Raw genomic sequence first — 101,566 nt, 5'->3', positions numbered from 1 at the left:
ATATAGCGCCATCTGCCTTGAAATCAGTCAACTAATCATGTGAAGAAATAGCAGAGGACTTCATATTTCTAGGATTTTCGGTTGAAACTTTCATCTGTTGTGCCACGGCAAAATTCGATCGCGCGCGATCGAAGTAGGCCGTGGTCGTGCAGAAACTCGGGTCAGTAGGCGCATAGAAATCTCATAGGTAACTAGAATGCTGCCGCCTACGGCCGAGCTTGACGGCAGTTCGCCTTGAACCTTCAGCCAATGAAAGGCCGTAGAGTGGTTCCGCCAAGGAGGATAATAATCCTCCTTGGATCCGCTACTATAGCGGGAGATAGATGACGTCATTCTCTCTGGTGACATTAAATTCTTGGCAGAACCACTCTTTGAGCTCTGATTGGCTGAGATCTGGCTATCGTCTGCCACAGCCTTTGGCCCATTTGCCAGTTACACGGCAGCATTCTAGTTACCTATGAGATTTCTATGAGTAGGCGGCGATACTTATGACCAAAATTTAAACTACGCACGAAGCCTATAGGTATATTTTTATTTCATTTTCTATTGACGTGATATATCTCTGCTGGTTCTAATTTTTTCAGTGATGATTGCTAGAATACATTTCTAATCTGGGACTAATTATGATAAATAAAATTAATGAACTATTTCCTTACTACGCTTTTAACATATTAATTTATATAATAAGATTTTATACTTGCTTTATACCCCTCGCTTCGATAGTTCGACATTTTTGGTGTGTAGACACTGCGCTGCCAGGCATAAAAAAGATAGCAGTGTTGTCAGATTCAAATAATTTTGCTTGAAATATACCAAAAACGGCCTACTTTCGTACATAGAAATCGGAGGGTACTACTAACCATGCTGGATTTGTCACCTGTCCGGGCTAGGGCGACGCTGGCGTAGAGCCCTATGATGATAGACCTCCGGTGGTATGGTCTCTGTTACTAGGTACACCGGGCTATAAATTCTGACACACTGCCATATGTATCTGCCTTTAATTGTATGGGCATTGGTCACGTAGTGGCAACCTGCGATAAGCAGAAAAAAACAAATTTATTATCTTTGTGGTTCTGAGGAACATGGGTATGAAGATTGTACCAATGCCATTAGAGGCTGCGTGAACTGTGCCCAAAGTAACCGGGATAAAAAGACAAATTTCAACTTGGAGCACTCCTCCCTGGACAACCTCTGTCCACTTTACATGAGGGAACTGCAATTTTTGCGATCAAGAACCAACTTTAACTCTTAGCCTGATGGACACTACCATCAAACTGGTCCAGGTGAACCTTGTCAAGGGGAGGATTGCCACATCTAGTCTTCGGCAAACTTTCCAAGAGGGCGGTGTTGATATCGCAATTATTCAGGAACCTCATGTGGTGGACAAGAGGGTCGCGGGTCTCCCGCTTCCGGCCAGGGTGGTGTGTTCCGACGCGAACCCGAAAACCGCTATTGCCATCATCAATTCGCAATTTCAGGTCATTAATCTTCTAAATGAGGATTATATGACCATTGTAGGGTTAAAGGCGGGGGTGCTCTCATTCTTGGTGTTCTCCATCTATATACCTCCTCCCCCGTCGGAGGTCTTGGAAGAACACCTGAATAACATTTCAGAGCATATTCGCAAGTACGCGGGGTGGAATATTATAATTGGTGGTGATTTCAATTCCCATCATACTCTCTGGGGCTCGAGGGACAATTGTCCTAGAGGTGCTGCTTGCGTTGATTTCGTGGAGTCCATGGATCTGGTCCTGCTTAATGACCCGGGTTCGGATCCAACCTTTTCAAGTACGAATGGCAATAGTTGGATAGATTTAACTCTTTCAACTTTAAATTTCTTTAATATGATCACTGGTTGGGAAGTCTCTGATGACATTACCAACAGTGATCATAATTATATCTTCTTTGAAATTTCAACGACTATTGCCATTCAGAGCAATATAATTATTAACTTGAAGGATCTGGACTTGGATCGCTTTCGCGACCGGATCAGTATGCCTCTTGGGACTCTTAGTCAGGTAGCACTTGAAACTAGGGATCAGATCAATGGTGTTGCTTCCTCTATTGAGGACATTTTCCATGACGCTAGTAAGTATAGCTTTAAACGAAAGCCAACTACTAAGACATATAACTCGGCTCCCTGGTGGAACGAGGGTCTTAGTACGAAGTGAAAATTAGTACGTACAGCGCGGAAACGTATGCAGGTAACTATGGATCCTTTGGTGAGGGAACGCTACAAACAAGACTACTTGACTCTCCAGCGAGAGTACAAGAGCCTTATCAGTTCCTCTAAGTTGGAGTCTTGGCAGAATTTTTGCTCTTCTGTGTCGAGGGAGGATCCTTACTCGCTTCCTTATAAATTGGCAACCGGCAAGGCCAAACGTAAAAATGCTGTCTCCACTGTGGAGAGAGAGGATGGCACGCTGACAGAGGGACTCACTGAAACATATGAAACTATTCTAAATTCTCTTTTTAAGGACGACTCGCCTGAAGATGACCTTGAAGTACACAAGGAAATCCGAGAGTCAGTCAAAACTCCTTACGTCGAGTCAGACGATGTAGAGTTTAAAGAAGAGGAAGTACTCGATGTCATTGATTCCTTCAAAAGGGGTAAAGCCCCGGGTTTCGATGGCATCACTATCGATTTTTTTAGGATTATGTTCTTGGTCTGTCCCTTGGTTTTCGTGCGCCTCTACAATGCATGTTTGACTCTTGGTCACTTTCCAAAAATTTGGAAGGTGGCTAGGATTGCATTGATTTATAAGGAGGGGAGAGATAGGCGGAATGCTAGGTCATACCGTCCGATCTCCTTACTATCAGTAGTGGGTAAGGTTCTTGATAAACTCTTGTCAAGAAGACTGTACCACTCTCTTCATAAGAGAGGTCTAATGAACTCAGCCCAATATGGGTTCAAACATTGCCGATCTACGACGCATGCTTTATATAACATCATCGAGAATGTTAAGCATAATAAAGAGAATGGTCTGCACTCCAGTCTAATCTCTCTTGACATATAGGGGGCCTTTGACAATGTCTGGGTTCCGGGTGTTCTGTCGAGACTTCAACAGGTTGCTTGCCCGAAAAATCTGTACTACTTGTACAAGAGCTTTCTATGCAACAGAGTCGCTTCAATTGATATAGGCGGTAGTGTTCTTAGTAAGTCGCTCACCAAGGGGTGCCCACAGGGTTCTTGTAGCGGACCCCTACTCTTCAATTTAGTGATGGATGGCGCTCTGAGTCGGGTTTACCCGGCTGCGAGTGCTATTCAGGCCTTTGCGGATGATCTACAGGCGATGGTCTGGAGTTCTTCAAGACGTGGTCTTGAGGTCCTCGGTAACGAAGTTCTGAATACTCTCAATAGTTGGAGCACAATTTATAAGTTGAAGTTTTGTGCAAAGAAGACCGTTGCTATCACCTTTGCTAAGACAAAGGTGATGGAGCGGCCCCCAATTTTTTCTCTCAACAACGAGAGAATCCTTAATGTCAAGACTGTTAAGGTCTTGGGCGTTACCTTGGACCAAACTTTATGTTTCTTGCCTCACTTAGAGGAGGTTAAGAACAGGGTTATTCGTCTTGTTCAGTCCATTGCCTGCTTTGCAAAGGTCGAGTGCCTTGAGAGTGGTATATAAAGGTTGTATTGAGCGTATTGTCACCTACGGTGCTGGCGCATGGTGGCGCGAGGCGGAGAATTCTTTAATGATTCGAAAGCTCAGGTCAATCCAACGAATAGCAGCTCTTAGAGTCTGCTCTGCTTATCGTACTATCTCTACCGATGCGTTATTGGTAATAACCAACTTAACCCCAATAGAATACATTGTAAGTGAGGAAGCAACCATCTTTAGGTCTTTTTACCAACAGATGGGAGCTAAACACTGTGATTACAATGATGTAGGTGGTAATTTTCTGTACCCGAGTGACCCTTGGATCGGTCATCCAGCCTCTCGTGTAGAGATTTATCGTGGAGACGCTCTTCCCACTAATGCAGGACTAGAGATCTTTTCCGATGGTTTGGAACTGGCGACCTCACGATGAAGAGGTAGCTATCTTTTCTGATAGTCTATCTTCTCTACCCTAATGGTATGTCTGCAAATATTAGGGATTTTATTCTTAATCATGGCGCCAAAGTCACCCTTAATTGGGTTAAAGCACACAGTGGCATTTTGGGTAGGATTAAAATTATTTTGAGGGGCATTACCAAGAGGTATTGGAAGAGAAGTTGGAGCGACAGCACTAAGGGCATTGTTACTAGGAATTTTATTCCTAGAGTGGGCGACAATGGGGTCAACCCTAACCACTTCTCAATGGTCACATCGTAGGTCACGGTGAATTTAAGAGGGGAGCGGGGAGGGGGGCAGAATAACCTAGTGTGTGGAATTGGTGCACATAGCGTAGAGCCTTCACACCAAGCACGCCAAGGGAAAAAACGAAAAATATATACACAAAAATCCAACGAAAAATTGAAAAGAAAAAAATGCACAATAAAACTATAAAACACAACCGAGTAAAATTCACAATGAATGTCAGAAACTAGTTCTCAGATCCGAATGGCACATCGAAGGATGACGCAGGTGGCAACCTGCTTGAGGACTCCATCCAAAGAAACAGGAAGATGCCTCTTGTGGAGAGCGGTGTTGAGACACAGCCGTGGTGCAAGCTGGTCGGGGCAGTCGAAGAGAATGTGCTCCACAGTGTCAACCGCCCCGCACTTCGAACAACTGTCTGTGGGAGACCGGTTGAATCGAAAAACTAGCGTCTTCGTCGGAAGGCGGTTGCAGCCGAGATGCGCCAAAAGAGTGTCATTGCGTCGAGTAAGCTGGAGACGTATGATTTCGCGTGAACCCGGATTTGGCTTCGCGCGATGGAGATCATACGCGGACGCATGAGTCCTCCAGGAATCCGCACAGGACCTTGCTGCACACTGACTTCAGTTTGGAGAGCGTCGCGGGGAGGAAGAAATCCACCTTAGATGGCCGTGGAAGACCGGTGACTCCCGCTAGTCCATCCGCCGTTTCGTTGCCCTCCACCCCTACGTGAGCCGGGCACCACAGGAGCGTCAACGAGTAAGGGTACTTGTCGCAGAGGTCTTGAATTGCTGTGACCACCGGGTCAGTAGAGCGCTTATGGAGCATGATGAGGGCACTCATAGAATCCGAGCAGACGACCACCGAGCAGTGAAGATGAGCTGATGCGTAGGAAAGAGCTAGTTGTATGGCGAGTAGCTCGATCCAGTTGATGGGATGACCGGAATCGACATAGGAACGAGCTCCAACCCCTAAAGATGGAATTGCGAAAGCGGCGCCGGCGATTCCCGAGTCCGAAGCAAGAGAACCGTCAGTATAGATAATGGTCGCATCCTTGGCGAGAGTGTCAAGCGTCGCGAGGAAAGATTGCGTCTGCGCGTCAGAGCAGAGGTCACTAGCTTTACGAGAATGCAACCAGGAGATGACCTTCACCGTGGGTGGTTCCCAAGGAGGAGATGGTGTGGGTGGGATTTGACTCCTGGAGGTATGAAAGAGCCAGGAAAGATTGTGCTCCCTGGTTAAGTGCAACGCACGAAGCAGGAAAGGGAGCCGGTCCGGTGTGAGGACTTCCAAAGTGGCGAGATTGTCGCGGAGGAGAGTGGGGTAAAATTCTGGCGTGTCCGCTGCTCCACATGGCGCTAGAGTGTGAAAGTCCAGGATAAAACGACGAACGCTCAAAGAAGGAATTGCCGCCTCCGCTTCAATAAGAACTATGGATGAGGAGCCCGGGACTCGAAGAGCAGCGTTCTGTACTTTATCCCAAGTGGCCATAAGGTAAAAGGGACGTTATACATGGTCGGCGGTCTTTCCTGCCGGTAATGCTGATCCGGACCGAGTGTTGGCTAGGGGTGAATATCTGCTCCGATGGACTGAGCCTGGCGCTCGGCAACTGCTGATTGATCCGTTCCGACCGTGGCCCCAAGTGAGATGAGCATGCGGGGACGCTTACCACTTTTAAACCACCAAACCTGGGACCATACCTGAGTCAATTGGGTTATTTCTCCAACTGTCTCGTTATTTTTCTCGAGTGAGCTTCTTAAAAAGAGCCCTTTCGCGATTGTAGACCACTTGGTCCAGAGAATGCCCAGAGCGTCTAGCTCGTTGACGAACCGCAAAGATTTTTTTGCCCTGGTCGACACAATCAACGTCCCACCAAGGGGGCTGACAAGGAGCTGTGGCACCGCCAACCCGCTTAACCGGAATCGTGGCCATCGCTGTTTGATGTAGAAGAGATTCCGCAGATTGAACAGTCAGGTTATCTGATCCGAGAGAGTCATCCAGGAGTATCCGGAAAAGTTTCCAGTCAGCGTCAGGGTAGTGCCAATGGGCTGGACCTGGTTGACGAGTCGCCCAAGTAGATTGGCAGATGATCGCTGGTTCCGTGGTGCAAAATTGACCATGGAAGATGAATAGCCAGTTTGGGCCGTTAGGTGGGTTGCGCGTGGGTTCGCCATGTTGTCATGGGCTTCTAACCAACTCTGAATGACACAAAGGATGTTATAGGCGTTGAAGATAGAACCGGGGTGGTGGCGTCCCTGGGGTCATAGATGTTGTAGATGGTGAACCAGCCAACCGAAGAGCGAATCCTCAAGGCTGAAGCCTCGCCAGCGCAGGCTGGGGTGGAGAGACGGATTACCGGAAGGGACTTGTCTACCAGTGTCGCAACGCCACCCTGGAATCCGGAAGCCGAGGGACCAGGAGGAATCCGGTCCTCGCGAATGGGTTCGTAGTAGTCGAAATGTAAATCGACGGAATCCGTTGGCGTGAGAAAAGTTTCTTGTAGCGCGATAATTGTTGGGTATAAGTCACCGAAGAGGTCGTTAATGTCCGGTAGACGAGCGCGTACACCATTGACATTCCATTACAGGATGCTAGTCATCTCCAGTCCATTGCAGTATGCTAGTCATCTCCAGTAGCTAAGGGGGCAATTGCTCCTGAATTAGAGCATCGAGACTCCAGGAGAACGTCGGAATGCTGAGTTTCTTCACAAAGCCTTTGGTAAGAGAAGCAGCGAGAATTTTTAAAGCCGATCTCGTGTTATGATTGTTGGTCTGTTTGTCCTGAAGCATTTCGAGAGCAAGCATGATTCGTGGGGGACGGGGCAATTTTGAATTTGGAAGGGCCATGGCCCCCACCAAAAAGGGTCTGGCAGACTTCGTGTGTAACTGTGGACCTACAGGCCGGGGCAATGTGCCCATAACGCCTGCACCTGTAGCATTGTAATGGGTGTTGAGTGTACTCCATAACTGCGAAGATCATGCCATAGCAAAAATTCTTCCTTGGGACGGACTCTTTTGTGTGTTAGTGCGGCCACCGAGGTGACGGACGGACTTGAAAGCTTGGTGCCCAGAATTTAAAGCCTCCTCAATGTCGCTTTTAGATGGCAATTTCAACACGCCAAAGTTGCCAAAGCCTACCTGGTGGAAATGACGAACAAAAATATCATCTTCGTACTTTCTATACAGTGCGGCGAAAAAGGGCGTTTTTGTTGAAAACTGTTTGGATGAGCACCAGAAATTTTAAAACCTGCGAAAAGGCGAAAAACCGGCGAAAACCGTTGAAAAAGGCGACATTTGCGGCGATAACATTTTTCGATATTTACTGTACAATTGAATTCCTTTTTTTGACTTTATCTAAATGTTTTTATTTTATTTAAAAAACAAATAATTACCTTTTGTTAAAAATAAATATTTTGCCTAAATCTATGATTGGAAATAAAGAGAAGAAACGTGCAGTGATACTAAAGGAAATTAAGGTAAATCTATGGGTGGGAAATAGGCGTTTCAATAAATCATCCTCCAAGGACAATCGCCAAGAAGTAATAATTCCGAGAGCCAGGACCTGCTACTAATTCGTCCATGGGGACACTAAAGGAAATTAAGGTAAATCTATGGGGGAAAATAGACGCTTCAATAAATCATCCTCCAAGGAAATCGCTAAGATGAAATATTTCCGAGAGCCAGGACCTGCAAGTCACTGTTTATATAAAATAATAGAAATTTGTTTACCTTCACGGCAGCCACAAGCGTTCTCTTTTAACCTGGTAGCTTTTTTGACCTATTAAGGCTTGCCAAAAACACAACGTTCTGTCTAGGAGGATGGAAATACTGGAGGGGAAATATGGGATTCCTAGGCCTGGCAACATGGGGAATTCGGACATAAGATACTAGAGACACCTAGCGGACACCGTAGTCAAAATTTCGTCCGCGTGTTCGTTGGGACTTGGTTAGAAATGCGTGCAGGTTTTGAAATCGCGTTAAAGATTTATTTATATTGCCTTTAAATTAAATAAACATCTCCGAAATTAGTTTCGTAGAATCCAGGTAGAATATTCGTGTTTCAACTTGTACAAAAAACCGTTGTGAACAGAATGAAAAGTAGGCCAAATTTATATTGACAAAAAATTCCGCCTATTTTTACGATGGCGCTACGCTCGTATGTCCGAAATTGTATAGCTCTCGCGTTGCCGAAGCTAAAACAGAAAGTCCGTGATCAAGGGGTGATTATTCCTCGTTTTGGTTTGTCTCTCCGTCAGAAAATCAAGAGCTCCTCTAGTCGCAGTCGCGTGTGACGTAGTTGGATCCCTTCTTCGAAGCGCCTACGATCTAGACACAATAATGAGGCGGCTTACAATCTCAAAACCATGTATAAACTATGTCTGTCATTTTAAAAACTTCAATCGTTTTTATAAGAATTTAGGACTATAAAGGAACTTATGGCACACCGTTCAGGACAAAATTCAACCAAAAATATTTATATATTTTTTGTAAATATAAAGGTGTTTTTAAAATATAAAGGCGTTTTTGAAATATAAATTACTTTTCAAAATATAAGGCGAATTCGTCTAAGACATTCGAGGCCAGTTTAAGAAATGTACTACCTACCTGGAAGGTACAAACGCACTATAGTAACACATACCTCACAGGCAGTGGCGTAAACAAGGGGGATTTCCGTGTCACCACCCCCATTAGGCCTACGTTTGACTGTACTAAATTGTCACCCCTCCTCGACCCCCTTTGACGAATTTATGACTACGCCATTGCTTACAGCCTACAAGGATAGTTTTTTATGTTTATTTCCTGCAACTATGTATTAGGAGACAGCAAATAAACCAAAACTTTCTCCTACAATGCAGGAAAAATGGAGTACACCCTAAATCATTTCTCCTAAGCATACCAATGGAAAAAGGACAAAACCAGAGACCCTATATTTTAAAAACACCTTTATATTTTAAAAGCATCTTTATGTTTTAAAAACGACTTTATATTTTAAAAACAGCTTTATATTTAAAAAAATACCCCTATATTTACAAAAAATCTATTTTTTTATTGAGTTTTGTCCTGAACAGCGTGCCATAGGAACTCTTATTTATTTACATCTAAATAATCCAAAGTTATATTTTCATAAAAACACTTTAATATAGACTAATCCAAAAATAGTTCTCAAGTATAGAAATATTTATCACACAGGCATGTAAAATGATAAAACACCTTTCAATTAAATTATTAATACTAGTTATATTAACACTTTTAATAATTTATACATTCAGTAACTATATAACTTAGTGTGATACAGTTGTTAACAATAGCAGTAATTAATGAAATTATAGATTTTTACTTTTAAGTATTTTAAAGTATATTAATTATACATATTCAAAATTTACATTAACAATCAACTAGAACTTTAATTACCAATTTTATAATATAACACCTTAAATTTAAAATTTTAACATTAGCAGAAATCTATACATTCCTGTTACTTTAGTAAATTTTAAATTTTTACATATTTAAACTTTAAATAACACGCTACTAATACTTTATCACTTTCTTTATACTATATTTCATTTCTTGTTCTTTTTTGAAGGAATGGCAGTGGGTATTCAGAGCCTCTTTGTATTGGGTTCATCAATTCTACTCTCAGATCTCTTGGATAATCTTCTTCATAGAAATGTCCTGAGCAAATCCTTGCATATTTCACATTTATTTTGTCTTGGGAACGTCCACAAGCGGTTATCCATTTTTGCCTTATAATTATTTGAGATGGGAATCGATGGTATGACAAATTCTTCTTTCGGGTGCCAATTAAGGAATTATTGCACCCGAGAACCGAGCATTTTAATCCGTGCATTACTGTATTATGTTGAGTTCATGACAACTTGACAAGCCTTTATTAACAAAATTCAAAATAACCGCCTTTAAAAAATTAAAAGTTAAGCCTCGGCTATAAAATTAATGGTTTAAAATAGTCAAAAATACTATTATTATATAACTATACCATTTAACACTAGTAAAAATTTAATACTATAATGGATCTAATTTATGGGTAAACGATTAATGCTTACCTGAATTTTAATCCACAAAGGAATTTTATAAAAAGGCAGACGCGGCCTGCCAGCCGAAGAGGAATGTTTACAGTCAGCGCTCTCCCTCTCGGCTGTCTTCCCACCGCGGAGTTTCTGAGGTACGCGACGCGACGCCTGTTTATTTTCGTTGTAGATCGTTCGCTGGGATCCAGCTACGTCACACACCGGGAAAACACCGTGTTTTCCCCCCGTTTTCTTCTCAGTAGATATCTCTATTCCCGACCCCGCGTTATAAACTAACCTTATAATACACAGTATTTTTACCAACCTTGGTCCGTGATGGGGGAATACAAATTTATGTTCCAGGTACGCAGTATTATATTCCTAGGTTCTGTTTACAGGTTAAAAGCACCATATAAAAAATTCCTTGTGTGTCCTGGCCATAGAAATCTCATAGGTAACTAGAATGCTGCCGTGTAACTGGCAAATGTACCAATCGCCGTGGCAGACGATAGCCAGATGTCAGCCAATCAGAGCTCAAAGAGTGGTTCTGCCAAGAATTTAATGTCACCAGAGAGAATGACGTCACCTATCTCCCGCTATAGTAGCGGAACCAAGGAGGATTATTATCCTCCTTGGCCGAACCACTCTACGGCCTCTCATTGACTGAAGGTTCAAGACGAACTGGCGACAAGCTCGGCCGTAGGCGGCAGCATTCTAGTTACCTATGAGATTTCTATGATTCCACCCATTGAATTGGGAATAATACTGCTAGAATTACAATTACGATTTCGGTTGCCATGGTTACGCGGGACCTTTTCTGATAAGACTGAACGAAATTCATCTTTATAATTAGGCGGTAGCGCCATCTATATTTTGTAAAGTTATATGGCTAAAAATAAATAATTATTAGCTAACTCACCGTAACTTGAGTTAAAAAGGATCGTGTTGACAGAATAAAATTATTTTTAAACAACTTCAAAGGTTTGTTTGTTACGAGTAATCATAAATTTCATTTTCGCATCAGATCCACGAAAAAATTCAATTGCAATATAGTTTCCACCACTAAAGACAGATGCCGCCACGGTAGAACGATAAAGTCGATAAAGCCTCCTTATCGAACGAAATTGGTTCCGCGCCAGCCAGATTTAATTGTACCTCTATTTATTCCTACCACAATGATTCCACCCTGTACTAAAGCCGGCTTAAGGTTTTGGTTTTACTTTTGTTTTTACCGCTGCTACTGTGACAGCCGAGCCTTATCGCGAAAACAATTTGCAAATCGGATTACTTTCGTCGTGTATGTAAAAGTGGCGTGGCGTAATAGTCTAAACGAGAACTGAGGATTATTAAAAATGAGTTTAGAAGGTTCTAAAGAAATAAGTGACAGTTTGAAACTACGCGGGACGCGATGTTGTTCGATAATGGATTCCCTTGTGAAAGACAGAGAGAGCAATGAAACTTGCGACGTGGTTGTGATAGTAGAAAATCAACGAATCGAAGCTCATAAAAACGTTTTGGTTTCTTGCAGTGAGTATTTCCGGGCCATGTTCACCGGCGGATTTCAAGAAAGTGAGAAAGGGCTCGTTGCTTTAAAAGACATTTCAAAGCGAGAATTCAATTGGCTTCTGGATTTCATGTACGGTAATGAATGCAAATTTGAAAACAAGTCCTCCGAAGAAATATTGGCGGCGCTTGACTTGGCTGATATGTTTTGCCTCGACATGTTTACGTTGGAATGCGCGGCGTTCGTCAAGAACTGGCGTACGTACGAAAAATTTGGCGTGTCGTACGTCCTCGCGAAAAAGCTTCTAATGACAGAGGTGGAGAATGAGCTTAAGCGTCACGTATTCCGTCAAATGGTTCCAACAGATTTGTTGAAGTATAAAGAAGATTTAAATATGGAAAACGTATCTTACAATCTTTTGTTTGAAACCCTAAATATGTTTGAAAACGTGGAGCATATTTCCGTTTCGGATATTGGATTATTAAAACCGGCCGAAAATCTCCTGAGTATAGCGTCAGCGAAAAAGAGATTGGAAGGGATCCTCACTTGGATAGCTTTTCACCCTTGCGAGAATGATGAAGACTATTTGTCACTTATGGCCAATTCGGGCATAGAAGGACTTCCTGATTTCGAAGTGGGAAACGCTATTAGTAACGCCTTGGCCCTTAACAAGGACAAAGACTTTGAATTAGCAGCCATAGTCGTGAACAAAAAATTGTCAAAGATTGCAAACGAAGTCTCGGCTTTAAAGATACGCGCTACCATTGTAGAAGTTGTCGGATACACTGTTAAAGTTGCCGATTATCATTATGACGATCAACGATGGAACGAATTTTCTTTTCACGTTGGAATAAAAATTAGGCATACTTGCGCATCAGGTGATGTAGTATACCTCTTGGGAGACAACGACTTGATCACCTACGATATGAAGGTCAAATCTTTGTCGTCGAAACAGAAGGTTCCTTTATTAGACGACAAGTTTGAATGTTCCAAAGTTTTTGCCGAGAAAGATACTCTATATTTGTACGGAAAAAACACCCAGAGCCAAAATGTTATTTTGGGCCAATATGACGTAAAAAACCGTAATTTGACCATGCGGGAGCAGAAAATTGCTTACGGTAGTAGTTACCACCCGGCTCTTACAGTGACTAATGGTGTAATTTATTTCAAGAATAATTACTCCATTCACAAATACGATCTTAAGAACAATACTCTTGAATTCGCTTGCTCTACAAATCCCAACTATGATAATCTAACCATTTTAACGGTCGATAATGATATTTTTATGTTCACAAAGAGTGGAACGTACATGAAAAATTCATTCAAAGGAATTGCTTGTCCGCAAGCTAAGCCCTTAACCAAACTGATCTCTGAATACGAAAAAACATCGATGTGTTCTTCAAATAGTTGTATTGTAGTAGCTCAATACCACGTTGCATTTGAAGGACACACGAGACTATTGCACCGACCACATCAACATGAAAGTTTCAAGTACCTAGCCGTTATTCCATACCAAAAAATGATCGAAAACCCAAACGCCAATTTCATTTTAAGACAAGACAACTAAAATTTTTGTGTATTCAAAATCTGAACCAAAATATTCAAATGATATATTTTTATTGAATAAAATTACTTCGCGTAAAGGCTATTGACAACCTGAAAGATTCAGGTAGCTGGCCTCTATTCCATACCAGAAAGTGGTGGAAAACCCAAATTGTATTTTGAGACAAGACAACTAAAATTTTTGTGTATTCAAAATCTGAACCTAAATATTCAAATGTTATATTTTTATTGAATAAAATTACTTCGCGTAAAGGCTATTGTCAACCTGAAAGATTCAGGTAGCTGGCCTCTATTCCATACCAGAAAGTGGTGGAAAACCCAAATTGTATTTTGAGACAAGACAACTAATATTTTTGTGTATTCAAAATCTGAACCTAAATATTCAAATGTAAAATTTTTAATGAATAAAACTACTTTGCGTAAAGGCTATTGTCAAGCTGAAAGATTCATGTAGCTGGCCTCTATTCCATACCAGAAAATGGTGGAAAAATATATAATATAATAATAATAATAATATATTTGTTTGTAAACGATAAGATATCCTTATAGCTAGAGGATTCTAGGGCGTAGCGTTGGCCCTTATGAATTATCGAACGACGAAAGGACGAAATTGCGCTTTATAGAGACCCGGCCCTATTTACTTTAGTTCTCCCTCTCCACGTTGCAAGGCTTAGCAATAAACAATATTTGTAAACAGGGCCGGATTTAAAGGTGTGGAGGCCTGGGGCAACATAGGAGTGGAGGCCCCCTAATTATCTTTCAACCAAGTTAAAAAAAATTAAGTGTTTAAATAATTTATTGCAGAACCAATCAAATTATAATTTTAACAAATTACAAATGGAGCTTTGCAAACCTTTTTCGGCGAAAAATCATTGATGATTTCGGTAAAATCCAGCTCTCGGAGTAAATCACTTTCAATGCTAAGTAGAGATAACTTTGATAAGCGCTTTTGTTTCGTCGTAGTTCGTAGCCTATTTCTTATGAGTTTCATTTTGGAAAATGAACGCTCTCCAGTGCAATTCGACACCATTATAACCAAGTACATTCTTGTTATTTCAATGTTTGGGAATGTAGCTCTGAAATTTTGATTTTCAAGAATTTGATAGTAGAACAACTCCCTAGATTGGTCTTTTTTATAGTCCTTTTTGTAAAACTCTATCAACGATACAAATTAAACCAACTCATTACCAAGACTAGGTTCTAAATCGTCTTTGTAAACTTTTACCAATTTTACTGCTGCAGCATGCAAATTTGAAGCGTTCATCCCCTCTAACGAGGAGACTACCCGAGGTGATAATCACCGATTTAGTTGAAACTAGGTGGGTATGGTAACATGAAATTTCACCAAGGGAAAAATTGCAATGGGCATTAGTTTTGCCATGGCAACCGAAAATGTTTTTGACAACACAGTATGTATATTTTCTCATTGAAAATAACATGGGAATCTGAGCACTTCTGTGAAAAATTTTAAAAACATTTCAAATTTCAAAACCAAAAAAAATAGATCAAAATTGACAAATGAAATGAAATTTATGATATTTTGATGAATTTTGGTCAATTTGATCAAAATATGTAAAAATTGACCAATTGTTATTTTCAATGGGACAATATACAGACTGTGTTGTCAAAAACATTTTCGGTTGCTATGGAAAAACTAATGCCCATTGCAACTTTTCCCGTGGTGAAATTTCATGTTACCATAAGGTCTACATACCCACCTAGTTTCAACAAAATCGGTGAATATCACCTCGGGTAGTCTCCTCGTAAGTGATTAAGAAATCCGAATGTAGTACGTACAGAATCGTGCAATCTTTCAGTAAGAGAAACACATAGCTGATCAATCAATTTTACAGACTGTAAAACGTGACGTTTCTTTATTAGATATTTATTATTAATATCGCTTCTAAATTGTGCAGTATCCGCCTCTAATTAAATATTAAGGTAATTCTAGTCAGAATGAAATAATTGTGATCTAAAATAATATTTTATAGCAGAGGGAAAATTAAATCAAGTTTGGAATGTTTAAGTTTGCATAATTTACCCACGCTTTAACTTTCCTTATTTTTGAACTAACCAATCAGCGACGGAGTTCGAATTTCGGTTACAGTTTCACGCATTTGGTCAGGGGTTAATGGCGCTAACTGTTAAAGAGCAAGTACGGCGAGAGGATCGATTTCGAAAACGTCACCTGCGAAGAAGTATGCAGCGCTTTTCAAATAGCCGACATGTTTTGCTTAGACTCCTACTTAGTCGAATGCCAGGAGTACGTCCAGAACGTCAAGGACCTTAGCACGTACGTTTTCGCCGTTGAGTTGGGTTTCGCCGACGTCGTGAATGATATGAAATCCCGCGTTTTTCGCCAACTGGTTCCGAAAAACATTTTAAAAAAACCGGTGGACGACGACATTAAGTTGGTTCCGTTTGAACTGGTTCGTGACTGTTTGAAATTATTCCAACAGCCGGAGTTTATTACACTAAATCGCAGTCCATTTGCGCGAAACAGCAGCTACCGCTTCTAGGCGAAGAGTTTCACGTTGTCAAGGCATTCGCCACCGAAGGCCTCTCGTATCTTTACGGTCGAGACATCAAGGAGAACAAGTCGGCCCAGGCCGTAATATTAGTTCCACATCAGTGTATTCGAGTGGGCAAACCCATACACCCTTAGTAGACACAGGTAGGCAAACCAATACAAAAGCTGTCGAGGCCTTGTGATTTCCTATCGTTCGATATATAAAATACCATCCTAAGTTGAAGGATTAAAACTTGGCATGGCAGAAAATAATATTATGTCCATTTTATTAGAAAATGGTAGGGATGTGACCGATTCGACGTAATATTCGTATATCTATAGCAAATAATTCAGTATTGTTTCTTACGTTAGTAAATTCTAACTACGCAGCTTTATCAAATAAGAATGTTTCACTAAATTATATAACAGTTATACGTCTAGAAAATTAAAACGTAATATTTACAATACGAAAAGATAAAAATTGTAATACTAGAAACCAAAACAACCGGATGCGCGCGCACACCCGGTCTCGTGTATTTTGTAGTAGTGCTTCCTCATAGTGTGCGACTGTACGAAAAAATTCACCGGTATAGTCAGAAAAATTCCCCGACGCCGATAACGAAAACATTTTCCTCCCAAAAGAAGTTTTGATGCCAGTACCAATTTCAAGATTTTTTTTCTATAGTGCGCGACAGCCTGCACCCCGCTTTGACCGTGTACGAGGAATGCGTCGTGTTCAAGAACGGACAACAGATATTTAAGTTCAACCCCAAAACGAATAAGGTTCGGCCCATGAACGAATTGATTTTAGCCATGTAAAAAACGAAATATCGCCCAAAACTTAAAATCTTACGCTACACTGGTAGCGAGTTTAAAACTATCGGGTTTCTACCTCCTCATTTCCTATTAAAGAACAGCAAAGTGGATGTAATAATCAGAGCTGAATCACCAAAACTATTTTTCTATTTTATTTTCTATTTACGAAAAAATTAGAACCAGCTGAGATATATCTCAGCTGCTTCTAATTTTTTCAGTGATGATTGCTAGTATAAATTTCGAATCTGGGACTAATTATGATAAATAAAATTAATGAACTATTCCCTTACTACGCTTTTATCATATTAATTTATATAATAAGACTTAATACCCCTCGATAGTCCGCTATTTTTGGTGTGCAGACACAGCGCTGCCAGGCATAAAAAAATACCTAGCTGGCTGAAAAATATAGCAGTGTTGTCAGATTCAAATTATTTTGTTTGAAATATACAAAAAACAACCTACTATCGAAATTGGAGAAATAACTTTATAATAATAAATAAATTTATATGCTTTCGTATTTATAATAATATTTTGCGGCGTAGTATCGACTAGGACTATTCCCTAATAATTTTATTAATTCTTAATAATTAATAAAATGACGAACTTGTTGGGAAATAAGGTTTATAAAAATGGTCTCCTTTGGATCAGGGTATCATAACTTTTGATTGTTCACCTTCTTGTAATTTTAACGAAGTAGAGGGTGAAACAATTCTGAAAATTTAATTTCGACTGTAAGTGCAACGGGGGGGGGGGTCACATCCAGAGGCGGATACATAAAAAACTCAAGGGGGGGGGGGCGCTATATGCCCCTGCATATGTATCCGCCATTGGTCACGTAAGAGGGGAGCGGGGGGGGGGGGCAGAACAACCAAGTGTGGGGAATTGATGCATATAGCGTAGAGCCTTCACGCCAAGCGCGCCAAGGGAATGGAATGTCAGAAACTAGTTCTCAGATCCGAATGGGACGTAGAAGAATGACGCAGGAGGCAGAGACGTCAACCGCCTTAAGGACCCCATCCAAAGAACAGTAAGATGCATCTTGTGGAGAGCTGTGTTGAGACACAGCCGTGGTGCAAGATAGTCGGGGCAGTCGAAGAGAATGTGCTCCACAGCGTCAACCGCACCACACTTCGAACAACTGTTTGTGGGAGACAGGTTGAATCGAAAAGTAGCGTCTTCGTCGGAAGGCGGTTGCAGCCGAGATGCGCCAAAAGAGTGTCATTGCGTCGAGTAAGCTGGAGACGTATGATTTCGCGTGAACCCGGATTTGGCTTCGCGCGATGGAGATCATACGCGGACGCATGAGTCCTCCAGGAATCCGCACAGGACCTTGCTGCACACTGACTTCAGTTTGGAGAGCGTCGCGGGGAGGAAGAAATCCACCTTAGATGGCCGTGGAAGACCGGTGACTCCCGCTAGTCCATCCGCCGTTTCGTTGCCCTCCACCCCTACGTGAGCCGGGCACCACAGGAGCGTCAACGAGTAAGGGTACTTGTCGCAGAGGTCTTGAATTGCTGTGACCACCGGGTCAGTAGAGCGCTTATGGAGCATGATGAGGGCACTCATAGAATCCGAGCAGACGACCACCGAGCAGTGAAGATGAGCTGATGCGTAGGAAAGAGCTAGTTGTATGGCGAGTAGCTCGATCCTGTTGATGGGATGACCGGAATCGACATAGGAACGAGCTCCAACCCCTAGAGATGGAATTGCGAAAGCGGCGCCGGCGATTCCCGAGTCCGAAGCAAGAGAACCGTCAGTATAGATAATGGTCGCATCCTTGGCGAGAGTGTCAAGCGTTGCGAGGAAAGATTGCCTTAGCGCGTCCGAGCAGAGGTCGCCTTTTCGAGAATGCAACCAGCGGGAGATGACCTTCACAGTGGGTGGTTCCCAAGGAGGAGATGGTGTGGGTGGGATATGACTCTTGGAGGTATGAAAGATTTTGCTCCCTGGTTAAGTGCCACGCACGAAGCAGCCAAGGGAGCCGCCCCGGTGCGAAGATGGTCGCGGAGAAGAGTGGGGTAAAATTCTGGCGTATCGGCTGCTCTACATGGCGCTAGAGTGTGAAAACTCGGAACTACTCCTTCCGCGTTGAGTTTGCAAGTTCTCTCTCCACTGGTTTAAGGGGTTTTTCCCCGAGTTCTTCGGTTTCCCCTTCCACAAAAACTTGTCGAGGTTAACGGTAATAGTAAGTGTAGGGAGCTGTTGGCTCGCGTTGAATGAAGGGCTTGCCACCATCCTCCTACGCATTGTAACCCGGCCACCTGAATTAATGGCTTTAAAAGTCGCTTGATGACTTAGCCCTAAGTTGGTGCCTAGGGTATTAGCCTAGCACATTATTTTAAGTCCAGGATAAAACGACGAACGCTCAAAGGCGGAATTGCCGACTCCGCTTCCATAAGAACTATGGGCGAGGAGCGCGGGACTCCCAGGATGATTAGAAGAACAGCGTTCTGTACTTTATAAAAAATGCCAGAAGGGTGGCGGAAGCGGACGCATAGAGTGGGCTGGAATGGTCCAACCTGGATCGGATGAGGTGGGTGTGCAGGAGCCGTAAAACCCCCCTACTCGCTACCCAACTGGTTGCCGAGATAGTACACAGGAGGTTAAGACGCTTTAGTGGAAATGTAGCAAGGGCCTCAACGTGAGGTTTCCACGTGAGACGGTCGCCAAATATGATGCCGAGGTACCGGTACGTCCTGAGAGTGAGACCTCTCGGGATAGTTTTTTGTTTTGGTGAAGAGCAAATAATCGCATTTGAGGCGTTGAAAGTTGAGGCCCCAGCTGGAACCGTACTCCGAGATATTATCAAGCGCTATCTGAAATTGAGTCATACAGATTTTCAAGCGCCGGTCCACACTTCCAACTTGCAATATAATCTGCCTGTTCACCGTGATCTACCAAGCTCTGACACATTTGAGGGATCTCGTCCAACATAACGTCGAAGAGAATGGGGCTGATAGAGCTGCCCTGAGGGACTCCCCTTTTGACTGGATATATGTCAGAAAGCTCCCCATTAACTCTGACCTGGAAGAGTTAATGAGAAAATCCTCCACCCAACGAAGATTTCCGGACATACCCGAACTTTGTAGCTTGTAGAGCAGTGCTTGATGGTGGACACTGCCGAAGGCATTCATTAAGTCGAGGAACACTGCAAGACAGTGTTGGTTCTTGGCCAAAGCGCTTTGAGCAGCTGTGGCAAGACGATTGTTCCGCGGGGAGGATATGATGAATAATTGAGTCCACTCAATTAATAATTAGATTTCCTAAATATTGTATAGGGCTAGGCCAACTTGTTTACCAAAGGTGTCACACCTGGGTCGCCAGCCTAGTGGGGTGTGCTCGGGCTCACCCCGTTTCTAACCCCAGTGGCAATAACATTTCAAGAAGGGTCTCGAAGTTACGTAACCGTAAGATACTTATTATCTGAATATTTCTAGGCCCAATCCAAATCGTATTATTAGATTTCACTTTTCAGGCATGCTTCCGTTATTTAATTTTACTTAATATTGTGTTAATAATTTTCACCATGCTTAGTTAAATTTTGTTTAATATCTTAAATCGAGATCCTTCTCTTCACTTCCCATACATTTATTATTATTAATTTGATTATTTAGAATTTTTCTAGCAGACTCCACTAAGCTGGTGGCCTTTAAGATCTGAGAACTGTAACTAGCTGAAACGGCTACAAGGACACCGTTTTGGTTCAATAACAAAACTAAACGGCCAAGAACCAATTCATCATAGATTTTCCCAGGTTTGGGAGCAAGGAGATGTCGCGGTAATAGGCTGCATCCATTGCGGGCTTCCCAGGTTTCAAAATGGGATGCAGAATAGAGTGCTTCCACCGAGTGGGCATGACGCCTTTCGCCCAAAGATTGTTGTAGAGCACTAGGAGGTCCTACGAAACGCTGGTGTCATGTTCTATATGATTAGGTTAGAAACGTTGTCGATCCCCTGGGAGGTAATGCGAAGGCCAGTGATGAAATCATATAGCTCCGTTTCCGTAAATGAGACGTTATTCCTGGTCGGCGGTCTTTCCAGAAAAGGTTCCTGCCGGTAATGCTGATCCGGACCGAGTGTTGGCTGGGGGTGAATATCTGCTCCGGCGGACCAAGCCAGGCGCTCGGCAACTGCTGATTGATCCGTTACGACCGTGGCCCCATGTTGAAGTGAGATTAGGCTGCGGGGACGCTTACCACTTTTAATAAACCTGGAACCATACCTGAGTCAATGGGGTGTGCGCATGGAGCTAGCTGCAGTAATTTCTCCAACTGTCTCGTTTCTTTTCTCGAGTGAGCTTCTTAAAAAGAGCCCTTTCGCGATTGTAGGCCACTTGGTCCAGAGAATGCCCAGAGTGTCTAGCTCGGCGACGAGCCGCAGTGACTTTTTTTGCCCTGATCGGCACAATCAACGTCCCACCAAGAGGGCTGACGAGTAACTGTGGCACCGCCACCCCGCTTAACCGGAATCGTGGCTATCGCTGTTTGATGTAGAAGAGATGCCGCCGATTGGACAGTCAGGTTATCTGATCCGAGAGAGTCATCCAGGAGGACCCGGAAAAGTTTCTAGTCAGCGGCAGGGTAGTGCCAATGGGCTGGACCTGGTGGACCGCTAGTGACGTGTGACGAGTCAGCCAAGTAGATTGGCTAGAGTTCTTAAATTACCGTAATTTAGGAAATCAGTAAATTACCCCGTAATTTTCTTTTTTTAAAGTTTTTTTTACGATTAAAACAAAGAATACAAAGAATAAACGCTTTTATTGGTTATTATACATTTTATTAATTACCACAATAGGTTATAAATTCCCAAAAATGTTCAATTATCTTCATTTTGAGATGCATTATCAGTATCATCATATTCCTCAGGGTACTCACTATCGTTTTCATCCTCGTCAGATTCATCGATAGTTAATTGAACCGGTTTAAACAGGGCTAGACATAAGTATTCTTCCTATTAAACGTATCAAACTATTCTAACACGGCCTTCGACTCCTTGGAAATTCGCAACCAAAACGAATCTAGGTGGCGCAGCGGTGCCTAGCTCTTCGAGTTAGTGCGTTACGCTGTTTACGCCTATGATCTAGTGTTTGCTGGGCCGGGAGTAGTGGCTCACTCCTGTAATCCCAGGCGTCCGGGAGGCAGAGTTTGTGGATGGCCGTGTGAGGACGACCACCAATCCCCCAACGGGTGGTCGGCATACTTCCGCCACGGGTGTCCCCACCCCTGTCCCCACGTATCCCCCCGTTGGCGTGGCCGTTACACATATCTCACCCTGATTAATCAGATGGTGTCTTCACCGGGCTCGCGGTCTTCTCCGACTCAAATCAGCCCTTTCTTCTTTGAATAAAAAAAAGTGTTTGCTGGAGTGAAATTACACTAAAACGCGAATAACGTTAGGTTTTGAGATTTGTAATCTTGTGCGACGTATTTTAGGTACATTTTAGCCCGAAAGATCAAAGAAAATTGAGAAACAGTGAAACACGATTACGATGGTACCACAGTAATTACCATTTTCGTAATTTACCTGAGAAAATTGTAAATTACTGTTACCAGGGTAATTTACCGCGTAAATTACCAGGGTAAATAACCGATTCGTATCTCTAAGATTGGCAGATGATAGCTGGTTCCGTGGAACAAAATTGCCCATGGAAGATGAATAGCCAGTTCGGTGCTAGCGAAAGCTAGATCCAGCCAACCGAGGAGCGAATCCTCAAGGCTAAAGCCTTTAAGCCAGCGCAGGCTGGGGAGGGGAGACGGATGACCGGAAGGGACTTGTCTACCAGTGTCCCAGTGTCGCCACGCCACCCCGGACTCTGGAAGCCAAGGGAACAGGAGGAATCCGGTCCTCGCGAAAGGGTTTGTAGTAGCCGAAGTGTAAATTGGTGGAATCCGTTGGAGTGATAAATGTTTCTTGTAGCGCGATAATTGTTGGGCGTAAGTCACCGAAGAGGTCGATAATCTCCGGTAGACGAGCGCGAACACCATTGACATTCCATTGCAGGATGCTAGTCATCTCCAGTAGCTACGGGGGGGACTCCTCCAGACTGAGAGCATCGAGACTCAGGGAGAACGTCGAAACGCTGAGTTTCTCCACAAAGTCTTTGGTAAGAGAAGCAGAGAGAATTTTTAAAGCCGATCTCGTGTTATGATTGTTGGTCTGTTTGTCCTGAAGACTTTCGAGAGTATCGATGACTGCGGCCACAATTTCCGCCACCATGAGGGAAATGTCGCTAGCCGAGAGTAGGCCCCGTGGAGCAGCTGTCTCCGGTTTCGTTGGAGTGGTCGCTACCGGCGGTGCTTGACGTCGTGGCGAGATACTCCTGGGACGAGCAGCGTGGGCATACGACTTTAGACGGAAGCCGACATCCTCGGTTCGGCGGACTTGCAAGACCTGGTGTTCACTTTTCAAAGAGGGGCACCCCGAAGATTGGAGCTGTGAGCGCCCTTGCAGTTAATGCAATAAGCTGTCTCCGAGCACCGCTTGTTTGGATCAAAAGTATGATCCTTTCCACACGTGGCGCAGACTTCGTGTGTAACTGTGGACCTACAGGCCGAGGAAATGTGCCCATAACGCCCGTATCTTTTCAAATGTTGGCCCCATTGAAAAGTGTTTTTGCCTATTTTTGGCATATTTTCAGCACGTGCACTTTAGGACTTTTTGCATTGCGATGCAAAAAGTTATTAGTTTCCCAGGAATAAAACCGTATTTTACCCACGTCACTTCCTTGAAGAATAAATTTGGAAAAACCGAAACAAATCCCACGGGCAAAAACTTTTTAACAGAATGTACTCCATAACTGCGAAGCTCATGCCCTAACAAAAAATCTTCCTAGGGACGGACTCTTTTGGAAATCCAATGACGTATGCGTTGGTGCGACCACCGAGGCGACGGACGGACTTGAAAGCTTCGTGCCGAAAATTTAAAGCCTCCTCAATATCGTTTTTAGAAGGCTTGGAAGTAACAGCCACTGCCAGTAGATGTAAATTTTCAACACGCCAAAGTTGCCAAAGACTACCTGGTGGAAATGACACAAAAAAATATCCTAATATTTTCACTACCTTCGTATTAAAAAGAAATGTTTAATAGTTCAAAGAAAAAATCAACATTTGAATACAAGTTAATGAAATTGTACAGCTATAAAACCGTTAAGGTAATTTAAACAAATAGTCCTCTAGTGAGGAGCCTGGGGGAAAAGTGTTTAGTACCGAAGCCGCGTTGCCTCTTTGGACGGCTATTGCCAGGTGTTGAAGTAGGTACTGTACCGAGCGCGTCTCGCCAGTCACTTCGAGAATTCTCCGGCCGATGGAGTGACCAAAAGCTAGGCCATCGCGCCCGAAGGACCCGAGGGTTTCGACTGCCACGGCTTTAAACACGTAACAGTTTTCTAGGCCTTCGTACTTGGCTTTCTTCTTTTGTTCAGCCAGGGAAGCGGCCCAGAGAGGGGCTAAAGAAGAAGAGGCCAAATAGGAAGGCGCTGGAACCTCCGCGGACACCAAAGCGCGTTTAAGAATATCGTTCACCGCACCATGACGCGAAAGCCTACCCGCACTCTTCTTACAACTTAGGCCGTGAGTTCCAAAGGAATGGACTAGGCTACCGCAGTTGCAAGAATGAGGCACACATATTCGCGCGCCCAAACGAAGGCCGATGGCTATTCGGAATGAGTCATCGTTTAAGTATGTCCCCAATGACGGTGACGGAAGAGCGTTCAACCAGCAGCCGGATTCTTTAGTGCTCACTGAGAGCAACCTCACCTTCGCACAGTCACTTGAAGCGTGGTCAGACAAGAGAGCGAAAAGGTGAAAACGGTGAAATTTACGGCGACAATATTTTTCGATATTTAATGTGCCCCTATTAGCAACCCATTCCGGTTTTCTTCACAGAGATAAACTTATCTAAAATGTTTTTTCATTTAAAAAAGTTACCTTTTGTAAAAAATAAATATTTTGCCTAAATCTAAGATTGGAAATAAAGAGAAAAAACGTGCAGTGATACTAAAGGAAATTAAGGTAAATCTATGGGTGGGAAATAGGCGTTTCAATAAATCATCCTCCAAGGACAATCGCCAAGAAGTAATAATTCCGAGAGCCAGGACCTGCAAGTCACTGTTTATATAAAATAATGGAAAATTTCTTACTTTTACGGCAGCAACAAGTGTTCTCTTTTAACCAGGTGACTTTTTTGACATATTAAGGGCCTTAATATGTCAAAAACGTTCACCTGTAAACAGAACACCTTAATTTAAGGCTTTCTGTTTACAGGTGAAAGGTTTCCATTATTTTAACAAGCACTATATAAAAAATTCCTATTATAATATTTCTTCTATGGGACTGGCGAAAACTGGTCAAATTGCCCCTAAAATAGACGAAAATCTCGACCGCACAGTGGAAACACTGTATCTATAACCCAGCTCTCTAACTTGCACATTGGACCAGGCCGGCCAGTTAATCCCCGTGGAGGCCGTTTTAATAGACGAATAGAGTTTGATTCATTGCCAAGTTTGAGCGCGCTACCTCCCCTTACAAAGCTACTGACGTTTCGAAGAAATACGCTACGTGTTTTATTAATAAAGGATTTTAATTTTCATAATATTTTTCGGGTGAAGTCGACTTTTATTCAACCCTGTACTAAAGTCAAAAGTGGCCGGTTTTAGGTTTTGGTTTTACTTTTGTTTCTATCGCTGCTACAGCTGAGCCATATCGCGAAAACAATTTGCAAATCGGATTACACTCCTCGTGTAAGTGAACGTGGCTTAGCGTAATAGGCTAAACGATAACTGAGGATTATTATAAATGAGTTTAGAAGGTTCTAAAGAAATAAGGGACAGTTTGAAACTACGCGGGACGCGATGTTGTTCGATAATGGATTCCCTCATGAAAGACAGAGAGAGCAATGAAACTTGCGACGTGGTTGTGATAGTAGAAAATCAACGAATCGAAGCTCATAAAAACGTTTTGGTTTCTTGCAGTGAGTATTTCCGGACCATGTTCACCGGCGGATTTCAAGAAAGTGAGAAAGGGCTCGTTGCTTTAAAAGACATTTCAAAGCGAGAATTCAATTGGCTTCTGGATTTCATGTACGGTAATGAATGCAAATTTGAAAACAAGTCCTCCGAAGAAATATTGGCGGCGCTTGACTTGGCTGATATGTTTTGCCTCGACATGTTTACGTTGGAATGCGCGGCGTTCGTCAAGAACTGGCGTACGTACGAAAAATTTGGCGTGTCGTACGTCCTCGCGAAAAAGCTTCTAATGACAGAGGTGGAGAATGAGCTTAAGCGTCACGTATTCCGTCAAATGGTTCCAACAGATTTGTTGAAGTATAAAGAAGATTTAAATATGGAAAACGTATCTTACAATCTTTTGTTTGAAACCCTAAATATGTTTGAAAACGTGGAGCATATTTCCGTTTCGGATATTGGATTATTAAAACCGGCCGAAAATCTCCTGAGTATAGCGTCAGCGAAAAAGAGATTGGAAGGGATCCTCACTTGGATAGCTTTTCACCCTTGCGAGAATGATGAAGACTATTTGTCACTTATGGCCAATTCGGGCATAGAAGGACTTCCTGATTTCGAAGTGGGAAACGCGATCAGTAACGCCTTGGCCCTTAACAAGGACAAAGACTTTGAATTAGCAGCCATAGTCGTTAACAAAAAATTATCAAAAATTGCAAACGAAGTCTCGTCTTTAAAGATACGTGCTACCGTTGTAGAAGTTGTCGGATACACTGTTAAAGTTGCGGATTATCATTATGACGATCAACGATGGAACGAATTTTCTTTTCACGTTGGAATAAAAATTAGGCATACTTGCGCATCAGGTGATGTAGTATACCTCTTGGGAGACAACGACTTGCTCACCTACGATATGAAGGTCAAATCGTTATCGTCGAAACAGAAGGTTCCTTTATTAGACGACGAGTTTGAATGTTCCAAAGTTTTTGCCGAGAAAGATATTCTATATTTGTACGGAAGAAACACCCAGAGCCAAAATGTTATTTTGGGCCAATATGACGTAAAAAACCGTAATTTGACCACGCGGGAGCAAAAAATGGCTTATAGTAGTGTTTACCACCCGGCTCTTACAGTGTCCAATGGTGTTATTTATTTCAAGAATCAATACTCCATTCACAAATACGATCATAAGAACAATACTCTTGAATTCGCGTGCTCTACAAATCCCAACGATGATAATTTAAACATTTTAACGGTCAATAATGATATTTTTATGTTCACAAAGAGTGGAACGTACATGAAAAATTCATTCAAAGGAATTTCTTGCCCGCCAGCTAAGCCCGTAACCGAACTGAACGTTGAATACCAAAAAACATCGATGTGTTCTTCAAATAGTTGTATTGTAGTAGCTCAATACCACGATATATTTGAAGGACACACGAGACTATTGCACCGACAACATCAACATCAACATGAAAGTTTCAAGTACCTAGCCGTTATTCCATACCTAAAAATGATCGAAAACCCAAACGCCAATTTATTTTTAAGACAAGACAACTAATATTTTTGTGTATTCAAAATCTTAACCTAAATATTTAAATGTTATTTTTATTTAATAAAATTACTTCGCGTAAAGGCTATTGTCAACCTGAAAGATTCAGGTAGCTGGCCTCTATTCCATACCAGAAAGTGCATTTTGAGACAAGACAACTAATATTTTTCTGTATTCAAAATCTAAATCCAAACATTCAAATGTTATATTTTTATTTTTTTATTATTTCGCGTAAAGGTTATTGTCAACCTGAAAGATTCAAATATCAGAAAGTGGTGGAAAAACCCAACGTAAATTTGATTTTGAGACAAAACCAATTTAATTGTGTTCAAAATCTGAACCTAGAAGTATTCAAATGTTATATTTTTCCTTATTTATTTAGTAAATAAAATGACTTGGCATAAAAAATTGTTTTAATCATAAATACTACAGATAGAACTCAATTTAACGTAACGAAAATGTTATGGGATAAAATTATTAAAATTAATATACGCTTTGTGAATATTTAAATTAACGGATAACTAGTCTAGGTCTTATTTCTTTTTACACGCAATGAAAGATATTTAAAGTTAAAAATATTTCGAATCATTTCACAACATAAATTAAACGACATTACAGATATTTACATTGTTTTATAGCGCATGGTAATATTTTGTAAGGAGAATGCTTATAAGCAAATCAATAATTGCTTCCTTGGAGACGCCATTAGCATTGCTGTCATTTTGAGTTAACGACTTGAGAACTGAAATAGGTGGACTGAGAAGAACGCCTGTGTAAATATAAGTTAAGTGAGGGTATTAAAACCAATCCGGTTCATCTTTAGTAGAAAAGCTGACCGGAGTAAAATCCTTGTCAGGGTGGGGATTCGTAAACTCCGTAAACACTTCTAAACGTCACTTCCGGTGACGCGTAAAACGCCTGCCTACCGGACGTACTTGGTCCAGCCGCGGTTGCGATTGGGGCAACCGATGGAAAGGTAATTTCTTCCTCGGTCGTTTTCCTAAACTGTTTCTTCCTCTGCCAACGATACCAACAGATAGCGGCCGTGATCAGGCCAATGTGAGCGAGAGTAACCGTTACGGCTGTGGCGATTATCGTGGTCTGCGATGGACAAAGGGCTTCGGGTGTTTCCGTCGTAGTTACTATCATTCCAAAAATAGTTAATAATATACCATTATAAACTTAATAAGTGAATTTCCGTACCTGGTCGGGGAATCCTTTCAATACTCCAAGAAGCGTCTTCTGGCTTGTCACCTCCGACCATTATAGCCAAAGACAACGGCATTTCGTCTGGCATTGGTTTTTCTGTTGTGGCGTAGATTGTTGGAAATGGTTGCGCTGATGGAACGTTTGGTTCCCGTGGTATATTTACAGTGTGGCTTTTGTCGTAATTTCCGTAACTATTGTAACCATTGTCGAGTTGTTCGTGACTCTGATCTCCCCTCATATCATTGTTGTTGGCAATTGGCTGGGGATATTGGTTGGTATTTCTAGTATGCCCTCCACCGTTATACGTTGAAGGATATCCACCAGGCGCGGCATCCGTATGATATCGTTCTTGGTATCTTGGATCTAAATTAGTTGATGGTAAGGGATTGGCTACGTTCTTTGGCGTGTTATCGTTCATTCTTGTATCAAAAGGATATGCCTGCGGCTGGAAGGAACTTAATCCGGGGTTTTGAGAACCTAAAGAACTTGGGCTTTGAGTAGGGCCTGATTTTACTGTATGCCAAGTGTACGGATCAACATTGGGAACTCCGGAATGACCTGATGTGTTTGATGGTCGTATAAGATTTGGATATTCATTGCTTTTATTATGGTAGCCGTGCATTTCAGCACTTGGATTTGAATGAATATTCCCCATAGAATGTGGATATGGATTATGGTCACCGATACTCGCTGGCCCGTGTAGATGAGGAGGATGTTTGCCGCCTTCCGGTAATGGTGGAAGCTCATCAATTTCCTTAGGAACGTTATGACTGTATCTCCAAGAGTCGGGTCTCACCTGCTCTGGGGGATACCACGGTTCCGGTTTCGACGGCTGTACCATGTATGCTTGTTCTTCTGGGGTCGCCTTTGCTCTTCGTAAAGGATCCGGAAGATCGTCTTCATCGGTAGTCGAGTTGCCAGTTGAATTCAATTCGTCTTTGTCAAAGGCGGAAGTCGAAGGAACAATATTTTGATACAGTTGTCCATTAACAATTATGGCGTTATTTGGCGCTATAATTGGAACAGTTTGTTCCGGCTTTCCTTCCACGTTTCCGTTTCCAGATTTTAAATTATCTGTCGAGTGAGTGGAGTCTTCCATCTTTGAACCTTCGCTGGACTCCTCGTGACCTTCATCATCTGGCACTGCTCTCCTCCGACGTCCAAATGATTCCATGCCAGCTGCGCATCTTACCTTGACGTACGGTTAGGTAAATATTAAGAAAAAGCGTTGCATTTTTCCAATCGACTTACTGGTTCGCATCTATCTTGGCAGAATCGTATTTGAACCTCAAAGTTTACCATACCCGTCGAAGGAAACCTGAATGCTTTAAAATCAGATATTAGGGATCTTTTATCCCGAGGGTCTCTTTGTAGAGCCGGAAAGATCGTGGCATCCGTTGGGCATCTAAGATTTTAAATTTAGTTATTAAGTAATTTGGTTTAAAGTCGAACGCGCTCACGCAACATTTACCCTGTGCTATCAATTAAAAACAGCGATTCTCCATTACTACTTCTGGCGTAAAGGTTTCTGGCGAATATGGCAAATACACCTAGAAAAAGAGAAACTTTTTCTTAACGCATTGTAAACTATATTACCGGTAGAGTTTACTTTTTTGTTCTTTCAGTTCGATTCTCAAAGTAAGTTCGTCTCCCAAGCCAACAACTTTGGCGTCTCTACCAAATTTATCGGTAATTCTCATGATGACATGCGGTGGTGGAACAGTGTTGGCTACGATAGAAGCAATTGTTGGCTCAAACCTGGATCTTCTTCAAAAATTCAGTGAAAATTAGTAATCAAAGTTAATGAAATCAATTCAGACATATTTGATAGTCTTACGAAACGTCAACACCCGGAGGTCCAATACCAACCGGAGAACCCAAGGTGACAGTCCTGTCAGAGGCGTCGAAGGAGCAAACTACTTGAATCGTCTTATCGTTGTCAGTCATTATTATGGGATGCTGTTGTACAACAACTTCATTCACGTATTTCCCTGGGCTCTACAAATATGACGAAGGTTGAAGAAAGGGTTCCTAAATATCGTTATCGTACGTCACGCGTGATATTACGTCTTGTCTGGTGCCACAGCGACTTCCCAAAGATATGGCAAATTGGACGGTGGTTTGACTAGTTCCAACAACGAAGCATTGACCAGGATTTCCTTTGGCGTACACTCGCCCGCCAAATGGGTTCCCAAAATGCAACGTAAGAACCATGTCCTGTTGATTGCACTGAACGCTGACTAAAAATACCGTTTAATTAGGATTTCTTCAATATAAGAGGCAATTAATGAACCAAAGTTATTGAAATTGTCCCCAGAATTGTAATTTTCCTTAAATCGTAAACTAGATAAATCGAAGCTAAAATCATTGAGAAATTGCGCTACGGAATTGTGGGTATTAACGTATCTATTTGGAAACTAAAACGCTAAGTGGCACTGGCTTCAGCTGCCTCGAAATTTGAAAATGAGGATAAAAGGGAAATCCTATTCTCAACAGAAACGAGTCTACAGGGCGCTGGGTTGCCAAAGCTTTATCGCTTGCTAAAGTGGCACTCTAACTCTTCCACAAGCACCTCTCGAGTTTTCCAAGGCCGCCGAAAGAAAACGTACCGAATTGAGATAATACCTCCAAAACGGGAAATATTGTGGTCTTGTAACTTTAGTTCATATACTTCTGATAATATCGAGCGCGCCTCATTCGTCACATTTTTACCTTGTTCGCAAGTGCCCTTTTCGCTATATACCGAATTTCTTCTGTAAACTAAGGCGCTGTCGCCTTTGGTTAAACTGGCCGTATCCGAGCTTGTTAAAGCGCAGTCGTGCGCCACTGTTTCGAAATTGATGCCTCTGCATGTGAACTGTCTTTCAGTATCACACTGGCGTTGGCAATCGAGCAGAGAAAAGGCTCTTGATAGACGATCAATGTACGGGAAGAAACGATCGGTAAAGTCTCGATACTGGCATGTCGAAGGTTCTGTAAAATAATTATTTTTTTCACTTTCTTGCAACATTCGGCACGTACAAATTGCATAACGCTTACCTAGCGTACACTGGTTTTCCAAATAATCAATGTTGTTCCTGCTCTTTTGGTACGACGATGGGCTTGTTCTTTTCGTGTCCGAATATAAGTTGCACATTCTTAAGTCGTAGTCGTACGTCGCGGATCTGCACGGAAAACTTTTTTCGGACAAGCACAAATCTTCACAATAACTTCGCCCGGATACTCCGGTTACCGCCGTTTCGGGTTTCTTTTGAATTTCATAGCCAATAAAGCGCTCAAATGTCCAAAGTTTACGGCACAATTTCTCTGCAATATTAATTGTTATTAGGTTATTCTAATATACAGGGTCTTTTTTTTTGCTCGGAAAAGTGTTTTTTTTTCAAAAACTATTTATAGTACCGATTTCAAATTTGGAAGGTCAATTCTCTATACCGGGGGACATCAGTTTGAGAAATTTGAGCGTTTTCGGTAATGTTTTTCACCAATTTTGAAAAATTATTTTTCGACCACTAGGTGCGAGATAAAAAATTTCTATTATAAAGTTGTAGGCCGTCATCGAAAACCCTTAAAAATTGTTCACTCGACGAAAAACAATTTATTTATCAGTGAAAATTCGAGCTTGAAAAATTTACAAGTTGGTGAAGCCAAATTACGATAATTGAAACCGAATTACCTAATCCAGTTGAAACTTTGGTTAAAAAAACGACCGGATTTAAAAAAACACGAGGCTATAGGTCAATCCTAAACATGCATTGGGTATTTAAAGAAAAACTTTGGGAGATTATTATCAGTGTTTGATAATATTTCGAACAATGCCTCGTTATTCAGTAGCTGAGCGTACCGAGATAGTTGCCATTTACTATGGAGAAGCAGCGCAAAACCTTAGAAGAGTGACTGAAATCTTCGCAGAAAGACATCCAAATGGAGCACCATCTGTAAATACAGTAAGACGAGCAATTCACCATTTCAATAAATTTGGTAACTTGCAACCTAGGTTTCGCGGATTGGGTCAACCGGATTTAGACTTCGAGAACAATGTACTCGCGTACTTTGTGGCATATCCTCGTCACAGTTGCGCTAACGCCGCTGCTGATTTGGGTTGTTCTGCAAATCGTGTGTGGAAAATTCTTCGTAAGAATCGCTATCACCCATACAGAGCTACGGTCCACCAAAGACTAATTGACGGAGACCATCAAAGACGTTATGAATTTAGCAACTGGTTACTAAATGCTGTCCAAGAAGATAGACAATTTTTGCGCCATGTTTTGTTCTCCGACGAAGCGTCATTTTCTAGAGATGGGCCCTTTAATCATCAAAACAGCCATCTTTGGTCTGACATCAACCCACATTGGGGTTTTGAATATCATCACCAGGTTCAATTTGAACGGGTCAATGTTTGGGTTGGACTTGTTGGAAACCGTTTGATTGGTCCCTTTTTCCTGCCGACGAACCTCAACGGCCAAAGGTATTTACATTTTCTACAGAACGAACTGAGTGACGCAATCGACGACCTTCCATTGGCTGAAAGACGTCAGTTGTGGTTTCAGCAAGATGGCGCCCCTCCGCATTTTTCCCGGCAAGTAACTGAGCACCTCAACAACGAGTTTCCTGAAAGGTGGATAGGGAGAAATGGTCCAGTGCATTGGCCAGCAAGGTCACCTGACCTAACACCGCTGGATTATTTTCTCTGGGGTTCGTTAAAGCAAAGGTATACGCCACGCCCATTGAAACTAGGGAGGAACTCATTAGACGAATAATCAGTGCTTGCCGAGACGTCACACCAGAAATGGTAGAGAAAGCGTTTGAGAACTTAATTGTCCGCGCACAAACCTGTGTTGCAGCCAATGGTGATATTATTGAAAATGTTTTGTAAAAATTTATGTGAATAAAATATCTGCATTTCAAAACCAAACGTGTACATTTTTTCAAGTGTGAAAACTCTACTACGTTTGTATTAGACTTGTTCCCTTTTCAATTATCGTTTCAAACAATCGTAATTTGGCTTCACCAACTTGTAAATTTTTCAAGCTCGAATTTTCACTGATAAATAAGTTGTTTTTCGTCGAGTGAACAATTTTTAAGGGTTTTCGATGACGGCCTACAACTTTATAATAGAAATTTTTTATCTCGCACCTAGTGGTCGAAAAATAATTTTTCAAAATTGGTGAAAAACATTACCGAAAACGCTCAAATTTCTCAAACTGATGTCCCCCGGTATAGAAAATTGACCTTCCAAATTTGAAATCGGTACTATAAATAGTTTTTGAAAAAAAACACTTTTCCGAGCAAAAAAAAAGACCCTGTATAACTAGCTCAAAAGCCTTTACCTCTAAAGCACGTCTTCTCGAAATACGTGAAATCGGCGTTTTGCGTAAGGATGGATTTGTTGTTTCCAACTGCCGTGTCTAACCAGAAACAACTTTGGTACGGCATGTATTGTATGAGAAAGCCTTTACAACGTTCTCCAATCCTCTGGCATTCAGCCTGGCATTCGGTAACTATACCAACAGTCGATCTAGTTCTTACTCTTTCTTTACGGAGATATTTAATGTCCACACCCGATGTCTTTTCGTAATTGTATTGATCGTATCGACAAATCGGAGTATGGTCCGTGGGACGTGGGAATGAGGTCGGGTACGGACGAGGATCCATTGTTGGTTGTGGGAAGTCAGTGGGACGCGGTTTGGGCTGCGAAGTGGGATGCGGGTATGAAGTCGGGTAAGGATAAAGAGTTGTGTAAGACGGATCTACTGTCGAAGACTGCCGGCTCTGACGACTGCAATCTTTTTCAACGTAAACCGCTCTCGGTCTCTGTTGCAGAGCTCGGATCTGATCAGTGGCCCTGCTTTCGCTGCTCAATAAACACTTCCCAGTTCCGAGAGCCCCGTAATCTTGATAGGTAAAGGATCGGCAGTTAAATTCCTTCGCCCGCGAGCATTCTTGTTCACACTGGAACGTCGAAGAAGCTCCTAAGAGTGTCTTAGTCACGTACAGCATATATACGTTACGTTGTATCGGCGCGTATGTGCAACCGCTTAGATCTGAGTGGTAGTCAGAGGAAACGATTACAATATTTAAAAAAAAAACACTTCATCGAGTAATTCCATACATACCGACGGAACATTGATTTTCCAAATACTCAACTCCACCGGCGTAGACCAAACGAGCTAATGTGTGCAATCGATCTTCCATGTAAAGTCTGCATTCCCTCAGAAGCGGGTAGTAGTTCATGGATCTACACTTAAACGCCCTTTCTTCCAAACATTTCTTTTTGCATTCCGTTTTCGATACCGAGCTAAGTATGTCACGTGGTTGGGCTCCCTTAAGCTCGTGATCCGGAACCCTTTCGTACGCCCACATCTTGTCACAACTGATTGAGACTTTATTCGTATATTACGCTTCATTAGTTTAATGTTATCACCCTGAATTATTCTTCAACGTACCTGGTAAGCAAGACCCTTCAAATAAACTTTTACCAACATACGGTCTCAGGTCCGGCGCGCCTCCGATGGTGTTCACCTTTATGCCAAAACATTCGTGGTGAACGTAATCTTCTATGAAAGCGTGACATTCTGGTGTTTTCTCGCACCGTCGTACGCATTCTTCCGTTATACCCAACTCGTTGGGCGCCGCTCGATACAACGGTGTGGCTACTGCGCCGTACACGTCGTAACCCGTTACTTTGTCATAAACAAATCTCTCTGCCGATCCGCATTTATGGGCTAGAAGCGCGAAATAAAAGAGAACGATTATAATTTCAGTTTGTTGACACTGAAAATGAGGTACTCAGAGTTTGAAATCATGCAAAAGAAGTAAATGTGCCATTCAGTTCGAATACTACAAAATTTTTGCATGTTTAAAATAGTGACATCATGCTCGTGCAACGTGCTCCAGCCAATACGGCTAGTGCCATTCGTGATATTGGAGGAGTCTGTCACATCTTACGTGATGTCCCTTGGGGACGGAAGGAATCCTGATCCACCGAGTTACCTGGAGAGGGTGTGATGGGCGAAGACGTTGGGGACAATGTGATTGGATAAGTCGACGTCGTGGTCGATCCAGCTGCTTGGCAATTTCGTTCGTAGTAGACGAGCCCGGGACGGTTTTGGACGGCTTCCAGAGCTCCGCTGATTTTATCGTCCCCACTAATGAAACACTGCCCGTTACTAGAATAATAAGCGAATGATCTACACACGAAGTTTTGGAATTGAGTGCAGTATTGTTTGCAAGTGTCTTCGGACGTTATTCCAATAGTCTGAACGAAGTCGGTGTAAGTTGGATAGTATTCAGGGGTTCTTTCGTAAGGACACTGGACCATTGCTGTAAGAAATGTCTATTAGCCAGAATTCAACAGAAATGACTTAATTGTATACCTGACAAACACTGATTTTCCAAGTAATTAACTCTAGTGCTAATAACCTTTTCAAAACCATCGGGATCAGTTCTGCGGTCGTAAGGGCTCAACTTGCAGTCCGTCGTGTCATCGTTGTACAGAGCGGAGCGACACACGAACTCTCGTTCGTTCAAGCAATGTTCTTCACAGTCGCGCCGACTATTTACGTTATCCACTTGCTTATGATAATATTGTTGTTTCATTTGGTAAGACAGGAGGCGCTCAAACGCCCAAGCTTTATTTTTGCATTTTTCAACTCCGCTGCCTTTAGAATGTTGTTATTTTAAAAACAAACTTCTGATACAACGTGATATTTTATTAAGCGCCTTACCTCTCAGACACACTTTCTCGAAGTAGTTGTATCCGTCTCTCGCGGATATGTCGATAGACCTTCCCTGGGAATTTCGATCCAGTTTATCGCACCGACTGTTCTGATAGTTGACCTCGAAGGCGGGACAGTCGAGTCCTTCTCTTTGACAAAACTCTTGACATTCTAGCGTTATTCCCAAAGACGTGGTTTGCGGTAAATGAATGGCCGTATGCATGGCTCCTCGCAACAAGAAACCAGTCATCTTTTCGTACGTGAAGACGCCTCCGGTACATTGTTCTAAATGTTTTCGAAGATGAAGTTCGCTAAGAAATGCTCTCTTCAATCCGTTTAATCCCCAACTTACCAATTATACAGACTTTCTCGCCATAAACGGCGTGTAGTCTCTCGAACAGCCTTCGACTTTCTTCCACTCCCATACTGTGCTTGTCGTCCCCGCTCAAATAGCATTTGTTGTCCAGATAGGAGTAGGCTCTGCAATTAAACGTGTCTTCTCGGTCGCAGTGACTTTGACAGTCGTCGGCCGTGTTGGCGAATTCCAATTTATCCATTGACACCGGCGCTAAATCTTTTTTCATCTCGTATCGGCAAGACGTAGGAGCTACAAAGTGAAATCGTACGAAGGGTTAAAAATTCATCTTGCAAATACGAACGTCTATATATAGTTCGGCTTACCAGCTGCCGCGCACTGGTTTTCGAGATAATCTCTTTTGCTTCCTTCAATTTGTCGAAAAGCTTGGGGCTGTGATCGACGATCCTCTCTGCTCATGCGACATTTCTTATTTTCTTCGTCGTAGTCTGCCGATCTACACACGAAATTTAATTCAGTCAGGCACATCTTTTCGCAATCTTCTTTGGTTAGAATGTTGTTGACTTCCTTGTCCAGAAAACCTTCCATGAAGGCCCCTTTGACCCTCTCAAACGCCCACAAGCGAGAATTGCAGAGGTTGTCGTAAAAAGTCTTCGCAACTGTCCAGACAATGTCAAATATATTAATATTTTCTCAAAATGCTTTGTTTGTTCGTTGAACATCTTACCCCCTCTGAAACAAATTTTTTCTAAATAATTAACTTTAGGTTTGAAGAGAAGGTGATTTCTTCTGTCGACGGAGCTCTGGTCGTAAGCGTCGCATCGAAAACTGCCGTACTCTAACACGAAAGAGGCGCATCCATTCTTTTGTTTGCACAGATTGACGCAGTCTCTCATCAGAGCTTGATCACGTTGTTCAAGTAAAGGGATGGAATTGATGCTGGAATCCAGAAGAGCGTTGGACGTTTTCTCGAATGTCTCAATTCCTCCGAAACAGTCGAGCGCGTGAACTGTCCCTGCAAGCCAATATATCCGTGTCGGATGTTACACATTTTCGTTTAGCAAACCCGGTACTCGGGGTGTACAACACACAAAGAGAGAGCTCGTGTTGGAACCCCCTTTATTTCGGGTTTCGTATACGTGCACCTAATATGATATATAAGCATGCCTTTAGCCAAGTTACCTTGCCCAATTATGAGTATCAGGGCGGCGCGCCACATACAGCATAGGAAGGATATTGCTGGTGATGTCCGTTCCATTTTCCCTAAAAAAACGAGATGAATCCATTCAAAAAGTTGTTGATGGACATACTTCCGAAAACACACGTACTCAAGGCTCGTTTTTGTGTTCCGGTTATTTAACCAGCCACCCATTGCGAACCTCTACGCGATCGATCTCTCGCAGCAATATAATATAATCTATATATTTTTAATAATAGCTTGATCGGGTATAAAATTTATAATAATGATATTCAATAATGAATCGCGTTACATGTATTTAAATGAAGATCCCGATATTGTGAAGGTAAATTTAAGAGCTGTTGATAAATGAAGTAGCAAATTACGATTAAGCGAAACTTCTACGCATTTTTCTGAACAAAACAGGGTTTTTTAAACCCTGTTTATGTTTAGTCCGCTTTCCAAAATTTAAGGCCGCTAAAATTAACTTCGTTTGGTAAGATTTAATAAAATGTTTTAGACATGTTTTAAACAACTATTTTAAAAACCGGCGATTTGTTTAAAACTTTTTTTTAACAATTTGTATTGAAGGAAGTTAATTTTTTAAAAGGTTTCTAATAATTTTTTAAACAAATTCTGTTTGATCAACTGCTTATTGTTTGATCAACTGCTTATAGTTTGATATTAAACAGGTTAAGGAAAATAAAAGTATTTAAAACAAAAAGGATTATTTTTTATAAAACGTATCAGGCGTTGTAGATGTTATTAGGTCTCCGGTATATTTTATCGCTTTAATGAGAAATTAATATTAGTCCTTCTAGTTAAATTATACCCGCTAACTAAGCTAATATAAATTTCAATCAACGCTCCTGAAGTAGGAAAAGAGTTAAGTGCTAATTTACTTACCTGAATCGAGTAAGCGTCAAATTATCATTTTCGACGTCACAGAAATGAACTTCAGCTGGCCAGAAATTATCCGCAGCACAATCTATGGCACTATTTACGAAATGGTACTGGATTGCACTTTAAACAATGACTTAGTTTCACTATTTAAGCACTTAATCGAGGAGACCCGGCGGTAGTTCCACTTTCTCTTTAAAGGTTAATTAAGAGCGTTCGCGCGCGTCCCTGAAAGACACTCGAGGAAAGCAGTCGACCCTAATTAACGTAATATTCGTGAATGGTAATTGGCAACGACGACGACCCGACGGACGTCAACCGACCCTCGATGGATATCGCTTTTAGAATGAGACCTTTTTTCCCCGAATTCCCCTCGATATCGGATTCCCGCCACCCTCTCTCGACTACCACCGTATTTTAGCCCGACACTGGCATATACGCCCATTGAGTGATTTGGTCGGGTCAGCGTTCGTCCCATTCGTCACCGAGCAGTCCCGCACCCCATCCCATTGTCGCGTCGTATCACAGGAAGCCAGATCCAAAACGACGTTTTGTAGGTGAAATTCCAATGCTAGAGTCACAAAAGTGTACATTTTGGACACACTCCACCCGAACAACATCTCATTTTGGCATTAAAAACGAATGATGTTCATCATTGAATTAAGTCATCCCGCACCCAGATATTTTTCTTTGGAGAGTCCACAATTGGTATCGCGTCAAGATTTATTTAGTTTTCCGAGAATAATGATTTTTTACTCACTACAATTACACTTTATCGTTAGCTAAGTTGGTTTTTGTTATTCGTATTAGCACACATTAAATCGTTATTTTTAAGAATTAGTTTTAGTATAATTTAAAATTATTGTAAGTCCTGGTTCACACTGGCAGCATCTTTTCCATTTTCTCTCTTCTGTGATAACACTCCAGAAAGAACAGCGGGAAATACGAATACGCGGAAAGTGACCGCCAGTGTGAACCAGGCTTGCCTCCAGCAATACATTGAGTGAATATGAAGTGTTGAAATACTAAGATAAGTATAATAATTGCCATAAAATTCTAACCTCTACCAATGACAGTCAATTAAACTCGGTACAAATAACCATATAAGACAATAAGAATACACTCACGTCGCAAAGGTAAATTACGTCCCGACAGGTGTGAAACTTCCTATAAGTTGGATTTACTTTACTTGAAATATTATTACTTTTCGATTGTGTAATACCTTTGTAAGTTACGTACCTTTTATAGGAATTCGGCTCCACATACGTTAAATGTTTTATTTGCTCACTCGCCGAAGAGCGATAAGTCAGATATGACGAAGGTAGTCTTAAATAGATTCAGAAAAAAACGCATTGAAAGCTACTCAAACAAAATTGATGAAATATTATAAGATCACGTTTTGCTTCAGTTGTAATTAAACAACTAGGTAATAGAGAGAGATTAGGGCGTGCGAAATAGAGCTCCTACACGTTATCCCTAGTCGTTTTCTCATAGTGATTAATCTCTTAATGGCAACCTTCGAATTCCTCCGCGAAACGTGAAAATTTGCGGTAGGGGAGGTGAAGTGCGTTTTAGAGCCCATCATTGAAGACTGTGTTGGTGTCGAGGCGATATTTAGGAGGTAACCAAGCGCGTCGGCGGACCCATTGGTTTCCGTTTTGTCACTCTTGAACGAGTTCATCTGACGCTTGGACTTTTTTATTTTTAAATTTGCTTGTTTTATGGAAGCTCATTAGATTTTACATCGCAATTATTCCGAGAGGGTCTTAGCGTAGGATGACCCATAGAGTCGTCGGGTGCGTTGAATCTGGGGTGGGTGTGGGTGAGCCGATTTCTATACCGTGCGTATAAATTGTTTTTCGCTACTTCCTTCCTCCTGGAGTTTCTCTTGTTCTGTTGTCGGACGCGATTCTCTTCCTAATGACGTCGTGCCAAAAAAAAACTGGCGAAAGTTAATAGCGGCACGAATCGGGTTGATAATTTGAAGATTCGAGTTTATTGGGGACGCTTAAACTGACAGGTGTCTTTCCAGAAAAACGCTTCGTTGGTTAGACCTTTGGCAACCGCAAAGTGCCATTTAGATAACATCGCGTGAGAAATTATCAACAAAATACCACGTTACTATATTATTTTAAACCCTTTCCCCAGTCTCGAATCAGGGCCGTGCAGAGGTATCCTGGGGCCCGGGGCAAACTTACTCGCGGGCCCCTTCGATTTGCACCCCCCCCCCCTTGAGCCCTGAAAACTTTTCTCAAGTTATCTTGATTTCTTGATTTGCACCCCCCCCCTTGAGCTTCTTCGATGGGCCCTACAGCTACGGGCCCTTTTCGCCCCGGCCCTGGGGATTTTGCCCCCCCTGCCCCCCCTCTGCACGGCCCTGTCTCGAATTAATGACAAATGCACTCCCTAAAAGTTAAAAAAGAATGTCTAGTGGTTATGAACCTTTTTTACTGCATTATAATTGAAGCATATCTTAATTCCTTAAGGATGCTCATACGTTTATCATACTATTATCTGCCAATAGTCCGCGGTGAATTCAAATGTAAAATAATATAATGTAGCTCTTACACGTTTGCCACAGTTTTTCACAATCAAATTCCCTGACTATTCCATGTGTCCCTGACCATCTTCTGAGATTTTCCCTAACTTATTTTGTGCCAAGATTTTGTATTTTTAACCTATATTGATTTATTTATTGTTTATTATATTAAATTCCTTTACATTTTCCTGATTTTTAGACTAATTTTTAAAATTCCCTGACTTTTCGATGATTTTTATACCCATATTCAAAGTACCTGACTTTTCCAGGAATTCCAGGTTTTCTAGGTACCGTGGCAACCCTGTCTTATACCGGCACGAGACAGAGTCATTGTAATGTTCTTGCCACGCAAGACGTTGCTGGTTACACTAGATAAGTTAAACAGAGCACTCTAGAAGTTTGAACAGCAACTTCGAGAGTCACGTGAACATTTTAGACGTTTTACTTTTTCCGTTTGTACTTCGGAGTCGAATATTTAACAACTTCAAGACGTCGCCATATTTCTGTCGAGCTTACGTGGCACGTCGTCGTAGTTTTTAAATAAAAATAATGATAATTATAATTTTCCTACTCAAAAAATCGAGACAGAGTTATAACAACTTATTATTTATCAAGCAGCATAATTGTTAAGAAGCGTAAAAACTTGTTTGAATTGAAATACGCCTTGGCCTTGTACAATTAAGACAAATTTGGCGAAATAGGGACTTGGCAGTACTACGTCAAAGTTTTTTTTCAATAGTTTTTATTGTGGGGATAAAAATGTTACCACCATGGCGGCCATGGCCAAAGCTACGGAGTGCCAAGTCTCTATAAGTACGAGTATACAAAGAAGACATTCGTGGCACACGAAGAAACGAATAATTGTATTTCGACAACACTCATACCCATACATAACGAATGTTTTAGTATTGTTCAAACGACGTTTTCAATTCTTCGTGTACTATGGGTTTGCGAAAGTGCGCAATTTGTTAAAATTCGATTGTAAACGTACTTTATTGCGTTAGCCGGCGAACTAAAGCCAATTTTAAAGGATGTTTCTTCTCGAACGTCGAGATACTCCTGACGTTGTTGTTAAAACTTCTAGAGCGTTTTTCTTAACCTCTCTATTACCTCGGGCTCAGAGACTTGTTGAAGTTAAGCAGCGGTTCCCAATTTTCTTTTGCTATGGAACCCTAAATTATCCACCTAATTCTGGCGAAACCCAACTCATTTTTTTACTTATCAACAAAGATGGCCGCGAATTCTCGGAACCCCTGTGACCCTTCCGCGGAACACCTTTTAGGAACCGCTGACGTAGAGAGCAACATTTTATCGCTAAGCTCCTCGCTTTTTATAAAATCAAATATCAAATAACCTGAAAAATTATAGGCAGTTTAGAATTTTTGAAAATAAGCTACCGTGTATGGGGTCAATGCCATTGATTAATTTTATCATCATGATCTAACTGATTTTGTACTGACATTTTAGTTTAGTTTTTGTTTCCAACACCAAATATACGTTTTCGATTATTATTGTCATAAAAATATAAATTGCAGAGATATATTTGATTATATTTATTTTTTGTTTGAGGGTATGCAAAACTGGGTGCATTCTGCCCGGCTGTTCGGTTCACTCGTCACGTACTCGAATCAGCGATTATATTTATAGAGTGCATTTTCTTTCACAAAACATTTATCGCGACTATTTTGGTATTTTTCGGGATGCTCCTAAAAAGAATCGCTTGTATACACAAAGAGTAACAAAAATGCTAGTTTGATTATATATGTGGCACTGGAACTGCCGCGAATCATTCCAAAGCCCATCCCGAGGTCCATTGGAATACAGCACCACCCTTTCTATTTGTTATTTCATCGTATCGCTTCGATAAAAAGGCTTTACTGGATCGGACCTGTCTACATCGAGAATAATATAAATGAGTCAGTGGTGACGTCTATATATAAAGACATTTCCCAGAACTAGGATATATTTGAACACGATATGGATACACCGAAATACACTTTTCCTATTTCTTTTCATCGTTTTGCTTCGTATTTTGTTAATCTTTTTGTTATTATTATCAGAATGTCGGGAGGTCTATTAAACTGTCTAGCAATACGGCGAAACAAATTTAAACTAGCTTTCAAATGATATAAAAGTGATATACTGCTGTTGTCTATAGGGTCATGGCTCTACGACGAGTTCGTGGACCCCGATCTAATTTGGGCAGTTATAGTGTTCGACAATTCGCACAAATCCGATTTCTCAAATTGACCAGTTCGAGTATATAACGCGCCACGTGAGAAAACTATAATTATTGGCAAGAAAGGTCTTCAGCCCATGAAAAGTGTGTATGAATAGACACGACCAACTGGGTGCTGCCCACATATTCTCTGTTACGCAGAATTGGTTCTTGACACTACCTACTGGATATATTTACTCTGTGTGGTATATTGAGCATCTATCTATATAACGAATTTGTTATTAGTTTTGTCCACCCTGAATCTATTTACTTTGTGTGTCCTACTCTACTTAACTATGAAATCAGGGACTATTTTTCTGCCCGAATTTACTTACAATTGTTAGTTGATTTCGGTATTTGCTCAATTCAAGATTTTTTGTACACAAGGGGATCGTATATTTTACTTAAATTTCTCCGAAATAAAAGTACCCTTGAATTTTTAAACCTTTACTTATTTTTTATTTAATTGCTAAATTGGTATTACTGATCCATCTTACGGTTGCGAGACATTTCCCTTTGTAACGCCGTCTGTACCCCAAAAATAAGACTTAATATTTTCAGATTTTCGTTTAGTCATGGGTCTAATTGCTTATTCAACCTCTTATAACTGGAAATATTTTATTTCACTAGCGAACGGTCGACCCTTTAGTGTTTGATGAAATGTTTTGTGCAAAATTTAGCTGGACTATTTTTGGGAACAAATAATTTGGGCAGAAATTTTTCTTGAGATATACACACTCGAATATCGAAGGATCATTGTTTCCATAGTTTTTACTTAAAATTCGTCACGCTTTTGACGTGTAAGCCTTATTATTATATATTTTTTTCAGGAATTCTTTTGAAATATTGGGGCCATTTGTCCACTTCTAAAGCCAAGTCCGTCACTCCCGTCGACCATTCAATTCGGATTTGGCGGCAGACATCGACTGAAGCGAGTTCTGCCAAGCACACTTCCTGAGGACTATAATTTTTCCCGTGTATTTTATTCTCAGTTCCCTCATTCATACCTAGAACGGCCAGAGGCAGGAGGTAGAAGATGTACGCTCGCTTGATTTGTATTACACGCAGCCTTGACTCTACTAGTTCCGAGTTACGGGAATCGCGCGTTTAGATAGTTATGGGTGTTAGGTTTTCTAAAGTGAAAAATTAAATAGCGTAGACCGTTGACCTAGATAAGCTAATATATAATTACGTCAAGAAATAACCCAAAATACAAATACAATCAAAATTACAAAATAATTGCAGAAGCAGTAGTATTTAATATATCTCTTTCGAGCGAACTTCAGGGAAGTATTTATCTACAACTATTGGCACGAAAGTTAACCAAAATTGACAGGGCACGAAAACCACCGATAATTACCACCATAAAATTTAATAAGCGCAATACACCGCCACCGGTCGATGAACAAATGCCATTGAAAGAGTTAATCCAGTTACAGCTCTGCGTCTGATATAAGAAAAAAAATATCTTTAACTTGTGAAGCTCGAAAATTGTTGGCTTATGTTTAAACCATGTACGAGAGACTTAATGCCAAATACACTACATTTTCGTTTTGCCATGGCAACCAAAAATGTTTTTCACAAATTAAAAACTGATTACTCGTATTTAACCAATATATGTATATTTACTCATATTTACCAAAATTGACGTATATTGGTCCAAATGTACCAGATTTACCCATGATCTGAGTTATGTATCTAATTGATGAACCTTTTTTAATTTTTTGAAAAATATTGTTAGGGGGGACCCTTAAAATCTTCGATTTTCCCATGTTAATTTTCATAGAGAAAATCAGTTTTTAAGTTGTGAAAAACATTTTTGGTTGCCATGGCAAAACGAAAGCCCATTCTTGTCCACCCTTTTAGGGATTTTCAAGTTACATGAAGGTCTACTTACCACCCGAGTTTGAACCAAATCGGAGGGGCTTCCAATGTTCTAAGAAGGAGCCTCCAAATTCACACCCATGAGCAACCCAAACTCCAAAAATATTAGATTTTCAACAACTGGTTTAGATTAAAGACCATTCTTTTCCATCTTTTCAGGATGCCTAGGCCACACTTTAGTTCGCTTATTCCATTTTTGATTGAAGCCAAGTACACGACGACGCAATACGCTCCGTTTTAGGCTTTCCATTTCGTCTTTGTAACCTACATGTAGACTAATTATTATACTTTGGTCCCTGACGCATTTCGTCGTCTTGTAAATATGGGGATACGACAGGTCTGACGTCTACCTCAAACGAATACTGTGAGATATCAGTAGACTTGATTTTTTGCCTTTTAAAAGCTCAACCAACGACTTTGAACCAATTACATATCTTCAAAAATATACGTCATTTTCTCACGTGGTATTGTTTTGGCTAAAAAAATCAAATCAAGTACCGAAAACAATTCCCATAATAGCTAACGTTTTCTTTCTTGATCTTTCATTGTTATGTAAAATTCAAAATACTTTTAAGTTACTTTTTTTGAAGTCTTAGATCTAAAATTGTTATAATAATATAAGCTAGTTTGATGTACACTCCCCTTTTTACTCCTGGTGTTAGCTAATCTTTGGGAGGTTGAGATAAATTGTAGTAAAATTGTAACTACTAGAGAAACCTGGCAATCGGCCGAAATTGGCGTATCCCATTCCCGTTCCTTCTTGTTTTCCCAAAAAAAGACTACAAGCAAAGTACGGGGAGAGATATGAGTAGAGATCGCCGTTTGAATAAGAAATTATCCAATTATTTATTTTTATTCATAACCGACAATTATCCACAAAATATCCGAAAAAAAACATTATTTTTGCATGTTAAATGGTTGTTTATTCGTATAGAATGTTCATAAATAAACAGTTAACCAAAATTTTATGAATAATCGAAATTTTGCCGGTTAATTTATTTGTTCCGCCGATCTCTAGATATGGGATATCTGTCCTTGAACCTCAATACACCTATAGCACCGTTCAAAAAAGGGTGCTAGCGACGATGACACCACACAGTAACACAAATGCTATAAAATAGACTGCACGAAACGAATTTTATTAATTGCAAATGGTATTAAACATTTAGTCCAAATTTAAGGTATCACCGTTCGTCGTTCTATCTAAAAGTGTTACTTCCCAAAAATAATAATGAAAATTAAGAAGGGTTTTTGTTGATGTTTAAGTCTAATCAAAGTTTAATAACTTGAAGGTATGCTTACAATTTTCCAATCCTTCGCTATAGCCTAACATTCAAAAGTTAATACGCAGTTACCGATTCTCCATTTTCTGTTTATGTTATAATCACAGTCGATACGATTGCTAATTATCACAAGTGGCGAGTACACGTCTGAATTTGGTCTGTCCTTCAGCCCCTCGAAATGCTGCGTCTTGGTAATGAACCTGAACTTGCCATATACGTACCCAGATCTCTTCATCAAAGTCCAGAAGATCGAGTATCTGGATAATTCCACCAATTAGGAGTGTAAATTTCTTTAGTATCTTATACTTCACGAGCAGTCTCTTCCGAAGAAAGCAAACACCTTATCAGGCCGCTCGGGAGTAATGCGGCACGTGAGTTTTCACTACCATAACATCTACTCAACTACCCGCACTATCTGGTAAGCCGTTGTTGTCCCTTCTCTGACATAGGGCAACTATCTTTTAAAGATCGAGCCTGTAATCCTCAAACATCTTGACCAAGTCCAACACCGTGTAGGTCTGACGGCCGTGGGTGGAAATTTCCATACGTCTAAAGCCTCCATCAAAGGAGAGCTTGCGTGGTCATCTTTTCAAGAACGAGAGGCTAAATGTAAACTAAATTACTTAGGTCGCCCGTTTTACATGGACCACGATAGAATCGGGAAAAGGGATTTCGACTACGGTCGTCTGACTGGCACCCAAACCAAATGGTTCCGAAGGATGACTTATTTGGACCAGATGTATGGACAAAAGACGAATAGAGGCCCAGCCAAATCGAAAAAAAAGAGTAGAGGGGTAAGGTCAGGGCCGGACTTAGAGATCCTGGGCCCATAGGCAGATAAGGAGTCTGGGCCCCCTTTTCAGGCGCTGCATTTACTCTTATTCCTGGAACTAGGCTGTGCCTGAATTTCCCTGATTCAGCGTAGAGTCTGAGCTCTACGGTTATATTACTAAATAAAAGCTCTTAACAATCGTCGACTAAATACGTGATAATTATGCAACATTGCGATTTAAGGCAATTTTGGTAATTTTAAAACAAAATCTTCTACACAGGAATCTCCAATATAAATAACTCCAATAATAACTGGAGGGTCCCTTCCAATGATGAACCCCTAGGCCACGGCCTAGGTTGGCCTAGGTGGAAATACGGCACTGGGTAAGGTGGAGACGGAAGCCCCAGCGGTGTAAAAGTGGTACTCGAATGGCGTCGGCAGCCGGTTATTTTTCCAAGCGCACTACGGAGCCCCAACCTCCTGAAGCAGTGGTGGCTTAAAAGAACTGACGTAATATGTATATAGTTTTCCCATTCTGTTTTCTTTTGTTTTTATAATTAAAATATATATATTATATATATATTATTAAATTTTGAAAAAAATATATGTAAATATAGCCTGTGAGCTTTTCCTACCTGTTAGAAAAGTAATTTCATTCATTCTTTCTCTTCCACAAAATGCGACAACGCATTTTCCCGATGTACATTAACTACTGCCGAGCACGTCTTAGTGTACGTGACCTTTGTTTAAATTACTATGTGTTTGTCTATCGTGATATTAAATATATTATTTGAAACACTGGCTTTGTTAGTAAAGGTAATATTGAGATCTAAACTCGTTTTTGTGTAGTTGTGGTGGAGTGATTATTTTTTTTTCGTCAGTTTAGTCTGGCTGTGTTCACAAGAGTGGACGAAAGGCTGAAAATTTAGTACTAACTACTAGGAGGACCTTTCGACACGGAAGCCGGTCTTGTCTACACCACTGCTACTAAAATTAATCGAAATCTGGGGGCTCAATAGTCAAATTGACTAGTGAAAAATTAACCTAAATATTCATAAATAATGGCAAATATGGCGTTACCATAATTTCATCATTCATCAATCCTATTTTTTTTTAAATGTGATAGGCCAAAGTCATGTAACTCGACGGATAATAAATTCATATTTTAATTCTGACGGGTAAAGAAAAATATTTGGCTGTCCTTCTGGTTTTTATACCCCCACTAGTAAGTGACTACTAAAATAAATTAAAATAGGACGCTCACTAGTTAGGCTAACTACTAAAAAAAATATCCTTATGTCCAACCCTGCTGCTAATCCTTTTGCTGTTTTGTCAAAGACAAAGAAACGTAGTAAGAAAAAACGTTCATAACAAATATTTCAAAAATAGTGGCAATATCAATATTGTTTAATCAATTTAAAAAAATTTAAAACGTATATATATTTTTAATATTGAATTTAGTTACCTTTCAAATTTAATTTGTCCGCAAATTTTCCTATTAGTAAGTGAAAAATATAATAAAAGAAAAACGGAGTAAATAATAGATGTCGCCTATAACGTTTGTAGTCACTATTTGTCTCTGCTACTGTTTCTGCTTAATTTCTTGCTGATTCTTATGTCGCTTAATAGGCCTAGTACGGTAGAGTACAGCGGCTGTAAGCCAGCCTATGAGTCGAAATCGAGAATTTAGCTACTCAAAAATCAAATTATATTACTTCTATAATGGAAGATAAAAATTCAGTTAGAGCTCCACAAAAACGATATTATCGACAAAGGGCTCATTCCAATCCAATTTCTGATCACTGTTTCAAATAGTAAGTAACGTTTTCTTAAGCCTAGGTCAATAAAACGCTTTGAAGTTCAAACGTCTAGGTACAGCGCGTCGGACTCGGTCTCCGAAGAAAAAATAAACAATCAGAATTTGGTTATTAATTCTAGCTGATACACTCACGCCATCCCGCGAGTAACCATGATATGAAAAAGGGAATTTTTGAAAAAAGTAACGCGCGTATTATTAAAATGCGTCAAAAAGAATATATTTATTTATAATTAATTTTAATTATCGGCGTTAATTGAACCGTGAACAATTACAGTGTCCGCATCTAGTGATACTGTGACAGTTGGCGCGATAAATTCCTGAAATGAGACTAAAAACCTAATTGTGGGCCAATACAGTATTGAGTAAAGTACTTGCGGTATCTAGTATAATATCAGGAAGTGGCGTCGCTAGGTAGTTTTAGGTGGCGCTTGAGCCACCTGAAACATTCCTGAAGCTCCATCTTAAATTTTCGAAAATCACGTCCTAAAATATCAGAATTGTTTCGATTTACTCGGTGAAAACATTTTGATTTAAAATAAATGCTTCTTAAAAAAAGGAATAAAAAACTTAATATTGCCTCGTCGGTTTAGATGTTTAAACTTTCGACACCTTTTTGGTAGGTGGCTTGGAAGCCCCCTCAATGGTCTTGTGGCTTAAGCGCCACCAATTTTTATACCCTGGTGACCCCCGAAAAATATTAATCACATAATAACTTACTCCTTATTAAAATATTAGTCAGAATATCATAATATAGACACGAGAAACAGCTTTATGGAAAACGTAAAAGGGTAGAATATTTGAACAAGCGTGACATAGGCAGCTGACACTTTGGACTTTGGTGTTGAACTTACTTTCTTATTTAATGTACATAAATTAAATGGTGTTTACTAGTCCGGTATCTCCAAATGAAATGAACTGGCATGAAATATATCCGTTGGTGTCTCCAACCGACTTGAAGGAATCCGCCTTGAAAGTGCAATTTGCCGATATTGGATGCGGCTATGGGGGATTACTAGGTACTACAAACGTTAAGGACAGAGGGGCGTAAACTGCTATAGAACACTTTAATGTACAAGTGATACGTTTGTCTTTAGTCGAGTTATCACCGCTGTTTCCGGATGTTCTGATGTTAGGAATGGAGATTAGGGTTAAAGTTTCCGACTACGTGCAAGATCGAATAAGAGCGTTACAAAATGAGAACGAAAGTTTCAGAAACATCGCATGCATGAGGACGAACGCCATGAAGTACATGCCCAATTACTTTCACAAAGGACAGGTATTCTAATAGCGTCCAATATTCGCTGTGTGAATAAACGAAGGGACTGATATAATAGTCGAAATTTTCTTTGATTTTAGTTAAATAAAATGTTCTTCCTTTTTCCTGATCCGCATTTCAAGAAACAAAAACATAAGTGGAGAATCATTAGTCCCCAGCTTTTGGCTGAATACGCCTACGTCCTTCGAGTTGATGTTAGTGAAAATTAATTCAAATAAAAAAGTGATTAGACTTTTTTTTTGCAATCATTACCTTTAACAGGGATTAGCGTACACAATTACGGACGTCAAAGATCTTCACGATTGGATGGTTAAACATTTCGAAGACCATCCCCTTTTCGAAAGAATAAAAGACGAAGATCTGGTACGTTATTGGCGATTGACCACGAACTACAGCGCGCTTAACGTTCTCTAATATCTGCAGACAGACGACGTCGTCGTTGCCAAACTTTACGACAGCTCCGAAGAAGGAAAGAAAGTCACGAGGAACAAAGGTGACAAATATTTGGCAGTCTTCAAGAGGATTGAAGACCCTTTGTCGTAAATCTTCATAATGTATTAATTCGTGTTATATTTTTGTATTAAAATTTCGAAAAAACCTAAAAACTTTTTTCTCGCGATAACTCATAAGGTAAGCTTAATATTAACTGTAATTAAATAAACGAGACACGTGTTAGTCGTAAGACAGTAAGGTCGCAATTTTATTCGAAAACCTTTCCTGACTAGAGATATTTCCGAGTAAAATATCAATTTAATTCAGTTCAAAAGACCTTTTGAGCTCTACGCAAATGGAGAGACACTTTTTGTTTCATAACATGACGTTTTTTTTTAGGAAAGACGTTCAGACTTTTTCTTTTCAGAATTTTGACATATAGGAATCAAAGTGTCACCCCATTAGGTTATCAGTCATTCAGTCAATATAGTTTTCTAAAGCGTGAACCCCTTCAGTCTTTTACAATAATTAAATCTATGACTTGTAGCTATAAATAATTTTCATATAATACAATGGAACTAGAACCCAACTGGCACGAGCCTCTAATAAAAATAGTTTTAAAACAACCTGCTCCTCTTCCTAAAACGCGCGCCGTCGCGCCTAACTAACTATAGCCACCTTTTCTAAGAATGCGCAATGTCCCCACGGTTCCGACGTCTTGGGGCCTGGTGGTTGGTCGTAAACAATTCAACTGAAGCATCGGGTTGGGCATGTAAGAAAGAGGCGGGGGGACGCTCGGCGTCAAACCTAAGCTAGCGGGACTTTTCATGACCGAAGGAACGTAACCCCACGCGTGACTAGGCGAGTTACCGGAGTTTTCTTCGTTGGAACCTCGCGACGACTCGTCCAGGGAATAGGGTTTCGGTGGAGCAGGCTCCGTTGAAGGTCCGCAGAGCGGCAATACGCTGGAGATAGGCCTGTCGGAGCCGCTTTTGGACACAACTGGGGCACTCTCTCCAAGCGAAACGTTACTCGCGTTCAGCGTCAAGGGAGCGTCGTCGTCGATCGTCTTCAGAGCCACGTTTGTACGATTGCTTCTTCCCAGTGCGCTCGCTCGATGGTAAACGGAAGAGGCCGTCGTCGACATAATGTTCTCCAGCCCGATTCTGCTTAATTTCTCCAGTAGGTTAATGGAAAGAATCGTTTGCTGACTTCTGGATTCGCGGGTGACCTTCTGCCCGTCATCATTGCTGGGACTTTTATCCTCTCTTTTTCTCCTAGGCTTGCTCCTCAATAAATGCGCTCCTTTGGCCAAGTGGCTACTACTCGTCGCTCCAGCCAGTAAGTCGAGGACTCTGACTGGACTATAAGGAGGGGGTGAAGGTGGCGGAGAATTTTCGGGAGAAGGCGCTGGCGTGGGTGGAGGAGAAATCATCTAATGAAAAGAAAATCACGCGTATAAATACGGGAAAAAAAGGCACGATATCACGAAGATTTAAAAAAAAAGTTCATTCGCGAGAAGACCACGCGACTAAACGGAAAGAACGGAATAACCTTTTCTGGTTTGGACGCCACTACTGTGGGTATCATTCCGTGGATTCCTCTTTCGTTAAGACATTTGGCTAAGCTTTGGGTTGTGCTGAATGTGCTCGTAGCTCTGTTGTTGTATCTGGACGACGGCTGGGGACTTTGAAGATTTGAAGGCGGTTCGGAACGAATTCTAGTTGAAAGTTGAAGCACTGGGTAACTACAATAAGCAAAATAAAAAAGGTTAAACTCCGAGGTAAGCTAAACGAAAGCTTCGTAAGTCGCGACAGAATTTGAGTTATCAGTTTTAACTTACGTTCATTCTCTATCCTTACTTTTTCCAAATATACTTTACGACTACTATTTATTATCGTTTAGATTAGAGAATGTTAGGTATAACTCTAATCAAGACAAATACAACAAACAATTGAAACCAATTCTGTATCTCTACACCAAAACCTTTACAAATAAGGCACTAGTCGGTAAACCACACCATGTCACAGGAACCTGGGAACAACGCAACTTGGTACCGGTACTATAACTTTCTTTATCAATCGTAGTATAACACAATCTAGTTCTTAACATGCAATAGTAACCCAAATGGAAAATTCCCAAAACAAACGTTAATTTTCATGGTCAATGTCATCTCTAAGGATAAGTAACACTACGACTGCACACCAAATCACGCAAGAAAGCATTGGGGTAGTAGAATTTGTTCTACATTTCCAATCTGAGTATATGACTAAAAATAGTTTTTAAACAGTTTTAGTTCACTGAACAGAAATTTTCAAAAACAAGTTAGTGGGGAAGTGTGCCAGCACACATTTTTCCATTTGGTATAATCAGATTTAAAATCAAATTGGAATCAATCAAAAACTGGTCCTAAAACTTTAAAAAGCGATTATTGCCAAAGTTAATTATAACGGGCATTTAATACGCGCTATTTTCTTGAAATCGGTTGGAAGGATTTTAGATAATCTACGTAGTTTTCTGCAACATGAAAGCGGTGGCAGATATGAACTGAAACAAACATAAAACTATCAATTTAACTTTGCTCTAATAGGGATTCAACTTCAGTTAATCTCAAATTATTACTATTTCTCTCAAATGATAATAATTTGCGAACCAGGACTAGCCTAATAAAACCGTGCACTAAAAAAAAGACTAATTGTTGACATAGTTACCTTGGAGTTACAAGCGTATGCTCAGATGGATGCATGATAGTAGAATTAGTAAAAGTATACACAGATCCAGTGTCCATGAAACTCTTCCCTGGATTTGAATATTCTAAAAAGAAACGTAACTCATTTTTAGTATAATTGGAATAGTTAAGTTAAATCATAACTTAAATAAGATTAAATGGTATCGTTACCACATTTATTATACTAATCCTCAAGCTACGACAAATCTTATAAGGAAGGATTGAAGTAAAATTGAATTATACGTTTACCTTCATCTTCTTCGTAATCACTTAAAGAATAATCAGGCATGACTTCGGGCTCTTCTTCCTCAATCTTTTCGACGCTGTCCTTATTATCACATTTGCCCAAGACCAACGGTCGGGCTTCGAATAAGGCGCCTAGATCAGGCGTGGCTAATTTCTGCCAATGGTGCAACGTTTTGGATCCTTCCAGAGGCTTTACAATTTGTAACTTCTTAGGCAAATGATAGCTTTTCGTAGCACCTTGCGTGTAATAGGTCATCGGGCCACCGAGACTGCTACTTCGGCCAGAGATACTCGAATCGGGCGAACCACAGCGTCTCGAAAACAAATCCCTACTGAAACCAGAGGTAGAATTGTCCTTGAGCGCCGCCTCTAGTTCTTGAGCCAGGTTGCTGGTAGGTTGAATGCCAGTACTACCGAATGAACTGCGCGAAAAATACAATCAAAAAACGTCGTCAACAACGAGACGGCGAAATAACGATACTTACGAATAGAGGCTTTCGTCGTCAGTATGATAACTGTCCGCGTAGGCGGATTCAGTATCCGAGGCTAAATGGGAAGATATGGAAGACAACTGTCCGAAAGACGAAAACTTGGATGAAGTACCAGGATTAAAGCACGAAGTGTACGTCGGACTGACGGCGCTCGACGAGCCACTCGCTTGCAACCTCTTCTGCCTGACGAAGCGACTGCCATTCGCGCATTTCACAGTCTCAAAGATTCTTTTACTTTGCGACCTAAACGATTGAGAGAGATAATTACCGGAAATTCGTGAGCGATTAACGTTTTGTGAAAAACGTACGTCCTTTCGTCTGAGCCGTACCCGTCGCTTTCTCTGCCCATGGAACTCTCTAGTTCCGAGGCCAGAGAATCGGGGTTAGCACCGAAAGGCCACATTCCGCTATTTCGACCCAAAGTGTTTCTACGACTAGACTTTCGAGTTTCATCTTGAAGCTCTTGAAAGGCGGCTAATAACTCTCCGTATTTCTCCTTTATTTCGATCAATTCTTGCGACAATTCGTTTTGACACTCTCTGACAATTAGAAGTTTGTTATGCAGCTCCGAATTTTCAGCGACGAGCTGTAGGAAACGAACGCGTGTGTTCGAGTCAATCTTCCCATATACGCCTAACACGTGTAGAAACTTTTCAAACTTACCATTCGATTCTTTTGTTGCAGCGTTACTACTTGCGAAAGTAAATGCGTTATTTCTTCTTGTTGCCGGAGACTGTCTTCGTTCTTTTTGGCCAACTCCTCCTTGAAATGGTTTACCTGTACATTTGTATCCGCTTCGAGGTTATTGGGTAGATAGGATTAGAATTCGTAAAAATATTAAAGAGAGTAAGAGAATCTACCCAATTCTTTGACGCAATCGCTGATCAACTGCAACTCTTTCTTCTCAACCTCTTCGATATCATCCATTCTGTGCGACGCCTACAAGAAATATCTAATCTTTAAAACCACCCCGCGTTGTAAATGGGTTTTGAAAGAATACAGACACAGCGTAATCTTCCGATATATTCAGGTTAACAAAATATGTGGGCAGCACCCAAGAATAACCACGCTCCTAAGCCTTTCCTCGTGTAATCATTCCCCATATGACCCTACCTATACAGGCTATCTCCGTGTAGGCGGAGAATATCTTCCGGGAACCATGAAAACAGAGGCTAGCAAGGTAGGTTGATTTAAAACACACAATGTATCTCATTGAAGGAATAAAAAAAATTGAAAAAATAGGTTCTAAAAAAATTCATCGAAAATCTGAGCAACTAATATATTAAATAGTAATTAAATTTAAGATTTCATTTCATTCAAGATTAGCTAACTGATAAAAGTAAAGTTAAGTTAATTATACAGGAAAATAACCATTAATTGTATAAAAATCAATTTAAAAAATACGATTTAAATAAAAAAAATGATTGATTTGATTTTTATTAAAAAAAAATCAAAGAAATGGCAACCCTGGAGGCTAGAGTAGCGGCCACACATTATCCGTTAACCCGAACACATTGTTATTTATATGTATTTGAATAGAAGGAAACAATTACTTCGGTTCTAAGCTCCACGTTTTCATCTTCCAAATTTTGAATTTTTTTCTGCAACGTTTCCCAGTTTGCGATAAATGACTTTTCTTTGCTACAATATTTATAATTAGATTTGCTCTCTCGCTACATTATGTGAAATATAAACAACGAAAACTAACATCGGTGTTCCCGCCTCGGAATCTGTTTCCTGATCCTGGCTGTATATTTGCAAAAGTCCCGTTTTGAGAGAGAGTTCATGTCGGAGTTGCGTCACCTATATTCGGGTTACGACGAAGTTAAATTGAACGTTAAATTATATTCAAACTCAGCTAAGCGTAAAATATTAAATATAAAGCAGCCTTCAGACTATGTGAAAATATTACGTTTGCGTCGATCGTGTCGGTTCTTTCGATTTTTTACACCGTTCAGACTTCTCAACAGTCTTTAAATTTTCGCGCGTGTCGTTTACATTTTTGCATTTCGTTGCGGACTGCCTAGATGGCGTCTCGGCTTAAAGCTCAAAACGTTCATAGCAGACAATTAGCCTTATGCCTCATCAGCGCTGACTCTAGGTAGTGGCGACCTTTAGAACCATCGAAATACTATAACCAATCAGAGTTGGATAAAAATTATTTCAATTTTTCCGCCGCCATTACTGAGCTCTGATTGGATGAACAATCACCTTTTATGTTAATCTCCGTGCAAGGTTGGTTCCTTTCTGAACAGTGAAATTAACTAACCGACGCGACCAACATAACCGAAACAACACGACCGATGCTAACGTAATATTTTCACATAGTCTGAACGCTGCTTAATCCAATCAAAACAAAATTTTCGACAATAATTCCCATGCAAAAAAAATAAATAAAAAAGTGCCGTTAACTCGTACCCTGCTTGTTGCTGCTAAAACTTCGTAAGTTAGATGTTCCACCTAATGTAAGTGCGGAAAACAAAACTAAATTGAGCACAACGATGACATGCAAACTGACCAGATGGTCAAAATAAAAATCAACTAGCAAAACGTTAAATGAAAGTTTGAAAATCAGTGTGTTAGCAATTTTTCACTACAGTCTAACTAAAGTAAATCGTAAAATTATCGTATTAGAAAATCATACGCTATCACTGGCGATATTATACTCTTGCTCGAGATTTTCATTTCTTTGGCGTAAGTCTTTGTTTTGTTCCAGAAGAGTTTGCCCGATGCGAGCGGCGAGCTCCAAATCCCTCTCTTTCTGTACCGTGCAAAATAACAATTTGAAACTTTAATCCGGGTTGGACGCCATTAGCGGCGCTTAGTACCTCTTCTAGTAGTCTTGTCACGGCATCAATGTCATTGTACGTTTTCGTCATCTGGCTTAGCCGGTCTCCGCATAGAACTATCAAAAAGAAGGAGAGCGTTGTTTTCAATTCGGTGGAAAAACTATTTAAAGGGTTGTTCTTCAAACTTAAATAACATTGGAAAACAATTACGTATAAATAATAATAATAATAATAATAATAATAATAATAATAATAATAAGCTAGGCTAATACCCAAGGCACCACCTTAGGCCTAAGTCATAAAGCAACTTTTAAAGCCCTTAATTCAGGTGGCCGGGTTGCAATGCGTAGGAGGGTGGTGGCAAGCCCTTCTTGCCACGCGAGCCAACAGCTCCCTACACTAACTATTACCGTTAACCTCGACAAGTTTTTATGGAAGGGGAAGCCGAAGAGCTCGGGGGAAAACCCCTTAAACCAGTGCCACAAGTTGAGATCGAACTCGGCTCTTCTTTCTGCGAGGCGAAAGTGCTAACCACCCCACCTTAAATAAATTTCAATTTCGCCGCGTAACAGCCATTCTTCATTAAACGAAATCATATGGACCAAATTATGAATTTCTCTCTGTTATTCTAAATTAATTATGGAAAATCAGGTACGTATGATATAAAATGATACACTTTTAGTTCCCAATAACAAGTAAGTTTAATTTTATAGCGCGGTTAGTATTCAATATTTTCCAGTTTTGAATTTCGCGTTTGCTTTAAAGACCATAAGCTACAGGATACACGTGACCTTACCTTTAACCTTGGCCTTATAGTTTCTTTCAGTCGCTCTTTACACAACACTACTTTTCCCGCTACTATGAGTAATTACGCTATGTATTCAAGCGCGTAACTTTTGAACGTATGGTAAAGCGCGTCTGAAAGAAACTTTTACGGCTTACGTAAATTAACGTCACCCGTCAATAAAATCAGATCCAGAACCCAAGTGTTAAAAATGACGCGTACACCGGACAAGGTACCTTTTCAATCAATCTAAATCTCGCGAATAGAAGCGATATAATGAATCGAACCTTGGGGCGAAATGTACAAACGTTCTCCGTCCAATATCAACTGCGCCATTTCACTCAAGGAATTCAGTTTCCACTCGTTCATAGCGTCGTCTTCTTCGAAGCAAGAATCGCTCTCCATCGTGGTCACGAAGCAGCGAAACTCAATCCGGGGCAGCGGCCACCGAGTTTTCCACCACCAGCGCGAACTCTCAACAACCGGTACGATGGAATTCGTGGTCAGAACGATTGACGCCATGCAGTAGGACCGCGGATTTCTCGACAAAGCGCGACTCGAAAAATAGTTGCATGGGCACGAAACTTGATTACCCTCTACAACCGTATCACAGCGACCGCGTCAAATTCTCCAACAAGCGGACGCGGAAGTGTCATTAGAAGCGCGGTATCTAAAATTAAAGGTCAGGCAGACTCTCAAATCGTATACGCCGAATCTTCAGACACGAAAAAATCAAGTCCTACGACTTCTCGCGAATTCTATAACTGCCAGCTTTAGACGCCGAAAGTAAACACGGGGATTCAATAATAAAAAAGATATCGCTAATGAGATCATCCGAGAAGGTACAGTCAATTATTAAACCGCTTATCATTCCTTAATCTCTCGACATAAAATGCATTTTAACATTGTTCGACGATACCTGTCCAATTTCAACCCATTCCCCGGTATCTACGAAGTATTATCGCTATAATATAAACCTTATCTAATGCATTATAAATAGCGGGGATATGTGAGATAACGAATTTCCACAGCCAGCATATGCTTCAACGAGCGCTCGTTCTTCTTTGAGGAATATTAACAAAGTTCGCTGTTCAGATCCAACTGGTCTCAAACACCTACATTTGGCAATCCCACGCGCGCCTTAACGCGTTAAAGAAACATTATTCTTCGGCGACGCGAAGCTTTGCAAAAAAAGGACGTAAGCAATCAATGGTACCGCAGTCATTTTAATTCCGAACAAAGCCGCAGCGAGTCATTTTATCCACTGATTAGATTAATCTACTTCAATCATTATCCGCAACGTGATTATATATCGCAGGGATTTAGCACGTTTTGAAGCAAATAGCACCTTATCCGAAGATCCTTGACGTAAACCGAAATTAACATAAACTTTCTTCTTCGCAATAACAACTAATTGCATTATCAACGATTAGTTAAAAGAGTATATTAGTAATAAAACTCCATTTCCCTGTCTTTGAAACCAACTACGATGTTAAGAAAACCACTCGATACTAGAATTTACAGAATAGAACGCGTTGTTTGCGCAGGCGGCGCGAGATTTAGCAACGCGTAACCGAAAAGTAGAAAGCGAAACCATCGAGAGCAAAAACCAGGGATCGTTTTTTCAGCGAATTCCTGGGGATCAGCGTCCCGTGCAGCGTCTGGTGCCGAGAAGCGAACGAAATGCAATGTAGAAGAAAATATCTCGAAACTCGCGAATATTAAATGTCGGTGGACTGAAAGGGGCTACGTGTTGGAGCCCCGAAATCGAGAAAGGTTACAGCGCTACAGCCGCGGTTGTAAACAAGGACGACCTCTTTCATTTCAGCCCGAAGAAAACATTTTTGGTCGTTGTTTGGCGAATAGAGGTACCGGTATTCGAATCGACGTAATGTTTTCCAAATCGCGAACGAAATTTGCATTACGCGAGACCCGAATGTCCGAAACTAGGTCTCAACTTCGTAGTTAAACAATCGCGGGTACTGTTATCGGTATCGTTAAAAGTATACGTATAGCAAAACTAAGTTTCCGTAGGCGGCACTGACTCCGATATCGACCCATCCCGCACCGCGCTGTACGACATGGAAACCTTGAAATAAAATAGGCAATTCACACACTTCCGCGACTGTTCCGTGGCGGAAAATAGCCGGCGATAAACGACGGAAATGAAGAAGAGTCTCCTTGTTTTATATTTCTTGCTCCGTGAAAATCGGCCGTAACTGCGAGACGCGGGTACCTTCGCGTTACCGCCGACTAAAGCATCACGCCCCTTTGAATACCGTGTCACGGAAATGAACGGGGGAAGTAATTAAAAAAACAGCGCTGTTGTGTGGCACCAGCAGCCTCGATACGATTTAAATATTGAAATAAGCCTCGCTGGCCGACTCACCCCGAAGCCTTCTCCGAACGGAGTGCCAGATAATAATAAAAGCGTTCTCGAGTAGCGAGGACAGGTGCTTTTGGTAAGGTGCCTTGACCGGACGTCGGCAGAACGAACTCTCGGATGGGTGTGGTTGGGTAGTTTCGAAGAAGGCCCGCCGTACGACGCAACTTCGCGTCTTCGTGGCGTGGCCAGGATCGAGGAAGGTATCCGCGAATCCCAAACCTCAATACGCCCCGTAGCTCGCGAACACTATCTCTATACCCGCCTTCGAACGGCGGTGAAAAAAAATCTTTATTGGCAACTAGCCTGAACTAGAGGTTATAGATGAGTTTGCGAAATGTAGCCACAGTGAAGCGTTTATACAGAAGTAAATGGAAAAAACGAATCTATTCTTCCATTTTTTCGACAAGAACTGATCAATGACGATACGGTCTACTCGACTTATAAATTGTTTAGTAGGCTAAATGTAGGTCTGGGCTAGTAGAGCGCCTATGGTGAAAAACAAAGGCGTATTTTACGATCTAAGACGAGCGATAGGAACGGACTTGCCATTCGCGAGTTATCTGTTGATTTTGTAGATGTATACCAATAGACGGGAAGAAGGAAGAGCGTCGAACCAAATACTCGTTCTTTTTCTCCGCTTAAATGAGAGTAAACGTTGGCTCGAAATCGAAAGTAAATCAGGTGGAAAATCGAGGGGTAAGACACTCTGCGAACTCGGTGTACAATGCCGTACCTTTGACAGTGCTAAATGGAACTCGCGAACTCTTGAAAATATGTACCTTTAACAGTGCTAAATGCACGAACTCGGTGTACAGATTATCTGAGACTGTCTTACCCCTCGTGGAAAATGGAGACTATAAATATCCAGTTCTTTAATATCGTACGAATAGCTCGGAGACACTATAGAGATATACGACAAACCTTTTCACAATTTGACTGAAGATACACTAAACACATTAAGATCTAAAGCAAATAGACCATTTCATTTAAGTGATATTTTACAATACTTAGCGAAAATATACAAAAAGTAGTAAATTATTCAACTCTCATTCACGCGGGTTTGTTCAGTAGAAAATTCTAACAAAATATTTTGCGTGGTAAAAACCAAAGCCAGGGTACTCTCTCAAATGGGATCGCTAATTCAAAGATACTGGTTCAATTGTTGTTCCGCAGAAACCCGATCACCAGACGTATTAAGGAAGTACCAATTACAAAATTAATTATATCATAAATAAATCAAAGGTTAAAGTTACATTAGGACATATCGGGTTTTCATTCAGGGACCGGTTGATAGAAAGAGAATACACTGATCATTTTGAAGATGGGAATTTATTTTCGCAGTCCATCGAGATTAACCAGTTAGGGGTGCAAAAAGTAATGGGAACTTTGAAAACATTAAAACGGATAAAAATAAAAGACCGCGAGAACTTTTGTTAAAGAGAGAAACGAAACTCTGTACTTTGTATTCAAAATGAGAATGAAAATTTTCCCGTATTCAGCTTTTTCGGTATTTTTAACCCAGTTTTGGGTCCACGATCTTGCTAGCCTAATTCTCGAGTCTTTCGTTGCTGATAGAGTTTACGTTCCCAGGCGTTCTTTTATTCCTATTGAAAATGGGCTTCAACATCGAGAGCGATAAAATAACCGAGCATGCAGGTATAAAATATTGCGCGATTTCAAAATAAGATTAGCAAAATTTTCCCCAAAATTTTAAAAATTTCCTATAACCAAAACAACTTGGGGACAGTCTAAATAATTTGTGATGAACGCTAAAGATTTTTTGACGTTTAGTTTTATGATAAGAAATCATATCTACTACCTCCGATCTATAAAAATTGTGTTTTTTTGTCTACCTGATTTTGAGCTGTGTTTTTTTAGCTTGATTTCTGAAATTTATTTCTTGATTTTGAAAACGTTCGACAGCTCAGATCGATTCCGAAAATCAGTGGCTGAAAATTTCGTTCCACCCCTCTTCCGAAGACCCACTTCCCCTACGTCATAACGTCGCCTTACCTTAGCGTGGAAGAGTGGGGAAGTAGAATGTTATGACGTAGGGGAAGTGATTCTTCACAAGACGAAAGAAAGAAATTTTCAACCACAGACTTTCGTAATCGACCTATTTGTGTATAAATTACGCGAGGTAAGTTAATATAACAAAGGAAGCATATATACGTTATGTGCATATCTTTAAACACATCGCAAGGGCTTGTGGGGTGAGCTGTACGACTACTGAAAAGCTGTTCTCCTTGGGATCTAGAGTACACATGTATAAGTGAACGTTCTATGAAATCGCGGGAACACTTGTTGATAATGCATACGGCTGCCACGTGAAGAAATTACCCACGTCTATATTGAAATGGTGAAGGCATATAGACTGTTTCGCGACGCCATTTTGAACAAACCAGACATTATTATTTCGTGTTTGTTTGTTAGTATAGATAATTTAAAAGTGTAACCGATAACTGGTCAAAGCGTCGGCTGTAGGAAGACTGTTCCATATTCAAAATCTACAACCACTGCTCGATGACGAAGAATGCGGACAAAAAACGTTCACAAGGGGGACAAGCGTTACTTAATGTTACAGATCCAAGCATAGGGGTCACTACGTACAAAAATCGCAATTTTATACCAGAACCTAAATTATCAATTATTTTAAGTTTCACTAGACATTTAATACTGGTTTTATTCATTTAAAATACCATGATTATATTTCTATATGTAAAACAATAAAAATATACGTAATTTTGAATGTAATTTAATAACTTTAATGGAAAAGTCCAATTTGGGTAAAACTTGGATCTATTTGAAAGATCATGTTTAAATAAACTCAAAAATATCAGTCGTAAAATTGTACCTTTTTTTAATGACAAGAAATTAATTTTTAAACGAGCGAAATTTACCCGCCAAGCGAGCTGCCATTTTGTTTCGCGGTGACGTTTTAGGACTTTAATCACGCGCTGTTCGCGCTATAACAGCGCTCTGTTCCCTGCGCGTGCTTGCTCGGCGTGCGGTCTGCGGAGGGAAGGCGAAAGAAAATGGCAGCTCGCTTGGCGGGTAAATTTCGCTCGTTTAAAAATTAATTTCTCGTCATTAAAAAAAAGATACAATTTTACGACTGATATTTTTGAGTATATTTAAACATGATCTTTGAAATAGACCCAAGTTTTACCCAACCTGGACTTTTACTTTAAGGTTTTTGGTGTTATTATAAACGAGTGGGTTAGAATATTTGATACTTAAATTCGGGGGGTACTCTTTGTTAGATCGATGTTTTGCGTAATTTGTGATCCGTACCAAAGGTTATTCTTCCTTGGGACAGATAACGCCATAACAAACAAAATATGTCTTTCGAAATTCACTATACAACAAGATTTATACATTAGTAGAGAAGAGTAATCGAGCATCTAGAATTTTTGGAACGTCAAACCGCGTTATAATTTACAGGACGAAGATAAAAGTTGTAAAACTAGCGAGAAAAGGAAAACGCCCTTGCGACAAAGAAAGGGGGGCTCCTTGAATTTTCTTTCTTAACATTTTTTATGCGGCTATTAATAATGCATAGGTCAAAGACACGTGATGTTCAATCTGTCACTATGTCAAACTGATACAATGAAACCTTACAGCTGATCTTTGGGGAAGTGAAATTTCCTTGAAAGAAAAAATCGTACACGCAAAAATAAAATTACCCTGAACTGAAACGTAGATATTTATTAGGGCGTCGAAGATTACGCTAACTACGGAATCCAAAGGAAGGCGATTATTAACTAATTAACGGTAATTAAAAGTAAAATTTATTGGGAACTGTTATTAGCTATATCTAAATTAGAAATATTTTAGCTCATTGGTTAATTTAACGTTTTCGAGAAGCAACGAAGCTAGCAATTATGAAATTCTACTCGGTATTTCAAAATCAGAGACACTAACACCATTACTGGCACGTTGACATTCAATAGTTTCGATTTTTAATATTGCACCGATTAGATGCATGTTAAATGAAAATGAAACCGTTTTTACGCTATGTGAAAGTTGCAGACGAGACTAAAGTTCATATTTAAGCCGTAGTTTGTACCGTATAATTTCTTAGCTTATATAAACCAAAATGGGCTTTTACGATTGCCCCAAAAACTGTCAAATTTGAAAAATGTGCAACTCACTGAAATATTTTAGCGTTTCCTCGATGAGTTCCGGGCTAAGGTCAACTTCAGTGTCCGGCGAGATGACCGGTGTGTGGATGTACCAATCTTCGTTGTCGTAACCTGCAGCCATATAAAAAATAATTTTTCTTATTTCCAAAAAGAATAACGTCGTCAGCAACGCAAAACAAAATACGTAAACAGGAGCGCGTCGTGTTCTATATAATCACTGACACCATTTGGAACACAAAAGATTCTCCGCGGAGAAAGAGAATTTTAAACTTTCTTAATTTTCCCATTAAGTTGACGCGCCAAACTTCTTTCGTATTAAGCAATTCGTCAAGGTCTACTAATCATTAATCAGGAAAACATTAACAATTAATTTTGCGAATTAATTACGATAAAGAAGTTAAAATTGTGGCGCACTATTGATAAGTATTATTAGCATCTAGAATAATGCCGAGAAGTCGAAAGAGCGAACGACTTCCAAAGTTAATTGACAGCCGCTTTTGTTAACGGGCTTAATCAAAATGCGGGGCTTAATCGTTAAATGACTCTGGAAGACGGGCGTCCTTTTGAGCTCAATGAGAACGTTAAGTCAATAACCTTGCAGTGGAAAATGTTCGCAAAAATGGCGTAAACATTTCGGAATGCCGAGATTAGCTGTCTGGATGTGCGGGTTGCGAGCCAAAATTCGGAAAAGCCTAAAAAGTTGGCTGCTAAAAGGATTTCACACTTCGGGGGAAAAATCGATGGGACACTTTCGAAAGCGCTTCGCTCGAATCAGTTTCTCAATGGATGAGGGGGCAAATGCATTTCGCCAATCCCCGGCCAACAGCCCAAAATTATATTCGCTTTAGACCTAAAAATCCAGGTTTTTCCATTGACGATGTATCTACGTTCTTATCTGGTATTTTATGTAAACCTTTTCAATCAACCGAGAGAGACAAAGGCATTATAATTTTAAAATAACTTAATAAAAAATATTAGGAAATTTTATATGTTTTTACTACTAGGCATTTTTAAAATTCCACTTTGTTTAGTAGTTCGATATGGTCTATTAAAATCATAATAACAATAACTAAATGTTTCGTTTAACTTTGGTATTTGTCAAATAATTTAAGACAAGGGTTTTGAAATGTCATGTTTCCGAGAATATAAATTGTTATATTCAAAGGCACAATTCGTTTTGAAAATCTAATTCCAATTATTTTGTAAGGTTTTTCTATTATGTTATCAAAAAGGTTTAATAACATTCAAGGTACCAGTACAATTTTATTGTTATCAATAGTGCTATTCATTAAAATGTAAAAATTAAAATATTTATACGTTATATAATAACGTATTTCATACATAATTACATATAAAAATAAGAATAACTAAGCTACAACTAGAACTTGTACATAAATTGTGCTATTTGTATTGAGTGTGGAAGGGAGAGCCTTCAGACATTCAGAAAGGCCTAGAATAATGTTGCGAAAACATCGACCCGTTAACAGGACGAATTCGTTTGACATCGATGCGAGGTTAGAATGACAACGCGTTTATTTTGTTTTCAAAATATCTAAACAATAAACCATTTACGTGATGATGTTTTACTTTACATCAATAAATTCACCGACAAAATTTTAGTAACAAATCGAAAACCCATTTCCCGGTCATATTTCAAGGTTTTTACCACATTTTCCCTGATGTTTCAAAAATAAAAATGGAATATCACCTTATCTCTCAAGACAAGAAAAAAAGTCCTAATTCACTTTTATTCTATTATAGACATTAAAACGTTATCTACCTTTACAATTTTTTTTTAATTCGACTTTTACACAATAAAAGTTACTTTATTACAACAATAAAGGCACTTTTCAGTTATTGAGTAAAAGTCGAATTTAAAAAAAAATAAAAAATATCAATATACACAAGAAAACGCTACCTTCAATTTAATACCTTTACAAATTTCCCTGATTTATACTATTAGCAGGGACCCCACTCAAATCTTAATTTTTTTATAGGAAAAACCGGATTTTGTTTCTAAAAATATAAGACTTTACAAGACTATTTTTTTTTGCAAAATTATAGGATTTCATATATGTGCTATTTAATTTACTAACTTTATGCATTTAAAAACAAAATCTATATTTAGTGAAATTAATCATTGATTTTCACTTGAAAAATAAAAACTATTTAACCATTTTATCACAAATATATACTAGTATCTGACCATGTTAACAATAACCAAAGCATAGTCTAGAATGACTTTGTATAGGAATTTATCCTGTAGCTAAATTTAGCAATTTAACTGACAAGTGAGTTGAGGTATTTGAAATGGGCAAAACATTAAACTATAGGAGTTTATAGGACTTTTAAGAATTTTGCTAAAAATATAGGATGTTATAGGACATTTTCGAAAATATAGGAATTATTGGACCTCTGGGGGGCCCCGTATTAGGATATTTCCTAATATTCCCCCGATTATCTAATTCCCTGTATTCCACGTTTGTATGAATCACGTATGAAGCATTCTTATAATACAAATTATAACGTTTCATTATAAATTTTTACTTATATTACAGATTTTCCGCAGGGCTGTAAGCGGATACACTATTATCTAGATGAATTAAATAGTGATTTAAAATATTCCCCTAGAAAAAGTTTAAGAAAAATGGTACTTTTAACAAGAATACGTCACGGAGTAGTTTCAAATGATCATTACCGAATCAGAAAAGTACGAGTACTAGAAAATTATAAACGGCATTAGGCAAGCGTGGATGCCGTATTGAAACAGACCTTACACAGATCTTCCAAAAATAACTCTCAAGGTAAAAATTTGCAAACATTAAAAAAATTAAATAAAGCACACAATACCTCGACAACATCGCCGTCGCAAAATATTTGGAGGGAAAATCCGTAAGAAAAAACAACGTCACAGTCACACCATAGTTAGTCACGATGTAAAATACGCGCGAACGCTAACAAAAGTATCTATAAAATGCGCAGCTACATGGATGCACCCTTGAAACTTCGCGCGATTTGTCCGCTGTTTTTGCACTCACTCTCGGTTCATATCACATTTCTTCTACCTGAACACTATCCCGCATATTCGCTGTTATCCAATGATAGCTCGATTTCCTTTAACCGCTAACAAAAAAGAATGGTTCTTGCCAAGAAGTTAAAAGCTATCTGTATAATTTATTCGCGACGATATAGCGTCTTTGCCTCGGGCGTTTCAAGTGGATCAAGACAATCTGGTACGAGTTTCTTCGGCGACGTTCGCGAAAGTGGAACGAACAGGGCGGACTGGATGAAAGTTATTAACGTTTCGCGGAGACATCGGTAATTACTAATGGCCTCAAAATAATGTCCGGTAACGGATAGTTTCGTAGCTTATGGTTTATTGGGGCTTCCCTGCAACCGACCAAAGCAGTGTCGTCAGAACTCGGCGTTCGAATAACAATCGATTTCTTCGTTGTCAAGGAAACGTAACCTTCCCTTCGTCCTGCCCTCTTTATGACGCGCGCCCGAGACCAATACCACCATCTTACGCGTCCCCTTTGATTCGCCCGGCAAATTCAAGATTAAATCGAAGGCGCGATTGCCGACGGATAACGCTCACGCAAAAACACACTACACGGTTTTTCCGATCGGTTACGTTCAATTTTTATCTGATATGTAGACGGGTCAAGGTCAGAATGAAAATGAATATAAAAATATTATTGCCATTATTGTGTGGGGGGAAAATAGTGATTTTGGTGTGAGTAAATTAGTGATTTAGGTGTGGGGAAAATTAGTGATTTTGGTGTGAGCAAAATAGTGACTATAGTATGGGGAAAATAGTGACTATAGTGTGGGGAAAATAGTGACTATAGTGTGGGGAAAATAGTGACTATAGTGTGGGGAAAATAGTGACTATAGTGTGGGGAAAATAGTGACTATAGTGTGGGGAAAATATTGACTATAGTGTGGGGAAAATATTGACTATAGTGTGGGGAAAATAGTGACTATAGTGTGGCGAAAATTAGTTATGTAGGTGTGGAAGAAAAATATTTGTGTCTAGGATAAAAAAAATTGTGTGGGATAAAAATATTTTTAAGTGGGATAAAAAAATATTTTTTTTTGTGGGGGATAAAAATATTTGCGTGGGAAAATTTTTTTGTAGGGGATAAAAATATTTGCGTGGGGAAAATCCTTTCGTGGGTAAAACTTTCGTGTGAAAAAAATACTTTCCTGTGAAAAAATACTTTCGTAAAAAAATATTCGAAATATTTCCACAACTATTTTTTTTCCAATAAAAACGTTTTCTCATAAACTTTTTCTTTAATAATTTTGACCAGAATTACGTTTAAAACTATTTTATCGAGATTTCTATTTTCAACGCAAAATATTGGGAAAATATTTTTATATATTTAATTTTGACCTGTTACCAATGGGCAAAAGTGGCAAAAAGTTGATAAATGAATTATTCCTTGTAAAAAGCTAAAAACAATTAGTTTGAACTTTTCAAACTATATATTTTATAGTAGCAATATTATATACTTTGATTTGCCATGTTACAACAAAAAAGGCAAAAAGTACAAATTGTAATTCAACGAGATATCTTAAATCTATCTGTTATACGGAATGCTACACCGTGGAACATCGCGCGCGAATGCAAGTATTTAGTAAATAATATAAAATCAAAAGTAAAATATTTGGGGTACAGAAATTAACAGTGCCGCGGATAACGTTGAAATTAAAATTTCGTAGTATGGGAAAAAGAACGGGTAATTACGAGGCGAAAAAGGTTAACCTTAATAATGATAAAATTCGCGAATAAGTAGATTACTCCATTATGAAAAGGGATAAAAAAGCTAATTTGAAGAAATTTAAAAACCTACAAATAATTCGTACCAATAGGTCTTTTTGTAAGTTTTTAAATTTCTTCATATTTGTTTAGGGCTTAGCTTTTTTATCCCTTTTCATAATGGACTAATCTACTTATTCACTAATTTTATCATCCTTTGCAATGCAGTCCATAGCCGTGGTTCCTTTTAACTTAACCTTAATAATAAATATCAGGCTTCAGTAATAACAAAACCTTAATATTTTTTAATCGATTTGGTCAAATATTTCTTGATTTTGGTAACGCTTAGAACAGCATTCTTTTTACTCCATGATTGCTTTACATAGCACCGTCAGAAATATATTAAATACATTTTATATAAACCTATATCATATTTTATAACTCCCTTGTAACTACGGCTAATTAAATAAATTAATCATAAAGCCACGGTCTATTTTATCAGGGAAATTATCAAAATATTAATTTATCCCAGCCTTAAATATTTGTTAGGGGTCAAACCTTCTTCCACTCTATTTGGTGGATCGGAATAATGGGGGAAATTTAATAGCACCATTTTTAGAATCAATAAGCTGAAATAGACACCTCAAAAGCAACTACCAATGATTTATGTTTTAAAACACTGACAATAAATAGGGGACGTGACACCCAAATTTTCAGATTCGAATTCCCTGTTTTCCCCGACCATTTTAAGAGATTTGCCTCGACTTTTTAACGCCAAATTTTTTTTATACTTTACTTTTATCAAACTTAAAAAATTTAAATGGATTTACCTTTCATTAAAAATGTTATTGCAATGTTGAAACAAATTAGCCAAAATTTCAAGGAAATAAAGGATAATCGTAGAATTTGTCATAGATCTAGCGTAAAATTACCTTAAAAAACTGCCGAAATAAAATTGAACATTTTACAAATTCTTAAAATACCCTGACTTGTGTGTGGTAACCCTGCCTAATGACTCATCTGGCATTGAATATGGCTAGAATATACTACATTTCGGTAAATTCTTCGTTTTTTTAATCATTGTCCTAATCAATAAGCGAGTTTCAATAATCGCAGCGCTATCTATTGAACTTAAACATAACTACTATGATGGTACTTTTCACAACAATGGAAGCAGAGGCGTACCGATCCGATAGGGGTGCAGATGGTACATGTTGAACCAGGCGCCGCTCTAGGGTTCTTCTAGAGGGGCGCCAAAAGGCCCAAAATTATTCCAACTATAACCGTGACTTCTATTCAAATATTCCTGAAGGTCCTTTAGAAGCGTTTGACGTTTCGAATTAATTGGCGCGTAGAATTTAGTTCTTAACGTGCTTAAGAACGAACTCATCTGGATTTCTTTGGTTATCTAATCAGTATACAACTCTCAGTAGATGTAATGCGGGGTTCACCATTTTCGAATGGTAGAAGGTGGAGGGAAAGGCATTCCGCCCTCGCCGCTGACCTTTGACATGAGCTTTTCACTTTCACCTTTTGCTAATCATTTTGTTAAAAAAAGCACGTGGTTAAACAAGCAGACGCTTTTAGAATATCAACTGACCGGCATGACGTCAGTAGTGTTTCGCTTTTGGCTTAAATTGCCAAGTGATTTTCCGCCTTAGGTCGAAATATCAAAATGGACTAGATCCAAGCCGGGTTGGACATAACGATATTTTCTTTAGTAGTCAACCTGACTAGTGAGCCTCCTATCTTAATTTATTTTATTAGTCACTGCGTAGTGGGGGTAAAAATGGGGGTATAAAAACAAGAAGGGCAGCAGACATTTTGCTTTACCCGTCAGAATTAAAATAGGAGTTTATTCTCACTTGAGTTTTTAAAAATGGGATTGCTGAATGCTGAATTTATAATACGCCATATTTATGAATATTTAGGTAAATTTTTCACTAGTCAAATTGACTAGTGAGCCCCCAGATTTCGATTAATTTTAATAGTCAGAGCTTTTCATTTAGTAGTCAAATGCCGTGACTAGTGCCTTATGTCCAACCCTGGATCCAAGTTGAACGCCGATCTCCCCCTCATATTTACGAATTATTCTTCCCCTTACGACTTTCGGCGGTTACGTGTACCTCTGACTTCTAAATTCTACTTCTTCCTTCGGCTTTCGTCTTCTGATTTTTCCCAATTTTCGAGTCTTTGTGAACCCAGCTTAAGAATAACTTGGGAAGGTGGGATGGAGAACTGTTTCCAGAATCATTTAAAAAATTCGGCCCGAAAATCGGTTAGCTCCTGCCCTTCCGTACCTCGTGACAGCAGATACGAGAAATAAGAGTTAAGCATTTTTGAGGCTTATTTCCCTAATTCAAACTGGACTTCACTGGTTCTGGCGTTTCCCACCAGGCGGCACTATTTCTACGTTTTATCTCGATTATAAAGGATATAGGAACGGAAAATCTCAAATATAGGATATTATAGGACCAATTTTAGCATAAGATATTAGTGCTTCAAAAGAATGACCAAAGTTCGGTGGCAAAAAAAAAGAAAATTGAGCATGCTTTTCATTCCCCCCAACCCCTCACTCGGCCTTGGCAGAGGCGGGCAGAGTCAAAGGTAAATTTCGCACTTTACTGACTTTACACACATTTTCCTACCGAACTTTGGAGCCCCTTTAAAATGAGTAGAGCCCTGGCCGCCTAAAGTTACGACGATTATTCGTGACCGAAATGACGATAGCTGGCGCTCGGGTGGGATAAAATTTCGTTCCCATTTATCTCCTGAAGACTCTCACTTACCCTAACTTTTAAGACAGAGGGTGGCGCTACTTGCCTGCGAGAGGAGGTAGTCACTTTTAAAGGGACACACCGGCGTTTGAATTTGACCGGTTTGACGTGCTAGTTTCCAGAATAGGATTGGTCGTATCCAGGGCCGTGCCGAGAGGGGGGCAGGTCAAAATACGCGGACCCGGAAGCGTGCCTTTTAGGAGACCATCGCCTTGCCCTTCACCAGCACTACCCCCTTGAAAATTTCAGTTGGAAGGGCCCGTAATGACATAATTTGCCTTGGGCCCCGAATTGTCTCTACAGTCTACACGGCCCTCGTCGAATCTGCTACCATGTGCTAAATTTACGTCGAATCTTTTAAAACGTCAGTGTGGCCCTTTAAAACTTGGCGGGATTACTGATTTTTGAAAAAATTGCGTGATTTCCAGTGATTTGCCACAATTGTTTTTAGTGAATTGTAGTGATTTTTTTAAAGTATACAATTTGTAAACTTTTAATTGGTAAATAACAATCGCATTTTAGTTAAAATACTCTTAAATTAACACACTTTCCTTAATTATATCCCTTTTAAGAATGGTATAAAGCATAAAAATATAATTACCTGAAAATTGAGTCAAAGTATCTGCTCTAAGCTTATATCTTGGTATTTGTTCCTCAATTAAACTCACCAGTTCAACCTCGACATCAGAAGTATTACATATATCTATTGACACAAAATAGCATAAATGTTTCGTTAGGAATGCTACGTTTTCTGCGCAAAAGTGAATTTCTAAGGTAAATCACAATGAATTTAGGAAATTACTTTGGACTTAACTACATTACACTACAAAAAGTCATAAGAATTTAATACCCCTCATTCAGCCCACATGCTGAATATATAATTCATTTTTTTAAATATTCAATCTGAAACACACCAATTCAACACCATATCCTGTATTAATTTTTCTGTCATTTATCAAAAATGAATAATTAACTTCTAATGTTTATCTAAAACTATAGCTCTACAAAACAAAATAACAAAACTGGCAAAGTTTATTTTTACAGAAACCTTCTGGAATTTTGTTCACTTTCAACCCCAGTAATTTCCTTGAAACTTTCTAAAAATTATGTTATAGGAAATAACAGATAGCTACCAGTAATTGTTCCTTGGTCCCTTTTAACTTCCTCATCTATAGAGTCGCCCACGCTGCTTCCACTTTTCCCTCTACTACAATTTTCACCGTGGTCTGAGAGTATCGAGTCAACCACTGGTGTTGAAGTTTCTTCAAAATGAATTCCAAATGAATTTTGAGATGTTCCGGGCACTGCATAGGGGTCCAGCTTGAATGTTAAAGGCAGCTATCACCCAGCTGCGTAATTTACTTTGGTATTGTTTACTGCCAACTGGTCATTTTTGTCTGGATATTGTGGTCAAATGGTTAATAACCTAATAAAAAAATATGACAATAATTTTTATAATAATTACAATACAATAATAGTAGCCGTTAATATTAGATTTAAAATATATACCATAATATAATTCTTTTTAGATTTTATGAATAGATTTTTTTTATTAATTTAATAAAATTTAAATGGTATAAATACTCAAATATATTATAATGGTTTCGTAGTTGCGGCTACTTCAATTCTTAGACTACTGATAACTAAGCTCGTAATTCTGGCTTTGATAATCAGAAAATAATAAAGTGAACACTTGCTCCGTCACGTTTCTTTCCTACTGGCAGCCTTCCAGTATTTTTAGAGAGTTTTTTAATTATTGGTGGTAGGTTACATTAACACTATCTCAATATACTCTTATAAGAAAAAACAAGGTATGGGTGGCATTGTTGTGAGATTATATAGGAATATATATATTTGATTAATTATAAAGAAAAATTTATATTACAATTAAACAATAAATTTCCAAAACTACTAATATTAAACAATTTCACAACAAAAAAACTTGTCTTCTATGGGTGTGGCAGCTATAGAACACTGAGCTACAAAACTAAACTATAAAAATACTCTTTAAACATTTCTCTACCAGTGGGGGTGGTAAAAATAGCACAAGACTGCTCCACTGTATTGTTATTTTTTAGAACTGATGAGACAAACCTTTTCAGTGAACAATAATCAATACAATGAAGAGTTTATTTAACTGTACTATCTTGGTATTGCTCTGAAAATGTGTTTAAAGACTTTTTACGTTACAGTACTATTTCAAATGAGGACATTTTATAAAAAAAAAAAACTCAAACCATACAATCTATAAAGATAATTACATACTGTACATTTAAAAAAGTAGCAAATTTTAAGCTACATATTCTATTTTTATGCAAGTATAAGGCACAATTTAAGAGCAAATTTCCCAATTGTCTTTTTCAAAACAAGGTTTAATTTTATTAGAAACAAAAAGCTAAGCAAAGATGTAATTTCTATATAAATACGACTTTGCAATTTAAATTTACCATTAAGCCTTGGTCAAAATACGATGAAGCGCGATAAATCCGTACAAATTTATATTTTATATTCTAATACTATTATTTACGAAATATTTTACACATTAATTTAAATATTACTTGCTACAACAAAATAAATTTACCTTAAATTGGTACAACGAATTAGATTTGGTCCCTCGTCTTCACTCCTTGAATTGTTGTCGTCTGTGAAACCCGGAAAACAGGATTGCCAGATATGATTGACGACACGGACATTCATTTTGGTAAATTTAAGGTGAGACAAAGGGCTGTGTTTGAATGCACCTGCTGCGACATTTTTCCTTAGACCACTAACTTGATGGGATGGGCACATACGGCACCCCAAGTTCTCAAATAATATTCGGAAAACTGTTTGACGGCGTTAATAAGTACTTTTGGCTAAAATAAAACTGAAACCCCAATAAAGGGCTCTCATTCAAGAGTATTAAAGTTACAGAAATAACTCTTAAATAAATTACAGAAAGCATATTCAGTCACCATCTAATATATCAAATAAAAATGAAACACATTTTGCTAACTTCGGTTATAATTACCAAAAACAATTATTTTAAACATTTTTATTTAGTCATAAAAAAAAACCTATAATCAGCATTTCAAAAGAAATTTTTTTTCAAAACTGTTTCTTGGATTAGAAGAGACATAAAAGTAGAAGACTCCGCTCTGCGGCCTCATTTTTAACATTTTTACATATCATTACAACTTGCAATGTATACCACAGGTCACAGAGCTGCTGTTGTTAATCAATATCTAATTTATCGAGTGATTCTTCTAGTTCATCTAAATCTTCATCATCGTCAAAAAGATTTTCATCTATTGGAACAGCATCCTCATTTCCACCAATTGCATCTTTTCCCAGATCGTCTGATTCGTTATCTTTAGAAAAATTGAAGTGTAAGCCAAAGTATAAAAATTTAACCGCAAATACGTAAATTACTTTCAGCTGCAGCATTATTTTCAAGCTGCCAATGCCTCTTCTCTACCATCGTAATACCTGTTCCATCTAACTCTTTTGCGTCTGCAATAAGGCTTTCTAACGTAATTTCATGTATGTTTACCTAAAAAAAACCCAGAGCAATTTAATTTTACGAAAAAAATAGTAAAAAATTGGCATTTGCGGAAGTACTTTTTCATTTTCTCCTTCATCTCCATCTTCATTATAAATATCAAGAGTCGCTTCATCTTCATCCATATCATCATCATCTGCCATTAGAGGATTAAACGTGAACATATCTCTTCCACTGAGCTGTAAATATAAAGATATTAAAGAGGTTAAACTTTGCCACAGAATGTTATTAACTGAAAGACAAAGGCAAGTAATTACCCCAATATGTCTACCAGCTTTGAATTCCGCTCTTTTACGGTCTTGTTCATTTCTTTCTTTTTCTTGTTTCTCTTTCAACTGCAGCATTAAAAGAAAAAAATTTCACATGAAGAAATTTAATTAATATTGAGATTTACCTTCTTTTTCTTCCATGCTAAAAATGTTTCCAAAGTTATCCTCGTCAAGTAGTTACCAAGTTGCGCCCTCTGAAATAAGCCAAATTGAAAATGTAAAGACTAGAAGAATTTCATATTGCGTAGCTGGATTTACTTCTCTCTCTATTAGATCTTCAATAGATAACTCATCTTTTTTATCCTGTTTCTTCTTGTCTTTACTGAGTACAAAACCAGCTGGGAGAGCATGCCGGTAATGGCACTTGAGACCACCATTTGGACATTCCCAAAACCAACCATATTTGTTGTTTTCAAGAGCATCCAGAAAGAATTTGCAAATCTATTAATTAACAATAAATTAAATAGGGTCAAAATTTGTCAATTAATATAATTAGTTTAAAACATACAATTGTTGTTTTGGGCATTTTCCTTTCAGCTTCTCCATGCTTTTTCTCTATCACTTCTATTAACTTTTCTTCGTCCCAGTTTTCCATTTTGTCTAAAAAAAAACAATTCTTTATTAGATCTATAACTAAAAAAAAGTAAACCAAAATACCTTCATCACGAATATCAACATAAACATTTTTTTTCTCGGCCTTCCTTTCAATATTAGGATCGTGTGAAAATTTACATTTGTCACCTTTAGAGCAATGACCTTGCTTAAAGAATGCGCAGAGGACCGACTTTGGATCGGTACCTAAATAATAATAAAAAATCTTAAAACGCTTTTCTAAATCCAAAATACTGTCCAAAATATGCTTCATACCTTTATCAACCTTTTGAGTTACTACTGGTTTGAAAAGCATGTTTAATTCTTCCGCTTCTTTCTTTTTATCATCTTTTTTCTTAGGTTCCTCTAACTTTACATTTGTTTTATTTGAATATTATAAAAACTTAAAATTCAAACAACATGCCTTTATTCAAACAAGATTCAAATATGATACCTTTCTGGCACTTTGGCTTCCTTGTTTAACTTGATTCTGTACTTGTTGGATAAATTTCTGGTTTTTAGCCCCTTTTTTATTTTTGAGACCAAATGTTTTGTCCTAAGTAATGTTTAAATTTGTAATAAAAAAATTAATGATTAAGTTCACAGAAATGAAGTCTAAGATGGTCTAAGTAAGGACTAAACATGGTACAAAGTACTAAGCCTTGGTATGGTAAAACGTATTTCTCCAAATTAGAAGAATATTAGAATTTCATTAATAATTAAGATACAAAATAGCAATTTAATTTATAATTACCTCAATTATTTTTTCCTTTTTCTTTATTTCGGCCTTTTTACCCGGTTCTGGGACTTTCTTTTTCGGTGGCATTTTAACAATCAGATCATGCAGCACACTGCACACCAGTCGTGGACAACTCACATCACCAAAAATCAGTCTTCGTTTTGCCAAAAATAAACTATCTATGGGTCATTCTGTTTAAAATATCAAGCATTAGATACGTCAAAATAGTAAGCTTTTCGCGAAAATGAGAGAATTCTTAAGCTATTTTCAATTCGATTGGCCAAAAACGTTATTCTACCTAAGAACTCTTAGTATGTATTCGGAACTCTTTATTAACAATACGGTCTCATAGCGCCATCTATATTACTAAAGAACAATTAAATTTGTTTCGTTTCTTGTCTTGGCATGAAAATTCCGGCACGGAGTCTAAATTACTTTTTCACAGGGATACCTAATTTCTAAAGCCAAAACACCGAACTATAGAATATATTTTTAATTTCTAACATTCTCAACAAATGTCACTTTAAAGGTTTTACGTTAGAAAGTGGCTTACTTTTGACACGACCTCTGTCGAGAATGTTGCAAACTTCCCTGAACGTTTCAAAGTCTGTGAAGAACACCAGAACTTTGAACAACAAAAAAAGGAGATCCCGAGAAGGGCCGAACCTACTCCCTGAATTATTCAAGGAAGGAAAAACCGTAGTATTTGTTAAAAAAAGGGGGAGTCCTTTGAAACAGCCACCTTTTTTTCATACATAACTGGAAAAACTAGGGCTTACCAATCTCTTTAAATTTTTATAGACATAAATTATGTAACATTAAACTAAATATACTATAATAAAAATGTAACATTTTATTACCAATGCAAGTTATGCCCAAAACAATATTCATCCTGGGTTATGCCCTTCCATGAATGTAACTTTTAACATGCTCGTGGGTAGAAATTCTTGATGCCTATCAATATTATTTATAATTACATCACTGCTGTCATTATTTTCACCAAAGCTTCCACTGGGTGACACAGGTTCACGCTTAATTGTATTAACACAATTTATAATATTGTTTACACAGTTCATTTCTGCATCTTCATGTATAGGTAAAATGTATTCACTGTCTTTGTGTTTTCTTTGAATTGTTTGTGTTAAACAGTTTCTTTCCAAAAAATTGCAACTTTCTCGTTTGACCACTTTTGTTGGTTGTGAATTCATCGTTCTTTTACTAGTATACGTTTTAGGATTTAATATAGTAAAATCAGTTGTAGTTGAGGCGTCTCTAAACGTTTTTTGTCTGGTATCGTAATCTGGATGACACATAAATTTGGTTTTTGGATTCAGAAATGAATATTCAGTTCCTTCCGATTTATCTTTGCAATAGAGATTATCAGTTTGTGCTTGGGCTTCTACTTGAGGATTTGGTTTGTCTGAAGCTGCTACAAATCTTCTAAGCAACAAACTGGCAAATGCTTCATTTGACATTCCCCGCTTCCTACGTTCTTCTTGCCATAAATTAAACGCTTCTCCAATGTGCACCCTGTGTTTCGATCCTAGCTCTGAAAAAACATCAACAACAATCAAAGGTTGACGAACAGTATGAAATTTGATTGATCAAGGTGTACTTAGTGAATATGGCATTTCAATTTCAATATATTAAAAAAAAACATGTTTAGACGTGAAAGTGATATATGTATTTTATTACGTCATTAATTAATACTATTAAATTTAAAAATGGGTAACTAAAGTAACAAAATAAACTAACTATCTGACATGCTTCGAAAATGTACTCTCCACGAAAAGGGCAAATATTGTCGACCAACCATAAGTCCATAAGTTAATGGTTAAGCGCGATAAAAGCAGACAACAAAATCAAGAACGGTGCTGGACAACAACAAACGCTTGATTTCATGCAGTTAGGAACTGTCATAAAAATCTCATAGGTAACTAGAATGCTGCCGTGTAACTGGCAAATGGCCCAAACGCCGTGGCAGACGAAGCCAGATCTCAGCCAATCAGAGCTCAAAGAGCGGTTCTGCCAAGAATTTAATGTCACCGGAGAGAATGACGTCACCTATCTCCCGCTATAGTAACGGAACCAAGGAGGATTATTATCCTCCTTGGCGGAACCACTCTACGGCCTCTCATTGGCTGAAGGTTCAAGGCGAACTGGCGTCAAGCTCGGCCGTAGGCGGCAGCCATAGAAATCTCATAGGTAACTAGAATGCTGCCGCCTACGGCCGAGCTTGTCGCCAGTTCGTTTTGAACCTTCAGCCAATGAGAGGCCGTAGAGTGGTTCCGCCAAGGAGGATAATAATCCTCCTTGGTTCCGTTACGTCATTCTCTCCGGTGACATTAAATTCTTGGCAGAACCGCTCTTTGAGCTCTGATTGGCTGAGATCTGGCGTCGTCTGCCACGGCGTTTGGGCCATTTGCCAGTTACACGGCAGCATTCTAGTTACCTATGAGATTTCTATGGCGGCAGCATTCTAGTTACCTATGAGATTTCTATGGGAACTGTTTAAATAAATAGAGCTACATTTTAATTTTTTTGTTGTACTTCAATTACAAGGTTAAATTCGTTTTTAAACATATTCATAGCGCAAAGTCTTATGTCACAAAATAGATGGCGTAATAAAATAACAGGCTAGCATCTGTTATTGCTATCTACCGCGCGGCTTATCGACATTTTATGGAAAAGCTACCTTTCTCAAAAATCTTTTCTTTCATTGAACTCACCGAATCTCAGCTCCATAATCATTCTCGTCTATGGCTGATTTCTACCAACATATTTTCCAATAATAATTTATTTTTACGGACGTTAATAATTAATACTTTAATTAACTTATAAAACAAAAATTAAATGAAATTGAAAAATAAGAAGAAAATTACATAATTAACCTTTAGTATTCTTTGTCGCCCCTCTTCAAAAGACTTTTGAAATTTTCGGCGGAATAACCCCTAAAATTGTTGGTGTCTTCCATTTCGATCCGCGTACCGTTTAGCAAATTCCGAATTGGTCAGTGCTTGAAGCATAAAAATCAATTAAGAAAATTGTTACTCGGCCTATGCTGAAGATGGCACCACAGAATATTAAGGGACTTTCCCGTTTATATTTATAACGATACGCGACTCACGTGGAGCATGAGACACATTGTTATTAAAAATAATCGAGACAGATTCCGTGTTGTTGGTGCCATCTTCAACATAAACGGATTGAAAATCTTCCTCATTGTAAGGCGGTAAAGAACACAAAATTAAATGGTTTCCAGAGGCTCCTGTACCATTGGATCGAACAATCTCATTCGACCGACTTAATTAATGATGGAAAACCGTCCCATTAAGCCCAAAAATAATAATATATTTTTAAATTAAGTTTGAAAAAGTATATATTAACCCATTGATTGTTCAAAGAAGAATAGTTCTTTTATAAAGAAACGTGACTTTAAAAAAAATGATTAACTAATAATCAGCTAGGCTAATACCCTAGGCACAACCTTAGGCCAAAGATAATATAACTACGTACCCTAGATTCGAAATCAAGCTCCTTGCACGTAAACGCAGGCTCTTACTGAGTTCCCGGCGGAAGTTGGAAAACACTGCCTCCATATAGCTAACAGGGCTACGGTCCGACATCTAGTTAAAACGTAAAGTTTTAGTGAAAATTGCGCCGTGGTTTTGACTTGCGGTTTTAATTATATTTTTTTAAAACAATAATGGATCATGCCTGTAGCTCTAAAAAGGTTTCTAAACGAAAGAAAACTAAAGGTGATTAATATAATCTTGGGTTACCTATTGAAATTCCTTATTTCTCACCCTGCTATGGAGCCCGATTTTTCCGACTTCCGGCGCGAACTCAGTAAAAGCCTCATGAGAAAACGCGCTATCGAGGAACGCCGTGATTTCGAATCTAGGGTACGTAGTTATATTATCTTTGCTTAGGCCCAAGACATCAAGCGACTTTTAAAGCCATTAGTTCAGGTGGCCGGGTAATAATGCATAGGAGGGTGTAGGCAGGCCCTTCATGCCACGTGAGCCAACAGCTTCCTACAATCACTATTACCTTTAACCTCAACAAGTTTTTATGGAAGGGGAAACCGAAGAGCTCGAGGGAAAACCCCTTAAACCAGTGGGGAGAGAACTTGAAAACTCAACGCAGAAGGAGTTGTTCTGAGTTTTCACCTCAGTGCCACAAGCTGGAATCGAATCCGGCTCCTCTGCGAGGTGAAAGTGCTAACCACTCCGCCACACCACTACTAATGTGTTTTAATGTGGCTCTTACCATATTTAACATAATTACTAATAAGTATGCCACTAGCTCTATTTCTTCACTAACGGTTTGTTTCACAGATATTGCGTCATCCGTACCCTACGTAATATTTGACGTAATATTTGATGTCATATTTGACGTCATCGAATCTTCAATGCCGATAATGCCGTCGTATAATTAGCTCTAAGTCTGATAAACCGACGGTAATTATTTTAGTAAACAAACCGGTTTGAACAACCAAGGCTTAAGAGCTAAAATGAACTACAATATAGTGTCAAGTTCTGTTAAGGTAATTAATTTGCAAATTAATGAAGTTCTCGGAGACTCACGTTCTAAAATAAATTTGCATTGTCAAATAAAAGAAGCAGGCTTATTGGAAAAAATAGTTGAAATTCAGGTTGAGCTGGTGGAAAGTGATCACTTCTTGGTAATTTTCCCCAATCTTTTATTTTTCTAAATTACTCATTATTTAACTTCATCCGCACAAACCGAGCGAGTTTATAAATTTCAATAAAGCTACATTGGGCTGACTAAATTTCCGACACCGAAAATTCCTTCTCAATTTAGAGGTTTTCCATTAAAACCTTAAATAAGTATGTTACTAGCCAATAGTGTGACTCCCAAAATTACTAGGATGAATAAAAAGGTTAAAATCTAACGTAGTCCACCTTTTTACTGGTTCGTGGTGAAACAAACAGTTAGTGAAGATTTTTGAATGGAATAAAGGTACAGTGGCATACTTATGAGTAATTATGTTACATATGCTCTTACGTCACAGCTTTTTCGTACCTACAGACATCGTAACTAGTGGAAACGTACCTACTGACATCGAAATCATTAAACTTAATAACATAAAAATTATTTTAATTATATTTTACGGCAAAATAATAAATATATTTGGTAAAATGAAAAAATATATTTGACGGATACATATTTGCATTATTATACTCTGAAATATACATAATTTCACCTCTACTGGAACAATTTCAAATTAATATTTAATAATATCACTATATTAAATCTAATGGTCGGATGAGGTTCCACGATGCTACGGTACGTCGAGACCCAAGCTAAATTTTATGGCTTCCCGGCCGTTATAAATATTTAATATTTTTACACTTTTTGCGACTGAATTTACTAAAATGGAAATTGGGTATTGGGATATCGTCAATTGGGAAATTGTCATTTTTTTGTGGGTCTAATGGGAATTCGATTCAATGGTAATCTACCCAATGATAAAACACCTTCTAGAGTCGTTTTTTGCTTCCTTTTTTGGTGGAATCAAAGATAATTTAAACTCGAACCCTAGATTCGAAATCACTCACTCGCGCGTTGCCGATAGCGTTTACCCACTTCCCGCTGGACTCAGAAAAAATTCACTCCATGGTTTGCGCCTTACCGCAACCGATGGAGCCCGATTTTTCTGAGGTCACGTGCCGGAAAAGGGTAAACGCTTTGTAACAAAACCGTAAATGGGAAAGCTCTCAGTATTCAAATCTAGGGTACGAGTTTAAATTATCTTTGGTGGAATTAATAACTCGCTTTAGACTAATTTTGAAATTGGTCTAAATTATAGTTCTTGAATACCGCTTCCATAACTATATCGTTTAAACATTATTCCAATTTCCTTTGATTTATAGCAGGTTTATTTACTTAATTTTATACCTTAACATGGTCGCGTATTTGCACTTGCCAAAAAAAATGTAATATCCACCAATTCACTTTTAAAAATTGAGGATACCAAAATTATTAACCTAAAATGTTATATTTTCCATGTAATAAAAAATTATATACGAAATCATATTAAAACCAAGGATAATAAACCTCGTACCCTAGATTAGAAATAACTGCCTCACGATTAGTTAATAGCGTTTACCCACTTTCTGCCGGAATTCAGAAAAAATTATAAAGTTACCATGGTAACCAACTATAGATAAGACCACGAGCAATTTTGATGACGAGCTGTTCGCGTAAGAGTTCGTTATCAAAGTTGGCCGTGATAGGACAATACAGCGTAGCAGCGACCGATGGAGGCCGATTTTTCGGAGGTCACGTATATTTTAACTATTCACGACCGAAACTAGTCCAGGTGGCGTAAAGATCAGGGCTGGACATAAGGATATTTTTTAGTAGTCAGCCTGACTAGTGAGTCTCCTATCTTAATTTATTTTAGTAGTCACGGACTAGTGGAGGTAAAAATGGGGGTATAAAAACCAGAAGGACATTTTGCTTTACCCGTCAGAATTAAAATAGCAATTTATTTTCACTTGAGTTTGGCCGATCACAATTTTGTTTAAATAAAATGGGATTGATGAATGATGAATGTATGATACGCCATATTCGCCATTATTTATGAATATTTAGGTAAATTTTTAACTAGTCAAATTTGTGAGCCCCCAGTTTTAGTAGTCAGAGCATTTATTTTAGTAGTCAAATGCCGTGACTACTGCCTTATGTCCAGCCCTGGTAACGACGCTAGCTTCTCCGAGGTAGCGCCTATGATCTAACGTCAGCTACAGACTAATTAATAAGTCATAAGAACGATTTTTTCCTAAATAAACTTATCAAAATCTGAGCAAACGATGCCAAATTTATATTAAAATGCAAGCATCATTATTTATATAGTAAAATTTACGAATAACGATAAGGAAAAACTAATAGCGTCTGCTTTAGCCGCTACTTATATAGGTTTCAATAGCGAACCAAAGGGGGCGTTACGATAGTTTTCGGTCGCGAATAGAGTAATATCACTCGTGGCCACCATTTTAGGCGCTTTTTTTCTGTATGGGAAAAATAATGGGTTACCTTACGTGACGTCGCAACCGAAAAAACTCCACTCTGTTGTTGATATATAGTACACTTTGTTTAAAGGAAAAAGCAGCCCGTGTGAACTTAAAGGCAGTGAGGTAAGTAGGTAGGGCCCAATAAGAATACGATTTAAATTGAATCGAGCTATAGAAACAGACACCTGGAAATCTCTCATGTCATAGGTTAAATAGAGATACGAGTCATTCATTGGTTGATTGAAAGGGTTATATTTATATTGGTGTTCATAGGGTGTTTCCTAATATTGGGTAATATACGCAAAACGTGAAATAATGACGTACTCTTAACGCTATAAATTTTGGTACTTTTTTCAAAACCACTTAATTATGAAAACCGTATTAATCATAGTATTTAATTAACAAATTCACAAATAAAAATGCAAGTATATTATATAATCAGAATAATTTCTTAGAAAATTAAAGCATAAAATAATTTAAAAAAAACGCTTATTTGAATTTTTAGTTTTTTCTATGTTAAGAAGAAATGACATTTATCCTTGCAATTTGCCTTCTTGCTAGCATTATAATAATATTTATTGTGGTACTTAGGTGCTGCTTTAAAAGGTATTTCCATATACTTTGCATCCATTTTCCTTTGTAATTACTAAAGATTTTTATTCTTGGTAGATATGAAAATACAAATTTTCAAACTCAGCAATCTCAAACGTTATCAACACATTTGCCTTACAATCCAGATCCGCTACAAAGCTCAAACTATTTTCCCAGCGCACCATCTCAACTTTACAATTCTAGACCATCTAATTTCAATCAACCCATACAATCAGGCACACTGCCCCCTACTATGATGATATACGGCCCTAGTCATCCTGGGGCACCTTTAGGAGTCAGAAGGCCATACCCTGTTGCACAGTGGCCAAATCAGAGCATTGTTTCTACTGCAACACAAAGCCCAATTAATCCAAACATACCACGTTCAGTACCAGATTTACCACCATCTTATGTTGTTGCATCAGAGGTATATTCCTCCTTTTTCTGATTTAAAATTCACTAGTCAATGACATTAATTTTGATTTAATCTTTGCAGCTTTTGGACCCACCTCCATCTTATATAGAAGCTTTAAAAAGTCCAAGATAATGGACATTTGCAGGTAAAAAAGAGCCATTCTGCAGTATGTGACTGTGAAATGGACAGTTTGCAGTGGCCTTTTAAAAAATAATTAACATACAGTCAAGTGCCCATAACGTAAAAATATCAGACGTGGTGACTACGTTTTCTCGTTGTGATTTTTTTTGTTTTGTACAAGATCTTTTTACGTTTTTTATACAACTGTATCTGAGCGATTGTGTTCTTAATTGTCTAGTTGTTCTTGCTATTGAAATTTTAAGAAATTATTTTCAAAACTGTGATTGAGCATCATTTTTTATCAGTTTTTAATATAAAATATTGAAATTACGTGATGCTAGTCTTATTAAATTTAAAATAATAATTTTAATGATTTCTGTTATGCGGAAATGAAATATTTGAACTCTATGTATATTATATTGAAAATTGCTATATTTGGAATCTAATTTGTAAATTTTCTATGTAATTGATATTTTGCAATTTAACTGGGAGTAGAATCTTGCTGGACAAGTTTAATTTAAGCGAGGCTATTGCTAGGGTTGGCGCTAGACCATTTTTGACCTGGGCAAAGCGAGCCTTTTACGTACTTTCTTAAGATAGCAAATTTGTACAAAACTAATCTTTAAGGTGAATATCATACCCTTTTGAGGAATGCGTGATAGGCCTAATGCCTGGCTGTTAATTTTTTTAATAGGATTAGTTCAATGAGAGCTAGAAAAAGAAAGTTTTTGCTACAAATATTCTAAAGTTCAAAAATTAGGTGTGACGACTATATACAATATACAACTTTTAAGTATCTCTCTATCTAGGAGCAACAAACACAAGGAAAACGCAGCTAGCCTTTAAACAGGCTAACGCAGTGTTGTGTACAAATTTCATTGGACGAGCCTTTACGCTGAACGTTTTACGGATAGGGGGAAGACAATTTCCAAATTTTCCCCTTCCGACGGCAGCAGGCGCTAAAGCGTCTAACCAATGAAAAATGTACACAAGAAAATGCAAGACTTTGACGGGTTACGTTTCCTGGGGTGGGGTGCTGTGTTTGTTGCTCCTAGCTCTATATTAACTTGTTCTTAACGTATACTGGTAACTAAGCCTATCATCTTTTGCGTGTTTTTAATCGGCTGTTAACTATTATTATAGTAGTGACCAACTAAATGTTTCCTGAGTAATCCTAAAGTTAGAAGAACTTTTTCATATATTTCTTATTCATATACTGTATTTTTTACATAATTAATGTTGTCCAATTGTATCATCTAATTGTCAAAATACCCCAAAACATTAAGGGAAATAATTGTTTGTATTTTTGTAATGATAGGAATGTTTTTTCTCAGTTCACATATTGTAAGATGAGCCTAAAAGGCTAAAACTCTTGTTAAGTGTTACTAAACTGCTGTCATCTGATTTTATTTTTTTTTCCCGGCAAAACAAGTTGTTGTTTGTATCGTCCTGCCGTTTGAAGACCAATAGGCGTATTTAACTCTACATAATAGCAAAGGTAGGAGCTATAAATCTATGAGATAGGATTACTCAATCCTTTTTCAACACTAAGTGACCCGCGGCCCGACAATGGCGTCTGTAAATAAAGATACCCCCTCTTTGTATATTGTACATTGTAAATAATATTTCATGGCTTGTAAGTATTTTAGATGAAAGTTCTACGGTTTTGAGATTGTTATAAAAGTCACTTATTAATACAAAAAGTACTTGTTTTTTTTATAGTAGTTTTAGTTTTGTACAATTTCGAAATTGTTTTAATAATGCGAAATAAAAAATCGATTAATATATAAATTCGAAGATTTTTTGGGCCAAAATCTTAAAAGGGTTGACAGTGGCGGTGCAAGGGTCGGCACTTTCCGCGGTGGGGGGGATTTTGCTAACAGAAATACTCAAACGCCCCAGCTACGCCACTGAAGGTCGATTTTAATGAAACCTAGTTAAGTTGTTTCGAAGATGAATACCGTTAAAGGCCGACTACATAAATCTTCGGTTTACTCTGTCTTTCACTTGAAGTAGGCTGACTGCATGGCACACGTGTATTGCAGTAAGCCTACTTCCAGTGAAAGACAGAGTAAACCGAAGATTTATGTAGTCGGCCTTTAACGCGTTGTCACCGACATATTGTAAGACAAAATCGAATAAGAACCAGATTGAAAATATGATTGAGCTTGAACGCTCACACGCTACGAAATGTAGAACGCGCTAAATTCAAACTAAAATAAAGTGTTCTAGGAAATAAAAGTCGATAGAAGCGGGGCTGCACAGCTCGTTCATCTGGACATTAGTTACAGGGCGTTACTAGACAAAGTCCGATCGATATCTGGGACCTAGCTGGCCGCCGCTTCTGACGAGGATAGCGCGTATACCACTATCGAAACAAAATGGATGCAACATAAGTCACTATGGAGGGTCTCCGATGTAGTATTTAGAGACATGACCCTTCAATTCATTTCATTTAGTATCCCATATTATTTAATGACTAAATGAACTACTTAGTTCCCATTTTTATACAGTTTTTTACATACTTCACATCAGGTAAGCTGCTCGTATATTTTATTTCGATATTCGAACGAAGCTTTAATTTCAATCGATAAGTGATCAATATTTATAAATCATTCAACAAAGGTATAGTTTCGCAAATGCATTTAAGACGCAAATACGAATTTAAGTTAAATGTAACTACGATATTACGGATAGTGGTTATTTATTTTCGTTTTGCGAGCATCCGCCTTATTGTCTTTTGCAGAATTTATTTACGCTTACGAAGATTGTCATATTACTCCAAATTATACCAGAGCTGGATGTTTCTATCAGTGTGATTTGGACTTTTATTATTGCGAAAATGGTAAAAACAATGCATTTATTAATAATAATTTAAGTTCACTTTATAGTCTATCAGTCTACGTCTTCGTCGTTAATGACGAAATTTTGTTACTTAGCTAAGCCTTACTTTTAACTCGTGCAAAGTACATATAGAAAGAATAACGATACGTTTCATCTACTAATGTCACGACACAGCGCTGTGTACATTATCAGGCTGTTCGATATTTAGCAGTAATATTCCAACTGTATAGTTAGATAAAAATATAAGGACATAAGTGGTAAAATTTGGACATCAGCAAAGCCTATCGGAAAATGACCTTCATTTATAATTAATAATGTTTTCATGGCGTGTTTCACACAATTTTATTGGTCAAAACTGGTATTCAAAGTGGATTTTAAGGTCTTGTGTGACCGCGGAGACGGCGCATGCCATATAGTACGATAAATATTTTCAGTTTCAGTAATGTTCCTTACTTTCAACGTATCTTCTTAGGAAAAGAAATTTCGTGTAGTATGTTCGAAACAAAATGTCCAAAATATTCCAAGTGTAAAAGCTTCGCGTGCAAACTACAATCGAGGCCGAACGAGGAGTGCTTAACAATAAAGCCGGAGACGAGCGTCTTAGCCTTTTTCTGCAGTCCAGGTAAGGTCATTTCAAGGCTGATATTTCATTTGTTAAGTGACCGATAATCCATTTTCATCCTGCTAAAGTGGGAAATAGAGAAACGGAAGATGGACGTTATGGTACAGCTCAATACAACCAAAAATAACAATCTATTATGTGTCAAACGAATATTTTCTATCTTCTTTTAAATTTAGATAAATTGTCAACACCATCAACAAAAACCACGGCCACCACGAGCGACTCACCGCCAACTACGACATCCGCTCCCGCCGTCACCAAAAAAACGGGAATCAGATCGGGTAAAATATTATTGCATTTTTTTCTCCTTTTTATTTTAAACGTTTCCGATAAATACGAAAAACTAAATATTAATTATATTAAGTTAAAATTAAAAGTTATTTTATTTTATTTAAATTCGATAACGCCCAAGTGAGAATTTCAACCGACTGTTTACAATTTTTAACGGTAATCCAAACGTAAAGCTTATTACTAGAAGCATGAATCACAATACAAACTAGATTTATTTAAGCAAGCATTCAAAGTGCACCAATTTGATATTTTTGACTAAATATTATTTAACACGTTGAACTATTTCAATTAAGTCGGTTAAAATCATTTCAAAATGTATTAAAATTGAATCTATATCTTTTATTGCTAAAATAAAGGACCACCGCCAAGTAATTAATCACGCACTTAGTTCTTTCCATATTTTTGAGATTATTCATGCATGATTTTTAAATACTTTTACGTAGCTACGTTTCACTCATTTTAATAGAATTACGTATAAGATTTTTTTTAATATAATTATGGAAATAATCCAATTTCACTTTTAATGTTTTTTTTTAACTATAATAGCGAGATCTAAACGTACTCACGAGGAGACTACCCGAGGTGAGATTTTGTTGAAACTAGGTGGGTATGTAGACCTTATGGTAACATGAAATTTCACCAAGGGAAACGTTGCAATGGGCGTTAGTTTTGCCATGGCAACCGAAAATGTTTTTGACAACACAGTACGTATATTATCTCATTGAAAATAGCATGGGAATCTGAGCGCTTCTAAGGGGTCCCCCCCTGTGGAAATTTTCAAAACCAAAAAAATTGATCAAAATTGACAAATGAAATTAATTTTATGATATTTTGATGAATTTTGGTCAATTTGGTCAAAATTGATCAGAATAAGTAAAAATGGAGAAAAGCGAAATATAAAAATAAAAAGTTGTATTTACCAGCTAATCGCCAAATCGATGGTAATAAATGAATTTTTATCAAAATTAATAAAATAGAATTTAGTTGTTTGATTTTGATCAAAATTAATAATTTTAATTAGGATTATTATTATTATTATTTTTTAGAAGTGCTCAGATTCCCATGTCATTTTCAATGGGAAAATATACATACTGTGTTGTCAAAAACATTTTCGTTTGCCATGGCAAAACTAATGCCCATTGCAACTTTTCCCTTGGTGAAATTTCTTGTTACCATAAGGTCTACGTACCCACCTAGTTTCAACAAAATCGGTGATTATCACCTCGGGTAGTCTCCTCGTCAGAGAGATGTGCGACACCGTGATAAACTTAGAATAAAACAAAAAAGAACGAGAAAATTAACTATGTGAGCTACGTGAAACCATAATGATTTTGGTCCTTTGAAATATTTTTGGTGTTTTAGTGATACGCCCTGCACTGAAACGAACTTAAAACGCGTAATTAACCACTTTTTCTCCATTTTTTAAATACGCTAAAACTGGGAATATAATTTATTTATAAATTAATGATTAATTAATTGGAGCCTTATCTATTCAACACTTAAATTTGTTGTTTAAACGCATGATATTTACAAAAATATTTAATCGAGGGGCGGACTACTTCCACGATTAACTTCTTACTAAAATAAAGTATTCATGCAGTTCATTGTACAGTTTAAATTAAAAATTATTAAATCGTGATTAAAATAAGGTATGCGCATTGGTTTCATACGGTCTAAATTAAAAAATAGTTAATCACAAAATAAAATATTTTTCTTACGTTTTCAATTTAAAAAATATTAAATCACGATTAAATATTTAATCATTATTATTTGTACGAAATTATCCGCCCTTCGTATTTACTTCCTTTCTGTGCACTTCCGATTTTCACATTCCAAGCTTGCATGTACCATATAAAATGGGCATGGCAATATAAACGCGCTATCGTGTGCGCGCGTTCATTACGTATAAAAATATAACCACTTTAGCAATTTGAACTTTCTCAGAATATATTTTTTGGCATAATTTCTTTCATGCGAAGTTTTCCTAAATTTTTTTTCATTTTTCTGTTTCTCGGACGTCAACAGACCCTTACAATGGAAAGAGCTACGCGGAAGCCTATCAGCCTTACATATTCTCAATGGTGTTGGCTCTCATTCCTTTGGTTATGTATCTGGTGTACAGGCTTGGAAGATACGCTATGATTCTGTAAGTCTTTTTTGTTGATTTCGGTCCAAAACCGGGTCAAATGCTTTAAATGTAACGGTGCAATTCTAGAGAAATTCGTAAGAATTTGTTAAACTAGGTCTACTAAAATATTATCTCAAGTAGATTATTTTTGTTATAAATGAAAGCGTATCGCGGATGAATAAATCATTTGAGAACTGTAAATTTGAATTCACAACATGCCAAACCGACTACAATATATTTTGCCATTGGCCCATTTTCTTCACTTATTACAAAACATACGCAATTATTAAACAAAACGTTTTTTGTTATAGTCAAATTGAGGCTTCCGAAGCGGTTGAGCCGCCGAATTTCAATCCAAGAAGACCTCCAAGTGTAAGTTGGTTTTTTAACAGGACCAATTGAAACCCTAAAATTAGAGAAATTGAAAATTTTCCCCTCTTGACTTCAGAAATATTCGAAATATTTCGGAAATAGTCGAAATATTTGAGACATATTCAGAAGATTTGAGAAATAGTCGAAAGATTTGAGAAATAGTCGAATTATTTGAGAAATATTCGAAAGATTTGAGAAATAGTTGAAATATTTGAGAAATGTTCGAAAGATATAAGAAATATTTGAAAGATTTGAGAAATATTCGAAATGTTTGAGAAATATTCGAAAGATTTGAGAATTAGTTGAAAGATTTGAGAAATAGTTGAAAGATTTGAGAAATAGTTGAAAGATTTGAGCAATAGTTGAAAGATTTGAGAAATAGTTGAAAGATTTCAGAAATAGTCTAATTATTTGAGAAATAGTCGAAATATTTGAGAAATATTCTAAAGATTTAAGAAATTGGCGAAATATTTGAGAAATATTCGAAATATTTCAGAAATAGTCGAAATATTTTAAACATATTCTAAAGATTTAAGAAATAGTCGAAATATTTGAGAAATATTCGAAATATTTGAGAAATATTCGAAATATTTGAGAAATATTCGAAATATTTAAGAAATAGTCGAATTATTTGAGAAATATCCGAAAGATTTGAGAAATAGTTGAAATATTTGAGAAATGTTCGAAAGATATAAGAAATATTTGAAAGATTTGATAAATATTCGAAATGTTTGAGAAATATTCGAAAGATTTGAGAAATACTCGAAATGTTTGAGAAATGTTCGAAAGATATAAGAAATATTTGAAAGATTTGATAAATATTCGAATTATTTGAGAAATATTCGAAAGATTTGAGAAATAGTTGAAATATTTGAGAAATGTTCGAAAGATATAAGAAATATTTGAAAGATTTGATAAATATTCGAAATGTTTGAGAAATAGTCGAATTATTTAAGAAATATTCCAAATATTTGGGAAATAGTCGAATTATTTCAGAAATATTCGAAATATTTGAGAAATAGTCGAATTATTTCAGAAATATTCGAAAGATTTGAGAAAAAGTCGAAATATTTGAAAAATATTCGACAATGGCATACGTGGTCGAGATTTGCTTAAGGCGTTAGGAATACTTAACACTCCATTTAACTACGAATTGAGCTATTATTTTGATCTCGTTGTTTAACACACTCGAAATCAATGTTACCTAATAATATTGGTTAGCCTTTCTCATTAATATACATTCAGATCCATATTTCACACCATTTTCACGCTCGCTATTAGTAGGAAAAAACTTATAAACCCATTAAACCTACTAGCGGCCGTGAAAATAGAGCTCAAAGCATACAGTGAACAATAGGTGTTTCTATAAAATACGGGAGGTCACGTGTAGATGTTTTTTCTACGTCACTAGATATAGTTATTGAAGATAGAGATTACGCGCTCGAGTCGACAAAGATTTTCCCAATAAAGTACGAAGCTTAAGTTCGTGACGCAGAGAAAAAACATTTTAAACTTTTATTTTTTTGTTTTATTTTATGGAAACAGCTATTTAAATTTCTACCATTTTCTTCTTATTACGTGATTATTGTTTGATTAAAAAAGCTTTAATTCCGCGCGTAACTTTTCCCAGAGATTGAATTCGTTACCAAGATCCCCGAACCGCTCGCCTAATCGATCTCCTCATCGATCACCGCATCGATCTCCGCATCGATCACCTCAGCGCTCCACGTCTTCGCGGCTGTCGACCAGCTCCGGTGCTAGATCGCCTCAGACGCACTCCCTCTCGCCGCACCGTCTCACACCAAGAGCCAATACGAACCAACGTGCCCGAAGTGCCAGCCCTCAGCTGAACACCGACACGCAACCGGCCATTCTGGTGGTTCCCTCTCGACGGAGCACTCCGGAATTACCCCCTGATCCGCCACCTCCCTATAGTTCCGTTGAGGTACGTCATCCACTGGGAAAAGACAGCGTCAAGCACGCTTTGATTTGGGAACCATATCTTCAGAAACTAAAAAATCTGATATCAAGACCGATTTTGTAAGCTATTTGTGGGCCATACAAAAGTTGTTAAGAGGTGTGACACACTGACAAGGAGACATCCCGAAGTGTAACCCACCGATTTTGTTCAAACTCGGGGGATTGGTAGACCTTCATGTAACTTGAAAAATCCTAACCGTTTCGCTATGGCAACGAAAAATGTTTTTGACAACACAAAATATTAAATTTTCCCATTGAAAATAACATGGGATTTTGACCTCAAATTGATCAAAAGTTGATCAGTTTTTATGTTTTTTTTGTCAATTTTTATCTATTTTTTCTATTTTTGGCATTTTCGAAATTTTTAAATTGGTTAGGAATCGTTCAGAATCCCATGTTATTTTCAATGGGAAAATTTAAATTTGTTGTTGTCAAAAACATTTTTCGTTGCCACGGCAAAACGGTTGCCCATTGAATAAATTCCCTTTAGGATTTTTCAAGTGAAGGTCTACCAATCCCCCGAGTTTGAACAAAATCGGTGGGTTACACTTCGGGTCGTCTCCTTGTGAGAACTCGAGATTTCGATCTCCTACTGTTTGAAAATTGGGCTAATGGGCTATCACTTTATGTCTACTAATTGCTTCGTTGCTACAAGTTCATTGTTGCTGAAGAGTGTAATTCCAAATAGGGCAACTAAAACCGTTTAATCTTTATAGCATAAATAAGAGCATTATATCAAAGAAAACACCGCGTTTAAAGTCACTATAAACATTTTCAATTGTCGAATTTCGATCCGCTGAGCAGCCCTGATCCTAAAAAGGCCCGCGAAATAGCCGCCACATTTTACTTTTATTCGTCGTAGATTTCGTGACTAAAACAATCGCAATTTTCGCACCTGAAATGTCCGCAATTAATGATAATTCAGTTGCTATGGAAACCCACGAGCGCTTTGTTTATTTTTTCGTCTCGTACGAATAACTAACACCTAGGGCCATGCGTGCCCTTTTCTCTTAAGATTTGAGCTTTCTTAAGATATTCTATACTGTGATTATTTCAAAGGAAACATAAAGTCTAGTTTCATTGAGGATTATAGGAGTTATTTCTCGGAATAAAATAAGTCCTAAAAATATCAGTGGCGTATCCAGGGGCAAAGGTCACGTTCCACCCCCGAAATGTAAAGTTGTATATATCATATTTTTTATTTTTAGTCAAGAAATTACAAATAAATGTTTTGGCTTAAAAAATCAATAATTTTAATTTTCACTCATAACTAATTTCAAATACAAATGAACTCATATTTTATGAGCTACAACAAAACCTATTTTTAATATATTTCGCTTTTATTTTGCTAGCCAAATCTGGAATATCCTCCTACTTACATCGAAGCTATGCAGAACATTGAAAACTCGAAACCCACCGCTGATGTTTGAAATTTTCAAGATCGTATCGCTCAGTAATGCCTTAGATAACTGCTCCACATATTATTCAAGATTATAAAATAAACAAAAACAAAGCTATATATTATTATACATTCGCCTTATTAATATTAAGCGACGAAGCTGAAAAAAATTTAAGCTCTAAAATCTAAAAGCGCCAAGTAGCCCTATATTAAATTTCGATTTTACATATTCAGCCAAGTTTAGCCTTACTGATGTCGGGTATTGCTGTCAAATATCCCAGACATAATTAGCCTTCTTTTCATTGTTGATAAAATTATTGTTATAAAACTTTTCAAAACTTCACTTTTTCAAAAACTGTGTGTATAATATCTACATATTTTGAACTGTTGCCATTTTACTCTACAACTCTCTTATTATTGTACAGCTCAACATTGCACGAAGCACATTTTTCTATACGAATAAAAATATTTGAAATTGTTAACAATATATTTTTGAGTCATTTGTTCGTTACCGTTTAGCCGACGGTTTCTTGTTGCGATGAGGCCGATTATTGGAGTGTTTTTAGAGACTTTGTTAAAGTTCTATGAAGATTAAGAATTCGTTGAATAATTTCGTAGATTTTTACAATGGTCCAATTAGTTTTTCATGGGCTCTGACCAAGGATTTCATTTGGAACAAGATTTTTTAAGGGTCGATTCACCAGGGATTAAATAATGTCAAATATGACGTAATAACTTTTATGTCGGGTACCCGAACTCGTAACTCGATTAAGAAAAATGCAATACTCGTCGATTATCGAGTATCGAAAATTTACATATTCGGGTACTCGAATACTCGAATAATCCACCTTGCTGGATTCGTCGGGTTATTATTTTCCCCATCAGGTTCGGGTACTCGACTATTCGACGAGTATTTTACAAAATTTTGTGTTTCCGCCGCAATAATTTCAACTCGACGCTCTGATATTACTATATTTCTTTTCGTCTCCTTGAATTCGGATGACGCTTTGGCGGTTACGGCGCTTAGGTTATTTAGGTATCAATTTAATAGTTTAAATGTTTAATAATAGAGTTAATCAGTCAACTTATCTATGAATTGGTAAGTTTTAAATTCGTTATCAAGTTTAATACAGTTATGAATAATTAAGAATACCATTATTAATAATGAAAGAAAATTACCCGAAAAAAACTCGATCGAGTTCTCGAACGTTTTCCTTAACTACTCGACTACTCGAATAAAGAAATTTTTGGCTTAATCGAGTACTCGATTACCCGACTCGACAAAAATACTACCCGACTCGACACTCGACGAAAATTTTTTCAGATACTCGGTACCCGACTCGATTGCCTAAAACCACTACTCGCACAGCCCTAGAAAGAAGCAATGCTGCAATAGATTTGTTAAATCGTATTCCGAATACCATTAAGTAAATTATATTAAACGAAAATTTTCTAAGTCCCTCTGGAGTCTGTATATCTCGAATTATTAAGAATGATGTAAAATAACTTCATAGTGTATCGATCTATTTATCTACAGAGCATTTACGGCACCGGAAATCAATTTTCTAAAGGAGCAAATATAACAACACTCATCCTCTGGGTCGACCAAGAAAGTTTTAGACAAACGGCTAGATTTTGTATCTACATAGCTCAAGTTACAAATTTTACACCTCATTTCGAACCCATTCTAACTTTAAGTATTTAGCCTAGTTGAAACAATTTTAAAAGTTATGTTTATATAGCCTAAGGTCTTTGATTTTTCGAATAAAATCGTATAATTAAATCATGATTAAATCTGATTGAAATAAAATTTGTAGCTCTGGCTGTATAAAGATTAAAACTGATTAGATCACGATTAAATTTTTAATCTCGATTATTAGGACCCTTTGTAACGGATTTATCTGCCCTTCGTGTATAACACTTTTTATACACGAACTTTCCTTCGCATTTTCGGCTGAGCTCTCATTTAATCGATATAATACAGGCACTTTGGTTAAACTAGAAACAAAACTTTCGAACTAGCGTGGATCTTCTCTGACATCATCTAACAACCGAAAGGTCCTCCAATAGTGGAACTCTATAGTGAGTTGCAGGCTAAGAAAGACAAAATATATAGTACAATCGGCGCAAGGATGCCTCAGACCGTTTCCGGTCATTCCACCGCGCGAAATTTGAATTTGGCCATTTTACGGTCAAATTCGAATTTTGCTCTTTTTGTCGTCTTTTAGCGCCATCTAGAGACCGAAATTGGAATCTTTATTTTTTAATTTCATAATTGTGGTGGCGAGCAAATTTAAAAGATAAGGCATTCCTATCATTCTTAAATTTAAAATAGTATGTATAATTATTTAATTTTGTAAATTTATTTCTACGTCTTACCAGTTAAATCGGCAGTTTCTTTTAAAATAGTTACCACGCTTTCTTGGGGGTAACGTTGTCTTAATGAGCTATAGACGTTTAAAATTATATTTTTCTCTTTACTTGTTAACAATAAACCTTTATCATGCTTTTTATAGTAACCTCTTGGGCTATTTAAAATATTTGGAGCTTCAATTATCGATCCTTCTTTAGCTGCATTCAGTAATTAAACTCATGAAAACATGAAATTAAAAAATAGATTCCAATTTCGGTTCCTAGATGGCGCGAAAAAATGATGAAACTCACGAAATTTGAAATTGACCGTAAAGTGGTCAAATTTAAATTACGCGCGGTCGACTGGCCGGAACTGGTCTGAGGTATCCTTGCGCCGAATGTACTATATATTTTGTCTTTCTTAGCCTGCAACTGACTATACCTGCTCGCGTTTTTATTGAGCAGAATGAAACCGTGTTTACGACGCTGTTGTTGTTGCGGTTTGATTTAAAAGTAGGCGACGACTGCACGATAGATTGCAAAGTCTTAACATTGGACTGAAATATTTCTACTCGTAGCAGGGTTGTAGAGAGATGGTTCGATCACTTAGATTTTTTATTTGGCGAAATATTTTTCTACCACGGATGGCGCTAGTAACGCTAAGTAGCCCCTACATATATTTTGTGGGCCTTACCTCATTACACTAGAGTACCTACGGAAAGGGAACACTACCAAGTTTTCGTGTCGATCGATCTCGGTTCTTTATGATCTCTAAATTAGTTAATTGTCGCTTTGTTATAAATTCATTAACAATTTAATTTTTGAAATTGCGAACAATCTAAGCAAACCTAAGCTAATTATGAGCAAAAAGGCAAAATTACGGTCAGTGTTATTCCTTTATTAATTCTAGTACAAAATTTGTATTTCAGTTCAAATAAATATCTGAGAAACTGAAATTTAATGTTTGCTAATTATAAATATTAAAAATAAATTTCCTTAAAATTCACACGTGTAAAAACGAAACAGAAATGAAAGCGATCCCAGTTAGCTTGTCAAATTTAAATTTCCCGCTCTCTCCTATAAACTAGGCTGCACCTCAGTACTTTTATGCATTGAGGGAACGCCCTAATGGGGCTACACAGTGTCGAGCACGCCATCTATTTGCCACTTTTTCTTTAGCCAAACTCTCATATGGTAGAATTGCAAAGTGATCGAACCATGACTCTACAACTCTGCTCGTAGGTATTGATAATACAACGGTTTTAGTTGAAAACATTTTATCGTTATTCTAAAAGTTCTAAGTATAAGTTTGCGAAGTTAATAATGATCGTTCTATACCAAAGTCATTACGCGCAGAAGTGTTTTTGAAACTCAGTTATATTCGTTCGGGTGACACTGATCGTTAATAGCTCTATTTCCTAAAACTATATCGCTCCGAATAGACGTCAAAACTGTCAACGTTTCTGAGGTCTCCTACGAGTGTTTTTTTTTATCTTCCAAGTGAAAGAATTAACATTGACGTCTAATGAAATATTTAGCTCTCTATAGGCGGGATAAGCGAAATATCTGAGGGACTGACCAGCCACCTTTCGCGGAATCGATTTTGGGATTTACTAAACAAACCAAACAGTAGAGAATAGGTGGAAAGGGTTTCTACATTTAAAGAGAGAAAAATCAATATAATCCTTTATTCCCTCTCTTCCTGTTCGGGCTGTCCACTCGCATTGGTCTTAGAGCTGGGCGGTGAATTGCAACACGTGAATGCCTCTCCCGTTTCCCCGCCAAAACGTTCTTACTTAACTACCTTAATGCGTTAATAAACAGGCGCGAAGCAACACGTAGAAGCCGGAAACTTCGCAGAACAGGCTTTTAACGAAGTCCGAGATTTGAGACTAAAATATTCGAAAAAACGATTTCCGATATTGGACTTTCGCGTATCGAATAAAAAGATTTATGTATTTGCAGTAAGTAAGAAAGGCGTCGAGAAGAGATTCAACCGGTCAAAAATGTATTTCGAGTAACGTTTTAATAATCTTATAAAATGCTTAGAAACAGCTCGATTGGTGTTTCGCGATTTTAACACGTATAACGGAGATTCGTTGTCATTGTTTTCAGTCGACGCGTGGCTGAACGATTGTGAAAATATCACGAAGCCGAATTTTTTCCGAAAGCGAAAGAATAGTTATCTCAGCGACACATTTCGAAAATAAAATTTGATTAATTGAAATCAAAATCAATATACATTTCTACATTGAACTAATTCAAAAGGTCACGTGGAACTTTCTCTATTATAAAAAATGGAATTATTCTTTTCAGCTTATCTTAATTAAATATCTCTTTTATTACGGTACGTGATCTAAACATCCTTCATTCGTCTACGTGATCAAAATATTCTTACTAAAGAGATAACGAAGTGTCGAATTGGTTTTCTACTGTCGCGTGAGCGACATCTTTTCTGACAACCAATAAGCCATCATTTTCCCGCGTGAAATAATGAAAACATCGCTGCGAGATTAAAAATGATATCGCCGTAGAAGAAAATGGTTTTTACATTATCGATATCGTATTAAAATATAAATATATATTTTTCCATTTGCAAGAACGAAACAAAACCTTAAACGTCGACGTTTCTCTCGTAATATTCGATTGAAAGTATATCGGTAGTTCAACTGATCGTTAGAGAATCGACGCGCGGAGATATCAAAACAATATCGCGTTAATAAATTAAAAGGATAAGCGGATCAATAGTTAAGTTTCAGCAGCGGCGGAATCGATACGTGGACAACGGAACAATAAGTCATTTAACACCTTAACCAAAATCGTTAAAACACCTCGAGATTTAGTCGCGAAGAATTTTCACCTCAATTTCGAGTCTAATGTTAATCAGAAGTTCATTAGTTACAAGCGCAACGGAGATCTTTCGACGCAGGAATCGTATCATCGCGTTGTAATTTAGGTGCCAACTAATGGGAAGTTCAACTTTTCGGAGCGGATGTTAGGGAGTCAACCTACTATTTCCGTTTCGAGTGGTCTTCTCCGCGATACACTTAGATGAAATCGTTTTTAGTAACCATTGCCAGTACGACTTTAACTGTCGTCATAATTATTATCGGTATTGTCACGTTATTCATCGTATTTAGGAGAAGGATTATTAAGTAAGTCTCCATTTACACGTTTTCAGTATTAAGTTCACAAATCGGCCAATGTATAGGGTTCACTGACAAGGAGACTACCCGAGGTGTTACACACCGATTTTGTTCAAACTCGGGGCATTGGTAGACCTTCATGTAACTTGAAAGGGATTTTATTCAATGGGCAACGAAAAAGGTTTTTGACAACATAAAATAACATGGGATTTTAACCGATTTCCCTGTGAAAAAAATTAAAAAAATTGATAAAAATGTGACCAATTTAGATTTTTTTCGTCAATTTTTATATTTTTTTTTATAATTTTGGTATTTTAATTTTTTTCAATTTTTTAAAATGTTTGGAATCGGTCAGAATCCCATGTTATTTTCAATGGGAAAATTTCCATTTTAAGTTGTCAAAAACATTTTTCGATGCCATGGCAAAACCGTTGCCGATTGAATAGAATCCCTTTAGGATTTTTTAAGTTACATGAAGGTCTACCAATGCCCCGAGTTTGAACAAAATCGGTGTGTAACACCTAGGGTAATCTCCTTGTGAGATAGAAGAAACTAAATTACTTCGCACTTAAGGCTTATGCACAAATCTTATGTAGAACCTGCACGAAACAAGGCTTTGTAAAAAATATTAGAAGCAATTCGATTTTAAAATTTTCTGATGAAATAACGATAGTTTCCTAAAATTAAAAGCGTATTTTAACACGTAATAGTCAATACCCTTCGTATTTGGTTCATACGCTTTTTCAAAATGGAATTTCCAAAATTGATTAATGACCCGAATGATCCAGCTATGTTTGAAAAGTACATTGTTCACGTGGTTAAATGTTAACCAAACTGTAGAAGTCTTCGGTTTTTAGTGAGCACATTTCCGCTTTGTAAGGTTATTAGGAACTGCAGGGGCATCATCCATTAACCTTTATTCTATTAAATAATGTCGTAACACTGATTTTTAGAGGTTAAATAACGTCAATTAATGTCAAGCAAAATATAGTTTTAGTATGCTTTTTATTCGTAGAAAATTTAAATTAAAGACGTAGACATTGTGCATTTTTATTTCGAAAGACGACCTTAGTTTTCCAGCTTAAATTTGAACTTGGCTACCTTGATTCCCAAATTTAGTGTACTCTGTAAAAATCTGTTTTTAATGGGATTTTACGATTTTAAATTTGATTTGTTTTGGAAGAATAAACCGAATATTAAAAGCTGTATCCAAAAATTTTAATTTTCACAGAATTCGAGAAAC

The 101,566-nt window shown here is 38.3% G+C and overlaps 7 protein-coding genes across 12 annotated transcripts; 3 read left to right on the top strand and 4 right to left on the bottom strand.

Moving 5' to 3' along the window:
- Window positions 1-27,732: 27,732 nt before the first annotated feature.
- LOC149947640 (uncharacterized) lies at window positions 27,733-38,654 on the bottom strand. The gene is made up of 20 exons (XM_090170921.1): window positions 38,553-38,654; window positions 37,652-37,732; window positions 37,197-37,484; window positions 36,835-37,128; window positions 36,506-36,760; window positions 36,163-36,438; window positions 35,812-36,096; window positions 35,429-35,758; window positions 34,882-35,160; window positions 34,552-34,818; window positions 33,766-34,479; window positions 31,478-31,744; window positions 31,151-31,411; window positions 30,506-30,678; window positions 30,276-30,436; window positions 30,048-30,202; window positions 29,910-29,988; window positions 29,690-29,843; window positions 28,433-29,630; window positions 27,733-28,371 (listed from the first exon to the last, which is right to left on the bottom strand). Exons 2-20 carry the CDS (start codon window positions 37,725-37,727, stop codon window positions 28,082-28,084), a joined length of 5,802 nt encoding a protein of 1,933 aa, XP_090027047.1. The 5' UTR covers window positions 37,728-37,732; window positions 38,553-38,654; the 3' UTR covers window positions 27,733-28,081.
- A 10,205-nt stretch (window positions 38,655-48,859) lies between these two features.
- Window positions 48,860-50,899, top strand: LOC149947639 (tRNA (guanine-N(7)-)-methyltransferase). The gene is made up of 6 exons (XM_090171422.1): window positions 48,860-49,056; window positions 49,953-50,077; window positions 50,156-50,337; window positions 50,418-50,531; window positions 50,599-50,700; window positions 50,761-50,899. The coding sequence occupies exons 1-6, from the start codon at window positions 48,965-48,967 to the stop codon at window positions 50,878-50,880; spliced, it is 735 nt and encodes a 244-aa protein (XP_090027548.1). The 5' UTR covers window positions 48,860-48,964; the 3' UTR covers window positions 50,881-50,899.
- Window positions 50,900-51,009: 110 nt separating this feature from the next.
- On the bottom strand, window positions 51,010-73,217 carry milt (trafficking kinesin-binding protein milt). Of its 5 annotated transcripts, XM_090174164.1 has the most exons (16): window positions 73,014-73,217; window positions 72,482-72,583; window positions 64,348-64,449; window positions 57,063-57,139; window positions 56,879-56,995; window positions 56,653-56,694; window positions 55,943-56,037; window positions 55,788-55,875; window positions 55,095-55,173; window positions 54,898-55,028; window positions 54,543-54,820; window positions 54,229-54,477; window positions 53,747-54,165; window positions 53,481-53,583; window positions 52,324-52,516; window positions 51,010-52,204 (listed from the first exon to the last, which is right to left on the bottom strand). In XM_090174164.1, exons 4-16 carry the CDS (start codon window positions 57,111-57,113, stop codon window positions 51,434-51,436), a joined length of 2,616 nt encoding a protein of 871 aa, XP_090030290.1. In that variant the 5' UTR covers window positions 57,114-57,139; window positions 64,348-64,449; window positions 72,482-72,583; window positions 73,014-73,217; the 3' UTR covers window positions 51,010-51,433. The 5 variants fall into 5 exon arrangements, with proteins under 5 accessions (XP_090030290.1, XP_090030291.1, XP_090030289.1 ...); XM_090174165.1 differs by lacking the exon at window positions 56,653-56,694; XM_090174163.1 differs by lacking the exons at window positions 72,482-72,583; window positions 73,014-73,217 and adding an exon at window positions 67,189-67,745.
- A 1,682-nt stretch (window positions 73,218-74,899) lies between these two features.
- On the bottom strand, window positions 74,900-77,308 carry LOC149947637 (zinc finger CCCH domain-containing protein 15). Its single transcript, XM_090172173.1, has 11 exons — window positions 77,036-77,308; window positions 76,736-76,837; window positions 76,558-76,651; window positions 76,348-76,488; window positions 76,199-76,290; window positions 75,949-76,131; window positions 75,816-75,884; window positions 75,679-75,756; window positions 75,481-75,600; window positions 75,292-75,412; window positions 74,900-75,230 (listed from the first exon to the last, which is right to left on the bottom strand). Exons 1-11 carry the CDS (start codon window positions 77,105-77,107, stop codon window positions 75,094-75,096), a joined length of 1,209 nt encoding a protein of 402 aa, XP_090028299.1. The 5' UTR covers window positions 77,108-77,308; the 3' UTR covers window positions 74,900-75,093.
- A 518-nt stretch (window positions 77,309-77,826) lies between these two features.
- LOC149947636 (uncharacterized) lies at window positions 77,827-78,864 on the bottom strand. 2 transcript variants are annotated; one of them, XM_090172253.1, is made up of 2 exons: window positions 78,636-78,775; window positions 77,827-78,569 (listed from the first exon to the last, which is right to left on the bottom strand). In XM_090172253.1, the coding sequence occupies exons 1-2, from the start codon at window positions 78,649-78,651 to the stop codon at window positions 77,908-77,910; spliced, it is 678 nt and encodes a 225-aa protein (XP_090028379.1). In that variant the 5' UTR covers window positions 78,652-78,775; the 3' UTR covers window positions 77,827-77,907. The 2 variants fall into 2 exon arrangements, with proteins under 2 accessions (XP_090028379.1, XP_090028378.1); XM_090172252.1 differs by lacking the exon at window positions 78,636-78,775 and adding an exon at window positions 78,776-78,864 and having other exon boundaries at window positions 77,829-78,569.
- A 5,379-nt stretch (window positions 78,865-84,243) lies between these two features.
- On the top strand, window positions 84,244-86,948 carry LOC149947635 (uncharacterized). The gene is made up of 4 exons (XM_090171833.1): window positions 84,244-84,484; window positions 84,569-84,669; window positions 84,733-85,081; window positions 85,151-86,948. The coding sequence occupies exons 2-4, from the start codon at window positions 84,590-84,592 to the stop codon at window positions 85,199-85,201; spliced, it is 480 nt and encodes a 159-aa protein (XP_090027959.1). The 5' UTR covers window positions 84,244-84,484; window positions 84,569-84,589; the 3' UTR covers window positions 85,202-86,948.
- Window positions 86,949-87,517: 569 nt separating this feature from the next.
- On the top strand, window positions 87,518-95,370 carry LOC149947634 (uncharacterized). The gene is made up of 9 exons (XM_090172365.1): window positions 87,518-87,724; window positions 87,936-88,034; window positions 88,506-88,655; window positions 88,724-88,756; window positions 88,832-88,936; window positions 90,972-91,092; window positions 91,386-91,446; window positions 93,077-93,391; window positions 94,779-95,370. The coding sequence occupies exons 1-9, from the start codon at window positions 87,673-87,675 to the stop codon at window positions 94,854-94,856; spliced, it is 1,014 nt and encodes a 337-aa protein (XP_090028491.1). The 5' UTR covers window positions 87,518-87,672; the 3' UTR covers window positions 94,857-95,370.
- The last annotated feature ends 6,196 nt before the right edge of the window (window positions 95,371-101,566 follow it).

This window comes from Leiobunum rupestre, chromosome 4 (genome assembly GCF_980474605.1).
Source record: "Leiobunum rupestre chromosome 4, qqLeiRupe1.1.hap1, whole genome shotgun sequence".
In the NCBI taxonomy this organism is placed as follows: domain Eukaryota; kingdom Metazoa; phylum Arthropoda; class Arachnida; order Opiliones; family Sclerosomatidae; genus Leiobunum; species Leiobunum rupestre.
This window is presented reverse-complemented; position numbering and strand designations above follow the sequence as displayed.

Bases quoted from the DNA above. Each gene is read 5' to 3' on its own strand.
- LOC149947640 (XM_090170921.1), bottom strand. From the start codon at position 37,727: ATGGAACGGACATCACCAGCAATATCCTTCCTATGCTGTATGTGGCGC. The intron at 35,759-35,811 runs GTATACAATTAA...CATTTCTTACAG, and splicing joins GGAAAATCAGTGTTTGTCAG to CAATGGTCCAGTGTCCTTAC. The intron at 31,412-31,477 runs GTAAGCGTTATG...ATTATTTTACAG, and splicing joins GGAAAACCAGTGTACGCTAG to AACCTTCGACATGCCAGTAT.
- LOC149947639 (XM_090171422.1), top strand. From the start codon at position 48,965: ATGGAAGATAAAAATTCAGTTAGAGCTCCACAAAAACGATATTATCGA. The intron at 50,078-50,155 runs GTACTACAAACG...GTTTGTCTTTAG, and splicing joins CGGCTATGGGGGATTACTAG to TCGAGTTATCACCGCTGTTT. The intron at 50,701-50,760 runs GTACGTTATTGG...TAATATCTGCAG, and splicing joins GAATAAAAGACGAAGATCTG to ACAGACGACGTCGTCGTTGC.
- milt (XM_090174161.1), bottom strand. From the start codon at position 58,329: ATGGCGTCAATCGTTCTGACCACGAATTCCATCGTACCGGTTGTTGAG. The intron at 53,584-53,746 runs GTAAACGTATAA...GTTTCTTTTTAG, and splicing joins TGATTACGAAGAAGATGAAG to AATATTCAAATCCAGGGAAG. The intron at 52,205-52,323 runs GTTATTCCGTTC...TCTTTTCATTAG, and splicing joins TGGCGTCCAAACCAGAAAAG to ATGATTTCTCCTCCACCCAC.
- LOC149947637 (XM_090172173.1), bottom strand. From the start codon at position 77,107: ATGCCACCGAAAAAGAAAGTCCCAGAACCGGGTAAAAAGGCCGAAATA. The intron at 75,885-75,948 runs GTAAATCCAGCT...GGCTTATTTCAG, and splicing joins AAGATCTAATAGAGAGAGAA to AGGGCGCAACTTGGTAACTA. The intron at 75,413-75,480 runs GTACTTCCGCAA...GGTTTTTTTTAG, and splicing joins ATGAAGGAGAAAATGAAAAA to GTAAACATACATGAAATTAC.
- LOC149947636 (XM_090172252.1), bottom strand. From the start codon at position 78,836: ATGGTTGGTCGACAATATTTGCCCTTTTCGTGGAGAGTACATTTTCGA. The intron at 78,570-78,775 runs GTTAGTTTATTT...ATGTTTTTTCAG, and splicing joins TTTTCGAAGCATGTCAGATA to AGCTAGGATCGAAACACAGG.
- LOC149947635 (XM_090171833.1), top strand. From the start codon at position 84,590: ATGACATTTATCCTTGCAATTTGCCTTCTTGCTAGCATTATAATAATA. The intron at 84,670-84,732 runs GTATTTCCATAT...TATTCTTGGTAG, and splicing joins CTTAGGTGCTGCTTTAAAAG to ATATGAAAATACAAATTTTC. The intron at 85,082-85,150 runs GTATATTCCTCC...TAATCTTTGCAG, and splicing joins CTTATGTTGTTGCATCAGAG to CTTTTGGACCCACCTCCATC.
- LOC149947634 (XM_090172365.1), top strand. From the start codon at position 87,673: ATGAACTACTTAGTTCCCATTTTTATACAGTTTTTTACATACTTCACA. The intron at 87,725-87,935 runs GTAAGCTGCTCG...TGTCTTTTGCAG, and splicing joins TTTTACATACTTCACATCAG to AATTTATTTACGCTTACGAA. The intron at 88,937-90,971 runs GTAAAATATTAT...GGACGTCAACAG, and splicing joins AAAAACGGGAATCAGATCGG to ACCCTTACAATGGAAAGAGC.